Raw genomic sequence first — 144179 nt, 5'->3', positions numbered from 1 at the left:
GTGTTATTTTCTGGGCTTATTCAGTTTTTTTTTTTCCCCACAAAAATATTAGATATCCTGATGTTCTTTTCATAAATTTTCACCAGTGAAGCACGAATATGTCCGTAGGATGTTACAGAATTGTGAAATCTCAAAAGAGTGATTCTTTTAATAACAATAGTTATTGTTGAATGATGGGTTGGTAATCAAGTGGAGGAATCTTAACGAGCATCAATCTTTAGAATAAGGTACTCCCTTAAAATTGTATTTGTAAATACTTATTTCCTTTTTTAACTGAAAAATGTATATATGTGTATTCTTAAATATTTTATTGTGTTAAGAACACTTAATATGAGTGTTCTTAAGAGGCACTAGCCTCTTAAGTTTTAAGCGTAAAATGTATTACTGTTAACTATAGGTGTGCTGAAAAATGAAATAAAATTGGGTCACTTATGTCAGGGAGGTTTTTTTTTTTTTTTTAATTAACATACATATAATGTATTATTTGCCCTAGGGGTACAGTTTAACCTGCTACCACACCATATTTATTACTATCTCAGATCTATTTTGAAAGAATTTTTACCAATGACCACAGTCTAGATTTCTAAGACTTTTTTAGGCATTAATCAATTTACATTAGGAAACACTGAGATATATTTGACAAATTATATCCATGCACAAACAAGGTAAACTAAAGGAAAAGCCAATAACAATATTTAATACTTATTATGTGGATATTAACAGCTTACTATAAGCAGATTAGGAAACTCACAAATATAATTTCTTCCCCAATCTTTTTCTTTTTTTTTAATCTATTATACTTTTTAATGCTTTATAGGAGCATATGATCAAAAGTTTTCTTGCAGCTCTCCAAATTCTGTGTCTTCTTTAGCCTTTCCTATTGCATTTTTTTTAACATATAATGCATTATTTGCTTCAGGGTACAGGTCTGTGAACCATTAGGCTTACACATTTCATAGTACTCACCATAGCACATACCCTCTCAAATGTCCATCAGCCAGCCACTCTATCCATCCCCCTAAACCCCCAGCAATTCTCAGTTTGTTTTGTGAGATTAAGAGTCATGGTTAGTCTTCCTCCTGATCCCCTCTTGTTTATTTTTTCCTCCTTACTCCCACGACCCCACCATCCTTCTTCCCAAATTCCTCATATCAGAGAGAAAATATGATAATTGTTTTCCTCTGACCTATTTCACTTAGCATAATACCCTCTAGTTCCATCCATGTCGTTGCAAATGGCAAGATTTCATTTCTTTTGTTGGTTGCATAGAATTCATATATATACCACTTCTTTATCCATTTATCAGTTGATGGACGTCTAGGTACTTTCCATGGTTTGGCTATTGTGGACATTGCTGCTATAAACATTTGGGTGCATGTGCCCCTTCATATCACTACACTTGTATCTTTAGGGTATATACCCAGTAGTGTGATTGCTGGGTTGTAGGGTAGCTCTATTTTCAACTTAAAAAAAAATTATTTATTTGTCAGACAGAGATCACAAGTAGGCAGAGAGGCAGGCAGAGAGAGGGGAGGGGGAAGCAGGCTCTCCGCTGAGCAGGGAGCCATATGCAGGGCTTGATCCCAGGACCCCAAGATCATGACCTGAGCCAAAGGCAGAGGCTTAACTCACTGAGCCACCCAGGCTCCCCTATTTTCAACTTTTTGAGTAACGTCCATATTGTTTTCCTGAGTGGCTGCACCAACTTGCATTCCCACCAATGGTGTAGGAGGATTCCCCTTCCTCTGCATCCTTGCCAACATCTGTCATTTCCCGACTTGCTAATTTTGGCCATTCTGACTGGTGTGGGGTGCTATTTCACTGTGGTTTTGATTTGTATTTCCCTGATGCCAAGTGATGTTGAGCACTTTTTCATGTGTCTATTGGCATTTGGATGTCATCTTTGCCAAAATGTTGGTTCATGTCTTATGTCCGTTTCTTTTTTTTTTTAATTTTAAGATTTTATTTATTTATTTGACAGAGAGAGACACAGCAAGAGCAAGAAGGAATAGAAGCAGGAGGAATGGGAGAGGGAGAAGCAGGCCCACCACTGAGCAGGGAGCCGATGCAGGGCTTGATTCCAGACCCTGGGATCGTGACTGGAGCCAAAAGCAGATGCCCAACAACTGAGCCATGCAGGCACCCATTTCTTGATTGGATAATTTGTTCTTTGGGTGTTGAGTTTGGTAAGTTCTTTATAGATTTTGGATACTAGCCCTTTGTCTGATATGTCATTTGCAAATATCTTCTCCCATTCTGTCAGTTGTCTTTTGGTTTTGTTAACTGTTCCTTTGCTGTGCAAAAGCTTTCGATCCTGATGAAGTCCCAATAGTTCATTTTTGCCCTTGCTTCCCGTGCCTTTGGTGATGTTCCTAGGAAGAAGTTGCTGAGGCTGAGGTCGAAGAGGTTGCTGCCTGTGTTTTCCTCAAAGATTTTGATGAAGTCCTGTGTTAGATTGAGGTCTTTTATCCATTTTTAGTCTATTTTTGTGTGTGGAGTAAGGCCATCACCCAGTTTCATTCTTCTGCATGTGGCTGTCCAATTTTCCCAACACCATTTTTGAAGAGATTGTCTTTTTTCCATTGAACATTCTTTCCTGCTTTGTTGAAGATTAGTTTACCATGGAGTTGAGGATCTATTTCTGGGCTCTCTATTCTGTTCCACTAATCTATGTGTCTGTTTTTGTGTCAGTATCAACGTGTCTTGATGATTACAGCTTTGTAATAGAGCTTGAAGTCTGGAATTGTGAGGCCACCAACTTTTTTTGTTTGTTTGTTTTTTCCAACATTACTCTGACTATTATGGGTCTTTTCTGGTTCCATATAAATTTTAGGATTATTTATTCTATTTCTTTGAAAAAAAATTGATGGTGTTTTGATAGGGATTCCTTTAAATGTGTAGATTGCTTTAGGTAGTATAGACATTTTCACAATATTTGTTCTTCCAATCCATGACCATTGGACGTTTTTCCATTTCCTTATGTCTTCCTCCACTTCTTTCATGAGTACTTTATAGTTTTCTGAGTACAGATTCTTTTCCTCTTTGGTTAGATTTATTCCTACGTATCTTATAGTTTTGGGTACAATTGTAAATGGGATCGACTCCTTAACTTCTCTTTCTTCTGTCTTGCTGTTGGTATATAGAAATGCAACTGATTTCTGTGCATTGATTTTATATTCCGACACTTTAATGAATTCTTGTATGAGTTCTAGGAGTTTTGGAGTGGAGTCTTTTGTGTTTCCATATAAAGTGTCATATAGCTGTGGTGTCCATCTGGTCCAGCATGTCATTTAAAGCCTTTATTTCCTTGCTGATCTTTTGCTTAGATGATCTGTCCATTTCAGTAAAGACAGTGTTAAAGTCCCCCACAATCATTGTGTTATTGTTGATGTGTTTCTTTGATTTTATTATTAATTGGTTTATACAATTGGGTGCTCCCATGTTAGGAGCATAGGTATTTAAAATTGCTAGATCTTCTTGTTGGACAAACACTTTAAATATGATATAATGTCTTTCTTCATCTCTTATTATAGTCTTTGGCTTAAAATCTAACTTATTTGATATAAGGATTTTCACCCTAGCTTTCTTTTGTTGTCCATTAGCATGGTAAATTGTTTTCCACCCCCTCACTTTAAATCTGGAGGTGTCTTTGCGTCTAAAATGAGTTTCTTGTAGACAGCATATTGATGGATCTTCTTTTTTTTTTTTTAAGATTTTATTTATTTATTTATTTGACAGAGAGAGATACAGAGAGCACAAGCAGATAGAGAGGCAGGCAGAGAAAGAGAGAGAAGCAGGCTCCCCACTAAGCAAGGAGCCTGATGTGGGGCTCGATCCCAGGACCATGAGATCTTGACCTGAGCTGAAGGCAGCGGCTTAACCCACTGAGCCACCCAGGTGCCAGAATGGGTCTTCTTCTTTTTATTTTTTTATCCATTCTGATACCCTGTGTCTTTTGATTGGGACATTTAGCCCATTTACATTCAGGTAACTATTGAAAGATATGAAGTTAGTGTCATTGTATTGTTTGTAAAGTGACTGTTACTGTATATTGTCTGTTCCTTTCTGGTCTGTTATTTTAGGCTCTCTTTTTGCTTAGAGGACTCCTTTCACTATTTACTTTAGAGCTGGTTTGATGTTTGCAAATTCTTTTAGTTTTTGTTTGTCCTGGAAGCTTTTTATCTCTCCTTCTATTTTCCATGATAGTCTAGCTGGATATAGTATTCTTGGCTGTGTGTTTTTCTCGTTTAGAGATCTGAATATATCATGCCAGTCCTTTCTGGCCTGCCAAGTCTCTGTGGATAGGTCTGCTTGCAATTTAATATTTCTACCATTATATGTTACAAACCCCTTGTCCTGAGCTGCTTTCAGGGTTTTCTTTGCCACTGAGACTTCTAAGTTTTATTATTAGATGACAGGATGTAGTCCTATTTTTATCAATTTTGAGGGGGCTTCTCTGCACCTCCTGGATTTTGATGCTTGTTCCCTTCACCAAATAGGGAAATTATCTGCTATAATTTGCTCCAATATAAATTCTCTCTTTCTTCCTCTTCTGGGATCCCAATTATTCTAATATTATTTCATCTTATGATATCACTTATCTCTTGAGTTCTCCCCTCATGATCCAGTAGTTGTTTATATCTCTTTTTCTTAGCTTCATTATTCTCCACTATTTGGTTTTCCATACCACTAATTTTCTCCTCTGTCTCATCTATCCTAGCAGTAAGAGCCTCCATTTTTTATTGCATCTAATTAATAGCTTTTTTGATTTCAGCTTGGTTAGATTTTATTTTATTTTATTTTTATTTATCAAGAAAGGGATACTCTAATATCTTTTATACTTTTTTTGAGCCTAGCTAGTGCCTTGATAATCATCATTCTGAACTCTGTTTCTGACATAATACTAATGTCTGTATTGATTAGGTCCCCAGCCCTTGCTACTGCCTCTTGTTCTTTTTTTTTTTTTTTTAATAGTGCACTTTTCCACCTTGTCATTTTATCCAGTTAAGAATACATGAATGAGAGAACAAAATACTAAAAGGGTAGCAACAACCCCAGAAAAACATACACTAACCAAATCAGAAGAGACCCAAAACTGGGGTGGGGGAAGGCAGGGGAGAAAAAGAAAAAAATATGCATTAGACTGGTGAAAAGAACAAAGCTGCACACTGATTTTGGGTGTATTTTGATTGGTTAGAAGAAACTACCTCCTAAAATTTTAAAGAAAGAAAAACTTGTATATATACAAAAAAAACTGTTAAACACAATGAAGGGATGAAATATCAATGTGAAGATGAAAATTAAAATAGATTCTAAAAAAGGAATTGATAAGATAAGAAGTTGGTTGAAAAGAGGAAAGAATGTGATCAGGCTGGAGATTAGTTCGAAAGCATGCACTCAATTTAGGATATATTTTGATCTATTAGAAGAAATTGTATCCAAAATTTTAAAGGAAAAAAACCCTATATTTATACAAAAAATAAGGTTAAAAACAATGAAGGAATAAAATACGAGTATAACAATGAAAATTAAAAAAGATTTTTGAAAAGGTATTGGTAAGATAAAATAGTCAATGTTAAAATAGGAAAGAGGAGAAAATTTAAAAAAAATGGAATAAGAAAAAAATAAAATTAAAAAAATTAATTCTGAAAGACTGAAAGATCATAGGGGAAAAAACAAACAAACAAACAAACAAACATGAATTCTATGTGTTGCTTTTCCCTGTCTCTGGAGTTTTGCATTTCTTGTTGGTTGGTGAAATTGGTCTTGCCTGGATGTTCTTGCTGATCTTCTGGTGGAGGAGCCTGTTGCAGTGATTCTCAAATGTTTTTGCCTGAGGCAGAATTGCACTGCCCTTGCCAGGGGCCAGGCTAAGCAATCTGCTCTTGGCAGCTTTTTTTTTTTTTTTTCCTGAACACATTCTGTACAGCTTTGGAGGACAGGAATGAAAATGGCAGCCTCCCAGTCTCCCACTCCATAAGAGCCAAGATCTCAGGGCCACACTCCTCAGTGCACCCTCCAAGAAAAGTGGTCAATCCACTTTTGTGGGTTTTGAAATTGACTTCTAGCTTCAGAGAAGCTCTCCCTTGTCTCTGGGTGTGCTCCGAGATCAACTAGCCTGTAAACAAGCATTTCTATCTCTGGCACATGGCTGGGTTTGGAGTCTCCATTGCCAGTAGATACTTGCAATGTGCTCCTATACCACTCCTCCCAGAGAAGAAATGAGGTCTTTCTGGATTTCTTCAGTTGCAGTTGCCCTGCTGTGCCTTGGATCATGGTTTAAGGTAACCTCAAGCTGAGACCACACTCCTCGGCTCTGTGTCTGCAGTTGGCTTCCCTGCTCCAATGCCTGGGAGCTCTGCTACACTCTGACCATTTCTGGTCTTTTTGTGTCCCTGCGGGTGCTGAGACCACATTGTCCCCATGAGGGCTCCACCTCCTACTTAGCCTCTGGAGCAACATACCTCAGTGGAGCAGACTTATAAAAATTCTGATTTTGTACTCCGCTGCTCTCTCACTTGCTGGGTGCTGACCCCTCCTCCTTGGTCTATCTTTCTGTCTCTTCAGATTCACTTCTCCACATGTCCTACCTTCCTGAAAGTGATCAATTTCCTGTTCCTAGAATTGCTGCTCTTCCCCTCTTCAACCTCCTGTTAAGTTTGTAGGTGTTCAGAATGGTTTGATAACTATCCATTCAGTTTGCTACTCGGCCACTATCGTGCTCCTGCCCCATGTTAAAGAGTTTTTGAGTGCAGCCAGGAGGCCATTAAGGAGATGGGTCTCATGCAAGTCTTCAGTGGTGGAACCATGAACTTTTAAATTGGGCCAAACCCAAAATATTCCAAGGAGTCATCCTGAACAGCTGCCTTCACTATAGTAAGAGACAATTTAGTGATAGACTTTGCAGCCAATTATATTCAGTCAAGATTAGCTTTCTGTTGCCAGCACTAATAAAAAATTATTTGGCAACAACTAATACAAGAATTCCTTATTTGCTTAAAACAAAAACAAAAACAAAAACAAACAAACAAACAAACAAACAAAAAACCGGGCTTTTGTTCCCTAGTAAGATACTATTTAGTTTCTCCCAAGTCTGTGTACCCTGAATTGCAATTCTTTGATTCCATATAAATACTCTTGCTTAATTCTTGCTTCCAGACAATTTTAGGTTGACATGACTAGTGTCAGAAGCTGGACTGGAAGCAATCCCACTGCTGCAGGCTCAGTGTGTCTAGTACTGGCCGTGGTATTCACTCAAGCATTTGTGCTCATCACGTCTCTTGACAGCTGTCTCCTTCAACTGTGAGTCCTTTCAGGTTCCAACCTCCCTCCTTCTGGTTGAGATTGCAGCCTTTATTTGGGGCCAAGTTGGAGATACGAAGGGAGATGATTTTGGTGCCAGCTCACAGCTATGCTATGGTGGTGGTGGCGGTGGGTCTTCCTACTGGTGAATACACTTTTCTTTCACAAGGGGGGGGGGAATGGGTAATTCCTGGTATCTTAAAATAGCTGTTAGATAATTTAAAATTGCATTGGCCATTCTGGGGAAGCTTTGTTTTAAACGAGTCCACCTTAACAGAGACTCTTTAAAGAGAAGATTCCAAGCCACTTGAAGACCATGGAATGCATTCTTTGATTGGCATACAGAAGCTTCTAAAGAAATAATAGTTCCATACAGCTCTAAAAGGATTCTTACAGCACGCAAGTGATAATAATAATAATAATTTTAAAAGGCTTTGGTTAAAGACTTTGGACATTTCAGCTGGTAATTTTAATGTGGTCCATCTACCAGAAACACAACTTGGATTCAGCTATTCTTTTGAGTTTCATATCTGAGGCATATGACAATATGAGGAATATTTAAAAAAGAAACACCAAAATCTGTAAGATCTCTTTGTCTGTCTGTATACATTTTATGGGCATAGTATTTTTCAACCTCTGGGTGGTATTACCAAAATTAATTTGTAAGAGCTCTATTTAATTGTCTTAACAAAAATCAAGTGCTTATAAATCAAATATTCCTAAAGTCCTTAGAAATATAATCAAACTAACACGGACATTTTTTCAAGTTCGTATGATCTAAGATGATCTTTGATATATAAAAACTAGTTCAAGTTTATTGGCTTAAAAAAAACAGGAATGTCTTCAGAGTTATCAGCATTAGATATAATGTGGTAAACAATTTTTTCTACATTTGTTTACAATCAAATAAGCTCATGTTATCTCAGTGTTCTAAAATTTGTCAACGAGACAAATAACAAAATTGTGTTTAGCTGTTTAGTGTTTAATCCAAATATAAATATAATTGTTATGTTAAACAAGTGATTTAAATTAATATGAATAAGATCAAAGTTTATACTAAGTTAAACTAAATAATGGATATTTGTTAAATATTTAAATTACTTACAAATCAGGGAAACATTAACTGTTAAACATAAGTTTATTTACTTTTGTCTTTTAATATTTACAAAAAATGTATTATGAGGAAAAATATATTTCTAAAAATTTCAGATGTTTTTAAAAGTTTACTAATATACTACAGGATGCTAATTTATTATGGTCCCCAATTGCTGGTTTCCTAGTTTTCACTGAAAAGGAAAGATTACAAATAGTTAAAAAGGTTGGAAGAAGAGCTAACATTACAAAATGAACCAGAGAAAATGTTAAAAGAGAGTAATAAGCATAAATTAACTCTGTGCAAACTGTGTTCATTGAGGCTGAGAGAATGCAGACAAGGCCACAGGTTCCTCTTTAGAAGATAAGGCACATTGAACTTCCACAGAGTTTTCTCACCCTGTGGAAGGATTTGCTAACTTCTCATTTTTCAAACTAAGGTCACAGACCATTGATGAGTTATGGTTAACATTTATTTAAATAAAAATACACAATACTTATCAATGTAGATGGATGGATGATATATGTGTCTTTAATTTTACCTATAATTTACAGATTTTATTATAGATTTATTTATTGCCTTTATATAAATAAAAAATAATAATTTTATAGAATGGAAAATAGAGTATGCATGGCATATACTGAAAATATATACATGTCAAGAAATACTTCCTGAAAATATTTCCATGTCAAGGAAATACATGTCCATTTATTGAACTTTTATTTCCGTTACTTATATGGTTTTAATGTGTATGTATGTTCTGGGACATAAATATACACTATTTCTTGCTGTGAAATGATCCAGCATGTTTTAAAGCTACTGGTTTTATACCACAGTTAAATGAGCAACAAAAGGATCTGTGCAGCTGGCTGAAAAAGTCAGTATAAGAACAATCACTCTTCTGCCCTGTACACACACAGTCGTACCTTCTCCAGGCCAAGTTGTAATCACTCTTTGATTGCCTCATAAATAGATTGTCTTTTCAGACTTACAGCCAGGCAACAATCTGTGTTCAAAAGAACTTCCTTCATTTTTTTCCCAGTTACTTGCAAGGCTGGGAATTCGGGTCATGGCATCACAGATATTGATAATTCTGTCATCAGTTCTGAAGTTGGCGTCCCATCTTTCAAGTCTTTACTCTCTGAGAACCTTCTTCAACAGTGATACAGGAATCCTGTTGCCTCTGCTTATTGCATCATTTCTAGTCTAGCTGAACAATGTCAGGACAAAACTTAATATTCTCTCATCTGCTAAAAGGACAAAGTTTTCCTGTACTATTGGTCTGCTTCCGATAAGAGATTATGAAAGAAAAGCAAAGATTTTGTGTTTTATTGGAGTAATTTTCTGTGCTTTATTAGGTCTTTGATAGGTTTTGCTCACAAGTCTGTAACCTTCTGGTATTTGCATATAAAATCTTTATTGTCTCTGGTCAAATACACAGTTAAATATCTTTCATAATAATCTGAGAGAGTGTTTACTCAAAAGTTCAAAACTTTTTGATATTTTTGACAAAATTCTGTCTGCATAGGCCATTATCAAGACTTTTGGACATTCAAAATTAGATTTGTTGCTTTTAGTTTCTTCTAATTTTGATTGTCCAGAAGTCTATTGTGCCATTCTGGCAGCCCTAGAAATATCTCCCACCAGTATTGCTTCATGACATTTACCAGTTTATCAGCTTCCCAGTGGGTCATCTGATAAGTCATTTCCATCAGAGGTCACCCAATTACCCCATCCCCCCACTACTGTCCCCTCCAGCAACTTTCAATGTGTTTCCTATAGTTCAAAGTCACTTGTGGTTTGCCTCCCTGTCTGTTTTCTGAGTCCGACTTATAATAATCAAACTCATTATTGTTTTATGTATATAGAAAAATAAGATGCTCTTATATTCAGTCACACAATTCCAGTAAATCAGATTATTATGTACTCTGTGAAGATGATTACATTTTGATCATGGGATTTCTTCCTTTGAAACTGAGAAAAGGGGCGCCTGGCTGGCTCAGTGGGTTAAGCTGCTGCCTTCGGCTCAGGTCATGATCTCAGGGTCTGGGATCCAGTCCCACATCCGGCTCTCTGCTTGGCAGGGAGCCTGCTTCCTCCTCTTTCTCTCTGCCTGCCTCTCTGCCTACTTGTGATCTCTCTCTGTCAAATAAATAAATAAAATCTTTAAAACAAACAAACAAACAAAAAAACTGAGAAAAGAGTCTGGACAAAGGGACCCACTTATGTGTCCCTAGAAGTTTCTGGATTTTTGTGTGTCCATGGCATCAGTATTGACTTCGCTCTTCTTATTAAATGGAAAGGGCATTATGGGATTATTGATTTTGCCTGTGATGCTACCATTAGACTTGTCCCTCCACTGCTCCTTTAACCAAATCTGGGATCCTTCTCATAAAAAGACCTTGGTGAAGCTGGGAAGGTTATAATTTCGAATGTGTGCCCATTAATAACTCAATCTAAGATGGAAGGGGGCTTGGTTATACTTTTGCCCAAGCCTTTTTTTCTCTTGGACTGGACTAATAGACATAGAAAAGGCAATATGTACCTCATCCATAGTCATCACCAGCACCTTTAAAACTGTTCAGTTCAAATTATCAACAAACTGAAGTTAGTAGCCTGGCAGAAGTTGTCTTAGAGACTATCAAGGGCACTTGGTATCTTAATGGAGCAACAAGAAAGCTCTTGTGCCTTATTGGGAGAAAAATGCTATTTCTATAGTAATTGGTCTGTGAAGTAACATAAGAACTAAAATTTAGGGCACCTGGATGGCTCAGTGGGTTAAAGCCTCTGCCTTCGGCTCAGGTCGTGATCTCAGTGTCCTGGGATTGAGCCCCACATAGGGCTCTCTGCTCAGCAGGGACTCTGCTTCCCTCTCACGCTCTGCCTGCTTCTCTGCCTCCTTGTGATCTCTGTTGGTCAAATAAATAAATAAAATCTTAAAAAAAAAACCCTACAATTTATAAAGGATAATATCAATGTATTAGGTGAAGTAGGACATAAGCTGGACTTGTAGATTATTTCAATTTCTTCAATTGTTTACTATCAGAAATAGGATCCTGGTTAAGAATGATAGAACAGACTCATTTATCGCTATTAATCTTAATTATATGTGTTCCTATGTTAACCAGATGTTTACTAAAAATTGAATCTTATGCTGTAAATTGCCCAATTGTGCAGGTTATGTTTTCACAGAAGACTATGTCAGATAATTTTAATTGGCATGGATTTTATAGACTAGAATACTTGGAGAAATTAGTCACAGGACCTCCCCTTACTTGCTCGCCACAACTCTGTCACAGAGGGACTAGATGGAACCAGGGCAGGTATTGAAACTATGCTGGCCTTTATTTTTTAAATAATTTTTTATTTGTTTTATATGTACATTAACATATAATATATTATTAGCCCCAGGGGTATTTTCTTTCTTTAATATACAATTGTTTCTGCTTTGCCCTGAGAGTACGTGGAAGTAAATTTCTGATTTGTTCTCTGTTGTTAGTGCTTAACATAGTACCTTACTCAAGGAAACTACCAAATTCATATTCATTAAGTGAGTCAAGGGATAAATCATTTGAAAGCTTTGGATTGGAAGAAACAATGACAACCATTACTTAATCTTTAACTGGAAAAAGTAAAAATTTTAAACTATATTTTCCTCTTTTAATATTTTCTGATTTGAAGATATACTTCTGTTTAATTTGTTGTGTTTTGTTTTTTGATTTTCCTAATTTGGAGGTAAAGCTAGGATTTAAGTTTTTAAAAGCTATTAACATGCCTGTTTGTGGAAGGATCTTAAAAGGTATTTGTGATGAACATGTTACTAGAATAGGATGAATGAAAACGAATAAAATAACTTGACTATAAAATTTGGCCCATTATATTTGGTTCTTTATATTTATTTATTTATTTGGCTTTACATTCTCTTATTTCCTGGAAAATATCACAATTTTTTTGAGTGAGTTATTGAAGGCTTGTTTGACTTGCTTATTCCTCAGTGTATAAATGAAAGGGTTCAGAACTGGAGCAATAGAGGTAGTGAGCACCATCACGCCCTTATTAATCACCACTGATTCCTTTGCTGAAGGTTTGATATAGATGAAGATGCAGCTGCCATAAGTGATAGAAACCACAATCATGTGGGAAGAACAAGTAGAAAAGGCTTTTTTTTTCTTTTGCTGGTCAGAAGGGAATCCTAAAATTGTCTTGATGATATAAATGTAAGACAGAACTACACATGTAAGTGTCATAAGGAGGGTCAGCACAGCACAGATTATAACAGTCTGTTCCATGAACCAAGTATTTGAACAAGAGATTTTCAGGAGGGGAGATGCATCACGGATAAAATAATCAATGGTATTAGAATCACAGAATTCCAGATTTAAGCCTAAGCTAAGTGGGGGGATTATAATCAACAGACCAGCTACCCAACACCAAAAACACATCTTCTGCAGACAGTACTAATCATGACAGTCACATAATGTAAGGGTTTGCAGATGGCCACATAACAGTCATAGAACATGGCAGCCAACAGAAAAAATTCAGTTATACCAAAGAAATCAGTAAAAAATACCTGACTGGCACAGGCATTGTAAGTAATGACCCTGTCACCTGTTGCTATGTTATATAAATACCTTGGAATACAAGCAGATGTGAATGAGATCTCTAAGAAGGAGAAATTTTGTAGGAGATAGTACATGGCAGTTTTAAGGTGGGAATCCAATAAGATGAGGCAGATGATTGTCAAGTTCCCAATTATACTCAACATATAAGTGAGGAAGAGAAAGATAAAAATTAAAACCTGCAGTGGAGGGTCATCTATCAGTCCCAGCAGAATGAATGTTGTTACTGTACCATTTCTCATCACTGATTCATGATAATCTTTTAAATATGCATGTAACATTGAGACATTTTATTATAGATTATTTTAACAATATGAACTCTATCATATGTCGAGGGCGGAAGCTTCAGGGGCTCGGAGATCCGTCAACCGCAGTGCTTTGCAAAATGGCGCCTGGCGATTTGCCAGAAGGTGTGTCTAGAGTGACTGATTGTAAACAGGAAGTACTACCTATTGGCTGTTGAACTATTGCTATGCTGTGGGTACTTGGTAACAAGCTTAAGATTGGTGGATGCATATCGCTGTCTATGCTGATTGGCTTAGCTCCCCTATATAAGCGATGGCCATATGAAATAAAGCGCTCTTATTTTTTTGAAACCCAACCAGACGGAGGGTCATTATTATCGCTGCTGGACGGCGATAATCATAGTCAGGTTTTTATTTATTATTATTAAAAATGTTTGCAATTTAAGTGTACACTCTGTAATGGACTACTTTTCACTCTTATGGGTCTCTCATTTCATAGGAGAAAGATGTTTTTGATTTTCAAGAATTCTTTGATGTATTTGCTTGACATATTGTTCCTTCTTAAAGTACTAATATGTCAGAAACGTTGGGTTTAATGCATATTCTGTAGTCACTTGAAGTCTCTGTTCCAGCTCTATGATTAAAGAATTTTGCTTTCTGTCTTTGTTTATTGCATACAAGTTTTCTCCTATGCATATCTCTAAACTTCATCGTGCATGCAGTTACACACACTCACCCATATACACACACACAATGTCTTGACCTCTCTCTCTAAGATTTGTATGTCCCTAAGTAATCACCTATAATTCACAGTGGAGCAGAATATATAATGTTTTAATGTGCAGTATACTTTGCATGGGATACTTTTATACTTTCAAAAAGTGCTCTGATCAGCTTCAAAGATATTACAGTGCTGATCAAAGTGCTTTGATCAGCTTCAAAGATATTACAAATGATATATTTTTCTGATCCTTGTATATAAAGTGTTTTCTTCATTTCCCTTCATTTCTTGCCGTAATATTTCCTATGTAGTTGCATCAGTTCCTATGTTTTGAAATACTTCAAGTGGTCTTCACGTAATCTGTATCTTTAGTTTATAATTGTTCTTTCTCATTCTCAGATGCAACCTAACATATATTTGGATATTTCACATGGACTTCAAATCCCCTGTATCACAAATGAAATATAATCTCCCTCTCTCTTCTGCCTCATCTTAATATGTCTTTTTCAAGAAGGATAATAGACTACATTTATTGAACACATTCCATGTGATCAGTATTTTAAAACATTTCTCATGAAACATCTGTTCTGTCTTCAACTCACTGAGTAATTTCTATTCATCCTTAAGCCCTATGGAGTTTCCTAAAAGTCTAATGACTATGCTGTCTTTCAACCTCATCACCGTGTTCCCATAGAAAACAATGCTTTCTACTATTTTTAACACTCAAAAGAGAATACTAATTTGTGAAGACCATAATGTGTTTTTTTCACCATACAGTTAACACAGCTCTATATACATTGTCAGCCATCTAATGTTTCTAAGTGAATTTAATTATAGTGTGCTTTCCAGACACCTATGCAACTATTTTCCTATTTGGATTTCTAATTCAAAGCACTTTGATAATAATTTTGTTCATTGAAATTTTCTATTGGAATCTATTATTGGAATTTGTTTTTTTTTTTTTTTTTTTTACTTTTAAAGAAGATCAAGTTTTTTTAATTTATTTTATTATTTTTTTGCTTTTGTTTATTACTTTCATAGTGGATAGAAGATAAACTGCCTTCTCTTTGCCCTATCTTCTAGTAAAATTCTGTTGATGCAATTTTTGGCATGGGAAGCAAGATATTAATTCCAGAGGGAATGAAATTTTTTGATTGAGTTTCTGTTATTAGATCTTCCACAGATTGTTTTAAGGCATTGACAGTTAATTAGTGAAGACTCAAATATTTTCATTTAAAGTTAGTGTCTCTAGGTTTGAAATTTCCTACTGCAGTGAATTATATTCAATTATTACAAGTTTCCCCTGGAGACCCCAATTTACTTATATGCAGACTACTCACTTTCCCATGTAAACTAATGTATTTTTAAAAATTAATTTTGTTCAGTTAGCCACTGTATAGTACAACATTAATTTTTGATGTAGTGTTCAATGATTCATTAGTTGCATATAACACTCAGTGCTTATCACTAGGGTATTGTTTTACTGATGTAAAACAGGGTTGGCTCTGACTAAGGAGCAAAACCAATTAAGGCCTCAGGACGATGATATCAAACAGAAGAAAGAACTGAACTAAGCTCATGGTTGACATGACTAAACACTCTAAGGGAATCAAGAGATGCATTCAACTACTGCAGTAAATCAAATTGGTAATGTGGGAGAAAAATTTCTGCACCCCATCTCTTACCTTCCTCCAACCCAGTTTCTAATTTCTCAGCAATGCATACACCATGGTATTGACTAAATGTACTCAGCCCTATCTCCATAGGATATTATTTTATACTCTAAAAAGTTTTTTTTTTTAATCTGAGGTGTCATAAGGTATAATACAAGGCTTAAAAAAGACTCAGTGAAATGTGGCTAATTGGTTTTTGTTATTCTGCCTTCAAAACATGTTTGATGTGGGTTTAAGGATCTCTAATGAGGATGAAACTTTGGTTGGTGTGTCATTTTTCTGAGAAAGTAAGAGTATGTTTATACAATTATGTGAATATATATCTTATTTTTTGGTGATATTGATGATACAGGTAATATATTTCTGGATAGCTATCAAATTTTAATCCTTTTAAATGTCAGTATATTCTTGTACATAAAAGTCTCTCAGAAAATTACTTTTGTGTATCACTCTCATTTATAATTTTTAAAAGATAGGTAAAACATGCTTTTTTAGAGCATAATAAAACTCAGGTGACATGAAAGTAAATATAACTAAAATGACACTTTTCCTCACTTACTGTTATGACTGTGAATCATAGTTTCTGCTGGTTGTTGAAACACATGAAGCTTTAAAACTCCTAAACTGAAGATGGTAGTTGAGGTGAAGATTTTTATCTGAATTCTGGCCACTTTTGCTTATGAATCCACTGTCACATTCACAACTCCAAGATGCACAGTAGTATCCATCTTCAACCAGTTACATAGAATTCCTTGTTTGCTATTAAAATCCCCCTCACAAAAGGGATTTAAAAAAACAAACAAAAAATAATACAGTACAAGGCTGTGGAATGTCAGTAACCTTCTCCAGTTTCAAGAAAGTTGCAATTTTGACCTATCAGGGTTGTGAGCACAATTGCTATATCTAACTTGGCATTTGGGTTATCTGATAAGAATGCAACTAAGTGAATAAACAAAAAGTTCCTGATGACTGAAGAACAGAGTCATTAATGAATCTTCTGATAAATAAAATTGGGGTTAAAAAAAGTACACTAACTGTGGCTTCTTTGGAGACAGTGTCCTTGGAGACAGGAGGGTGCAGCAGCAGATAATAGGCATAGGACAACAGAAAAATCTGGTTATAAAACAACTTTAGCTCCTTTTGCTGTCATATCACATATACTGAGAGACAGCACAAGGAAGGGTCATAAAAAAACCACATTCTTCATTTACTGATTTGTTACATAAATTATATTTGGAAAATTTAAATACATAAATTATATTTGGGAAGTTATACTTGGACAAGAAAAAGGAAAAATATGTAAAACCATATAACCCACAGTGCTTAATTATAGCATCAAAACTCCAGTCTTTTCCCCCCAAATATATCAATATACCTATAGGTATGATTTAAAAATAAACATTAGTAACATAATTGTTATATTTGGACATATACATCTGTGTTCTTCTAAACATATTCTAGATTAATATACATATTATTATATTTGAATCATTTATTGTTATTAACTTATGTTCAATATCTTAATGTTCCTTCAGCTCTTAGAATCAAATTACTATAGATCCATGTTCTTAAAATAGACCATGCTGCCATGGTCTATTAATTTATGACAAAAGAACCAAGAACATACACTAGGAAAAGGAAAGACTCTTCAATAAATGCTGTTGGGAAAACTGGACAGCTACATATAAAATAATTCAACCATACACAAAAATCAACTTGAAATGGGCTACAGACTTGAATGTAAGACCTAGAACCATAAAATTCCCTGAAGAACACATAGGAGGTATCAGTCTTGATATCTTTGATACCAGTCTTGGCAGTAGTTTTGGATTTGACCCTTAAAGTGAAGAAACAAAGAAAAATAAACAAGTGGGTCTATATTAAACAAAAAAACTTTTACCCAGCTTAGTAAACCATCAACAAAGTGTAAGGGCTCCCTACTGAATGGGAGAAAATATTTGGAAATCATTTATCTGATAAGAGATTAGTATCCAAAATAATATAAAGAACTCATACAACTCAATAGCAAAAAAGAAAAAAAACAAAACAAAACAAATAAAATTAAAATTGGGCAAGGGGTAGAAGATCAGAATAGATATTTTTCCAAAGACACACAAATAGCCAGAAGGTACACAAAAAGGTGTTCAGCATCACTAATCATCATGGCAATGCAAATCAAAACCAGAATGGGATATTACTTGACGCCTGCTACAATGGTGGTTATCAAAAATGCAGGAGATAAAAATTGTTGTAAAATATGGAGGAAAGAGAATCCTTTGCACTGTTGTTGAGAATGTAAATTGGTGCAGCCACTGTGGAAATAGTATAGAGGTTCCTCAAAAATTTAAAAATAGCACTAGGGTGCCTGGGTGGCAGTGGGTTAAAGCCTCTGCCTTCAGCTCAGGTCATGATCCCAGGGTCCTGGGATCAAGCCCTGCATCAGCTCTCTGCTCAGCAAGGAGCCTGCTTCCTCCTCTCTCCCTGCCTGCCTCTCTGCCTATTTGTGATCTCTTTCAAATAAATAAATAAAATCTTAAAAAAAATAAAAATAAAAATAGTACTAGCATAAGATCCAGCAATCCCTATTCAAGGTATATATCCAAAGGAAATGAAAACAGGGATTGAAGAGATACATGAGTTGTATTTTTGTTGCAGCCTTATTCATAATAGCTGGGATATGGAAACAACCTATAAGGTTATCAATATATGAGTGGATAAAGAAGATGTAGTGTGTATATGTACAATAGAATATTATTCAACCATAGGGAAGAAGGAAATCCTGCCTTTTGTGACAACATGGATGGTACTTAGAAGCATTATGCTAAGCAAGATAAGTTAGACAAAGAAAGATAAATATTGCATGATATCACTTATATGTGGAATCTAAAAACATAAAAAAAAATCAGTAACAGAGTGTAGGAAAGTTGTTGCTGGGACTGGGGGATGAGGAAAATAGGCAGAGTTTGGTAAAAGCATAGGAACTATACAGTGAATAAAGTCTGAAGATCAAATGTATGACATGGTGACTATATTTAATAACACTGTATTGTATAACTAAAATTTGTTGAGAGTAGAACTTAAATGTTCTCACCAAAAAAAAAAAAAAAACAAACAAACAAAAAACAAAAAACAAAATAAATAATCCCCAAAAGCCTTGAAACCAAAACCAAAAAGTCAAACCAAAACATTTGATGATATATAAACTGTGATGATTTGATATATACAGATAGCCCACTGTTCCCATGGTGGGAGCCATTTTGGAGGACACAGTCTTGAGAGAGCAGTGTGTCATTGAAATCATCTAGACAGTATGTGATTAAACCCAGCTAAAGCTCCTACATAAACTTCTACATTCTGGAGGAGATGGGTGTAGAGATTTAATCAACTTGAAGCCACTGATGACAAGCCCCATATATAATATATTCTCCTGATTGTTGAAACTACAGTTTATCAGTCTGGAGTAGCCTGCATCTTTTGATCCCTCCTTGCCCTTTGTGTAATGGGACCAGTTTTAGATTTCACCAGGAAAGCTTCTGAAATTGTGAATCAACAACTTTTTAAAATTAAAAAAAAAAAAAATTATAAAGGCCATTAGTTTCCACAGTGGTACATTTAGATAATTTCAAGGTATATTAAGAAAATCAGATTACTTTATTTATAGAGCACTCTAATGACAAATCATGATTCATTTATTCCCAATTTATGTTTTATTTTTATCTGCACATTGGGTTAGAATTACTTGTATTTATATTTTACTGCTGACTGTTAATTTTTCTTTGTAGTTTGGTTACTGGTAAAATGCAAATATCTGCAAATAGTTATGGGCTTTCTGTATCCATTACTTAAGATTTTGAGATTTAGCATTATTCTAATTTTTGAACCCATGTTTTATTCTCTAAACAACTTTTTCCTGACTCATTTCTTTTCCTCTCTCTTCCTCATGAATTTTTTGTCTAAACTTTATGGTCATTGTCTATTGCTATTGGTGAGAAATTTGTTGTTTGAAATGTTAAGATATGTTGGGTGTGACATTCACAGGATTGTATGACAGCATCACGATTTTTTTATTTTTACTTTTAATTTGTTTGGCTAAGATTTAAGCATTCCAACATCTTGGTTCCGATATCATTAAGTAAAAAAAAAAAAAAAAAATCAGATTTAAAATATTAATCACATTCCCCAAGCACTATTTACTTTCACTCTTACTCGGTCTTGTCATCTGTGAAGTGGAAATAATAATAATGTCCTTTATATGCCATTTAAAAAAAACTAAATTCTACATATCTGAAACTTAGAAAGTGCCTAGCTTGTTATAACTATATGCTCCCTATTTGTTCTTATTCACAGTAATTTTCCTTTTGTTATTCACCCTCCATTATTCTTTACCACATTGTAATCATACATTGACCCCATTGTTCTTTTTATAAAATTTTCCATTTATTTATTTCAGTGGGGAAGGCAAAGAGAGAGGGGGAGGGAAAGAATCTCAAGCAGACTCCCTCCTGAGTGCAAAGTCTGACACGGGGCTTGATTTCATGACCCTGAGATCATGACCTGAACTGAAACCAAGTTGCTCAGACAACTGAACCATCCAGATGCCCCACCCCTGTTGTTCTAATAAAACCATGTTTACCAAAGTTTATTAAAGACCCCATCTTTTGATATAAAATAGTAGAAGACATCTATGTAGAATGGAACCCAATGAAATTATGATATGTGGATTGGATGTCATTCAATGTAATAAATTCTTTCTCCTATTCCAGTATCACCCTGAAAATGTACATTATTTTCAGGCTAATGTGGTGCTTTTTATCTAGAATAGCATCTATAAGTAACACAGTTCCATATATATTCAACACCTAAAAAATTTTCAGGCAATTTTTTTTTAAAAGATTTATTTATTTATTTGAGAGAGAAACGAAGAGAGGAAGAGAGAGATAGAAGGAGAGAGAGGAAGAAGAAAGGGAGAAGGACTAGCAAACACTGTACTGCGTGAGGAGCTCCATCTCATGGTTCTGAGATCATGACCTGAGCCAAAACAAGTCCTTATTAGTAAAAATTTTAAGTCGAATTTTCTACCCGAAGCTACATTATTCTTATTTGGGATATAGCTAAAACTGCTAGGATATTGAATTTACTTATTTAATTTCCTATATTCTGAGTGTTTTTGAAGATTTTTTTTTTCTGGCTAGTGTAGTAAGTCTTATTATGAAGAAGCACTACTCTGATTATATTCATTATATTCACTTCTGAAAAAAGTAGTAATTGCCTTCTCTTTGCCTTACCTGTCAATCAGAGGAATAGTAGTATGTTCATAAGGAGTAATTGTATGTTTACTGATTCTGGTTTTGCTGTCTTGATTAATCTCTCAGTGGGATATTAAACCCAGAAGCCAGGGTCTTTGAAATTCTAAATTTATGACATTATGTTTAGATTTTTCCCCCTCAACTAACAGGAACTAAAAACTATGTTAGCTTTCTTTTTTTTTTTTTTTTTTTTTTTTTTTATTTCTTTTCAGTGTACCAGAATTCATTGTTTATGTACCACACCAATGCTGGCTTTTAAAATATTTTCAAAATGAAATCAGGGTTTCCCAAAATAGTATATTTCCTACAATTTTAACTGTAGGCTCCAGTTCATTTACTAGGTGAAATGTTTTGCTATATTGCTTTATAATATTTTCTCCATATTGAGACAGGGCCAGTACCACCTCTGATCATGTGCCTAAATGCCAGAGTTGAATCCCAGGGATGACAGTCCCTATCAAAGACAAGGGGCATGGACTTGATCATGGTTTGCTTGAGAGCTGTAATGCTCCCATAGATGTAGGTCCACTCCTCTAACATTTACAATTGATCATTTCTATGAAGAAATGATCAATTCATCACAGTGAGGACCATTTCTGCAGCCACCCCATCCCTGAATCTATTCTTCCCAATGTACAAAGACTTGTGGGCTTCTCTGAAAATGAATACAACCCAACTGACTCTGAGAATCATTTTTCTTCCAGTCATTAAAACTATACTTCTATAAGAACTCTGACATTACAATGCACATGTTGAGTATAATTGATCTGAATTTTTATTGACTGATTGCTGTTTGTATGATATGTAAAAGGTTTTAAAATTTGATTTCTAATAAGATAATGCAATGTGGGCCAAGTTGTTAAGTGTTTTTTTTTTTTTTTTCATTGAGCAGTGCATCTTCATGTCTCTCAAATTATGCTACTTTTGGATGACTTCCTATTTATTGGTACATACAGATGATCGATGACTATAAGCTATCCCAAAGTAATACATTTTGAAAATAACATTTTGTAAATATCCATATTAAAACTCAACATCTCCAAGCTTTATACAGTCAGGGAAAATCCATTTCCCAGAAACAATATGACCCAATTATCACCAAAAGATAATATAACTGAAAGGACAGAATTGATCATATTTATTTATACTTCTAGCAATTAATTGTAAACTCTCGATGTTTATCTACAATTATTCTTACAGCTACATATTTGAAAATAAATGTAATGTTGAAAATCCGCATGACAGCTTCTACTCACTGCTGATTGAGTCCATGGCCACAGTTACAGAATCTTTGTGACTTAATCAATTGCATAAACTTCCTCAAGATAGATGTGCTGTCATAAGCCCAGGAAATATTTCCTTTCACTTTCCATCGCTAAAAAGAAAGGCTAGTACAAAGGAATTTCCAGTAGCTTTGGAAAATTTGATGTTTTAAAATCTTTGCTAGTGTATAGAAATGCAACTAATTTTTGTTATTGATCTTATATACTGCAAACTGGCTGCATTTATTAGTTCTAATAGTTGTTTGTGGATTTTCTATATACTAAATATGTCCCTTCTTCATTTACTGTCTTTTTTCTTTTCTTTCTTTCTTCCTCTAATTACCCTGGGGAAAAAAAAAAAACATCTAGTACAATGTTGAATAGAAGTGGTGAAAGCAGATATCCTTTTGTTACTGATCTTAGGGAGAAAACATTCAATCTTTCACCATTAACTATGGGTTACCTGAAGATGCTTTTATGAAGTTGAGGAAGTTACCTTCTATTCCTAGTCTTTCAAGTGTCTTTATCACAAAAGGGTGATGGATTTTGTCTAAGTATTTTTACTGTGTCACTTGAGATAACCATGTGCATAATATGTAGCATTTATACATTCAGAGAGGTTTTCTTTTTTGCATTTTATTTTTTATTGATCAGCAGTTAACAAAATACACTGCAATGTATTTTTTTTGCTTGGTAATAGACATTTAATATTCTACCCTTTTGTAGATGAAAATCTGTTTGAAAGAAATTTTATTTTCACCCAAATGTATATATACCAAAACCTTCATATATAAGTGGGATTATATGATAAGTGATTTATTTTGATATTTTCCTTTGTCTCATTCTACCTATTCTTCTTTCTAATTACATTGTTTAGTTTTGCTTCAGATAACCTTCATTAAAATTTGTTTCCTTTAATATTTTATATGTTCAGTGATTATATGAAAATAAATATTCTGCAATACAAAAATAATCTATGCATTCACACAGACACATGCTTATACTAAAATTTTCCAGCCTGGAATATTGGCTGTCTTTCTTTTGTTCTAATTAAATTTTATATTCTTTTAAGAGATTTTATACTTTATTTATTTATATACTGCACTTCTATGTTAAATTTATTCTCTTGGTAATTAAACCAAGATAACATTTTATGACCAAAATAACATTTGCTCATTGATTTCCTATTGTTTTTTGCTATTACAGTCTACTTCTTTTTAAAACATTTTCCATTTTTTCAGCTACAATACCAAATTCCCTTACTAGTTCCATTAGTTTCCTATTAGTTACTTGAGTTTTTCTTGTATGTAATGCCCTCAATATAAAAAAAGATATATCAAATTTCATCAAATTTAAGACATCAATTGTAAAGCATGCCATTATACTAATTATCACCATTGAAAAGATAATGTTGACAATTAGCCTATGAACAATGGTAGATGCATCCATTGTATGAAATGTCTGAATTTCAGAAAAGAAAATATGAATAATACTTTAAAATCAAGGAAATGCCATTGTTTTTATTGTTTCCTATATATATCATGATTATTTTGTTTTCTTATGTCATCGTCCAAAATCTAATAAAATATGGGGCATTTCTGATTTTTACTCATCACATTCAATGAGGTGGGGTTTATCTCTGCTCTTTCAAAGAACTGGCTTTTGAATTTATTTGAACTTATTTAATTGATTTGAGTTTCTACTTACAGTAACAGTTTTCATTTGTTTTGTTTTCAACGTTTTTTTTTTTTTCAAATTCACTAGTATAAATTCCTCACTTTGGGTCTAGTTTATATATTTTTTAAAAAATGAATTTATTGGCAGGAGGAGTCAAGATGGCAGAGAAGTAGCAGGCTGAGACTACTTCAGCTAGCAGGAGATCAGCTAGATAGCTTATCTAAAGATTGCAAACACCTGAAAATCCATCGGCAGATCGAAGAGAAGAAGAACAGCAATTCTGGAAACAGAAAAACAACCACTTTCTGGAAGGTAGGACCGGCAGAGAAGTGAATCCAAAGCGACGGGAAGATAGACCCCGGGGGGAGGGGCCGGCTCCCGGCAAGCGGAAGCAACGGTGCACAAATTCAGGACTTTTAAAAGTCTGTTCCGCTGAGGGACATTGCTCCAGGCTAAACCGGAGTGAAGCCCACGCGGGGTCAGTGTGGCCTCAGGTCCCGCAGGGTCACAGAAGGATCAGGGGTGTCTGAGTGTTGCAGAGCTTGCGGGTATTGGAATGGGAAAGCCAGCTACAGAGACAGAGCTGACATTAAGCTCACTGCTCGGTGTTACCTTGAACTGATCGCAGGCTCCGTAGGCTTGGAGGGCGGCCGGAGGTCAGGCAGACGGGAGTTACTGGGCGCTGTTTTCTGAGGGCGCACTGTGGAGTGGGGACCCGGGCTATCGGCCCCTCCTGGCCGGAGACCAGGAGGCCGCCATTTATATTCCCCGTCCTCCGGTACTCTACGGAAAGCACTCAGGGAACAAAATCTCCTGAAAGCAAATCTGAGTGGATTACTCACCCCGGCCCTGATAAGGGCAGTGGAATTCCGCCTGGGGCAAAGACACTTGAGAATCACTACAACAGGTCCCTCCCCCAGAAGATCAACAAGAAATCCAGCTGAGACCAAGTTCACCTACCAAGGAGTGTGGTTTCAATACCAAGGAGAGCAGCAGAATTCCAGAGGAGGAGAAAGCAAAGCACAGAACCCTGTGATTTTTTTTAGTCTTGCAGTTAATTTAATGTTTTTGTTTTTCGTTTTTTGATTTTTTTTCTCTCCTTCTGGTTAAATTTTTTTTTAACTTTTACCTTTTTCTTTTTTAACGTTTTTTAACTAGTTTATCTAATATATATATTTTTTCTTTTTTATATTTTTCTTATTTGTTTTCTTTTTTTAAATTCTTTTCTTTTCTTTTTTTTTTCTTTTTCTTTTTTTTTCTTTCTTCCTTTTGGAACCTCTTTTTATCCCCTTTCTCGCCCCTCACGATTTGGGATCTCTTCTAATTTGGTTAAAGCAAATTTTCCTGGGGTTGTTGCCACCCTTTTAGTATTTTCCTTGCTCCTTCATATACTCTTATCTGGACAAAATGACAAGACGGAAAAATTCAACACAAAAAAAAAAAAGAACAAGAGGCAGTACCAAGGCTAGGGACCTAATAAATACAGACATTGGTAATATGTCAGATCTAGAGTTCAGAATGACAATTCTCACGGTTCTAGCAGGGCTCGAAAAAGGCATGGAAGATATTAGAGAAACCCTCTTGAGAGATATAAAAGCCCTTTCTGGAGAAATAAAAAACTAAAATCTAACCAAGTGGAAATCAAAAAAGCTATTAATGAGGTGCAATCAAAAATAGAGGCTCTCACTGCTAGGATAAATGAGGCAGAAGAAAGAATTAGTGATATAGAAGACCAAATGACAGATAATAAAGAAGCTGAGCAAAAGAGGGACAAACAGCTACTGGACCATGAGGGGAGAATACGAGAGATAAGTGACACCATAAGAGGAAACAACATTAGAATAATTGGGATTCCAGAAGAAGAAGAAAGAGAGAGGGGAGCAGAAATATACTGAAGAGAATTATTGGGGAGAATTTCCCCAATATGGCAAAGGGAACGAGCATCAAAATTCAGGAGGTTCAAAATCAATAAGAATAGGCCCACACCACGTCGCCTAATAGTAAAATTTACAAGTCTCAGTGACAAAGAGAAAATCCTGAAAGCAGCCCGGGAAAAGAAGTCTGTAACATACAATGGTAAAAATATTAGATTGGCAGCTGACTTATCCACTGAGACCTGGCAGGCCAGAAAGAGATGGCATGATATTTTCAGAAAACTAAACGAGAAAATCATGCCGCCAAGAATAATATATCCAGCTAGGCTATCATTGAAAATAGAAGGAGAGATTAAAAGCTTCCAGGACAAACAAAAACTGAAAGATTTGCAAACACCCAACCAGCTCTACAGGAAATATTGAAAGGGGTCCTCTAAGCAAAGAGAGAGCCTACAAGTGGTAGATCAGAAAGGAACAGAGACCATATACAGTAACAGTCACCTTAAAGGCAATACAATGGCACTAAATTGATATCTCTCAATAGTTACCCTGAATGATAATGGGCTAAATGCCCCAGGCAAAAGACACAGGGTATCAGAATGGATAAAAAAACAAAACCCATCTATATGTTGCCTCCAAGAAACTCATTTTAAGCCCAAAGACACCTCCAGATTTAAAGTGAGGGGGTGGAAAAGAATTTACCATGATAATGGACATCAGAAGAAAGCAGGAGTGGCAATCCTTATATCAGGTCAATTAGATTTTAAGCCAAAGACTATAATAAGAGATGAGGAAGGACACTATATCATACTCAAAGGGTCTGTCCAACAAGATTTAACAATTTTAAATATCTATGCCCCCAACGTGGGAGCAGCCAACTATATAAACCAATTAATAACAAAATCAAAGAAACACATCAACAGTAATACAATAATAGTAGGGAACTTTAACACTCCCCTCACTGAAATGGAAAGATCATCGAAGCAAAAGATCAGCAAGGAAATAAAGGCCTTAAACGACACACTGGACCAGATGAACATCACAGTTATATTCAGAACATTTCATCCCAAAGCAACAGAATACACATTCTTCTCTAGTGCACATGGAACATTCTCCAGAATAGATCACATCCTCAGTCCTAAATTGGGTCTCAACCAGTATCAAAAGACTGGGATCATTCCCTGCATATTTTCATGCCACAATGCTCTGAAGCTAGAACTCAACCACAAAAGGAAGTTTGGAAAGAACCCAAATACATGGAGACTAAACAGCATCCTTCTAAAGAATGAATGGGTCAACCGGGAAATTAAAGAAGAATTGAAAAAAATCATGGAAACAAATGATAATGAAAATACAACGGTTCAAAATCTGTGGGACACAACAAAGGCAGTCCTGAGAGGAAAATATATAGCGGTACAAGCCTTTCTCAAGATACAAGAAAGGTCTCAGGTACACAACCTAACCCTACACCTAAAGGAGCTGGAGAAAGAACAAGAAAGAATCCCTAAGCCCAGCAGGAGAAGAGAAATCATAAAGATCAGAGCAGAAATCAATGAAATAGAAACCAAAAAAACAATAGAACAAATCAACGAAAGTAGGAGCTGGTTCTTTGAAAGAATTAATAAAATTGATAAACCCCTGGCCCGACTTATCAAAAAGAAAAGAGAAAGGACCCAAATAAATAAAATCATGAATGAAAGAGGAGAGATCACAACTAACACCAAAGAAATACAAACTATTATAAGAACATACTATGAGCAACTCTACGCCAATAATTTGGACAATCTGGAAGAAATGGATGCATTCCTAGAAACATATAAACTACCACAACTGAACCAATAAGAAATAGAAAGTCTGAACAGACCCCTAACCAGTAAGGAGATTGAAACAGTCATTAAAAATCTCCAAACAAACAAAAGCCCAGGGCCAGATGGCTTCCCGGGCGAATTCTACCAAACATTTAAAGAACTAATTCCTATTCTCCTAAAACTGTTCCAAAAAATAGAAATGGAAGGATAACTTCCAAACTCATTTTATGAGGCCAGCATCACCTTGATCCCAAAGCCAGACAAGGATCACACCAAAAAAGAGTGCTAAAGACCAATATCCTTGATGAACACAGATGCGAAAATACTCAAGACTATACTAGCCAATAGGATTCAACAGTACATTAAAAGGATTATTCACCACGAACAAATGGGATTTATTCCAAGGCTGCTAAGTTGGTTCAACAACCGCAAATCAGTCAATGTGATAAACACATCAATAAAAGAAAGAACAAGAACCATATGATACTCTCAATAGATGCTGAAAAAGCATTTGACAAAGTACAGCATCCCTTCCTGATCAAGCCTCTTCAAAGTGTAGGGATAGAGGGCACATACATCAATATCATCAAAGCCATCTATGAAAAACCCACTGCAAATATCATTCTCAATGGAGAAAAACTGAAAGCTTTTCCCCTAAGGTTGGAAACATGGCAGGGATGTCCATTATCACCACTGCTATTCAACATAGTACTAGAAGTCCTAGCCTCAGCAATCAGACAAAAAAAGGAAATTAAAGGCATCCAAATCGGCAAAGAAGAAGTCCAATTATCACTCTGCCAGATGATATGATACTATATGTGGAAAACCCAAAAGATTCCACTCCAAAACTGCTAGAACTTATACAGGAATTCAGTAAAGTGTCAGGATATAAAATCAATGCACAGAAATCAGTTGCATTTCTGTACACCAACAGCAAGACAGAAGAAAGGGAAATTAAGGTGTCAATCCCATTTACAATTGCACCCAAAATCATAAGATACCTAGGAATAAACCTAACCAAAGAGACACAGAATCTATACTCAGAAAACTATAAAGTACTCGTGAAAGACATTGAGGAAGACACAAAGAAATGGAAAAATGTTCCATGCTCCTGGATTGGAAGAATAAATATTGTGAAAATGTCTATGCTACCTAAAGCAATCTACACATGTAATGCAATTCCTATCAAAGTACCATCCATCTTTTTTTAAAGAAATCCAACAAATAATTCTAATATTTATATGGAACCAGAACAGGCCTCGAATAGCCAAAGGGATATTGAAAAAGAAAGCCAACTTTGGTGGCATCACAATTCCGGACTTTAAGCTCTATTACAAAGCTGTCATCATCAAGACAGCATGGTACTGGCACAAAAACAGACACATAGATCAATGGAACAGAATAGAGAGTCCAGAAATAGACCCTCAACTCTACAGTCAACTAATCTTCAACAAAACCGGAAAGAATGTCCAATGGAAAAAAGACAGCCTCTTCAATAAATGGTGCTGGGAAAATTGGACAGCCACATGCATAAAAATGAAATTGGACCATTTCCTTACACCACACATGAAAATAGACTCAAAATGGATGAAGGACCTCAATGCGCAAAAGGAATACATCAAAATCCTTGAGGAGAACACAGGCAGCAACCTCTTCGACCTCAGCCGCAGCAACATCTTCCTAGGAACAACACCAAAGGCAAGGGAATAAAGGGCAAAAATGAACTATTAGGATTTCATCGAGATCAAAACTTTTGCACAGCAAAGGAAACAGTTAACAAAATCAAAACGCAACTGACAGAATGGGAGAAGATATTTGCAAACGACATATCAGATAAAGGACTAGTGTCCAGAATCTATAAAGAACTTAGCAAACTCAACACCCAAAGAACAAATAATCCAATCAAGAAATGGGCAGAGGACATGAACAGACATTTCTGCAAAGAAGACATCCAGATGGCCAACAGACACATGAAATAGTGCTCCATATCACTCGGCATCAGGGAAATACAAATCAAACCACAATGAGATATCACCTCACACCAGTCAGAATGGCTAAAATCAACAAGTCAGGAAATGACAGATGCTGGCGAGGATGCGGAGAAAGGGGAACCCTCCTACACTGTTGGTGGGAATGCAAGCTGGTGCAGCCACTCTGGAAAACAGCATGGAGGTTCCTCAAAATGTTGAAAATAGAACTTCCCTATGACCCAGCAATTGCACTATTGGGCATTTACCCTAAAGATACAAATGTAGTGATCCAAAGGGACACGTGCACCCAAATGTTTATAGCAGCAATGTCCACAATAGCCAAACTATGGAAAGAACCTAGATGTCCATCAACAGATGAATGGATCAAGAAGATGTGGTATATATACACAATGGAATACTATGCAGCCATCAAAAGAAATGAAATCTTGCCATTTTCAACAACATGGATGGAACTAGAGCATATCATGCTTAGCGAAATAAGTCATATAGTCATATCTAGATAAAATGACAAGGCAGAAAAATTCACCACCAAAAAAAAAAAAGAAAAAAGAAAAAAAAAAAAAAGAAGAACAAGAGGCAGTACCAAAGGCTAGGACCTAATCAATATGGACATTAGTAATATGTCAGATCTAGATTTCAGAATGATGATTCCCAAGGTGCTAGCTGGGCTCTAAAAAGGCATAGAAGATATTAGAGAAACCCTATCAGGAGAAATAAAGCCCTTTCTGGAGAAATAAAAAAAACTAAAATTTAACCAAGTTGAAATAAAAAAAAAAAGCCATTTATGAGGTGCAATAAAAAATGTAGGGTCTTACTGCTAAGATAAATGAGGCAGAAGAGAGAATTAGTGATCTAGAAGACCAAATGACAGAGAATAAAGAAGCTGAGCAAAAGAGAGACAAACAACTACTGGACCATGACGGGAGAATTCGAGAGATAAGTGATACAGTAAGATGAAACAACAATAGAAAATTGGGATTCCAGAAGAAGAAGAAAGTGAGAGAAATGCAGAAGGGATATTAGAGAGATGTATTGTAGAGAATTTCCCTAATATGGTAAAGGGAACAAGCATCAAAATCCAGGAGGCACAGAGAACCCCTCTCAGAATTAATAAGAATAGGTCCACATTCCATCATCTGATAGTAAAACTTACAAGTCTTAATGACAAAGAGAAAATCCTGAAAGCAGCCCAGGACAAGAAGTCTATAACATGCAATGGTAAAAATATTATATTGGCAGGAGACCTATCCACAGAGACCTGGCAGACCAGAAAAACTGGCATGATATACTCAGAGCACTAAGACAAGAAAAACATGCAGCCAAGAATACTATATCCAGCTAGGCTATCATTGAAAATAGAAGGAAAATAAAAAGCTTCCAAGACAAAAACTGAAAGAATTTGTAAACACCAAACCAGCTCTACAGGAAATATCCAAAGGGTCCTCTAAGCAAAGAGAGCCTAAAAGTAGTAGATCAGAAAGGAACAGAGGCAATATACAGTAAAAGTCAACTTATAGGCAATACAAGGGCACTAAATTCATATATCTCAATAGTTACCCTGCATGTAAATGGGCTAAAGGCCCTAATCAAAAGACACAGTGTATCAGAATAGATTTAAAAAAATAAATAAATCAGCGTGCTGTCTGCAAGAAAGCATTTTAGACCCAAAGACACCTCCAGATTTAAAGTGAGGGGGTGGAAAACAATTTACCATGCTAATGGATATCAAAAGAAAGCTGGGGTGGCAATCCTTATATCAGATCAATTAGATTTTAAGCCAAAGACTATAATAGGAGATGAGGAAGGACACTATATCATACTCAAGGGTCTGTCCAACAAGAAGATTTAACAATTTTAAATATCTATGCCCCTAACATGGGATTAGCCAACTATATAAACCAATTAATAAAATCAAAGAAACACATCAACAATAATAAAATAATAGTAGATTAAAACCAACCACTAATATCATTCTAAATGGACAAAAACAGAGGCTTTCCGCTAATATCAGGAACAAGGTAGGGATATCCACAATCATCAATGCTATTCAACATAGTCCTAGAAGTCCTAGCCTCAGCAATCAGACAACAAAAAGAAATTAAAGGCATCCAAATTGGCAAAGAAGAATTTAAACTATCACTCTTTGCAGATGATATGAAATCATATGTGGAAAGCCCAAAAGATTCCACTCCAATTCTGCTAGAACTTGTACAGGAATTCAGTAAAGTTTCAGGATATAAAATCAATGCACAGAAATTAGTTCCATTTCTTTACAACAACAACCAGACAGAAGAAAGAGAAATTGAGGAGTCAATCCCATTTACAATTGCACCCAAACCCATAAGATACCTAGGAATAAACCTAACCAAAGAGGCAAAGAATCTATACTCAGAAAACTATAAAGTACTCATGAAAGAAATTTAGGAAGATACAAAGAAATGGAAAAATGTTCCCTGCTCATGGATTGGAAGAACAAATATTGTGAAAATGTCTATGCTACCTAAGGCAATCTACACATTTAATGCAATCCTTATCAAAATCCCATCCATTTTTTTTTCAAAGAAATGGAACAAATAATCCTAAAATGTATATGGAACAAGAAAATACCTTGAATAGCTAGAGGAATATTGAAAAAGAAAGTCAAAGTTAGTGACATCCCAATTCTAGACTTCAAGCTCTAGTACAAAGGTGTCATCATCAAGACAGTATGGTACTAGCACTAAAACAGACACTGTTTTTGTTCAATGGACACTGTTCTGTTCAATGGAACAGAATAGAGAGCCCAGAAGTAGACCATAACTCTATGGTCAACTAATCTTTGACAAAGCAGGAAAGAATGTCCAATGGAATAAAGACAGTCTCTTCTACAAATGGTGTTGGGAAAATTGGACAGCCACATTCAGAAAAATGAAACTGGACCATTTCCTTACACCACAAACAAAAATAGATACAAAATGGATGAAGAACCTTGATGTGAGAAAGTAATCCATCAAAATCCTTGAGGAGAACACAGGCAACAACCTCTTCGACCTCAGCCATAGCAACTTCTTCCTAAGAACATCGCCTAAGGCAAGGGAATAAAGGGCAAAAATGAACTATTCGGAATTCATCAAGATCAAAAGCTTTTCTTGCACAGCAAAGGAAACAGTTAACAAAGCCAAAAGACAACTGACAGAATGAGAAAAGATATTTGCAAATGACATATCAGATAAAGGGCTAGTATCCAAAATCTATAAAGAGCTTATCAAACTCAACACCCAAAGAACAAATAATCCAATCAAGAAATGGGCAGAGGACATGAACCAACATTTCTGCAAAGAAGACATCCAGATGGCCAACAGACACATGAAAAAATGCTCCATATCACTTGGTATCAGGGAAATACAAATCAAAACTACAAAGAGATATCCTCTCACACCAGTCAGAATGGCTAAAATTAACAAGTCAGGAAATGACAGATGTTGGCAAAGATGTGGAGAAAGGGGAACCCTCCTACACTGTTGGTCGGAATGCAAGCTGGTGCAACCACTCTGGAAAACAGCATGGAGGTTCCTCAAAAAGTTGAAAATAGAGCTGCCCTATGAATTAGCAATCCCACTACTGGGTATTTACGGTAAAGATACAAATGTAGTGGGGTGCCTGGGTGGCTCAATGGGTTGCAGCCTCTGCTTTCGGCTCGGGTCATGGTCCCGGAGTGCTGGGATTGAGCCCCTCATCAGGCTCTCTGCTCGGCAGGGAGCCTGCCTCCCCTCCTTTCTCTCTGCCTGTTTCTCTGCACATTTGTGATCTCTGCGTGTCAAATAAGTAAATAATAACTTTAAAAAAAATTTAAAAAGATACAAATGTAGTGATCCGAATGGGTATGTGCACCCAAATGTTTATAGCAGCAATGTCCACAATAGCCAAACTATGGAAAGAACCTAGATGTCTTTCAACAGATGAATGGATAAAAATGATGTGCTGTATATACACAATGGAATACTATGCAACCATCAAAAGAAATGAGATCTTGCCATTTTTGACGATGTGGATAGAACTAGAGGGTATAATGCTTAGCAAAATAAGTCAATCCTCTGAGAAAGACAACTTTCTTATGGTCTCCTTGATATGAGGAAGTGGAGATGCAACTTGGGGGATTTGGGAGTAAGCAAAGAATAAATGGGATTGGGAGGGATACAAACTATAAGAGACTCTTAATCTCAAAAAACAAACTGAGGGTTGTGATGGGGAGAGTGTAGGGAGAGGCTGGTGGGTTTATGGACATTGGGGAGGGTATGTGTTATGGTGAGTGCTGTGAAATGTGTAAACCTGGCGATTCACAGATCTGTACCCTTGGGACTAATAATACATTATATATTAATAAAAAAATTTAAAACATTTTTTAAAAGTGTCATTGCTGATTTTTGGCATCTAGTTCTGGTTTTATAGAGCCAAATCTATCTTTTGTTCTAAATTTTTAAACAGCATTATTGAGATATAATTGACATTCAATAAGCTTTACATATTTAAAGTGCACAATTTTATACGTTTTGACATATTGTATGTTCCCAAGAAAATAACACCATAATTGCAATCATAAATATATCAATTATTCTTCAAAGTTTTCTTGTGCCCCTTGTCAAATCCTTCCTTCTTGGTCCCCACATCCCTACCTTCACTGCTGCTTATTTATAACCAACCATTTTTCATCAGGCTTATTTTATTCAATGTGAGTTTTTGAGATTCATCCACATCATTATGTGTATCTATAACTCACTCTTCATATTTCTGAGAAAAATTCCATTTGTGGATATATCATAATTTGCTTACTATTCACCTGATAAAATATATTTTGTCATTTTAGTTTTAAGGCACTTACAAATAAAGCTGCTATGAGCCTCTATGCACACATTTCTCTAATGACATATCCTTTCATTTCATTGTAGATTGGATAAAAACCTAGGAGTGGAATGGCTGGAGCATTCAGAAAGTATATGTGTAACTTTTTAAGAAACCAGTTTTCCAAAGTAATCACATGATTTTACAGTCCCACCAGTGGTGTAGGATTCTTTTCCTTCCTTCCTTCCTTCCTTCCTTCCTTCCTTCCTTCCTTCCTTCCATTTCTTTCTTCTTAAGACTTTATTTATTGGAGAAAGAAAGAGAGAGACAGACAGTGAGAGAGAACCAGAACAGGAAGGAGAGGGAGGGAGCCTAACTTGGGACTTGATTCCAACACTCTTGGGTCATGACCTGAGCTGAAGGCTGACACTTAACTGACTGAGCCACCCTGGCACCCGCTATGGTCCACTTATTTTGTATGATCATTTTTTTTTTTACTTTTACACATTCTAGTAGGTGTTGTGGTATTTCCTTGTGATTTTCATTTTTGTACACTTAATAGCAAATGTGTTCATTATCTTTTCATGCATTTCGTTGCCATCTGTATATTTTCTTTGGTAAGGCAGCTGTTTAAATCATTTGCCTATTTTTAAATTAGGTTGTGAGTTTTCTTATTTTTTTATTAACATATAATGTATTATTTGTTTCAGGGGTACAGATCTGTGATTCATCAGTCTTACACAATTCACAGCACTCCCCATAGCACATACCCTCCCCAACACTTTTTTTAATTTAAAAAAAATTTTTAGGATGCAGTTCCCTTGTGGAGATGTAACATGAGGGCTGGGTGGATGTTCATGTTCAGTTTCACATTAAACCCTGCCAATACCAGTAAGAGCCTGGTAAAATTGGTGCACTGAGTCATATTGCTGATGAATGGAATTTCAGGTCCCATCTCAGCCCCACTGATACCTTTCCAAAGAAAGAAGGGCAGTGGCTTATACAGTCTCATTGCCTGAGTAGGAATGGATGATTACCTCTATGCCAGTCCTCACTGCCACCAGCGAGGGGTGTGGGTAGGTATAGTTATTACCAGTTTGTTGCTCTAGGCTCCTAGTAAGGCTCTGCTGATAGGAGAAAGCTCTTTATAAGCATTGGGTCATATTTTTACAGCTCTGTGGCACAGCTGTAATTATTATTACTGTTTGCAGATAAATCAAAATACTAGAGTCCTGCAACTTGTGTAGTGTGGTGCCTCTGGGAAGTGGTGAAGTTCGGATTGAAATGAAGATCCCTGACTCTAGTGGTTGTTCTCTAGTTTTCATCATTGTATGGTCATATTTCATAGTTGTATATGCAAGTTGTTGAATGTTAGGTACACAGAGTAAAGCAAGGTCCAGTGTTAAAGAGACACCCTGATCTCCTTTTGCTACCCTGAAAGCAGAAGTGATTATTTTATGGGGGAAGAGTAAATATTTCTGATAAAATTCCACTTAACATCAGTAGTGCTGATATACTAAATTCTCTGTAACAGGTTTGCTATTATTTTTCTTCAAACTCAGAGAGCAGTATAGCTGTTGTTAATTGGTGCTGTAAGACTCAAATATTGTTTTGGGGTGCCTGGGTGGCTCCATTTTTTGTGTCTGCCTTCAGGTCTGGTGATGATCCCAGAGTCCTGGGATTAAGCTTGCATTGGGCTCCCTGCTCAGCGGGGACCCTGCTTCTCTCTCCCTCTGCCTGCCTCTCTGCCTACTTGTGCTCTCTTTCTATCAGATGAATAAATAAAATCTTAATAAAAATACAATCAAGTATTGTTTGGAGGATAGTTGTGCTTTTCTCTTATAGGGTTAAACACATGGTAAAATCAGAAAGGATCCATACTATTGTACATTGTCATGAACAAAACAAAACAAATCTGGATTTAGTAAAGAGAGAGTTTATTCTAAAAAGATTATTGTAAGTATGAAAGCGTACTGCAATAGGGGTAACTATTGCAATAGAAAGAATATTGCAACCATAAGATTTGCCAAGTGTCTCAAAGGTAGGGAAAAGTAGCTTTTCTTGTGCACAAGGAACCCCACAAGCAGGATGTGGGAAAGTGGGATAATAGGTATGGGGAGATGGGAAGAAAAGTTGGCTATCTGATTAGGCATAGATTGGGAAGTGACCAAAGAGTTCAAGGAAGAAAAAAAAGCCCAAAAAAACCTTTTGGGTAGTCATGATCTCAGATGTTTAATGAACCCTAAAGTTGCAAAGAGTGAAAAAAGTCATCTTTGGATGAAGACTATAGCTGAGATGGAAAATCAGCTTCATTCATCACCAATGTGAAACTTCCAAAATCATTAAAACTGGCATCTGGCTGGTAGGTGGGGAAAAAAGTGTTGGTGAATCACGTATTAGATATTTTATAGGCCAGGTTTAAAAATGGTGCACATCACTTCTACAGACATTCTTTTAACTATAACAGAGGGTACATAGTCACACCTGGCAGTGTAGAAATATGGCAAAAAAAAAAAAGTAGTCTATTGTGTTTCCAGGATAACATCCAACATGTTTGGCGAACATCAATTATCAATTTCTGTCAGACACTAAGAGCAAATAGGCACAGAGTTTGGTTTTAGCGGAGAGTAAAAATGTGGAATAGTGCTCACAGTGAGCTGTTTAAAAAGAAAGTGAGAGTGTCCGTATGACTAGAGAATAAATGATATACAGACGAACTGTTTTAGAAGCCTCTTTGTCCTTCCTTTCAGCTGGATTCATAGACTCATTTCTCCTTTACATCTTTGAGAGGAATGCAATCTTTTTAATTGAGTCATGGAAAGCTTGCTTCACTTGCTTGTTTCTCAGTGTGTAAATAAAGGGATTCAACATTGGTGAGACAGAAGTAATAAGAAGTGAAATCCCTTTATTAATAGCTACTTCATCTTTGGCTGAAGGTTTGACATAAATGAAGATGCAGCTGCCATAAATAATGGAAACAACAATCATGTGGGAAGAACAAGTGGAAAAGGCCTTTTTTCTTTGCTGGGCAGAGGGAAATCTTAGAATGGTCCCAATGATATAAATGTAGGAAAGAACTATACACATGAGGGTGATGATGAAGGTCAACACAGCACAGACGATAACCATCTGTTCTATCAACCATGTGTCTGAGCAAGAGATCTTCAGGAGAGGAGATGCATCACAACAAAAATGATCAATGATGTTTGAATCACAGAATTCCAGGCCCAAACCTAGACTAATTGGTGGGAGAATGATCATCAGTGCTGCTACCCAACAGAAGAGGATGAAGTTCTTGCAGACTTTATTGCTCATGATGGTCAGGTAATGCAGGGGTTTGCAGATGACTACATAGTGGTCATAGGACATGGTGGCCAGGAGAAAAAAATCTGTTACTGCAAAGAGGTCTGTAAACAATAGTTGACTGACACAAGCATTATAGGTAATAGACTTGTCCCCAGATGATATGTTATATAAGAATCTGGGGACACAAGAAGTTGTGAATGAAATTTCTAAGAAGGAGAAATTTTGGAGGAAAAAATACATTGGTGTTTTAAGGTGGGAATCAATCAGAGTGATGGTGATGATGGTTAGGTTTCCAGATATACTCAGGATGTAGGAAAGAAACAGAAAGATAAAGAGCAAAATTTTCAGTCGAGGGTCCTCTGTCAGTCCCAGCAAGATGAAAGTTGGTAGTGCTGTTTGGTTTCCTCATCCTTGACTACTGTTTTTTGCCCAATCTGCTTGAAACAATAAAGAAGGCTACATGAAGAACTCCAAAGTCCTGGCCAATGTCTAACTTTAAGAGAAATAACTCTGAGAGTGATTCCTATACAACTGGTTAGTTGAAAAGTGAGCACATAACAATGACAATGACAATGTTTGAATACCTCTTGGGGTCACACGAAGTGACTTCACATTTTAATCACGTATTTATTTTCTGCTGCTGCTTCTAATAAATCTACAACTAGCTATACTTGGTGTCAGTTCAACGTATCATCTTATAAACATCATTAAAAAAAAATCCTCCCTCCATAAATTGCTTTTGAATCAACAATTCTGCCCTCCCCAAATTTTCTATCTGCAGACATTCTTCCCGTAGAGACGATTAAAAAAAAAAAAAAAAAAAAAAAAAAAAAAAAAAAAAAAAAAAAACAACAGAACAAAACAAAACAAAACAAAAAAACTAACTAACAATGGTCTTTGGCAAGAATATCCCAATATTAAAGTTTACATGTGTGTTACTTGTTAAACAGACAATGAATCCTTACTGCATAGTTTACCCAGTGTCAGCTTATTTAGATCATCTTCTTGGAAGTGTGTTTTTGACACTTTTATTGGAAAAAAGACATTTTTATTGGCTATATTTTCTTAAAGATTCATTTGAATGTTTTAACAGTCCATTTTTTTCTTCAGGTTTTCACCATAGAAATTTTACTTCAAAGGTACACATTTAACATTGTAATATTTACCTTTGGCTGTATTTTCTTTCTACTTTCAGAATAGAATATCTATGTGATATATTTTGATGTTTCCTGGGATATCCTTGTGCTAAGAAGAATTTCTCCCCAGGTTGGAAGCTGAGGTTTGGGATTGTAATGTCTCATTCTGTACTTTCTTCTAGATTTCTTTAATAGTAAAAGTCCCAACATACTCTAACTGCTACTATTTTGTATTATCTTGATCTTGAGAACTTTTCCCCCTTTTTTCATGTCAAAGGGTTCTCCTTAAGAGCAGATTGTTGATATTAAAATTCTAAACTGAATTTCCATTGTTTTTTGTTTTTTTTTTCTAAACACATTTGAGAACGACATAGCATTCCTTGGATATCGCATAGCAATGTGTTGGATTCAGAATTTATTACAAAGAAGTAAGGGAATGTTAGAAGTATGTTTAGAGTTGAAGAACCATACATATCCCTGGTTGTTTTTGTTTGTTTTTGGCGAGTCTTGTTTCAGTTTGAAACACCATCAACCACCTTATTACAAATGACATTTAGCAATATTAGCTTTAAGAGGTTTTAACCATTTCTTAATTATGCTTACATACATTTTCACTTAAAGTTCACCTGCATGGCGATTGTCTTCTTTGTCCTACTAACCATTTGTACATCAATTCATCTGAGTATTGCAACATTTAAACTACTCTAGCCAAGGTCACCACTAGCCTCCCTTTTGTTTCACTCATTAAACAAAATTCAGTTTTCACTTAACTCAAACTCTGTGGCATATGAGACTATAAACTGCTAATTTAAGAAACTCTTTACAGCTTTATTCCCACTATTTCACATTTCCTTGAACTTCTTCCTACTGCTTTGTCTATTCTTTTTCATTCTCTTCCATGATTTTTTCCCCCAATCCCTATGGCTATTTATTCATCTGAAATATCTTCTCTAGAAAATCCTTTCTTTCACTTTCTCTTATAAATGAGGTAATTCTTACAAGTAAGTTGATTTCAGATAGGCTGATAATCCCCAAATTTATATTGCCAGGGAATAGTACATCTTTCAGGGTTCTGATTTCAACATTCAGCCTATTAACATCTAGATCTGATTTAGAGGGTTTGAGTTTACACTTTCCCTTTTTCCTTTTGGAGTGGCTTTGAGCAATTTGCTTAATGTGCAAAATTTAGGTAAAATGATGTTTACATCTTAGGGTTATACTGAGAAATTCAGATAATATAGATAAGATATATACAGCTGCATTTAGAATACGGTAAACACTCATTATTATTAACTACATTTAGTATCCTTATTTTGTTATCTTATTCTTATTGAGAGTCCTGTAGATATTTCATATTTCAAGATTTAAATATGCCTCTCAGATTTGTATATCCTTTCTTATCAATCTTAAGTCTCACATAAGGATATTCTTTATTGTTCCTTTTTCTTTTTCCCCATTATCAGTTTAACACTTGGTCTTGCCATTTTGGTTTTCTTCTTAATTTGTTTCTTTTACTCTCTCACTCAAAATACTAATTTTACTGTGGGTGTCTTTATCTCATAACTAAAATATTGCAAAAGTGTATTAACATACACTTTAACATAAGTCTTTGCTTCTCCCTTTAATATTTTAAAAATCAGTGCAATCAGAATCATTTTTTTGAAAAACCCAGATATGATTAATTCTCACTTATGTTTTGTGAAAAAATGTTTCTGAACTGTTATTAACTGACATTCATCCCATACCAGATGTTTCCTTAAAACTCTTGATTCATTTCTCGGTTGCATGAAAGTTAATTCATTTTGGCTTTACATAATTGAGAAGAGTAGAAGAAGGAATATATTTATGGATTTTAAGTTTCAAGTGCATCAAGCATTTAGATTAATGGAATATTTTCAGGCAATAAATATTTCTTTCAGAGTAGTGACTAAGGACAAGGTTTTTCATTTTTAGAGAATTTGTGAAATTTGTTTAGCAGGGGATAAGAAAGTTGGGGGATAGTTAGAGAATTTGATGGTTCTGCATGAGATCTCTATGTTTGGGGCCCTTTGCTATCTTCCAGTGATACAGAGCCAGAATAACAGAAGGAAAGAACATGAGATACACTTCAGCAAGTTTTTGTTTTTGTTTTTGTTTTTTTCTTGTAGAGATCTAAGGAGGAAAATAATAGGAAGTAACTAGTTGTTCTTTGAACACAGGTTAAAAGGGCTTTAGAAAGTCACATAGTTTTTCCATTTTCAAGACTGGTATAGAATTTGAAGAAGGTTGTTCTCATGCCTAATGATAACAAGGAAACTAAAATGGAACACTTGATATTTCATACATTTTCCTGTATTGCAATTTGCTGCATAAATAATAAGAGTGTCTTAAAACTTATACAGAGAACTACTAGACCATAAGAGTAATATGGGAAGGGAAACAAGAGGTCGATCCCAAAGTAGTAGAGACAAAATAGATATTTGAGGACCTGAAAAGATGATGCATATTCTGGTAATGCCAACTGTGATGGATGCTGATATTTCTTTACCTCTTAATATCAGAAGTGTGCAAATGTACAAGAATTAAGGCAAAGCTGGGTTGAGGGTGGCAATAGATATATGGTAATGGCTCATGAAAATGTGATAGATAGATGGTGGAATTAGTTAGAGAGGGAAGACACTGATACTAAGTTGAATTAAAAAATAAACTTTTATGTATTGTTTTCAGAGTTCGTAAATGAATTTTTGTAACCCAAGCAATAGTTTTAATCCTTTCCATCACTCCCTTTTGCCTTCATTATAAAATTTAAGTTTCTTAGTGAACATATGGAGATCTTTCTAATATTTCCAGTATCAATTCATATAGTTGACCGAATTTCTTATTCTATTTTCCTAGTATACTTACACTGGCTACTATCTTACCATCCTAGTAGGCATATACCACTATGATATATAACAGAATATTACTCAGGCTTAAAAAAGAGTGAAATGTTTCCATCTGCAGCAGCATGGATGGATCTGCAGAATATAATGCTAAATGAAACAAGTCAGTTACGGAAAGACAAATACCATATGATTTCACTCATCTGTGGAATTTAAGAAACAAGTGAATGAACAAAGAAAAAAAGAGACAAATGAGAAAACAGATTCTTAAATAGAGGAGCCAGACTGGTTGTAACCAGAGGGGAGATGGGTGGAGCCTGGGTGAACTAGATAAAGGGATTAAGAGTATATACTTACCTTGATGAACACTGAGTACTGTATCAAATTGTTGAATCATTATATTGTACACCTGAAACTAATATAACACTGTTAATTATAGTACAATAAAAAGAAAGATAGTATTTTATAGTGACAAAGAGTACAGTCTACGAAGTCAGTCTGCTGGTTTCACATCTCCTCATTCAATTTGGTTCAGTTATTTACTAGCAGTTCCCATAAAAGGACACACTTAAAATTATCTGTGGAAATTCCTATATGCTGATCCTTTTGTCTTTAGTGATTTTTATACTTGCACGCTCTTCCTTCCCTATCCCTCTTTCAAAGTTTTGGTTTAGGTATACATTTCACTAGGAATCTATGCATAATCCTTTAAGATAGAAGTAGCTTTTCTTCTTAATATTCCCACTGTAGTCTATGACTATTCTTTATTATTATTATTATTATTACTTATTATGTTATGTTAGTTACCATATAGTACATCATTAGCTTTTGATGTATGACTATTCTTATGATAGTTCTTATGATCAGCTTGTCAGTGTTGACAAATTTTATTTTGAACGTTATTGAGAGAAAGAGAGAGTGAGAGAATGAGAGGGCAGGCATGTGTGTGAGCATGGAGGGAGGGGTAAAAGGAAAGGGAGAGAGAATCTCAAGCAGCCTCCATGCTCAGCTAGAGTTGAGGAGGGACTCAGACTCATCACACTGAGATCATGACCTGAGCCAAAATCAAGGGTAGAACACTTAACTGACTGAGCCAGCCAGGCACCCCTTTCCTTAGTTTTTTATAGAGCTTGTGAATTCTGGTGCCTCTGATAACCTGTTCAATGCTCTGTAAAGAAATACTAAGGGCTGAGTTCATTGACCCTGCAATTTTGGACATGAGGCAATAGGTATTTCAGATTTCTTTCTCAACTTTCATTAGGTTATTAATTATATGGGCAGCTATTTCCTTTTGTAAATAAAGAGTCTATGTCCCTTTTCCCCCCTCCAGTACAAGAACGAAAAGGTTATCTTTGGGAAAAATTGATTAGTTTATTATATGAATGGTTTCACTAATTTCTAGCAGTCTGGACCCAACAAGAAACATAGAAGTGTGTTTTTCTAAAGTCTGGTGAATTGAAGCATGTTAATTCTATCAAGACAGTAACATAAAAAAATGTCAGAGTCCTATAGATAGGAAATTACCTTGGATTGTAGGCATCTCTGTGGAAAAGTAGCACTGATCTATGGTCAAGGGGAGAAATAATTAACTGATAACTGGGCACTCTTTTAAACAGGATCATTTAGGAATTGAACCCTCTGAACCAAACTGAGAAAATTCCTTAAAGTACTCAGTGCTTCCTTGTGGCATTCTAACTCAGAGTACAGTCCCAGATTCCCAAACTCTCCTTTCTTTCTGATCACTAACACTTATCTTCTGTGATCCTGGGATATTAAGTGAATGTCCTGGTTAACCACTCTAATTCAGGTGTATTTTCAATTTAGTGTAGTTCAAGGAGTATTTGTGTTTATAATTAGCTCATTGTTCCCTAACAACAACATTGCTAATAATATGGCACTCTGATGCAGGCACGGGTGCATCTTGGTATAAATATATATTGATTGGTAAGTGTGATGTTGTGGGCCAGGTCATTTCTGTTTGTTCTTCCTATTTCTATGAATTAATTCAAAACATATTTATTGAGAACCCATGATATGTTTGGTATTGGTATAGATACTAAAGATGAAAAGAGTGAACAAGTAGTGCATGAACAATGTATCTTGGAACACTGAAAAAATTAAATTAAATTAAAAAAAAAAAAAGACATGAGTAGCCTGATTTAAAAAAAAAAAAAAAAAGGCGTCAACAGTTATTGACCCATCTGCACTGATGTGTGTATCAAATATCTCCAGTGAGTCAAATCCCTTAAAATTTATTTTTTCTACAAGGAAATAACATTTTAGACATTCTGGTTTTTGCTTTTGACCATAGAGAAAAAATGCTCAGTTTTCTCTCCATTGAGGATGACATATAGTTTGGGGTTTTCATATATGGCCTTTATTATGTTGAGGTTTGCTTTCTCTCTCCCAACTTTGTTGAGAGTTTTTATTTTTTTTAATTTTTTATTTTTTATAAACATATATTTTTATCCCCAGGGGTACAGGTCTGTGAATCACCAGGTTTACACACTTCACAGCACTCACCAAATCACATACCCTCCCCAATGTCCAAAATCCCACCCCCTTCTCCCAAAACCCCTCCCCCCGGCAACCCTCAGTTTGTTTTGTGAGATTAAGAGTCACTTATGGTTTGTCTACCTCCCAATCCCATCTTGTTTCATTTATTCTTCTTCTACCCACTTAAGCCTCCATGTTGCATCACCACTTCCTCATATCAGGGAGATCATATGATAGTTGTCTTTCTCTGCTTGACTTATTTCGCTAAGCATGACACGCTCTAGTTCCATCCATGTTGTTGCAAATGGCAAGATTTCATTTCTTTTGATGGCTGCATAGTATTCCATTGTGTATATATACCACATCTTCTTGATCCATTCATCTGTTGATGGACATCTAGGTTCTTTCCATAGTTTGGCTATTGTGGACATTGCTGCTATAAACATTCGGGTGCATGTGCCCCTTTGGATCACTACATTTGTATCTTTAGGATAAATACCCAATAGTGCAATTGCTAGGTCATAGGGCAGTTCTATTTTCAACATTTTGAGGAACCTCCATGCTGTTTTCCAGAGTGGCTGCACCAGCTTGCATTCCCACCAACAGTGTAGGAGGGTTCCCCTTTCTCCGCATCCTCGCCAGCATCTGTCATTTCCTGACTTGTTGATTTTAGCCATTCTGACTGGTGTGAGGTGATATCTCATTATGGTTTTGATTTGTATTTCCCTGATGCCGAGTGATATGGAGCACTTTTTCATGTGTCTGTTGGCCATCTGGATGTCTTCTTTGCAGAAATGTCTGTTCATGTCCTCTGCCCATTTCTTGATTGGATTATTTGTTCTTTGGGTGTTGAGTTTGCTAAGTTCTTTATAGATTCTGGACACTAGTCCTTTATCTGATATGTCGTTTGCAAATATCTTCTCCCATTCTGTCAGTTGTCTTTTGATTTTGTTAACTGTTTCCTTTGCTGTGCAAAAGCTTTTGATCTTGATGAAATCCCAGTAGTTCATTTTTTCCCTTGCTTCCCTTGCCTTTTGCGTTGTTCCTAGGAAGATGTTGCTGCGGCAGAGGTCGAAGAGGTTGCTGCCCGTGTTCTCCTCAAGGATTTTGATGGATTCCTTTCATACATTGAGGTCCTTCATCCATTTTGAGTCTATTTTTGTGTGTGGTGTAAGGAAATGGTCCAATTTCATTTTTCTGCATGTGGCTGTCCAATTTTCCCAGCACCATTTATTGAAAAGGCTGTCTTTTTTCCATTGGACATTCTTTCCTGCTTTGTCGAAGATGAGTTGACCATAGAGTTGAGGGTCTATTTCTGGGCTCTCTATTCTGTTCCATTGATCTATGTGTCTGTTTTTGTGCCAGTACCATGCTGTCTTGATGATGACAGCTTTGTAATAGAGCCTGAAGTCCGGAATTGTGATGCCACCAACGTTGGCTTTCTTTTTCAATATCCCTTTGGCTATTCAAGGTCTTTTCTGGTTCCATATAAATTTTAGCATTATTTGTTCCATTTCTTTGAAAAAGATGGATGGTACTTTGATAGGGATTGCATTAAATGTGTAGATTGCTTTAGGTAGCATAGACATTTTCACAATATTTATTCTTCCAATCCAGGAGCATGGAACATTTTTCCATTTCTTTGTGTCTTCCTCAATTTCTTTCATGAGTCCTTTATAGTTTTCTGAGTATAGATTCTGTGTCTCTTTGGTTAGGTTTATTCCTAGGTATCTTATGGTTTTGGATGCAATTGTAAATGGGATTGACTCCTTAATATCTCTTTCTTCTGTCTTGCTGTTGGTGTAGAGAAATGCAACTGATTTCTGTGCATTGATTTTCTATCCTGACACTTTACTGAATTCCTGTATAAGTTCTAGCAGTTTTGGAGTGGAGTCTTTTGGGTTTTCCACATATAGTATCATATCATCTGCGAAGAGTGATAATTTGACTTCTTCTTTGCCGATTTGGATGCCTTTAATTTCCTTTTGTTGTCTGATTGCTGAGGCTAGGACCTCTAGTACGATGTTGAATAGCAGTGGTGATAATGGACATCCCTGCCGTGTTCCTGACCTTAGCGGAAAAGCTTTCAGTTTTTCTCCATTGAGAATGATATTTGCGGTGGGTTTTTCATAGATGGCTTTGATGATATTGAGGTATGTGCCCTCTATCCCTACAGTTTGAAGAGGTTTGATCAGGAAGGGATGTTGTACTTTGTCAAATGCTTTTTCAGCATCTATTGAGAGTATCATATGGTTCTTGTTCTTTCTTTTATTGATGTGTTGTATCACATTGACAGATTTGTGGATGTTGAACCAACCTTGCAGCCCTGGAATAAATCCCACTTGGTCGTGGTGAATAATCTTTTTAATGTACTGTTGAATCCTATTGGCTAGTATTTTGTTGAGTATTTTCGCATCTGTGTTCATCAAGGATATTGGTATGTAGCTCTCGTTTTTGATGGGATCCTTGTCTGGTTTTGGGATCAAGGTGATGCTGGCCTCATGAAATGAGTTTGGAAGTTTTCCTTCCATTTCTATTTTTTGGAAGAGTTTCAGGAGAATAGGAATTAGTTCTTCTTTAAATGTTTGGTAGAATTCCCCCGGGAAGCTGTCTGGCCCTGGGCTTTTGTTTGTTTGGAGATTTTTAATGACTGTTTCAATCTCCTTACTGGTTATGGGTCTGTTCAGGCTTTCTATTTCTTCCTGGTTCATTTGTGGTAGTTTATATGTTTCTAGGAATGCATCCATTTCTTCCAGATTGTCAAATTTATTGGCGTAGAGTTGCTCATAGTATGTTCTTATAATTGTTTGTATTTCTTTGGTGTTAGTTGTGATCTCTCCTCTTTCATTCATGATTTTATTTATTTGGGTCCTTTCTCTTTTCTTTTTGCTAAGTCGGGCCAGGGGTTTATCAATTTTATTAATTCTTTCAAAGAACCAGCTCCTACTTTCGTTGATTTGTTCTATTGTTTTTTTGGTTTCTATTTCATTGATTTCTGCTCTGATCTTTATGATTTCTCTTCTCCTGCTGGGCTTAGGGTTTCTTTCTTGTTCTTTCTCCAGCTCCTTTAGGTGTAGGGTTAGGTTGTGTACCTGAGACCTTTCTTGTTTCTTGAGAAAGGCTTGTACCGCTATATATTTTCCTCTCAGGACTGCCTTTGTTGTGTCCCACAGATTTTGAACCGTTGTATTTTCATTTCAATTGTTTCCATGATTTTTTTCAATTCTTCTTTAATTTCACGGTTGACCCAGTCATTCTTTAGAAGGATACTGTTTAGTCTCCATGTATTTGGGTTCTTTCCAAACTTCCTTTTGTGGTTGAGTTCTAGCTTTAGAGCATTGTGGTCTGAAAATATGCAGGGAATGATCCCAATCTTTTGATACCGGTTGAGTCCTGATTTAGGACCGAGGATGTGATCTATTCTGGAGAATGTTCCATGTGCACTAGAGAAGAATGTGTATTCTGTTGCTTTGGGATGAAATATTCTGAATATATCTGTGATGTCCATCTGGTCCAGTGTGTCGTTTAAGGCCTTTATTTCCTTGCTGATCTTTTGCTTGGATGACCTGTCCATTTCAGTGAGGGGAGTGTTAAAGTCCCCTACTATTATTGTCTTATTGTTTATGTGTTTCTTTGATTTTGTTATTAATTGGTTTATATAATTGGCTGCTCCCACATTGGGGGCATAGATATTTAAAATTGTTAAATCTTCTTGTTGGACAGACCCTTTGAGTATGATATAGTGTCCTTCCTCATCTCTTATTATAGTCTTTGGCTTAAAATCTAATTGATCTGATATAAGGATTGCCACTCCTGCTTTCTTCTGATGTCCATTAGCATGGTAAATTCTTTTCCACCCCCTCACTTTAAATCTGGAGGTGTCCTCGGGCTTAAAATGAGTTTCTTGGAGGCAACATATAGATGGGTTTTGTTTTTTTATCCATTCTGATACCCTGTGTCTTTTGACAGGGGCTTTTAGCCCATTCACAGTCAGGGTAACTATTGAGAGATATGAATTTAGTGCCATTGTATTGCCTGTAAGGTGACTGTTACTGTATATGGTCTCTGTTCCTTTCTGATCTACCACTTGTAGGCTCTCTCTTTGCTTAGAGGACCCCTTTCAATATTTCCTGTAGGGCTGGTTTGGTATTTGCAAATTCTTTCAGTTGTTGTTTGTCCTGGAAGCTTTTAATCTCTCCTTCTATTTTCAATGACAGCCTAGCTGGGTATAGTATTCTTGGCTGCATGTTTTTCTCATTTAGTGCTCTGAAAATATCATGCCAGCTCTTTCTGGCCTGCCAGGTATCTGTAGATAAGTCAGCTGCCAATCTAATATTTTTACCATTGTATGTTACAGACTTCTTTTCCCGGGCTGCTTTCAGGATTTTCTCTTTGTCATTGAGACTTGTAAATTTTACTATTAGGTGACGGGGTGTGGGCCTATTCTTATTGATTTTGAGGGGCGTTCTCTGAACCTCCTGAATTTTGATGCTCGTTCCCTTTGCCATATTGGGGAAATTCTCCCCAATAATTCTCTCCAGTATACCTTCTGCTCCCCTCTCTCTTTCTTCTTCTTCTGGAATCCCAATTATTCTAATGTTGTTTCGTCTTATGGTGTCACTTATCTCTCGAATTCTCCCCTCGTGGTCCAGTAGCTGTTTGTCCCTCTTTTGCTCAGCTTCTTTATTCTCTGTCATTTGGTCTTCTATATCACTAATTCTTTCTTCTGCCTCATTTATCCTAGCAGTGAGAGCCTCCATTTTTGATTTCACCTCATTAATAGCGTTTTTGATTTCACCTTGGTTAGATTTTAGTTCTTTTATTTCTCCAGAAAGGGCTTTTATATCTCTCGAGAGGGTTTCTCTAATATCTTCCATGCCTTTTTCGAGCCCGGCTAGAACCTTGAGAATTGTCATTCTGATCTCTAGATCTGACATATAACCGATGTCTGTATTGATTAGGTCCCTAGCCTTCGGTACTGCCTCTTGTTCTTTTTTTTGTGTTGAATTTTTACGTCTTGTCATTTTGTCCAGATAAGAGTAAATGAAGGGGCAAGTAAAATACTAAAAGGGTGGCAACAACCCCAGGAAAATATGCTTTAACCAAATTAGAAGAGATCCAAAATCGTGAGTGGGGAGAAAGGGGATAAAAAGATGTTCAAAAAGGAAGAAAGAAAAAAACAACAAAAAGAAAAGGAAAAAAAGAAAAGAAAAGAAAAGAATTTTTAGAAAAAGAAAACACCTAAGAAAAATGTAAAAAAGAAAAAATATATATATTTGATAAACTAGTAAAAAATCGTTAAAAAAGAAAAAGGTAACAGTTAAAAAAAATTTTACCTGAAAGCGAGAAAAAAAAAATGAAAAAGAAAAAATTAAATTAACTGCAAGACTAAAAAAAATCACAGGAAAAAAGCCATGAATTCCGTGCTTGGCTTTCTCCTCCTCTGGAATTCTGCTGCTCTCCTTCGTATTGAAACCGCCCTCCTTGGTAGGTGAACTTGGTCTCGGCTGGATTTCTTGTTGATCTTCTGGGGGAGGGGCCTGTTGTAGTGATTCTCAAGTGTCTTTGCCCCAGGCGGAATTACACCGCCCTTACTCGGGGCCGGGGTGAGTAATCCGCTCGGGTTTGCTTTCAGGAGCTTTTGTTCCCTGAGCGCTTTCCGTAGAGTTCCAGAGGACGGGAATACAAATGGCGGCCTCCTGGTCTCCGGCCGGAGGAGCCGAGAGCCCAGGGCCCCACTCCTCAGTGCGCGCTCAGAGAACCGGGCACAGTTACTCCCGTCTGCCTGACCTCCGGCCGCGCTCCGAGCTCACCGAGCCTGCGATCGGCTCAAGGTCACCCCGAGCTGCGAGCTTACTGTCGGCTCTGTCTCTGTAGCCGGCTTTCCCGTTCCAATACCCACAAGCTCTGTGACACTCAGACACCCCGATCCTTCTGTGACCCTGCGGGAGCTGAGGCCACGCTGACCCCGTGTGGGCTTCGCCCCGGTTTAGCCTCTGGAGCGATGTCCCTCAGCGGAACAGACTTTTAAAAGTCCTGATTTTGTGCGCGGTTGCTCCGCCGCTTGCCGGGAGCCGGCCCCTCCCCCCGGGGTTTATCTTCCCGTCACTTTGGATTCACTTCTCAGCCGGTCCTACCTTTCAGAAAGTGGTTGTTTTTCTGTTTCCAGAATTGCTGTTCTTCTTCTCTTGGATCTGCCGATGGATTTTCAGGTGTTTGCAATCTTTAGATAAGCTATCTAGCTGATCTCCGGCTAGCTGAAGCAGTCTCAGCTTGCTACTTCTCCGCCATCTTGACTCCTCCTCTTGTTGAGAGTTTTTATCATGAATGGGTGTTGTACTTCATCAGATTATTTTTCTGATTGAAAGGATCATATGGTTCTTATCCTTTCTTTTATGTATATGTTGTATCACAGTGATCAATTTATGGGTATTGAACCACCCTGGAAGTCAAGAATAAATCCCACTTGATCATGTTGAATGATTCTATTAGTACACTGTTTTTTGATTTGCTAGTGTTCTGTTGAGAGTTTTCACATCCATTTTCATCAGGGATATTGGCCTATAGTTCTCCTTTTTTAGTGGTAACTTTGATTTGGATATAAGTATAATACTGGCCTCAAAGAATGAATTTGGATGTTTTCTTTCAATTTCTACTTTTGGGAATACTTTGAGAAGTATAGGTATTAACTATTCTTTGAATGTTTAGTAGAATTCACCTGGGAAGCCATCTGGCCCTGGACTCTGGTTTGTTGGGAGATTACTGATTATTGATTTCATTTCTCTGTTGGTTATCAGTCTGTTCAAGTTTTCCATTATCTTTCTATTTGATTTTTGGTAATTTATATATGACTAGAAATTTATCTATTTCTTCCAGGCTGTCCAATTTGTTGGTAATATTTTTTCATAATATTTTCTTAAAATTCTTTGTATTTCTGTGGTGTTGATAGTTATTTCTCCTCTTTAATTTGTGATTTTTTTAGTCTTTTTTTTATTAATGAGTCTGGGAAAGGTTTGTCAGTTTTATTGATTTTTTAATTTTTAAATTTTTAATTAATTTATTTTTAAAGTTTTTATTTGTTTGACAGGGAGAGACATAGCAAGAGAGGAAATATAAGCAGGGGGAGTGGGAGGGGGAGAAGCAGGTTTCCTGCTGAACAGTGAATCTGATGTGGAGCTCAAACCCGGGACCCTGGGATCACGACCTGTGCAGAAGGCAGATGCTTAAGGACTGGGCCACCTAGGGACTGCTATTAATGTTTCTAAATTTTTAAATTAGCATATAATGTACTATTTATATCAGGGGTACATGTCTGTGATTCTTCAGTCTTACACAATTCATAGTATTCACTATAGGACATACCTTCCCCAATGTCCATCACACAGCCACCCCATCCTTCCCACACCCCCTCCATTCCAGCAGCCCTCAGTTCATTTCCTCAGATTAAGAGTCTCTTATGATTTTTCTCCTTCTCTGATTTCATCTTGTTGCATTGTTCTTTCCCTTCCCTTATGATCCACTGTCTTGTTTCTCAAATTTCTCATATCAGTGAGATCATATGATAATGGTCTTTCTTTGATTGACTTATTTTTTTTTTAAAGATTTTATTTATTTATTTTACAGAGAGAGATCACAAGTAGGCAGAGAGGCAGGCAGAGAGAGGAGGAAGCAGGCTCCTTGCTGAGCAGAGAGCCCGATGCGGGACTCAATCCCAGGACCCTGAGATCACGACCTGAGCCGAAGGCAGCGGCTTAACCCACTGAGCCACCCAGGCGCCCTGATTGACTTATTTTGCTTAGGATAATAACCTCTAATTCCACCCATATCATTGCAAATGGCAAGAGTTCATTTTTGATATTGCATAATATTCTGTTGTTTATATATACTATATCTTCTTTATCCATTCATCTGTTGATGGACATCTAGGCTCTTTCAATAGTTTGGCTATTGTGGACATGGCTGCTATAAACATTCGGGTGCATGTGTCCCTTCAGATCGCTACACTTGTATCTTTGTGGCAAATACCTAGTAATGCAATTGTTGGGTTGTGGGATAGCCCTATTTTCAACTTTTTGAGGAACCTCCAACTTTTTTCTAGAGTGGCTGGACCAGCTTGCATTCACTAGAGTGTAGGAGGGTTCCCCTTTCTCTGCATCCTCACCAACATCTTAGTTTCCTAACATGTTAATTTTAGACATTCTAACTGGGGTGAGGTAGTATCTCATTGAGGTTTTGATTTGTATTTCCCTGATGCTGAGTGATGTGGAGCACTTTTTCATGTGTCTGTTGGCCATTTGGATGTGGTCTTTGCAGAAATATCTTTTCATATCTTCTGCCTATTTCTTGATTGGATTAAAATTTATTCTTTGGTGTTGTTTGATAAGTTCTTTATAGATTTTGGATACTAGCCCTCTATGTGATATGTCATTTGCAAATATCTTCTCCCATTCTGTCAGTTGTCTTTTGGATTTGTTGACTGTTCCCTTTGCTGTGCAAAAGCTTTCTATCTTGAAGAAGTCCCAATAGTTCACTTTTGCCTTTGCTTCCCTTGCATTTGGTGATTTTTCTAGGAAGAGGTTGTTGTGACTAAAGTTGAAAAGGTTGCTGTCTGTGTTCTCCTCAAGGATTTTGATATCTCACATTGAGTTCTTTCATACATTTGAGACTATTTTTGTGTGTGAAGTAAAGAAATGGTCTGGTTTCATTCTTCTGCATTCCAACATAATTTGTTAAAGAGAATATTTTCTTTTCATTGGGTATTCTTTTCTGCTTTGTCAAAGATTAGCTAACCACAGAGTGAAGGGTTCATTTATGGGCTCTCCATTCTGTTCCACTGATCAATGTGTTTCTTTTTGTGCCAGTACTGTACTGTCTTGATGATCATATCTTTGTAATAGAGCTTGAAGTCCAGAATTGTGATGCTGCCAACTCTGGTTTTGTTTTTCATCATCCTTCTTGGCTATTTGGGGTCCTTTGTAGTTCCATACAAGTTTTAGGATTATTTGTTCCATTTCTTTGAAGAAATTGATGGTATTTTCATAGGGATTGCTTTAAATGTGTAGATTGTTCTCGGTAGCATCGACGTTTTCACAATGTTTGTTCTTCCAATCCATGAGCATGGAACGTTTTTCCATTTCCTTGTGTCTTAATCAATTTCTTTCATGAGTATTCTAGAGTTTTCTGAGTATAGGTTTTTTGCCTCATTGGTTGAATTATTCCTAGATATCTTGTGGCTTTGGGTGCCATTGTAAATGGAATTGACTCCTTAATTTCTCTTTCTTCTGTCTTATTGTTGGTATGTAGAAATGCACCTGATTTCTGTGCACTGATTTTATATCCTGACACTTTACTGAATTTCTGTATGAGTTCTAGAAGTTTTGGGGTGGAGTCTTTTGGGTTTTCCACATAAAGTAGCATATCATCTGCAAAAAGTGAAGTTTGATTTCTTTTCCAAACTGGATGTTTTTTATTTCTTTGTGTTGCCTGATTGCTGAGGCTAAGACTTCTAGTACTATTTTGAATAACAGTGGTGATAGTGGAAATCCCTGCCATGTTCCTGACCTTAGGGGAAAAGTTCTCAGTCTTTCCCATTGAGAATGATATTCTCTATGGGTTCTTCATAGATGGCTTTGATGATATTGAGGTTTGTACTCTACCCTGTGAAGAGTTTTGATCAAGAAAGGATGCTATACTTTGTCACATGCTTTTTCTGCATCTATTGGGAGTATCATATGGTTTTTGTTCTTTCCTTTATTAATGTATTATATCACATTAATTGCTTTGCAGATGTTAAGCCAACCTTGCAGACCAGGAATAAATACCACTTGGTTGTGGTGAATAATCCTTTTCATGTACTGTTGGATTCTACGGGCTAGTATTTTGGTCAGAATTTTTACATCTGTGTTCATCAAGGATACTGGTTTGTAATTCTCCTTTTTGATGGAGTCTTTGTCTGGTTTGGAGATCAAGGTAATGCTGGTCACATAAAATGAGTTTGGTAGTTTTCCTTCTATTTCTATTTCTTGGAACAGTTTTAGGAGAATAGAAATTAATTCTTTAAATGCTTGGTAGAATTCCCCTGGGAAGCTGTCTGGCCCTGGGCCCTTGTTTGTTGGGAGATTTTTGGTGACTGCTTCAGTATCCATACTGGTGATGGGTCTGTTCAGGTATTCTATTTCTTCCTGGTTCAGTTGTGGTAGTTTATATGTCTCTAGGAATGCATCCATTTCTTCCAGATTATAAAATCTGCTGGCATATATTTGCTCATAATATGTTCTTATACTTGTTTGTATTTCTTTGGTGTTGGTTGTGATCTCTCCTCTTTCATTCATGATTTTATTTACTTGTGTCCTCTCTCTCCTTTTTGAGATGTCTGGCCAAGAGTTTATTAAACCTCATTAATTATTTCGAAGAACCAGCTTCTAGTTTTGTTGATCTGTTCTACTGTTCTTTTGGTTTCTATTTCATTGATTTCTGCTCTGATCTTTATTATTTCTGTTCTGCTGGGTTTAGATTTTCTTTGCTGTTCTTTCTTCAGCTCCTTTAGATGTAGGGTTAGGCTTTGTCTTTCTTTCTTTCTTTCTTTGTTTCTTTCTTTCTCTTTTCCTACCTCATTTCTTATTATAGTTTTTGTTTAAAATCTAATTTGTTTGATATAAGGATTGCCACCACAGCTTTCTTTTGATGCCCATTAACATGGTAAATGATTTTTCACCTCCTCACTTTAAATCTAGAGGTGTCTTTGGGTCTACAATGAGTCTCTTGAAGACAGCATCTTTTGGGTCTTTTTAAATTATCTTATCTGATACCTGTGTCTTTAATTGGCACCTTCAGCACATTTACATTGAGTAACTATTGAAAGATATAAATTTGGTGCCATTGTATTGCCTTTAAGGTGATTGTTACTGTATATTGTCTGTTCCTTTCTGATTTATGTTACTTTTAGGGTCTCTTTTTGCTTACTGGACCCCTTTCAATATTTCCTGTAGGGCTGGTTTGGTGTTTGAAATTCATTTAGTTTTTGTTTGTCCTGGAATCTTTTTATCTCTTTTTCTATTTTCAATGACAACCTAGCTGGATATAGGACTCTCGGCTGTATCTTTCTCTCATTTAGTGCTGAGTATATCATGCCAGTCATTATGGCCTGCCAGGTTTCTGTGGATAGGTCTGCTGCCAATCCCGTGTTTCTACCATTGTATGTTGTCATAGATCTCTCGTCCTGAGCTGCTTTCAGGATTTTCTCTTTTTCTCTGACATTTTCTCAGCTTCCTTATTCTCCATTATTTGGTCTTCTGTACCACTCATTCTCTCTTCTGCCTCATTTATCCTAGCAGTTAGAGCCTTTATGATTGCTCTTCATTATTAGTCTTTTTGATTTTGACTAGGTTAGATTTTAGTTCTTCTATTTCTCTAGACGGGATTCTCCAGTATTTTCTATGCTTTTTTCAAGTTCAGCTAGTATCTTTACATCAGTTATGACATCTTACTAATGTCCATATTGATTAGGTCCCTGGCAGTCAGTACTGCCTCTTGTTCTCTTTTTTTTTTTTTTTTTTTTTTTTGAGGTGAGTTTTTTCATTTTGTCATTTTATCCAAAGAAGAATAGATGAATGAGAACAAACTGCTAAAAGAGTAACAACAACCCCAGAAAATTATACACTAAACAAATCAAAAGAGACAGGAAACCAGGGGAAAAAATAGAGTATGATCAGGCTGGTGAATAGAACAGAGGCACACAACTAGATTTTCGGTGTATTTTGGTCTGTTAGAAGAAATTGCCTCCCAAAATTTTAAAGAAGTAAAACATATATATATATGTATATGTGTGTGTATGTGTATATATATGTGTGTGTGTGTGTGTGTGTGTGTGTGCATACATACATATATATATACACACACACATATACATACATGCATATATATACCAAAAATGTTTAAATATGATGAAGGGATGCAATATGAGTATAAAGATGGAAATTGAAAAAAGTTTTAAAAAACGAATTGATAAGATAAGAAGTTGATTGAGAAAAGAAAGTAAAAAAAATTTTGAAAAGGGAGAGAATGTAATCAGTTGAAATACTAGAATAAAGTCATACAATAGATTTACGGTATATTTTTGTCTGTTAGAAGAAATTGTATTCAAAATTTTTAAGGAAGAAAAACATATATATATACAAAAAATACATATATATATATATATACACACACACACACAAATAGGGTTAAATACAATGAAGTGTTTGTGAATAAAAATGAAAATTAAAAAGACTTCAAGAAAGGAATTGATAAGATAAAATGTTGGTTAAAAAAAGGAAAGAAGAAAAATTTAAATGCAATAAGAAAAGAAAAAATGAACATTAAAAAAAATCAACTTTGAAAAACTGAAGAATCATGGGAGAATTTTTAGGTTCACAGTTTACGACACTAAGTACATTCACATTGTTGTGCAATGATCACCACTATCCATCTCTAGAACTTTTTCATCATCTAAAACTAAAACTCTGTACCCATTAAACAATAACTCTGCATTCTCCCCTGCCTCCCAGCAGGGTTTGGTACCACTGTTCTACTTTCTGTCTGTATGAATTTGGCTTCTAGTTTCTTCTATAAGTAGAATCGTATAGTATGTTAAAAAAAAAAAATATGGGAAATGGCCATGAATTTTATGTGCTGTATTCCTCTAGCACTGGAGTTTTGGAGTTTTCATTGATTGGTTAACTTGGTCTTGGCTGGATACCCTTGCTGATCTTCTGGGGGAGGGTTGCAATGATTCACAAATGTTTTTGCCTTGGGCAGAATTGTACCTCCTTTGCCAGGGGCTAGGTTTAGTCATCTGCTCTGGTTTGGTCTTGATAGTTTTTGTTCCCTGAGAGCTTTCAACACATCTTTGGAGGATGAGAATGAAAATGGTGACCTCCCAATCTGGCCCCAGAGGAGCTAAGAACTCAGGGTGCCACTCTTCAGTAAGCCCTCAGACAAAAGCAGTCAATCACTCCTGTCTCCCTGGTCTCTGGCCACAGTCCATGCTTACCCGGCCTGTGACCAAGCTTTTGTATCTCTGGCACATGGCTCTGTTTGGAATTTTCAAACCCAGTAGATTCCTACCATGAGTTCCCATGCCATTCCTCCCTGGGGAGGAAGGGGAATCTCCTTGGATCTGTTGCTTACTGGGTTTTTTCTTGCATCATATAGTAGGACTGTATTTGGTATATACTTTCCTCCTAGAACCACTTTTTCTTTTTCCCAAGGGTTTTGGGCTAATGTGCTATCATTTTAATTTGTTGGAATATAATATGGAATATATGGAATATATGGAATATATATATATATATATATATATATATATATATATATATAGGGAAATATATAGGGAAATATATAGGGACGCCTGTGTGGCTCAGTTATAACCAGCTGCCTTCGGCTCAGGTCATGAACCCAGTGTCCTGGGATCGAGTCCCACATTGGGCTCCTTGCTCGGCGGGGAGCCTGCTTCTCCCTCTGCCTCTGCCTGCCATTCTGTCTGCCTGTGCTTGCTCTCTCTCCCTCTCTCTGACAAATAAATAAAATCTTAAAATATATATATATATGTATATATATATATTCCATATATATATATATGGAAACAAATCAAAATGTATGTGCGTGTGTGTGTGTGTGTATATTATATGTGTATATATATAGTATATATATATATGCTATACTTTCCTTTCCTTTCCTTTTCCTTTCCTTTCCCTTCCCTTCTCTTCCTCCTTCTCTCTCTCTTTCTCTCTCTCTCTCTTTCTTTCTATGTACTGTTTCATGATTCATTGTTTGCATATAACAGCCAGTGCTTTTTGCAGTATGTGCCCTTCTTAATACCCATCACCAGGCTAACTCATCCCACCTCCCCCTCCCCTCTGAAATATGTATATCATACATAGATATTTCTTCTTTAATTTCCTGGTTGACCCATTCTTTCTTTAGTAATATGTTCTTTAGCCTCCATTTATTTGCAGTCTTTCCAAATTTGTTTTTGTGGGTGACTTCAAGTTTCATTGTGTTCTGGTTGGTCAATATGTGAGGCATTATCTCAGTATTTTGGATTGTTGAGGCCCAATTGTGACCCAGAATGTGATCTATTCTGGAGAATGGCCATGTGCACTTGAAAAGAATGTGTCTTCTGCTTATTTAGGATGGAGTGTTGTGGATATATCTATTAAGTCCATCTGGTCCAGTGCATCATTCAAAGCCATTGTTTCCTTGTTGATTTCTTGCTGAGCCCATCTGGGGGTATTAAAGTCCCCTACTATTATTGTATTATAATCAAGGAATTCCTTTATGATTATGATGATTTTTTAAAATATATTTGGGTGCTCTGAAGTTCGGGGCATAAGTATTTATAATTGTTTGATCTTCTTGTTGGATAGACACCTTTATTACGATACAGTGCCCTTCTTTGTGTCTTTTTACAGACTTTGATTTATCTGATATAAGTATGTCTAGTTTATCTGCTATCCTTATGGTTATTCTGGCTTTCTTTTGACATCTGTTTCCATGATAAATGTTTCTTCATCCCCACACTTTCAATCTGCATGTGTCTAGGTCTCAAATGAGTCTCTTGTAGGCAGCATATAGATGAGTCTTTTTTTTTTTTTAAATCCATTCAGACACCCTAAGTCTTTTGATTGGAGCATTTAGTCAGGGAATAATTCATTAAGAGTAATTATTTAGTAAAGCATTTAGTCAGTGAATAATTACATTCAGAGTAATTATTGATAGATATGAATTTAGTGCCATTTTACTACCTGCAAACTCATTGTTTCTGGTGGTTTTCTCTATTCCTTTCTAGTTTTTGTCACTTTTGGTCTTTCTTTTCCAGTCAAAGAGTGCCCCTTAATATTTCTTTCACAGCTAGTTTTGTCACCATGAACTCCTTTAATTTTTGTTTGTCTGGGAAACTCTTTAACTCTCCTTCTATTCTGAATGATAGCCTTGCTGGATTGAATATTCTTGGCTGCAGATTTTCCACATCAGGTACTTTGAAAACACATGCCACTTTCATCTTGCCTGCCAAGTTTCTGTGGAGAGATATGCTGCTAACCTTATTGGTCTTTATAACTTAGGGATTCTTTTGTTTTACTACTTTAAGGATTTTTTCTTTACCTCTTATTTTGCAAATTTCACTACAGTGTGTCTTGGTGTGGGCCTTCTTTTGTTGATTTTAGTGGCAATTCTCTGCACCTCCTAAATTTTGATGTTGGTTTCTTCTCCCAGATTAGGGAAATTTTCAGCTATAATTTCCTCAAATAAAACTTCTGTCCCCTTTTCCCTCTTTTCTTCTTCCGGGACTCCTATGATATGAATGTTATTATCTTTGATGATATAAGTGAGTTCTTGATTTCATGATCTAAATTTTTCTTTGCCTCTTGTGTAGCTTCATTATTTTCCATAATTATGTATCAGTTATTCATTTCTCTGCTTCTGCCATCCTTGCAGTCACTACATCCAGTGGGTTTCATATCTTAGTTATTTCATTTTTCATTTAGGACTGACTAATTTTTAGCTTTTCTATCTCTGTGATAGGGGCCTCCTTGGAGTCTTCTATGCTTTTCTCAGGCACAATTAATACCTTTATGATCATTGCTTTAAATTCTGGTTCAGTCATATTACTTACATCTGTATCAGTTTGTTCCCTGGCCATGACCTTTTCTTGTTCTTTCTTTTGAGATAAATTCCTCCATCTTGGCTTTTTGTCTCTGTCTTCTTCTGGGTGTTATGAAAACTTCTGATGCTTCCTGCTCTGATAGTAATGGCTTTATGAAGAAGAGGTCATATATTGCCCATGTCCGGTGTTCCAGGATGTGTCTCTGGTTGTGTGCTGTGTGGACTCTGCTCCTATGTTATGGCAGCTCTTTTCCTCAGGTCAATCCTTTGCAGTGCTTCTCCTTGCCTCCAGTGGGGAGTATCTGGACCTTTGCCAGAGTGTGGTTGAGTTTTAACCGAGTGTCATCTGGTCTGCTTGCTAAAAGAGACCTGAAGCTATTTCCACTAGAGCTGAAGCTTTGCAGAACTCTAGTCAGTAGATGTGCTGTGTGCAGGGTTTGTGCTGGTCTGGGGTCCCACTAAGCTGGTCCTAAGGCACACTTGCTTTAGAAGAGCAGTACCAGTAGATTGCAGCACAGCAGGACTTGGCTTAATCAGGTTATGTCTCCAGTGTTGGTGCTGTGTTGCTTAGTGAAGTTGGTTTATGCTAAGGGGCACAGGAGGAAAATGGCACCAGCCCACTCCTTTTTCCTGAAGAAGAGGGTCCATGCTTGCTTCTCCCACAGAAGCACTTTCAGAGAAGCAAATAATTCTTCCTGTTGCATCACTGACATTTTTCAGTTTACTGAATTGATACTGTCTCTGGGTCACTTGCCTGCTTGGAGTAGCACAGTGCTCATTGGCTTATATATGAGACAAGCTTTCTGCCTTTTAAAATTCCAGATTTCAGGGACATGGTGTGGCAGGACCTGGACTGATTCTTTGGGAAAGGGTCTTCCAGTCTGGGACTGATACTATCATCTAAGATCATTTTAAGAAATGCTTAACTGTCCAGATGCCTGTCCCAAGTCTGTAATGTCTCATTTGTTCTCTAGATCCTTCTGAGGTTTCAGAGTTTTCAAAAAGAATAATATTTACTCTGAATTACCAATTAATTTAATATGTTAATGAGCTTACTAAAATTCTTTACCTATAAAATTTCTGGGAGGGAATTATTCAACTTTCCATCATCTGTCCTTTCTGTGGTCATAAGATATCGATTCTTTTTGGTTTTATATGCTGGGTGCTAACTTTCACTCTAAAAAATTCACATTGGGCAAAACTGAAGCATAAAGTAGATCTGCTCAGTGTTAAGACACATGAAATAAAGTGTATTAAATTTTTTACAGGAATGATTACATGATGTCTTGATATTGACTATATTAAAATAGTCATTAAAAGATATTTAGAGAAGAACATAAAACCATCATGTGGTCCTATCAGTCACCAACTAATGTTATAATGAACAAAAATGTATGAAACTCGTGCTTAATTGTAGCAGTTTTAAAAATGTCTTCATTTATGTATTTCATATAAATTGTGTGGCTTAATTTTATTCACATATACCATTGAGCATAATTGAGATTACTTGTATAAAGCATTAATATACCTATTAAAGCAAAACTATATTCCTGAAAGAAAGTATTAAAGACATATTTTATGGTAATTATGACTGGTTTTGACAATGTCACTTTTAATGGCTTTTTAAATTTGTTTAAACATAAGTGCTTTGAGATTTGTCAAGTGTCTTTGCAATCTGTTTGTCCTCTGCCATCTTGTATTTATAAACGAATACTTGAAATATTGGAAATAAAAAATAATTCCAGAAGCTTCTCAATAATTTCACACAAAGGGCATTTTAAACTCAACTCTGCACCTTAAACCAACTTTTGCTAAGGATCTAAGGTCCCAAGTTATCCTATGTATTCCCACTTAAAGAAGTATTATTTTAACACTTAAATGAAAAGAGTTATAGTTAAATAAGGGTTTATATCATTAAAGCAGAAAATCAATAAAGAAACAAGAGCATTGAATGACACATTGGACCAGATGGACCTCATAGATATATACAGAACATTCCACCCTAAAACAACAGAATACTCATTCTTCTCAAGTGCACATGGAACTTTCTCCAAAATAGACCACATACAGGGTCACAAATCAGGACTCAACCAATACCAAAAGACTGAGATTATTCCCTGAACATTCTCAGATCACAATGCTTTGAAACTGGAGCTCAATCACAAGGAAAAGTTCCAAAGGAACTCAAACACCAGGAAACTAAAGACCGCCTTGCTTAAGATTGCTTGGATCAACCAGGAGATCAAGGAGAACTGAAAAAATTCATGGAAACCAATGACAATGAAGCCACTTCAATCCAAAACCTATGGGATATAGCAAAGGCGGTCCTAAGGGGGAAATACATAACCATCCAAGCCTCCCTCAACAAAATTGAAAAATCCAGAACAAAGCAGCTGTCTCTACACCTTAAAGAACTGGAGAATCAACAACAAATCAAACCAACTACACAAATAAGAAGGGGAATAATCAAGGATAGAGCTGAGATCAATGAGGTAGAAACCAGAGATACAGTAGAACGTATCAATGAAACTAGAAGATGGTTTTTTCAGAGAATCAATAAGATCAATAAACCATTGGTGACATTAATCCAAAAGAAAAGAAAGAAAACTCAAATACATAAAATTATTAATGAAAAGGGAGAGATCACAACAAACACCAAGGAAGTAGAAACAATCATCAGAAGTTATTATCAACAGTTATATGCCAATAAGCTAAGCAACCTAGATGAAATGGATGCATTCCTGGAAAACTATAAACTCCCAAAATCGAATCAGGAAGAAATTGACAGCCTGAATAGACCAAAATCTAGTAATGAGATTGAAGCAGTGATCAAAAACCTCCCGAAAAACAAGAGCCCAGGACCTAATGGATTCCCCGGATAATTCTAACAAACTTTCAAAGAAGAAATAACACCTATTCTCCTGAAGCTGTTTCAAAAAATTGAAGCAGAAGGAACACTTCCTGACTCTTTCTATGAAGCCAGCATTACCCTGATCCCCAAACCAGGCAAAGACCCTACCAAAAACGAGAATTTCAGACCAATATCACTGATGAATATGGATGCTAAGACTCTCAACAAGATCCTAGCAAACAGGAGCCAACAGCACATTAAAAAGATTATCCACCATGACCAGGTGGGATTCATCCCTGGGCTAAAAGGATGGTTCAACATTCGCAAATCAATCAATGTGATAGAACAAATTAATAAGAGAAGAGAGAAGAACCACATGGTCCTCTCAATTGATGCAGAAAAAGCATTTGACAAAATCCAGCATCCATTCCTGATTAAAATGCTTCAAAGTATAGGAATAGAGGGAACATTCCTGAACTTCATCAAATCTATCTATGAAAGACCCACAGCAAATATCATCCTCAATGGGAAAAAGCTTGCGTCCTTCCCATTGAGATCAGGAACACGACAAGGATGCCCACTTTCACCACTCTTGTTCAACATAGTATTAGAAGTCCTAGCAACAGCAATCAGAAAACAAAGGGAAATAAAAGGTATCCAAACTGGCAATGAAGAAGTCAAACTCTCTCTCTTTGCAGATGACATGATTCTTTATATGGAAAACCCAAAAGACTCCACCCCTAAACTACTAGAACTCATACATCAATTCAGCAACGTGGCTGGATACAAGGTCAATGTACAGAAATCAGTGGCTTTCTTATACACTAACAATGAAAATACAAAAGGGAAATTAGAGAATCGATTCCATTTACTATAGCACCAAGAACCATAAGATACCTGGGAATAAACCTAACCAAAGAGGTAAAGGATCTGTACTCAAGGAATTACAGAACACTCATGAAGGAAATTGAAGAAGACACAAAAAGATGGGAGACCATTCCATGCTCTTGGATCGGAAGAATAAACATTATTAAAATGTTTATACTACCTAGAGCAATCTATACTTTTAATGCTATTCCGATCAACATTCCACTGGTATTCTTCAAAGAGCTGGAGAAAATAATCCTAAAATTTGTATGGAATCAGAAGAGACCCCGAATCCCTAAGGAAATATTGAAAAACAAAAATAAAACTGGGAGCATCACGTTACCTGATTTCAAGCTTTACTACAAAGCTGTGAACACCAAGACAGCATGGTACTGGCATAAAAACAGACACATAGACCAATGGAACAGAGTAGAGAGCCCAGATATGGACCCTCAACTCTATGGTAAATTAATCTTTGACAAAACAGGAAAAAATATACAGTGGAAAAAAGACAGTCTCTTCAATAAATGGTGCTGAGAAACCTGGGCAGCTATATGTAGAAGAATGAAACTCGACCATTTCTTTTACACCATACACAAAGATAAAATCAAAATGGATAAAAGACCTCAATGTGAGACAGGAATACATCAGAATCCTAGAGGAGAACACAGGCAGTAATCTCTTCGATATCAGCCACAGCAACTTCTTTCAAGATATGTCTCCAAAGGCAAAGAAAACAAAAGCGAAGATGAACTTTTGGGACTTCATCAAAATCAAAAGCTTCTGCACAGCAAGGGAAACAGTCAAGAAAACAAAGAGGCAGCCCACGGAATGGGAGAAGATATTTGCAAATGACAGTACAGACAAAAGGTTGATATCCAGGATCTATGAAGAACTGCTCAAACTCAACACACACAAAACAGATAATCATATCAAAAAATGGGCAGAAGATATGGACAGACACTTCTCCAATAAAGACATACAAATGGCTATCAGACACATGAAAAAATCTTCATCATCACTAGCCATCAGGGAGATTCAAATTAAAAGTAAATTGATATATCACCTTACACCAGTTAGAATGGCCAAAATTAGCAAGACAGGAAACAACATGTGTTGGAGATGATGTGGAGAATGGGGAACCCTCTTACACTGTTGGTGGGAATGCAAGTTGGTGCAACCTCTTTGGAGAACAGTGTAGAGATTCCTCAAGAAATTAAAAATAGAACTTCCCTATGACCCTGCCATTGTACTAATGGGTATTTACCCCAAAGATACAGATGTAGTGAAAAGAAGGGCCATCTGTACCCCAATGTTTATAGCAGCAATGGCCACAGTCGCCAAACTGTGGAAAGAACCAAGATGTCCTTCAACGGATAAATGGATAAGGAAGATGTGGTTCATATACACTATGGAGTATTATGCCTCCATCAGAAAGGACGAATACCCAAATTTTGCAGCAACATGGACAGGACTGGAAGAGATTATGGGGATAGAAAAATGGCCATGATTTTTATGCTGAGTGAAATCAGTCAAGCAGAGTGAGTCAATTACCATATGGTTTCACTTATTTGTGGAGCATAACAAAAAGCATGGAGGACATGGGTAGTTAGAGAGAAGGGGTTGGGGTAAATTGGAAGGGGAGGTGAATCATAAGAGACTATGGACTCTGAAAAACAATCTGAGGGGTTTGAAGTGGCGGGGATGGGAGGTCGGGGTACCAGGTGGTGGGTATTATAGAGGGCACAGATTGCATGGAGCACTGGGTATGGTGAAAAAATAATGATACTGTTATGCTGAAAAAATAAATGAAAACAATTTAAAAAAATAAGGGTTTATACAATGTCTTTCCAAGCTTGGTGGGCAAGATGATATGATCTTAGTAATCTAGCCATAATTTTATCTGCTTTCTTAACAATGGATGCAGGGGATTAGTTGAATGGATAAACAAAAGGTACCATGGAGTTTTGTGTTCTCAAGACACCAGCATTAATCTGTAGTCCAAATTAGGACATAATTTAGATATAATATTTCAGTGATAAGGGCCTGAAATCAGAGCAGAAAAATAATAGAATAGTTTAAATTTTTATTATAGTCCATAACTGCACAAGGACAAGAAACTTAACAGTTGGGTAACACAGAATAACAATTTCTCAATAGCAGTATTTTTTCTCCAATCTTAGGGAAGATATTAAAAATTCATTGTGTTGATTTAGACTGGGGCTGAGGCCTCTATCCTTCTACACCATAAGAGATGTCAGGCTTGCCATTTTGTTTTGTATCTTCACAAAGAATGGCGACTAGAACACCTGACCATGATTAGAGTCATTACCATTTATTCATTCAAAAATTACTTTTTAGATGTTTATTATGTGTTGGGCTTAAGCTTTGTTTTGGAGAATACAAAGATGCTAGTGACAGCTGTATGTGTAATTTTCCTTTTACAGCAAAGGGTGAGAATTCTACATTATTTTAGACATCTCAGATTCCTTTTCTCATATCTGATACAAGCAACATACCCTCCATCTCATTCATATTCTTATTGCCTGCAATGATCTGGAAATACATCTTTAATATTCAATTTATATTCATTATTTAAGACTTATATTTAGTTTCTACTGTAGCCAGGATCAGGGGAGTAAGTGCCCCTCGCTCTGGGGTTCCAAAGAGACAGGTTTGGCCACTCACTGCTGACAAAATACAAAGGCAAAGGAATTCATGGTGGTGAAACAAGAAAGGAATTTATTTCAGTGACACTAACTCAAGGAACACAGGGGACTAGCATCTCAAAGACTGTGTCCAAAGTACCAAAGTGCCAAAGTCCTCCCAGACATACAAGGGAGATGTGGGAAATGTGAGCTGGTAGGGTCAGGCAGGCAATAAATTGAAATTGATCATTGTCTTGGAGATATTGTTATGGAGTCCTGCTGACTGGACAGTTATTATTGCTTGAGAGGTTAATTTCAGTTCCCATCAGGAGATGTTTTGTCCTCAGGGTCTTTCCCTAAGTGAAGTGATAAACTGGAAAGAAGAATTTAATTAATTAGAAAGTTTGAGGTCACAATGGAGGTAGCTGAAACCCTCTTTCACTACTTACTCCTAGAGCGCCATAAATCATATAAATAGTTCAAGTCAAGTGGAAATTGGGATTATTTAGTAATCTTAAATTGTTAGAGATTCTTTGAAGAAAAATTTAAAATATTTTACTATTCCTTTGGGAGATGTGAAATTATACAAGTTATATGATTAAGGAATACAGAGTGCACACTGAAGAAGGAGACTGATAGAGCTGCTACTTTAAATTCCAGAAATATTAATCTATTCATGATAAAATTCAAGAACTTGAAGAATGTGTCATAAATATGACAGTATATTTTTGCAATAACACTTATATGATGTTTATGTATGGGCCAAAATATTATTTAAAATTATACATTATGGGGAAGCTGTTATTACATCCAGAGATATGGAAAATTGCTTTAATATATATGACCTCATCTTTGCCTGATTATGTAAGGGTGGAAGGATAATTTTCCCTTTACTGTTGGCTGAGACCATGCTGTAATAAAAGACAGATTAACTGGAGAAAAACAGAAGTTTAATAACATGTATACTTCCTGTATACATGGGTGATATTTAAGATAACTGAATAACTCTGAAATGGCCCAAGGCCACTACTTTAACACCTTCAACCAAAGACAAAAGAAGTTGTCTGGGGTGGAGAGGGAGCTAGTTGTGGGAAATTATCAGGCAAAGGGTAGTAAATGAGGGTATGGTTATTACACAGATTTAAATCATTGCCTTCCCCTTTGATAAGAATTTCTAGAGACAGGATCATCCTCCACTTCCTGACACAGAGAGGTACACCCTTATAAATGGAGGTTTCTCTTATAAATGTAAATGTCTTGGGAAAAGTACCCTCTCAGTTTTCAGAACTGTATCTTTGTTATTTCTTAAGAAGAAGAAGAAGAAGAAGAAGAAGAAGAAGAAGAAGAAGCAGAAGAAGAAGAAGTCGTCAAAATAATACCATACCACAGAGGCACATTTTGGGGTATTATAGTCTGCTCTCTTTAGTTATCTCTGCAAAGACCCTGTTTCCAAATAAGGTCATATCTATATTGAGGGGAGAATGCACTTCTGAAAGGCACTTTGCTAAGTAGTGCAGTACCCAAAGGAAATACTATTAATAACAGTTTTAAATAATAACATACCTCCGATGAGCATAGCGCTTTATATGCTTTCAGTATTTTTAGCAGAATCTGCTTTTATATCAATGTCGCCAGCACACTATAAGGGCATTTGCATGAGTTGTATTTCCCACAATGCCAGCTTTATTCAGCCATAAAGCAAGGTGGGATTACAAATTCAATGACATTTCAGTGCACATTTAATTTGGCTTCATAAAAGCCAAACAAAGCAAATCACAATACAAAGTTATATAGCAAACAAGATACAACAAGGTGTTATAGGATTTTTTTTCTCCTTTGGTACCATGGCTCTTGATCACACCACTTTGAAGAATGAAGAGGTAGACCAGACAGAGTGGTGGTCAGCAAAACAAGGTTTATTGAGTGACAGTAAAGAGGCAGTACAAAAGAGGAAGTGGACCTGCTGAGCAGGGAACCCTACATGAGTCTCTATCCATGGGATCATGACCTGAGCTGAAAGCAGGCACTTAACTAATTGAGCCACCCAGGCATCCCTGAAGGCAGATTTTAGGATGAACTTCCTAAATGACCTCAAAGCAGCTTCACAAAATTAACTCTCCAGGAGAACTCCTCCTCAGGAATCTAGTGCTATTGCTAGAAAATTTAGGGTCATTTGAACCTGCTATGATCTACTCCAGCAATGTAGATGCTTAACACTAACAATGCATAAAGTTTGTATCTTTTGTGAATGTATCTGATTGGCATAACTAAAATTAACTTTAGATTCCTAGCTTCAAGGACAGCTGAAAATGTAGCCTTTGCAGCCTTTGGATATAGATAGACATATTTGACTTTTGGAAAAAATACTTTTTGAGTTTGGAAAATGCAGAATGTGTAAGTTCATAATAAAACACTGGTACAGTAATGATGTGCAGAAGAGTAGTCTAAATTACTCACATCAACATATCAAATAAACATTATTGTCATCCTCAATTAACAGATGGAATACCACATAAAGTACTCTGCAAGGACAGTTTTCCAAGAGACACTGTTGTGATACATAAAGCCAAATTACTTTTAAGTAAATTGCATGTGACTGGCTTTATAACATTTAATTAAAACTAACATTATTTAAGATAATAATAATTGTTTTAATTTATTAAGCCCTGGGAGGTACCAGGCATGTTTGTTAGCCTTTGTAAGCCTTGTCTGAATAAATATTTACAACTACCCTCTGAGGAAAATTCCTACTATTCTCTTTAATTTTTGATCAGAAAACTGACTCACTGAGAGTTTAACTAATTTGTCTGAGGTCACACACATAGAATTCTGTTTCTGGGGACTATATAGAATCAATGATGGAGTACATGAGCTGCTATGGATATCTGAAGGGAGCCATATCAAGGAAGACATTAATATGTGCTAAGTAAATGACACTGTTTAAAAAATGTTGTTTTTGAGTAGCATTGTGATTTTTCACTATTGCCTATATGAAAATATCTCAAGAAAACATTAAAGTGTGTTATTCATGGACATCTAATCATAGGGTTCCATCTGGCACCTTAATGGTTAAAAGATAGAATTTTTCCCTAGATGTGTCCACAGTGGAGATCCTGGGAGGTAGACCTTAGAGAAAAGAAAGTTTCTAACTGTTGAGTAAGAAGTTTAAAAATTGCTACCATTGTTGAAGAGATATAACAATTTCTGTCCATGGTACTGAAAAATTAGGCATCCTGGAAAACCGAGTCATAGAAAATTATTCAAAAAAGCTATCAAAGCAGAGCAATGATAATTTCAAACAGAAGATATCAACAATTTAGACAGGAATAGGTTTTTGAGATCTCCATATTTTTGTTGATAAATTTAACAAAATTTTAGTAAATGATGGCATTATGGTAAGCCCTTTGGTAAGCAATAATGAACAAAGTATCCCATTTTCTAGCAAAATGTTCATAGTCTGTGAAGATCTAGCATCGAGAAAGATGACATTTTAGTATATGGTGAAACTTCTAATCATATCGATCAGCATACTGTATCACAAAACTCATGTAATCCTATTTGACTATAAATTACAGCAATACAAAGCCAATTTTATAGATGGAACAAAGAGAGCAATGCGAATTTGAGGACTTCAGCATTGGAGATCTACCATCAGACAGAGTGGTAGAGGGCACGATGAACACTAAAGAGATCCGATTATTTAAGTGTATAAAGACTTACTGTGACTCAAATTGGACTGATGGAGAATGACAGTATTATCTATCAGTGAGAGAATCAGTTGTTAATCCCATATTCTATGGTTACAGCTGCAGTTGCTATGGATAACTCAGTGCTCAATCCAAAAATGACAGAAACTCTTGCCAGTAAGAGATGATATTATCATACAGGCATATGTTACATCTGAGATTACCAGTGGAAGAGTTTGGGATCTAAGCTTCTTTTTTTTTTTCCAATTTTTTTTTAATTTTTTATTTTTTATAAACATATATTTTTATCCCCAGGGGTACAGGTCTGTGAATCACCGGGTTTACACACTTCACAGCACTCACCAAATCACATACCCTCCCCAATGTCCATAATCCCACCCCCTTCTCCCAAACCCCCTCCCCCCAGCAACCCTCAGTTTGTTTTGTGAGATTAAGAGTCACTTATGGTTTGTCTCCCTCCCAATCCCATCTTGTTTCATTGATTCTTCTCCTACCCACTTAAGCCCCCATGTTGCATCACCACTTCTTCATATCAGGGAGATCATATGATAGTTGTCTTTCTCTGCTCGACTTATTTCGCTAAGCTTGACACGCTCTAGTTCCATCCATATTGTTGCAAATGGCAAGATTTCATTTCTTTTGATGGCTGCATAGTATTCCATTGTGTAGATATACCACATCTTCTTGATCCATTCATCTGTTGATGGACATCTAGGTTCTTTCCATAGTTTGGCTATTGTGGACATTGCTGCTATAAACATTTGGGTGCATGTGCCCCTTTGGATCACTACGTTTGTATCTTTAGTGTAAATACCCAATAGTGCAATTGCTGGGTCATAGGGCAGTTCTATTTTCAACATTTTGAGGAACCTCCATGCTGTTTTCCAGAGTGGTTGCACCAGCTTGCATTCCCACCAACAGTGTAGGAGGGTTCCCCTTTCTCCGCATCCTCGCCAGCATCTGTCATTTCCTGACTTGTTGATTTTAGCCATTCTGACTGGTGTGAGGTGATATCTCATTTTGGTTTTGATTTGTATTTCCCTGATACCGACTGATATGGAGCACTTTTTCATGTGTCTGTTGGCCATCTGGATCTCTTCTTTGCAGAAATATCTGTTCATGTCCTCTGCCCATTTCTTGATTGGATTATTTGTTCTTTGAGTGTTGAGTAAGCTTCTTTAGTGAAAGAAATTTTCTGCATTTAAGTTTAGGGATTAAGCTTAATTCCAAAAGAGTAGTTGTCTTCTTAATTTTTAATTTCCTAAAATATGTTATTTTGGAGAGAAATCCCCATAAACCAAGCCTAGCATTTTAGACGAGCTTATTTAGTATTCTTGTGAATGAAAGAGATTTTGTGGGAAAAATAGCATCCTATTCTGACATTCTAAGATTTTTTGATATATGTTCATGTTGCAAGATTTCTCACCTCCCCCAATAATTGGTACAATGGCTACTTTGGGGGGAACAGCTTTGATCTGAATCACTGTTCAGATGCATATTGGCCATATACACATTATTTGTTTCCTATTAATATCTGTCTCATTCTTTAAAAGGAGGAGAAAGCATATTCACTTAAAGGGATTGTTAATATCTTGTGGGAGGGTAGGTAAAAGGTTTAACAGAGTTTAAAATATACAATGTTGCTCTTTCATCTGGTTACTGTGTCATGAGGCACCATGAGCAGCAAAGTCTCCAAGTGACACCCTGTACTGGTGGTGTGGGAAGTCCTGAATGGGAACCAGTGCCAGTGTCAGAAGTTTCTGGAGATGGTAGAGCTGAAGATCAGCTTGAAGAACTACAACCCACAGAAGGACAAATGCTTCTCAGGCACATTCAGGCTCAAGTACACTCATCTCAATAAATCCTAGTGCTAATTAAAAAAAAAAGAAATATAATATCCATAAGAGGAACACTGGTATTAGTTTTATAACATAACATTTTTTCTGTGCATAATAAATTGAATCAATAAAATCAGCTTCTCGTGGAAAGCATAAAAGAGAAGTAATGACTCCTTTCAGTTTTCTCTTTCTATCCACATTACTCCCATTCACTTCGCTCACTTTAAGACCTGTCATTTGCAATCATTATTCTCTTTGCCCAGGACATCCATTTAATTATATTTTTTACTTTTACTTGGAATTCTTATTGCATTATTGCAAATGTTGTGAGCCGTCCTATATTTTTTTTTTAAAGATTTTATTTATTTATTTGACAGAGAGAGAGATCACAGTAGACAGAGAGGCGGGCAGAGAGAGAGGGAAGCAGGCTCCCCGCCAAGCAGAGAGCCCAATGCGGGACTCGATCCGTCCTATATTTTATATTCATATGGCCCTGGGTATATGTTTTTATAAAAGATTAATAATTCCATACCTAAATGTCTACCTTTTTATCTGTTGCTCAAAATCTTATAAGGTGGTGATGGTCTATTCTAATAATCCAAATGGCTAGTGCATGCCTGCAATGTAGTTGTTTTCAAAGTCTTTTCAGAAATAACATCTGAATGATTTTCCCTACAAGAATTAGGAAGAAATTATAAGAGACCCTTAATCTCAGGAAACAAACTGAGGTTTGCTGGGGAGTGGGGAGGGAGGCATAGGGTGGCTGGGTGGTAGACATTGGGGAGGGTATATGCTATGGTGAATGCTGTAAATTGTGTTAGGCTGGTTATTCACAGACCTGTATCCCTGAAGCAAATAATGCATTATATGAATAAAAATGCAACAACAAAGGCAAAGAAGACACAGAATGTGGAGAGGAGAGCTGAGAAAAACTTGATCATTTGTTCCTATAAAGCATTAAAAAGTACAATGGGTAAGAAAAAAGAAGGAGGAAGATATTATATTTGTGAGTTTTCTATTCTGCTTATAGTAAGCTATTAATATCCACATAATAGGTATTAAATATTGTTAATGGTTTTTCTTTTAGTTTACATAGTTTGTACATGAACTTAATTTGTCAAATATATCCAGTGCTTCCTAATGTAAGTTGATAAATTCCTGAAAAAGTCTTAGAAATCTAGACTGTTGTCATTGATATAAATGCCTTCAAAATAGATCTGAGATAGTAATATATATAGTGTGATAGCAGGTTAAACGGAGTGTAAGAGGAATGAATGATCCACAATGCTGTTTGAGGGTAAAGGCAGCCTTGCTGGAAAGTCTTAGAGAGTATCATAATCCTATTCTCAAAAACCCTTCTTACTGGGGACCTGGGTGTCTCAGTCATTAAACATCTGCTTTCAGCTCAGGTCAAGAACACAGGGTTCTGGGACTGAGCCCCATATCAGGCTCCCTGCTTGGCAGGAAGCCTGCTTCTTCCTCTTCCACTCCTGCTTGTGTTCCCTCTCTCACTGTGTCTGTCTCTGTCAAATAAATAAATAAATTTATGTATACATATATGTGTGTATATATATGTGTATATATATATTTTTTTTTAAAAAAGCAACATTCTTACTGAGGAAATAGTGTGACTTTTTTAATAAAGATTTTATTTATTTATTTGACAGACAGAGATCATAGAGAAGCAGGCAGAGAGAGAGGAGGAAGCAGGCTCCCTGCTGAGCAGAGAACCCAATGTGGGGCTTGATCCCAGGACCCTGGGATCGTGACCTGAGCCAAAGGCAGAAGCTTTAACCCACTGAGCCACCCAGGTGCCCCATGTGACTTTTTTTTCAAACATATGTGGTAATGAACGAGAAATAAAATATAGGCAAAAAATTGAGGTAACAGCCAAAGCAGACAAGGTTTGTCTTATGCATGTGACTTCAGGGTTAAAAAGAATCAACGTTAAGCAGTTATTGAGAAACTGACACTAATTGTGCTAAGGCAGGAAAACTGATATTTTTCTTTGACGATGATAACATTACCTGGCCAATAGGATTCTCATGTTTAAGTTGCTATATTGATCAAATTAAATTTTAATTTCATGTTGTTTTTCTCCCCACTTGAATCTAAGTTAGAACAAGAATCCTCCTTCTTCATCACTGTGTCCCCAAAGCCTGCCATAAGTAAGAAAAGCATGAATGAGCTCATTGAACATTACAAAGTCTTTTTAATGTAACAATCCTAATATTGAACAGGAGCTTTTTCTTTTTTTTTTTTTTTAAAGATTTTATTTATTAATTTGACAGAGAGAAATCACAAGTAGACAGAGAGGCAGCCAGAGAGAGAGAGAGGGAAGCAGGCTCTCTGCCGAGCAGAGAGCCCGATGCGGGACTCGATCCCAGGACTCTGAGATCATGACCTGAGCCGAAGGCAGCGGCTTAACCCACTGAGCCACCCAGGCGCCCCTCTTTTTTTTTTTTAAAGATTTTATTTATTTCGTAGAGATCACAAGTAGGTAGAGGCAGGCAGAGAGAGAAGGAGAAGCAGGCTCCCTCTGAGCAGAGAGCAGGGTGCAGGGCTCTGACCCCAGGACCCTGGGATCATGACCTGAACCACTCCGGTGCCCCATGAACATGAGCTTTTATTCATAATTTACTACAAGTGAAAGTCAGGGTGAAGATGAAAGTAACCCAACTAGTCTGGGTTTTGAGATGAAAGGAAAGTGACTGAAATGCCAGTTCTGAAAGCTGCAGTCTCTGTACATTGAACTTTCAACCTCAGTTTCATCATGTTCATTCACCTATAAACTGGAAGTAATAATGTTCACTTTCTAAGAAGTTTTGTAAAATAAATACTGCATGTGATTTGCTTAATACAGAGTAGAGTGTGTAGAATATTATCAGTAGATGTTATTTCTCTTCCGTACTTCCCAAAACCCTAACGTCAGTTCTAGATGCCACAAATAAAGCTCGGTTCTCCAGAAAGGTGAACTTCCAGTGGTTTATCATAGTTTCATCCATTTTATACATCTGGTGTATTTTTACATTGTCTGCTCTTTGCCTATTTTTTAATTTTTGGAGGCATTTGATCTGCCTAAGGAAAAATACCTCTGACTAAGAGAGATTAGTAAGTAATAGCACCCCAAAAAGTTGTTGGCAGGATTAAGTGAGTCAATACAAAGAAAACAATAGCTCTAGAAGGTAGGAACTGCTGAAAATTTTTATGTTACCTTGTACCTTCTTCTAGCTCCTTTCTCTTCCTCCTTTTTAGCATCATAATTATTATAAACAGTATAAATATTTTTAGTATGTATGAGTCTCTAATGTTTTAATATTTTGAAGTACATATTTGTATTTTATTCCCAGTCCTCTGGTGATTGTGTTTACTTGATTTCATGGAAATGACAAAGAAAATCAGAGTTTTCTAATAACATTCATTTCTATTACTGGAAGAAAGAAAGAATGAAAAGTTCAGAAATCCACATCTATCCTGACACTCTTTCCATCAAAGTAAATGCCCAGTGTCTCTTCAAAGGCAAACCACTACCAATCAAAATCACAATCATTAACCCAGATGTTTTAATGCATTGAACCCAGAATTTGCAGAAAATTCTGAAACAATATTCAGTTCCTCAAATGTATTGAGGTCAAGGATTGGGAGTTTAATATGGGAGTGGAAAAACGGGGAAAATACATAACTCTAATAAAGAAAAGGGAGTTTTGAGAAAGTGTGAATTATAGTATTTACAAGAACATCATCCTTGTAATACTCCTTATACTTTCATTTACTGGAGAAAAGCATAACCTTTTGGATAGTGTCTTTAAAGGCTCACTTTACTTGCTGGTTCCTGAGGGTATATATAAGTGGAGTCATCATAGGAGCGACAGAAGTATTCAGAATAGCCACTCCTTTGATCAATGATGTCTTTTCTTTTGCAGAAGGGTTGGCATACATGAATATGCAGCTTCCGTAAGAGATGGAAATGACAATCATGTGTGAGGAACATGTAGAAAATGCCTTTTTTCTCTGACTGGCAGAGGGCAGTTTCAGAAAAAAAATATCCACAGATATTTAAAAACAGCCACAGAGGGCAGTTTCAGAATTGTTCTAATGATGAACATGTAGGACAAAATTATTAAAGCCAAAGTGAAAAGCAGAATCACTATGGCACAGTAAAAACCAATCACTTTTAAGAGCCATGTGTCTGAGCAAGATAATTGCAAGAGGGGAAAATAATCACAAGCACAGTGATCAGTGGCATTGGAGCCACAGTAGTCTAACTGGAGAAAAAGAATAACTAGTGGGAAGATATTTAAGAATGCTGCTAGCCAAGCACAGAAGACAAGTAAAATGCAGACTCTTTTGTTCATGACGGTGGTATAATACAAGGGTTTACAGATGGCAACATAGCGGTCATAGGACATGGCAGTTAGAAGGTAAAACTCAGTTATTCCCATGAAGATGAAGAAAAACAACTGAGCTGTACAATTATTGTATGAGATCGTCTTGTCTCTGGTGATAATTGTGCCCAGAAATCTAGGAATACAGACAGTTGTAAAGGATATTTCTAATAGAGACAAGTTCCTCAGGAAGAAATGCATGGGGGTCTGCAGATGGGAGTCAACCAAGGTGAGAGTGATGATGGTCAAATTACTAGTGATACTTAATATATATATGATAATTAAGAAGAGAAAAACATAGTCTCCAGCTGTGGGTCATCTGATAGCCCTAGAAGAATGGATTCTGTGGGTACTGTGCGGTGTTTCATTGCTGAACCATTCTTCCCCCCTGTAAAGCGGAAACTGTATGTTCCCCTATAGAACATAAAAAGTTAAAACATGATTGAAGTTAGAGTACAGAATTTTAAAAATATCCACAGTGATGAATAATCTATGAAACCCAAAACAAATGTTTTCCTTCAGCAATTCTCTAATTTCTACTGGGCCTCACATTCAGGTAATACATATTATTTGAAGTTAAATACTGATTTTTTTTTTTGTTGAAAATGCACTGTCATGAGCCATGGAAAAAAAATCTTATGCTAACATTTAAGCAGAAGCTACTTATTTTGATGTTTTTAAAAATAATATTCTAATTATTCTTGAAAATATTTAGCTCCTTTTATTAAAAAAACATGAAAATATTCTAATTGATATTTTTCTTGTCCTCCATATTATAAAAACTAGTCTGGATTATGGATAATCTAAATACAGGGTTTCAAATCTCACAGGGGTTATTTGGGCCCACCTCCACATTTCATATTTGGAGACCTACATAGTTTAGAAAACTTCCACAAGTTTACACAATTAGTCACCATAGTATTCATCTCACTGTACAACATGCATGTTTATCCATGGGAATGTTGGTATTCCCTCATAAATTACTTTCTTAAGAGTTTGGTTGATGCTATCACACTCTTACCTTTTTTTTTTTTTTTTTATAAAAAGATCTAATGGACAAGAAGATAACCTTCTATTAGTAAATTAAATAATTGCCTAGAGTAGTTGAAATCATTCAATGCATAATCCTTTTCCTTTTTATTTCTTTTTTTTTAAATTATAGAATACTGCTATGGAAAATGAACAAATGGATGGTCAAAATAACATCAACTAGGAAGCAGATATTCTTTCCAATTTTAAAAATAATCCTTTGTATGTGACAGAGTACATTTTTAAATTAGGTAAAAATGAACAATCCGAGATTTATTTCTTTGTTCCTGCTTTAGGATTTTATTAATAGTCTCTTGATAGTAGGCAATTATTTAATTTTTAATATTTAAATGATTGTAAGTCCACAAACATATATGCAAATGTGATCTTTAAAACATTTAAGTAAAATGAAGATTCCTTATATTATATTGAAGAATAACAAATTTACTTACTTCTTGATTCTTCTTGATGACCTAGTCTCAAATTTTAACAACTGATTTGCTTAAACATTTACACAATTTCAGAGTGGGTAAATTGATTTAACAAAATATTTGGTTTCTACTGTGCTCTTAAAACAAGTGTGTTGATTTAACTTTTTCATGGTTCTTAGGAATTATAATTCTCTTTGACTCGCAAGTTCCTTCATTCCTGATATAAAATGGTGACAATATTTTATTATAATTCAACTCATTCTTGCTTTTCATCTCTCTCTCAAACTCTACATACAATTCAGTTACACCTAGGTTGACTAGTACTTTCCCATTTGCCTCTATTCATATAATACAAAGCACTATTTATTCAATCATTTTCCTTTCTATTCATGCAAATATTTAAAATCAGTATTTTGTAATTCTATGATTATACATCTATAAAACCTAAGTAATGTTTTCCTTAAGTTCATGGACTGTTATATATTCCTCCAAACAGGAAATTTTGGAACAGAGGAAATTTGAAAACAGGAAATTTGGTTTTGAGAAACCAAAAATATGGAATGTTCTTTATGTCTGCCATAGAAATGGAACTGGACTTATTTTATCTGTGTCTTTTTGTTGGTCCAGGGTAATTCATTAAGTAAACAGAGTAAGGAGAAGAATCCTTAAAGACAGAGGTGAATCATTTTTATAAATATTGATTAAGAAGTATAAACAGCAAAATGACTTAGGTAAATAGGTAAATATAGAAACGATGAGATCCTAAGTATGTGAAAGCTAGATTTAGAATTTCACACTTCTATTGCTTCTCGGCCTTTTGGCTAAGATCAAGTGTAAAATTTCAGTCTTCTGTGATTACATAAGGAACACACATTTTTCTTCCAGAAACTGGACTTGACTACAGTAGAATTAGTGTGCTGATATCTTTTGAATTTTGGGTATCCAGAGAAGAATTCTTTATCAGGATGAAATAGTGGAAAACACTGCTGTGGATTTCTAGTATGACTGATTGTTTTCTGAAATGGACAACCTCTTAAAGACCGATGAGGAGGTTTATACTTACATTGACCCTTTGAATTTAGGGAAGCCATTCCCAAGTCTTTTGTGGCTTTTATTGCCTTTTGACAACTTTCTTCACTGTGTTATTTACTTCCATTAAACAGCTATTTATATTTGTGTGTATGACATCTTCTCATATTGAGAATATTTGTGAATCAATAAAATAAATATCTGGAAAGCTGGCATTGGATATTTTGTCTTGTTTATTTCCAGAATTCCTTCAATGAAAGATGTCATTTTTATTACTAAAAGGGTAATATAATATAGAAATATAGAGCATCTCAATGGCTCAGTGGCTTGGGCATCTGCCTTCGGCTTAGGTCATTGTCTCAGGGTCCTTGGATTGAGCCCCACAACAGGCTCTCTGCTCAGCAAGGAGACTGTTCCCCCTCTGTCTCTGCCTGCCTCTCTGCCTACTTGTTATCTCTCTCTCTCTGTGTCAAATAAATAAATAAAATAAGAAGAAATACATATGAATACCATATGTACACATATGTGTAATATAAATTTATATTTAACAATTTATCTTTATTTTCTTTGCAGTTATAAATGTGGGCATAAAACATGTGTGAATTTAATACCAGTAGTGCAGATTATTACTATTTGTGGGAGGCAGGATGCAGATTATTTACAAGATTGAAAGATGAGAGTATTTGAAAGTGGGACAAAAGAAAGAAGTGGGAAAGGATGAACAAACCACTGACTCACACATAGGAAAATATGTAGATGCTGAGATGTGTAGAATTTATAACTGCTACACATTAAAATAAGCATTGAAAATATTATTCAAGGGCGCCTGGGTGGCTCAGTGGGTTAAGCCGCTGCCTTCGGCTCAGGTCATGATCTCAGGGTCCTGGGATCGAGCCCCGCATCGGGCTCTGCTCAGCAGGGAGCCTGCTTCCCTTTCTCTCTCTCTGCATGCCTCTCTGTCTACTTGTGATCTCTCTCTGTCAAATAAATAAATAAAATCATTAAAAAAAAAGAAAATATTATTCAAGATATTTCAGTGAAGATGGTGAAACTGATTCTCTACTTGTGAAAATTCTATTCCTTTGCCTTTAGTTTTGTATTCAAATAGCAATTCTTTTTATATTTTATTCAGAGCTTTTATTGATTACCAGGCACTGACCATAAAATTATCTCATTTTTTCAAACAAGCAGACAATACAAAACTATCTGAGGTCAGTGCTATTATTATTCAGGAAAAGAAAGATTCTGAGGCAGAAAGAATTTAAAGTGTCTGGTGTTCACCATTTTTGTGTTTGTGAGCAACACAATCTTTAGTGTCTCACAGGGAATGGGAATGAATTTCTATCTCACAAAGCACTGTACTTCATGAAATATCCTATTAGACATGTTTCTTCTCCATATCTTTTCTCAAACTCATAGATACTGGATTGCCTCTCTCTTTCTTCCTTGATCAATCTCCCTCTCACTCTCTAACTTTCTACCCTTACTACTTTATTCCTAGTTCCTAATAGCTGTCTAGCTTTTCTCTAGGCCTTGGAATAATTTACTTTTAATGAAGACTGATTACACCTGTTACCCTCCTATCCACAAGCTAGTAGGCATCTGCTTTTTAGTAATGTGTCAATTACCTCCATGTATTCTGAGGTTGATGAGTGACTATGTTTTAGGTCAATGAAACATCATTCAAGGTACAGGTTTCACGCTCCTCAGAGAGTGGAGGATGGATTTTAATTACAAATAATGGTTTGCTCTAACATGTTCTAAATCAAATATGAAATTTATTAAATCAAATGGTTAAGGGATCCAAATCTTTTAAGACTTTCTCTAAAACCTGAACTGGAATCCTATTACTTATTACTCCCAGTATATGTTAATAATCATTTTCAGTGATATATTATCATGCTCTTGTGCAGGGAAGCCCCTCCACTAGATGTCTGGTTGGCCTCATGCTTACTAACTACCATCATTTAATTGAGCTATTATTCTATAAGTTGAATTTTTAGTCTCAAATCTATTGATTGACAGATGATGTCGGACCTGATAAGTTACTAGTTGTAACCCATATAGTTAAGAGAATCCATTTTGTGTGTGAAAAAATAATAATGGTTTGCATCATGGAAGTTCCTACCATTAGAAATCTCCAATGCAAACCTTAATAAGAACTGTTCTCAATAACTTCATGAGAGATCAATAGACATCAAATAAACTGATTTTTGCATAGTTGTCAAAAGACCCAATGTAGAGCAGGGAGCCAAGATGGCAGAGAAGTGGTAGCAGGCTGAGACTACTTCAGGTAGCAGAAGATCAGCTAGATAGCTTATCTAAAGATTGCAAACACCTACAAATCAGGCAGCAGAACAAAGAGAAGAACAGAAAATCAATGACTTTCTTTTCTTTCTTTTATTTTTCTTTCTGAAACTCTTTTTTTTTTAAAGATTTTATTTATTTATTTGATAACTAGAGATCACAGGAGGCAGAGCGGCAGAGATAGAGGAAGGAAGTAGGCTCCCTAATGAACAGAGAGCCTTATGAGCGGCTTGACCCCAGGACCCTGGAATCATGACCTGAGCTGAAGGAAGAGGCTTTAACTCACTGAGCCACCCAGGCTTATTATCACCTTTCTCCCTCCTCCCAATTTGGGATCTCTTCTGATTTGGCTAAAGCATATTTTCCTGGGGTTGTTGCCACCCTTTTAGTATTTTTACTTGCTCCTTCATATACTCTTATCTGGACAAAATGACAAGGCATAAAAATGCACACACACACAAAAAAAAGAACAAGAGGCAGTAGGAAAGGCTAGGGACCTAATCAATACAGACAATCAATACAGACATTGGTAATATATCAGATCTAGAGTTCAGAATGATGATTCTCAAGGTTCTAGCTGGGCTCGAAAAAAGCATGGAAGATATCAGAAAAACCATCTCAGGAAATATAAAAGCCCTCTCTGGAGAAATAAAAGAACTAAAATCTACCAAGTTGAAAAAGAAAGCTATTGGGGCTCCGGGGTGGCTCAGTGGTTAAACCACTGCCTTCAACTCAGGTCTTGATCTCAGGGTCCTGAGATCAAGCCCCACATCGGACTCTCTGCTCAGCAGGGGCCTGCTTCCTCCTCTCTCTCTGCCTGCCTCTCTGCCAGCTTGTGATCTCTCTCTGTCAAATAAATAAATAAAATCTTAAAAAAAAAACACAGAAAAAGAAAAAGAAAGCTATTAATGAGGTGCAATAAAAAATGGAGGCTCTCACTGCTAAGATAAATGAGGTAGAAGAAAGAATTAGTGATATAGAAGACCAAATGACAGAGAATAAAGAAGCTGAGCAAAAGAGGGACAAACAGCTACTGGACCATGAGGGGAGAATTCGAGAGATAAGAGACACCATAAGACGACACAACATTAGAATAATTGGGACTCCAGAAGAAAAAGAAAGAAGGAGGGGAGCAGAAGGTATACTGCAGAGAATTATTGGAGAGAATTTCCACAATATGGCAAAGGGAAAAAACATCAAAATCCAGGAGGTGCACAGAACCCCCCTCAAAATCAACAAGAATGGGTTCACAGCCCATCACCTAATTGTAAACTTTACAAGTCTTAGTGACAAAGAAAAAATCCAGAAAGAAGCCCAGGAAAAGAAGTCTGTAATATACAATGGTAAAAATATTAGATTGGCAGCAGACTTACTCACAGAGACCTGGGAGGCCAGAAAGAGCTGGCATGATATATTCAGAGCACTAAACGAGAAAAACATGCAGCCAAGAATACTATATCCAGCTAGGCTATCATTAAAAATAGAAGGAAAGATTAATAGCTTCCAGGACAAACAAAAACTGAAAGAATTTGCAAACACTGAACCAGCTCTACAGGAAATATTGAAAGGGGTCCTCTAAGCAAAGAGAGAGCCTAAAAGTAGTAGAACAGAAAGGAACAGAGACAATATACAGTAACAGTCACCTTACAGGCAATACAGTGGCACTAAATTCATATCTCTCAATAGTTACCCTGAATGTTAATGGGCTAAATGCCACAATAAAAAGACACAGGCTATCAGAATGGATAAAAAATAAAAAAAACCCTGCTATATTTTGCCTACAAGAAACTAATTTTGAGCCTGAAGACACCTCCAGATTTAAAGTGAGGGGGTGGAAAAGAATTTACCATGCTAATGGACATCAGAAGAAAGCAGGAGTGGCAATCCTTATATCAGATCAATTAGATTTTAAGCCAAAGACTATAATAAGAGATGAGGAAGGACACTATATCATACTCAAAGGATCTGTGCATCAAGAAGATTAACAATTTTAAATATCTATGCCCTCAACATGGGAGCAGCCAACAATATAAACCAATTAATAACAAAATCAAAGAAACACATAAACAATAAGACAATAAGAGTAGGGGACTTTAACACTCCCCTCACTGAAATGGACAGATCATCGAAGCAAAAGATCAACAAGGAAATAAAGGCCTTAAATGACACACTGGACCAGATGGACATCACAGACATATTCAGATCATTTCATCCCAAAGAAGAGAATACACATTCTTCTCTAGTGCACAAGGAACATTCTCCAGAATACATCACATCCTCGGTCCTAGATCAGGTCTCAACTGCTATCAGAAAGTTGGGATCATTCCCTGAATATTTTCAGACCACAATGCTCTGAAGCTAGAACTCAATCACAAGAGGAAATTTGGAAAGAACCCAAATACATGGACACTAAACAGCATCCTTCTAAAGAATGAATGGGTCAACCAGGAAATGAAAGAAGAATTTAAAAAATTCATGGAAACAAATGATAATGAAAAGACAATGGTTCAAAATCTATGGGACACAACAAAGACAGTCCTGAGGAAAATATATAGCGGTACAAGCCTTTCTCAAGAAACAAGAAAGGTCTCAAATACACAACCAAACCCTACACCTAAAGGAGTTGGAGAAACAACAAGAAACCCAAACCCAACAGGAGAAGAGAAATCGTAAAGATCAGAGAAGAAATCAATGAAATAGAAACAAACAAACAAACAAAAACAATAGAACAAATCAACAAAACTAGGAGTTGGTTCTTTGAAAGAATTAGTAAGATTGATAAACCCAGACTTATCAAAAAGAAAAGAGAAAGGACCCAAATAATTAAAATCATGAATGAAAGAGGAGAGATCACAACACCGAAGAAATACAGACAATTATAAGAACATACTATGAGCAACTCTACGCCAACAAATTTGACAATCTGGAAGAATTGGATGCATTCCTAGAGACGTATAAACTACCACAACTGAACCATAAAGAAATAGAAAGCCTGAACAGACCCATAACCAGTAAGGAGATTGAAACAGTTATCAAAAATCTCCAAACAAACAAAAACCCAGGGCCAGATGGCTTTCCGGGGGAATTCTACCAAACATTTAAAGAAGAATTAATTCCTATTCCCCTGAAACTATTCCAAAAAATAGAAATGGAAGGAAAACTTCCAAACTCATTTTATAAGGCCAGCATCACCTTGATCCCAAAACCAGACAAGGATCCCATCAAAAAAGAGAACTACAGACCAATATCCTGGATGAACACAGATGTGAAAATTCTCACCAAAATACTAGCCAATAGGATTCAACAGTACATTAAAAGGATCATTCACCATGACCAAGTGGGATTTATTCCAGGGCTGCAAGGTTGGTTCAACATCCACAAATTAATCAATGTGATATAATATATTAATAAGAGAAAGAACAAGAACCATATGATACTCTCCATAGATGCTGAAAAATCATTTGACAAAGTAAAGCATCCCTTCCGGATCAAAAATCTTCAAAGTGTAGGGATAGAGGTCACATACCTCAATATTATCAAAGCCATCAATAAAAAACCCACCGCAAATATCATTCTCAATGGAGAAAAACTGAAAACTTTTCCGCCAAGGTCAGGAACATGGCAGGGATGTCCATTATCACCACTGCTATTCAACATAGTACTAGAAGTCCTAGCCTCAGCAATCAGACAACAAAAGGAAATTAAAGGCATCCAAATCTACAAAGAAGAAGTCAAACCATCACTCTTCACAGATGCTATGATACTATATGTGGAAAACCCAAAAGACTCGACTCCAAAACTGCTAGAACTTGTACAGGAATTCAGTAAAGTGTCTAGATATAAAATCATTGCACAGAAATCAGTTGCATTTCTCTACACCAACAACAAGACATAAGAAAGAGAAGTTAAGGAGTCAATCCCATTTACAATTGCACCCAAAACCATAAGTTACCTAGGAATAAACCTAACCAAAGAGGCAAAGAATCTATACTCAGAAAACTATAAAGTACTCATGAAAGAAATTGAGGAAAACACAAAGAAATGGAAAAATGTTCCATGCTCCTGGATTGGAAGAATAAATATTGTGAAAATGTCTATGCTACCTAAAGCAATCTACACATTTAATGCAATTCCTATCAAAGTACCATCCATATTTTTTAAAAGAAATGGAACAAATAATCCTAAAATTTATATGGCACCAGAAAAGACCTCGAATAGACAAAGGGACATTGAAAAAGAAGGCCAAAGTTGTTGGCATCACAATTCCGGACTTTAAGCTCTATTACAATGCTGTCAACATCAAGACAGCATGGTACTGGCATAAAAACAGACACATAGATCAATGGAACAAAATAGAGAGCCCAGAAATAGACCCTCAACTCTATGGTCAACTAATCTTCAACAAAGCAGGAAGAATGTCCAATAAAAAAAGAAAATAGCCTCTTCAATAAATGGTATTGGGAAAATTGGACAGCCACATGCAGAAAAATGAAATTGGATCATTTCCTTACACCACACACGAAGACAGACTCAAAATGGATGAAGGACCTCAATGTGAGAAAGGAATCTATCAAAATCCTTGAGGAGAACAGAGGCAGCAACCTCTTCGACCTCAGCCACAGCAACATCTTCCTAGGAACATTGCCAAAGGCAAGGGAAGCAAGGGCCAAAATGGGTTTTCAACAAGATCAAAAGCTTTTGCATAGCAAAAAAAACAAAAAAACAAAAAACAAAAAACAAAACAAAAAAACAAAAAACAACAGTTAACAAAACCAAAAGACAACTGATAGAATGGGAGAAGATATTTGCAAATGACATATGAGATAAAGGGCTAGTGTCCAAAATCTGTAAAGAACTTAGCAAACTTAACACCCAAAGAACAAATAATCCAATCAAGAAATGGGCAAATACATGAAGAGACATTTCTGCAAAGAAGAGACCCAGATGGCCAATAAACCCATGAAAAAGTGCTCCATATCACTCGGCATCAGGGAAATACAAATTAAAACCACAATGAGATATCACCTCACACCAGCAGAATGGCTAAATTAACAAGTCAGGAAATGACAGATGCTGGCGAGGATGCAGAGAAAGGGGAACCCTCCTACAATGTTGGTGGGAATGGAAGCTCTAGAAAACAACATGAAGGTTCCTCAAAATGTTGAAAATAGTACTACCCTATGACCCAGCAACTGCACTACTGGGTATTTACCCTAAAGATACAAATGTAATGATCCGAAGGGGCACGTGCACCCACTCGAATGTTTATAGCAGCAATGTCTACAATAGCCAAACTGTGGAAAGAACCTAGATGTCCATCAACAGATGAATGGATAAAGAAGAGGTGGTATATATACACAATGGAATACTATGCAGCCATCAAAAGAAATGAAATCTTGCCATTTGCAACAACATGGATGGAACTAGAGCGTATCATGCTTAGCGAAATAAGTCAAGCAGAGAAAGACAACTATCCTATGATCTCCCTGATATAAGGAAGTGGAGATGCAACATGGGGGGTTAAGGGGGTAGGAGAATAAATGAAACAAGATGGGATTGGGAGGGAGAGAAACCATAAGTGACTCTTAATCTCACAAAACAAACTGAGGGTTGCTGGAGGGAGGGGTGTTGGGAGAAGGGGGTTGGGGTTAAGGACATTGGGGAGGGTATGTGCTATGGTGAGTGCTGTGAAGTGTGTAAACCTGGTTAATCACAGACCTGTACCCCTGGGGATAAAAATATATTATACGATTTTAAAAAATAAAAAATTAAAATAAAAGAAGATAATAATTGAAAAAAAACGGTCCAATGTAAAATAAAAGAAGAAAATTAACACCAAATGCCTTAGAAAATATTCAATTAATTATTCTTTTGTCATACAATATATTGAGTTTTGTTAAAATTTACATTTTATATGATCACTGTTTTAAAAGCTAACTCAGTGTTATGTACATTATTACATGTGTTTATGTTGGCTAAAATATTTAGTCAGACCACTAGGACATTGGAATATTTCTAAATTATTCAAATGTATTTATGTATTCCAAAATTGTTTATCGAATGCCCACTAAAGGGCAGAAGCCGGTTCTAAGGTAAGAGTATTAGTGACTTCTGGTCAAAGTCTAACAACTGCTTCTCCTGGGGTGGAGATGAGGGGCTGATCTGTAGAGCTGATCCTAAGATGTGAAGTCTCTCACATGGCAGGTTTCAACAAACTGATGTGGGCTTTCTGAGTGCAGAATTGAGAAGACACAGGACAACCGGCTTGTGGGAAGTGTCTAGGCAGGCTCTGCACCCTGCTGCGGGGACCACAGCATTTTGTCACAGTGGCGACAAAGATCTCTGCCCCCCTAGAGTGAGGGATGTGAGAGAAAGCAGACAATAAGCAATGAACATGATTGATCCCAAATTATAGGGTCTTTTATAAATTAGTAAATATTTTGTAAAGGAAGAGAAAACTGAAAAACCTTGGAAGTTGAAGGCTACTATAATTTTATGTAGAGAAGTTGGGGGAGGACTTATTGAGGTGACATGCAGATATCTGGGATAGGAGTGTGTCTGGTTTAAGAACCATCTAGTGTAAATGCACTAAGGCCTTAAGAGGAAACATCATGTGATTTTCTAAGAAGGATTTATTTTTTTCTTCCTTTCCAATATTAGTAAATGTATTGGTGCTTGTCCTGCTAGTCTCCTGGATAGAATATCCAGTATAGTACCGAATAAACACAGTGATAGTGAGCTTGTAACTGAATTTTGTTAAAATGATTTTTCTATGAACAAAGTATACCATGAAACAAATAAGTTTTTGCATCATTTGCATTTAAATGTATTGTATGTGTAATCTATTATATCAAAAGAGCCAGAAAAGGTATGAAAAACTTACAATCTTAGGTGTTGATTATCAAGAAGAGCAGTTTAAAGTCAAGCATTTAAATACACTACTAAGGGGCGCTGGGTGGCTCAGTGGGTTAAGCCTCTGCCTTCAGCTCAGGTCATGTTTTCAGGGTCGTGGAATGGAGCCCCACATTGGACTCTCTGCTTAGCAGGGAGGCTATTTCCCCACCCCCCTCTCTGCCTGCCTCTCTGCCTACTTGTGACTTTTCTCTCTGTCAAATAAATAAATAAAATCTTTAAAAAAATTAATACACTACTAAGAAACAGTAAATGTACTCATATCTTGTACCTAGGAATATTTATGTCTTCAGGCTTTTTTAAAGAACTGATATAGTTTATGTGTTAATTAAGGAGTTGCTAGAAATAAGGGCTACTTCATGTTTTCCATAAATATATGTGACTTCATATTAGCATTTTAAACTGATAAATTATATGGCACAGAAAATTTTAAACTAGGTACTTGAAAAATACTTTGAGACTTCTCAAAAAGAGTAAATATATCACTTTCTTAGTGATAGTTTTTTACATATTACTAAGTATACTATCATATGGAGAGGATGTTACATGTAATATTCCAATAAGACTAAGTTATATTTACAGTTTTTGTAGAGTAAAATAAAAATAATGTTAAGCATGACAATATTTTCTGAATTCTTTCAAAGAATGTTTCTTGGTGAAATCATAAAACAATTTTAACTCATTAATCGTACAGTGTCTTTTTGTCTTTCTTTGATTTTCTAAGTTTCATTGTGAAAAAATTGGTATTTAAATATATTTAGAAGAAGGAAATGAGGTCAGTCTCATAGAGAGTGAAAAGACAATCTCAAAGGAAAGGAAATGCGTGAGAAAATGATTGGAATTTAAGTGGAAATATATATATATAATATATATATGAAATATATATATATATATCTCAGTATTCTCAAATATTTTCAGTATACTGCTGACAATAGAAATACAAGCAATGAAATAGAACTCTAGAGAGATTATGTGGATATTCATAGACTTTTACAGGCCCGGTTTCCTATTTACTTGTTCTTGACTATGTCTCTAATTTATGACAACATTTTAATTTTTTTTATTTGCTTGAGAAAAATACAATCTTCCTTGCCCTGTCCACGAGGGCTAGCTTGACTTGCTGGTTCCGTAAGCTGTAAATAAAGGGGTTCAGCATGGGGGCTACTGAGGTGTTTAGCACAGCAACACCCTTGCTCAGAGACACTCTGTCTTTTGCTGCTGGATTAATGTACATGAATATGCAGCTGCCATAGGAGATGGAGATGACAATCATGTGGGATGAGCAGGTAGAAAAGGCCTTTGTCCTCTGACTAGCGGAAGGAATCCTCAAAATTGTTCTAATGATATATATGTAGGACAGAATTATTAATGCCAAAGTGAACAGTAGAGTAAACACAGCACAGGAAAAATCCACTGTCTCTAGGAATTTTGTGTCTGAACAAGAAAGGTGTAGTAAGGGGAAATAATCACAGTAAAATGGTCTATAACGTTGGACTTACAGTAATCAAGCTGTATGAACTGCATGAGTGATGGGAATATGATTAAGAATGAAGCCAACCAAGAGGCAAAGACAAGGAGTATGCAGACTCTGGGATTCATGATGGTCATGTAATGCAGAGGCTTGCAGATGGCAATGTAACGGTCATAGGACATGGCAGCCAGAAGGTAAAATTCAGTGACTCCCAACAGAATGAAAACAAAAAGAAAAACAAAACAAAACAAAACAAAAACAACTGAGCTATGCAATCATTAAAAGAAATGGTTTTATCTCCTGTAATCAGGGTGCCCAGGAACTTGGGTATGCTGACAGTTGTGAATGAAACCTCTAGCAAGGAGAAATTTCTGAGGAAGAAATACATGGGAGTCTGGAGGTGGGAATCCAGCAAGGTAAGTGTGATAATGGTCAGGTTCCCAGTGATGCTGAGCATGTAGGTGATGAACAGAAAGACAAAGATCACCCCCTAAAGCTGTGGGTCATCTGACAATTCCAGGAGGATAAACTGTTTATCCTGTGTGGTTTTTCTTTTTTTTTTTTTTCCTTCTTCTTCTTCTTTTGTGTAAACTAGAGAAGAAAACACAAACAGCAGGATTAGAGAAAGGGGATTGCATATGGGAAGCCGCTAGAATTTGTCTCTGGAAGCAAACTAATTTAATTTAGTTTAGTTTAATTAATTTAATGTAGGAGAACTTTAAGACAACTTAATAAAAGTGGGTGACATGTTTTAAAGTAAGTTTTTATCATCGGCCACACTCTGTTTAACATAGAATGTTTTTTCAAAATCCTTTATTTCGGAGATTGGGAATTGATTCTAAAAAGATTTTTAAAAATCTTATCCCCATCACATACCCTACATGAGAAGAACAGGAATTTTAACCTAGGTTTCTCTGAATATTTGATAACTGGAATAGAAATGCTTCCTGTTGACTCTTCAAAATAATTCCCTGAAGGATTCCCTTCCCATTGAGAAAATCTTTGTTTTCTTCCAACCACATTGTCTCATGTCCTCATTTCTGTCACTTAATTCCCTATATTATTACTTTGTAGTATAACATAGAAACGACAGTTATATGTTTGGAGGGAAGTCACTCAAATGAGGATGTGACCAAAATTTGAAAGTCAGTGAAGTTCAATTTTTAACACTGTGACAAAATTCCCAAGTTTTCACTCTGGTTCACATTCTTCTTTTCCAACCTCCTATTCCTCTTCTGAAGCCACAGTTAATGAATTCTTTGACATGATGTCCTTGGACTTTGGACAGCACAGAGTTGACAGAAGGCATGGTAGAAATTTAGGTTAATCTACACATTCATGAGCTAAAGAAACAATGTATTTATATATAAAATTATTTTATAGAACATTTTTTCCTTCAGAGTTTCTTCTATCTAAATGTTGTTGGTATTATTCTTTATATATGAATTCTGCTTTCTATCCCATATTATAATTTTATATTTTTCCTTTTATCTACAAGAGTATTCAGTTATAAAGTTTTATTATGGCAACACCTTGGAGTATAGGATAAGACAGTACATGAGATCCCTTTATATTCTTTTCCTGAATAATAATAACTTTAATAATACAATGCATTTTGAAGTGAAGCTAAATTTTTCTCAATATATCAAACCAGTCCGTTATCATATCCCTCATTCTGTGCATTCTCACTAAATAGTAAAGTGTCAATTCAGAGTTATGAAAGACATTTTGCAAATAGGATATTTAGTTTCAAGATGTAGAATTATTGATTACTGGTATATAATAATGCATCATAATACTGTGAAGTTTCTTGCTCCTTTTTTCCGTTATATGTCTGAGTTACTCTTTTCACTCACTTCACACTGTTTAGCAAAAAAAATGTAGCTGTTGATTACTTAAGACAAATTCCAACTAGATGGATAGTGCCAACGCTATGGGGAAAGCATGTGAAAGTCACAAGAAATGAACAATTCTTTTGCTATTTCTCAGGACTGGAGGAAGCAGGCTGAAGGGCTTTTAAGCAGACATCATAGTGACATATTTTGTAAACAAACTTCTGGTAATTCAAGTGTATGATCGATATTTCAATCATAACAGTCACACAGTGTTAACTGTGTGTACAACTCTTTGATCTGTAAGTTATTTCTTCTTCTGATGTTTTTGGTAGAGTGATGAAAAATATATCCAAGACTCTAAAACATCATTTCAAGCTCTCCTTCCTAACTGCTTATCCATGTTTATTTTACCCAGTCACATGTAACTTATGTTCACAAAATTTGTAATCCCATTTGCTCCTTTCTTCTCAATGAATTCTATTCTGTCATGGATATCTAATTGTTGAATCAAGTGTGTCATTCATTGAAAGTGAAAATTAACAAATTGTATAAACAGCTACTTGCTATTTTGTTAAATAAAATAACTGGAAATGATTTTTAGGACACTTCTGCCATTCCATATACATTTTGAAAAAAGAACAATAGCATTCTCCAGATTGTCCAATTTAAAGAAACAACAATTTTTTAAGGCCTACTAAAGATGAAGAGATTGTTTTCTTTATTTTTGCAATAATTAGAAGTAGTAAAAAGCACCAGGATTCCATAATATAATTGGAAACTAACTTTATCATCCTGCACTCTCTTCCTAATTTAAAGAGAGAGAATTCTTTAATTCTGTATAATAAATTCTCTCTTCGTAAGTTAAATCTCCTTAAAGAAAGGTGTGAACACATATATCCGAGGAAATTTTCATCCACAAATTAGTACACAATTTTCCAATTCTCTTTCTCTCTCATGTGACACTTCTTTTCTTGGTGTTAGATTTATATGTGAGGCTAATTTGTAAAATAAGAGAACAAAATATTGGTTTAATGTGGTATCTCAAGTAATAATTCAGGTTGTAACAACCACTAACTTTTTTTTTTTTTTATTCCTGACCATGTTTACTGACAACTAATGTCATGCAAGAACTTTATGGTGACTGAATAGAAAAGAATCTCATGAACGATCAATTTAGGTTAACCCCCCCCCCCAGATTATTACTTTAGTAATGTCTCAGAATTTTCCTCAAATTTGATCAGAATCTTGTTTCCCTCAGTCCCCTGGGGGGGGGGAATCACCTTGTTTTTTTCCTAATAGAAAGGGAGAATTTGGATCCCAAATCAGATCAAAGCATCAACCAGCATGAATAGGAATAATGAAGGAAAAGCAGTAATCATATAAATTACGCTCAAAATCTGTAGGTTTTCATTGAGATATTTTACATATATCCTGACTATCTCAATTTGTTATTGTTAACTAGGTATCTATATTTGAGTATAATTTTTAATGTAAAGAAGGAAAGGAATTCTTCAAAAACATAAAGCATCAGAACTTAATTTTTATTTATAAGATATGATATTATTGGGGCGCTTGTGGTCTTTGTCTTCAAAGAGAAATGGATTAAAAATGCAACTTATAGTATTGTGACTTTGGACAAGTTACTTAATCTCTCTAAATTTTACTTTTTCCTTCCTTTAAAAAAATAGGAATAATAAGTTATGGAATAGTCACGAGGACTAATTTAAGAAAAAGTAAAATTAAGTCATACAAAATCTGTATAAAATGTACTCCCAAAAAGTGGTTAATATTATCTTTATTCTCCCCAAAATGAAGTCAATGAACATATTTGAAGAATATAGCCCCACTTTAAATACCAAAACCATCTTTGAGACAGTGAAAACTGTGTGCACTTACCTCATTTACTCAGTGTGAGTTATCTATGTTAATTTGAAGACACTGACAATGAAAGAGATTAAGTATAATAAGCAAGATCAGACATCAGATGTTAGTTGATAGTAGAATTGGAATTCCTAAGTCTTTCTGCCTGAAACCAGAACATTTACTACTTATTAAACATGTATTCGATGAGAAAGATCAAATTGAGAGACAATAATTGTATGAAAAGTAATAGAGGAATAAGATATTATGACAAACAGGAAATGTAACATACTCATTTTTCATAATCCTTGATAAATACAGCTGACATAAGAAACCCAAATTATTCTATGTATTCCAAAATAAAGTTAAGGTAAACATTAATGAATCAGTGCTAAAAAAAAGAAATTTTCCATTGGCTACAACTTTACAATCTTACCTCTATTTGTCATAAAAATGACATCATCAGCTGCTTGAAATGGTTAAAAAAAAAAAGCAAATTGACAACTATTTCAGTTTTAGGTTAAGAGATTCAGTATTTTAAAAATCAGTCTTTCTCAATACATTGAAGTTACTTTATTTCTGTAACTAATATTCTTTTACACACTTTTCCCTATAGCTATGGGAGCAAAAATAGTGAAGAGAAGTTAGATTTGGAGTTACTTTGGACCTTTTGGAAGAAGATTCCATGTGGATTGTCTCTTGCCTAATGCACATGTTTTATTTACCATATATACTCATGTCTCAGAGCAAATACTCCAGTGAATCAAATGTGCCAACAAGGGCCTAGAGGAAAATACACTAAGGATTGTACAAATGTTATCAAAAGTTGAACTAATATTGGAACGAGAAACTTTTGGGATAATGCCCAAAGAGATAAAAAAGGGCATAAGAAATCAGCCAGAAGCACTTGGAATATTTTGCATATAATCTAAATGAAAAATAACTAAATATGCAGTTTTTTGGGAACATTTCCTGCATTTCCTGAATCAGGATTTCTCTCAAGAATAGAATCTCCTATTTCTTCTTTTGCTGAGTAAAATACTGAGACGACTTAATTTCATCTGAAAACATTAGATTTTATCATATACTAAAACATCTCCATAAAAGTGGCACTCCAAGCTAGTAGGTATGAAATAAAGTATTCAAAAACACTGAATATAGAATGATAAGGAGAATGGGATAGAGTTCAGTGCTCAGTGATTTCCCATTGAAAGGCATGAAAAACTATGGATTAAATACTCATTGAACTCTTCAGTCTTTTCCAAGAATCACTTGAAGTCATTCTCCCATCATAGTAATGGTGCTGATTCTTGAGAAGCATCTACTACCCAGAAAATCCCTTTCCATTTGAAGGATGTGCTGGGTTTATCCCTGTAATTGATGGAAACATAAAATCTAGTAAATTGGCAGGATTTTACAATTCTGATTTCTTTCTGTCTCATTTTAGAAAATTATCAAAAAAGCAATCTGTTGAATCAATCACTATTTTTTTCCTTCAACAAATATCTTCACTGATCTGCTACATTTAAATAGTATATAAAGCACTGGGGATAAAACGGAATCAAAATAGATAAGATTTCTATTGCCACACAATTACTAAAAATCAAGGGAAGCCAAATGAGAGAAAATGTTCTGAAAGTTATAAAGTAACCTATCAGTTCAGAACTTTTTTAGTACACCAAACCATTTTTTAATCAGCAAATTTACTCCATTATACCAAATAATGTATACTATTGAACCCATTATTTTTTTGTCATTTTTCAAATATAAAATTATACAAAATTGTAATTTTAACATTTTCTGACTTGTCTGTTGATTCCCATTTCACCAAAAGTTGCCCCAAAGTAGTGATTTTTTTGCTTGTTAAATATTCTAAATTATTCTGATTCAACCACAGTATTTAATAAATTATGTGATCCAAGTAATTTAAGAGTGATGATCTAATTGTTCATATCAAAGTTAATCAGTAAAACCAGCATATCATTAAAAAGAGCTATTTTAACAGATACCTAATTTCTATTGAAGTTTTCATATATACATAAGTTTATTACTTTCAGGACTTAAAACTTCTAAAAAATATTTTTAGTTTTATATGTAAGTTCCTATGATATATAAGAATATCAATGGAAGGCAGTGTATCACAAGGATTTTTTTTTTAAAGGAGTTTTAGATCCAAGAGAGATAGATTCAAATTCAAGCTTTGTTATTTATTCACATTAAAGGCCTTTCTTTCTCCATTTCTTTTTTTGGGGGGAGGAACATTTCCTGAATTTCCTGAATTATTTCTTTTTTTAAAGACTTTATTTAATTATTTGACAGATAGAGATCCCAAGTAGGCAGAGAGGCAGGCAGAGGGGGGCAGGGAAGCAGGCTCCCTGCTGAGCAGAGAGCCTGATGCAGGGCTTGATCCCAGGACCCTGGAATCATGACCTGAGCGAAAGGCAGAGGCTTTAACCCACTGAGCCACCCAGGCACCCCTCTTTCTTCATTTCTAAAAAAGTTTAACAATGTAAATTTTTAGCGAATTAAATAAAACATAGTATGTGGAGCTCTCTGTTTCTATAAGAAGAAGTAGCTTGAGAGAGATCAATAGTCATGCAAGGAATGTATAGAAATGTGAGATTAAACAGAAAAATAATGTGGTCTAAGACATATGACACCTTCAGTTTGCAGTTCTGCATGTAAGAAGTCACAAATCACCACCTGGGTATAACAATAAGTAAAAAGAGGAACAGCCTGACAAATCAACTATTTTGGATCCTTAGAGCAGGCAAATCACTGCCCTCAAGATTGAAAATCAGACAGATAAATATAAGAAGTGAAGGTTTAAGGGAACAGAGGCTCATGAGCAGGAACTGCCATAAGGTCCAGTGCTAGAGTAGGAAAACCTCAAGTATAATGTCAGAAATATCACCTCATGCTTCTTCATGGGAAGAGGAAAAGGGACCGTTTTTAAATACATGAGAGTGCTGTGCTCTTAAGAAAGCCAGCCCTCACAAAGAGCCAGCCCTCACAGAAATCTAGCTGACCAGAGTCTAACCTGCTGGGACACGATAGAGCTTAACTCACCCCAGACAGGGAAATACCCAACTCCAGTATCCTCTAGACTTCCATTGGGAAAAAGAAAATACCCAACTTCAGCCCACTCTAACCTTCCTGTTCTATTGAAGTGGGGAGAAAAATCCGAGAAACACTCTCGAAGTTTATAATCCAGAGGCTGGAGGCTCACTAAAACACTGAGCTCTAACCATAGGACTATAGAATCCGTCCCCTTCTCCCATGCCTAACCATAACATTTCTTTTCCTTTTTTTCTTTTATTGTGATTTTTAAAATTAACATATAATAATAACAAATAATAATAACATATAATTAACATTATTTGCCCCAGTGGTGCATGTTTGTGAGTCACTAGTCTTAACACAATTCACAGCACTCACCATAGCCCATACCCTTCCCAATGTCCATCACCCAGCCCCCCATCTCTCCTCCGACACCCCCTACAATCCTCAGTTTCTTACCTAAGATTAAGAGTCTCTTATAATTTGTCTCCCTCCCTGGCCCCATATTGTTTCATTTTTCCCTCCCTTTCTCCCACAACCTCCCGCCCAGATCTTAAATTCCTCAGAGAGATCATATGATAATTGTCTTTCTCTTACTGGCTTACTTCACCAAGCATAATACCCTCTAGTTCAATCCATATCATTGCAAATGGCAAGAATTTTTTTTTTTTTGAGAACATCACATTTCTAAACGTCTATCTGTTCTGTATTTGTTTTTGTTTTTTGTTTTTGTTGTTGTTGTTGTTGTTTTTTCCCAGTGCATTGTGTCTGGGTGTCAAGAAGAGTACAAACATAACAAAGGTAAAAATAAAATTTTGGAGAGGCAGAGAATGATTCAGAACGAGACATGGGTGAGCTGTTAGAATATTAAGACTGGAAATTTGAAATAAATGTGATTAATATTGCAAGGATCTAGTGGATAAAGTAGATGAAATGTAAGAACAGAAGGGAAAGATAAGAGGGAGAAAATTACAATCCAAAAACCCCACACAAAAAACAACCACAACCACCACCACCAACAACAAAAACACTTCCTGAAGAAATAAAGAATTCCTTGGAGAAAAGAGATTAAATGTTTGTGTTGTCAATATTCAGGCTGGATGGAATTGTTAAGAAAAATGCTTTAGAAAGAAGGAAAATAATATAGTTCACTATGTCAGAGATTTACATAATGTAAGAAAGAGCACTGCAGAAAGAAGAGTCTAAGGTAAAATTTAAAAAAAAAATTGTTAACTTAGGGCACTTGGCATACTCTAGGTATTATAGGCTGCTGAGAATAAGAAGGATCTAGATGGCAAGATGTTGCTTCAAAAACCTGAGGTAACACAGAAACAGAGCGAGCAAGAGATCAAACTCCATGAAATAAGAAAATAAGGAAACGGGCAAAATCTTCGAATTTGATCTTCTTCGAAGATCCCTGTAAAAGTGTGAGAAGGCACATCCTTGGAAAAGGTCTGAGAGGCCCCCAGAATTTTGTGGACTGAAACTAGACTGAAGGGTGATGGTCTTACTCTGTACAAATCCAGGTTTATAAGACTGTGAGAGGCCGTTGTTTTCTCAAATGTATCAACCCAAAGGTACAAGAAACATGAAGAAACAGAGAAAATTTCTCTAATCAAATAACAAAATTTTCATTAGCAGAGTCTAGAGAAATATAAGCACATCTGACAAATTATTCAAAATAACTGTCATAATATACTCAAGGAATTAGGAAAACGGCATGTGTTTTAGTTTTATTGCATTTGCTTCAAATCTTTAACAGGTATAAATAGTTTTTTAAGATTTTATTTATTTATCTGACAGAACAAGTGAGAGCAAGAGAAGGCCCGAGTAGACAGAGCGGTGGTCAGAGGGAGAGGGAGAAGCAGGCTCTCTGCTGAGCAGGGGGCCTGATGCGGGACTCCATCTCAGGACCTGGGATCATGACCTGAATGGAAGGCAGATGCTTAACTGACTGAGCCACCCAGGTGCCCCAACTATAAATACTTAAAAAAATGGTAGAGAACATGGAAATTCTATAAATAGTACATAATATCATGATCAATATTTACCCTGTACTATGTACTATATTTCACAAAATACAAAGCTCTACATTTAAAGTGCAAATCACAACTACTTATTACTTCTAAGAACAGAATTTAATATACAATACTTTGGGAGTGTAGATTTTTTAAATTAGCACATAATGTATTATTTGCCCCAGATATATAGGTCTGTGAATCATCAGACTTACACATTTCACAGCACACACCATAGACTATAAGAAGAAGCATATTGATATAGATATTAGGAATTTCAGGATTTTACCTAGTTACTCTTTAGACTCTCCTTCCCTCCCACCCCCGCCCCAAGAGAAATATTTAATTTACTTGAAGAAAATACTACTTTATGGACCACATCTCTGAAGGCTTGTTTTACTTGCTGGTTTCTCAGAGTGTAAATGAAGGGGTTTAGCATAGGGGCAACAGAGGTGTTGAGAATAGCCACTCCTTTTGTCAATGATGCCTTTTCTTTTGCAGAGGGATTAGCATACATAAATATACAGCTTCCATAAGAAATGGAAATGACAATCATATGAGAGGAGCATGTGGAGAAAGCCTTTTTTCTCTGACTGGCAGATGGGAATCTCAAAATCGTTCTGATAATATACATATAAGATAAAATCACCAGTGCCAAAGTGAATAGCAGAGCAACCAAAGCAAAGTAAAAACCAATCACTTCTAGGAGCCACGTATCTGAACAGGATAGTTGTAGAAGGGGAAAATAGTCACAGGCAAAGTGATCGATGACATTGGAAGCGCAGTAATCCAGCTGGAGCAGAAGCATGAGGGGTGGGAAAATGGTCAGGAACCCGCCCAGCCACGCACAGAGCACAAGCACTGTGCAGACTTTCCTGCTCATGATGGTGGTGTAATGAAGAGGCTTGCAGATGGCAACATAGCGGTCATAAGACATGGCAGTTAGAATGTAAAATTCTGTCACCCCCATGAAAATAAGGAAAAAGAGTTGGGCTATACAGTTGTTATAGGAAATAGTCTTATCCCTGGTGATAATTGCTCCCAGAAATCTAGGAATACACAGAGTTGTAAATGAGATTTCTAAGAAAGAGAAGTTTCGGAGGAAGAAATACATTGGTGTCTGCAGATGAGGGTCCACCAAGGCTAGAGTGATGATAGTCAGGTTTCCAGTGATACTTAATAAGTATGTGATAAATAAGAAGAGAAAAATCACAATCTGAAGGTCAGGATCATCAGAAAGGCCTAGCAGGACAAACTCTGTGATCACTGTGTGGTTCATTCCTCTCTTGCTCTCCCTCCTTCTCTCTGTCTCCTGTTTCTTTAAAGATATCTAGATGGCAAAAGCATTAAAGGGAGGATATGAAAGGTGTAATTCATGATGATCAATATCACCATCACTGATACAATTATAAAATATATTCTATACTTCATGTTGATCCTCTTGTTTGCATTTGGTTATAATGCATATTTGTGAGTTTTGCTTTATTACTTTTCTTATTTGAAATGTAGCAGAAGTTTGTTAATCTTCATGCAATAATCTTTCTTATGTATTTATAAGTTATACCACCACCTAAAAACAGAAATGTTCTTAATTCCATCACAAGGTAGTGAAAGAAGGCTTAAGTAACAACCTTTATACATCTTCTGACATAAGAAATCAATTAATGATTTTCTTACAAGTAATTTATCACTATTAATTATTTAATTTAATCATTAATTTTATTTTATATATTAATAATTTGGGGTATAATTTTCAAAATAGTGTGAGAATGCTGTATACATATATAGTAGCATATTATATATACTTACTGTGTGAGAGAGGTAATAGCCCTATTATTTTATTTAACAAATAAAGAATATATTCACTTACTCATTTATTGTTTTTTCTTGTAATTCCATCAAAATGAATGTTTCACTAGTTTTTCATTAATTTTCATATCTTCTGTGACTTGCTAGAAATATACATACAAAAATATTTTTATTTTTGAGCTTAATGGAGCTGCACCTTTTTTTAAAAAATTTTACACTGAAGCACAAATTTGAAAAGTAACTACTTGCCTCAGATATTAGCAGTTCTGTCACCCAGATTGTTGCCCAGTGCCTATTCCATTTGAACATCCTTCTTCCTGAGCTATTAGCTTTATGAAAAAAAAAATCTGGTTCTCTTGTAATTCTGTCTCACACTTATCTTTTACATGAGAACAGTGATCCATAAGGATATTTCAGAAACATACAGGAAAATGTCTTCTATTTGTACTAACATACAGGCAATTCCCAGTTGTGCTGGATATCCTGTGCTATAGATTTTGATTATTAAATTTATGACAGTTATCTCCTTTATATTTTAAGAGTTAAATTTGTGCTGTGAAGAACAGAATGCAAATCATTGCTTCTCTGCCAGACTTCAGCAAAGTTCACTCTGATCAAATTTGATTCGATTTGATTAGATTTCCTTTGATGGCTCGAAGGAAACAGTTCAGGAAATAAATACAAAATGTCAGAAAACCTTAAAAAATGTGGAAATAATATGATAGTCCTCTTCAATAATGTTAATCTAAAAACTTAGGAAAGCACTAATTAAAGAGAGGACTGAGAAGGATATAACATCATTGGTGTATGAGTGCGAATTCTTAAACTAGATTGATTTTCCTCCACTTGCACTTATAGCTCAAATTTTCCAAGTCAATTTGTTTTGACCTCAAAAGAAAGTTGTTCATTGATCTAGTGGGAACAAGACCAAGTCCAGGTCAGACTGTATATTTACAGACCACGAGGGATTCCTGGAAGCCATCCTTACATTTCTCAGTAGCCTTTTAATTCTTTTCTATAGTGAATCTCCCTTGAGAATGGTTGTGTTCATTTTTGTATCCCACAGAGGACCTAAAATGTTGACTTCTACAAAATAATTAATCCATTAATCACAATTTCTTAATATTTTGTGAATAATAAAAACTGTTGTGAAACCTTTTTTATAAAAATAAACTCAATCTAATTTATTTTTAATCATCCGGAAATATAAATCTTTCTAAATATGCCCTTTTTATTATTTATCCTTAGACTTTCTTGGTGTTGAAGCATTGAGAGACAAGGTTATTTTGTAATTCTAAGTTAAATAATAACTATTATAAGGCACCTTTTGGTTATATTTTTTAAAAATTCCAATATACATGTTAATTTAACCCTCAGTACAAATAGGAATATTTAATTACAGTGTCAATTTGCCCATCTAATTTTTAAACTTGGCCTTTATATTTATTTGTCTTATCTTTAATATTCTAATGAGAAATATCACCAAGTACTAATATTTTACTTATTTGAAATTCTGGATAGTGAATTATTATTGATTTTTAAATGCCATTTTTATATGTCCCAAATATTTTGATAATAAAAATTATACTACATGTAATCAGTTAAAAGTAAGGCATACATTTGTTATATAATTATATAAACTAATAATACGCATTAAATAATAACTATTTAATATTAAATAAGTGCTGTATATATAAAAATAATAACAAGACATAAGTACTTTAACATAAAAAATACAATTGTCAGTTTGTATAATCAGATAATGACATAGTTACCGATGCAGAAGTAAATCACAGTTGGAATGCAAGACTTTTCGGAAATTACTTACTGGAAGAGAGGAATTAGAACAGAGTGGGAAGAAAAATGGAAGGAAAATGTAGGCATAACTGAAATTTATGACTGTGAATACTGTGTTTACTTAAGGTACTTAAAGGAGCAGTCAGTAAAGGAGCATGCTGGCAAATGTGGCTTTATATCATAGGGAGTGATGCCCTTGTCCACTTATTTATATTTATTTCAGCTTTGTTAAGCTAGAATTAACCTATATAATACTATGTAAGTTTGAAGGGAACAATGTGTTGATTTTAGACACTTGTGCATTGTGAAATGATTACCAAGGTAGGGTTAGTTAGCCCATCTTTCACTTGTATATTTACCTTTTCTTTTTTGTGGTGAGAACATTTAAGATTTACTCTCTCAGCAACTTTAAGTATATAATATGGTAATCTTGTAGATCAGTTCTATTGCAAGAATGAAATGGTGTCATGTTTTTACCCTAAAAGCCCAATTAATAGGCAACAAGAAACTCTCTCATATTCGTGGGGGGCACAGGTGCAGAAATGCTCATTTGACTGCATTCTCATTCCCAGGATTTCCTGTAATTGCTGTTTAGGTTTAGAGGCTTAATCCTGGTTTAGGTTTGGGGACTCTTATTTTGCAAAAATTTAGGTTTGGGAATTTCTTTGTAACTATCAAGAGGAGACACATGTTTAGTCTTCTTTTTTTTTTTTTTTTTTTTTTTTTTATTCTTAGGAGGTACTGTTGATCAATGGCTGGATCCTTTAATTCATGATGTGATGCAAAATGGCGATGTTCTTAATCTGTTATTTACCATTTGCTTATTCATTGTTACAGTTTACACGAAAAAGCCCAGGTGAATACCTACTTCATTTCTATTTCATAGTCAGAGTTGGTTGTCTAGTATCTTTTTGTTGGTATCTTTAGGAATACACGGCTCTAGGGGGTGGGATTATGGACATTGGGGAGGGTATGTGCTTTGGTAAACCTGGTGATTCACAGACCTGTACCCCTGGGGATAAAAATATATGTTTATAAAAAATAAAAAGTTAAAAAAAAAGGAATACACGGCTCTATAAATTTTGTATTTATTGTAGGTCACATTAGTGATTGACATACGTATTTCAAGGGAGATTGAAATTGTCATCCCTCTCTCTTTGGAGTGCTTTAGTCTGGGGGAGACCCTTCTCTTTTGGACTGTACACTTTTCCTCTTTGATTGTTTCCTTTGCATCTTGTAGAACAAGTGTTTCCAGGCTCATGCTACACTTTTCTGTATTAGAACTGGACTGAGTCATTTCTCCAAAGAGGCCTCCTTACATTGGTTAGGAAATGTGAATCAAGGTAAGAAACTGGTTAAGAAACTATGAGTTTGATCATCCTTTCTAGGTATTTTCAGTGGATAGGGCCAACACACAGAATTTTTTAAAAAATATTTCATTTATTTATTTGAGACAGAAAGAGCACAAGTGAGAGAGAAAGCATGAGTGGGTGGTGGCAGGGGAATGGGGGGAAGAACAGAGGGAGAGGGAGAAGCAGACTGCTCACTGAGCAGGGAGCCCTCGGTGGGGCTCAGTTTCAGGACCCTGGGATCATGACCTGAGCTAAAAGTGGCCACTTTAGGTTTGGGAATTTCTTTGTAACTATCAAGAGGAGACACATGTTTAGTCTTCTTCTTTTTTTTTTTTTTTTTTTTTTTTTTATTCTTAGGAGGTACTGTTGATCAATGGCTGGATCCTTTAATTCATGATGTGATGCAAAATGGCGATGGTAACCACTGAGTTACCCAAGAATCATACACACATATATATATATATATATATATATATATATATATATATATATTTAAGTAAAATGCCTATGAGTGCAATTTCAATCTATCATTCAAATTTAGGACTACAATATTTTTGTGAAACTCCTTCTACCATATACATGCATATATATAATATATTAATATATATTCATTAATAAGATAAAGATATATGTATATATCTTTAATTAAAGTGTTATTTATTTGAGAGAGCATAAGTGTGGCAGGAGGTAAAGGTGGAGGGAGAAGGAGAAGCAGACTCTCTTGCTGAGCAGGGACCTTGGCACAGGGCTCAAACCCAGGACTTTGGGATCATGACCTGAACTGAGGGCAGATGCATAACTAATTGAACAACACAGGCACCCCTTTATATATTCTTTATCTCATAATTAGAACCCTGGCTATTGATGGAATTAGAGAAGATTCTAATATTGTATTAATCTTCATTTGCTTCTTTTCCTCACGCTGCCCATAAAGTAACATTAGAATAACAGTGACAGCACTACTATCCACCATATTATTCCTACCTAGGAACAACTTAAGAATTTTTTAAGCTATTGTTTTTGCTCTTAGATTAAATCCCACTTGGATGTACAGTTCAATTATAGCACTTAAGATCTCTTGGAATAATTCTACCTCATTTGGCTATCTCATTAACTAAATATATATTAAATATACTTATTACAGTTCAGTATAATGGCTTATGCCAGTAGGATACACATTTCTTTCCACTCCTTTCAAACAATTTTGACTTGCTTTCTGAGGATTCCTGAGACAGATTCATGGAGTCATTGAAACGTGAATCTAGAGGGGTGTCTGGGTGGCCCAGTCAGTTGAGCCTCTGACTATTTGTTTTGGTCCAGGTCATGATCTCAGTGTCATTAGATCCAGCCTTACCTTAGGCTCAGTGCTCAAGGAGGAGTCTGCTTGGGATTCTCTCTATGTCCCCCGTTGGCCCGCCCCCACTCTCTCACTCTTTCTCTCTCACAAAAATAAATATTTTTTTAAAAAAATATTAAATAGAATTGAAATTGAAACATAATACTGAACATTGGCTGAATAAGAAGTCTAGGAAGCATCTTCAGAGGTTTTGTTCTTAACACATCAATATCATGGGGTGCCTGAGTGGCTCAGTCGGTTGAATGACTGACCCACTCTTGGTTTTGGCTCAGATCATGATCTCAAGATTGTGGGATGGAACCCTGAGTCAGTCTCCATGCCCATCATGGAATTTGCTTCAGATTCCCCCCCCCCCGTCCCCTCTGTTCTACCAGCTCACACCCACTCTCTCTGTCTCTAAAATAAATAAAATCTTTTAAGAAAAGTTGATATCTTACCCTTTTGAAATTTTTACCATCAAGTACATATGAATGATGATTAATTAATACTTCTGATAAACTAGTCAATGGCAATTTCATTGATGTGCAAGGTAAGAAAATAACTCTATTTTAAAAAATACATGAGATTGAAGTCTCATAGGATGTGCCTTTGACAGTCTGAGAGAGGACCCTTTGCCTGGTTCCACTTATTTCAGGTATTTTAAAATAAAGAAAACGAAAATAATTCTTTCTATTGTGCTGGATGGAAGTCTCCCTAAGTGATGCATTAGCTTTGATAGTCTTTTTTTTTTTTTAATCTTATGTGTTTATTCACTTATCTTTAGTTAAAGCCCTTTAAAAGTCATTAGAAAGATATAGTCAGAGAGTACTCCAAAGAAATTTGCTCTATTGATCATGTTACTGTGTTTCTTTTTCCTTTATTAAATTGTTCAGAATGAGTTGTTCATATTTATTTTAGAGGAAAGAAAAAAATTAATTAATGTTATGGGCAATATCTAGCTCAGCTTTATAGTAACACTGGAATACACTTCTGGCACTACTCATTCATTCTTGACAAATTAACTAGAGATCATGTGAAATCTCTGTCCAAATGAAACAAAATCTCCACAGTTGACTCTACTGAGTGATTGGAAGAATTATTTTATTGGAATTGTCTTTCACTGTTCTTTATATTATTTTGGATGACCATTTTCCTGGAGAAATCACAATTATTTACATTTATTCATTTCATCAAGGATGGGAAGGCCAGTTTTTATAATTCATACAGTTGTGTATAGAAACAAATCAAGGAAAAAAGAAAGCACCAAATTACATTTAATAGTATTTTCAGAAATGATAACACTCATATCATTAGGGGTTTTTGCTGAATATTAACACATAACCTTATCGTTTTGGTTTACCAATCATCCATCTATAATTTGAATGAGGAAGGAAACTAAATAAATTATTAATAAAATTATGACATTAAAACTTACTATTAACTCATATTTTTGACATTATAGGGTTAGTTTATTTATTACAGAATGTATTTTTTTTTGTTGTTGTTATTAGGAGGGGATGGATTGGGGTGCCTGGGTGGCTCAATGGGTTAAAGATTCTGCCTTCCACTGGGATCATGATCCCAGGGGCCTGGGATGGAGCCCTGCATCAGGTCTCTCTGCTCAGTGGGGAGCCTGCTTTTCCTTATCTCTCTGCCTGCCTCTCTGCCTACTTGTGATCTCAGTCTGTCAAGTAGATGAATAAAATCTTTTAAAAAAGAAAGGCAAGGATTAAAAACAAAAAAAGAGCCACTTAGTAGATTTGTGACTTTGGATGCTACTAAAATTTTTTAAGCTTCATTTTTCTTCATTTGACATGGAGTGTAAATGTAAGGAGTGTTTTGAGAATTAATTCAACTAATGTAAGTGAACACACTCTATAATTTATATGACACTAGGATATATAAATAGCTGCTTTATTTATTTTTGTTTTAGTTGGCATTAATTTCATTAATTTATTATTTATCTCACTTAGTCCTTAAACACAGTTATGAAAGTTTTATTCTCTTATTCTATATCCCCATTGAAGAACTGAGGTTCGTAGAGATGGTATGCCTTACACAAATTCACATAGCTAGCAAGTATCAAATATAATCTTAGGCTTCCTGAAATTAAAGTCTGTCCTCTTGAACACAATATCCATAGCCTATCTCCAAATGGCAACACACATAGCCATAGTAACTTCCTGTTCTTAACTGAATTAATTGTTACAGTAAAACAAAATATACTGTCCTGTTTTTATACTTTTTAATATATCCAGTTGCAAATCCTAACCCCAATATACTTCATTTAATTTGACTAAAGTTGAACTAATGAGTCAATAAGGCTTGAGAGACTTTCACTGCCTTCTATATGCTAGGCTTATCTCTGCTTTTCATACAGGTTCACAACACAGATTGCCTGTAATAGTAAAATATTGGCAAATCTCATCATTGTCATCTAGGGGAACAAGCATTTCTGATAGCCTTCCTTTGCCATTGAACAATGGTGTTTTCTATCATCAATATTTTTTCTTGTTCTTCCCATTTTTTCCCAGGACGAATATACATATTTAACTATAGAGAGTTAGAAAGAGCCAAATACATAAAAGACAAAAAGGAAATATCAGTAGGTATGTTAAAACTTTTGGCATGGTTTTTACACAGATTTAACTTGTACAGAGTAGTTAATATGTTATGTGTTCCCTGGCTCAAGGGAAATAATTCAGTGAATCAAAATTGCCAGAAATGGGGGAACCTGGGTGTCTCAGTGGGTTAATCTTCTGCCTTTGCCTCAGGTCATGATCTCAGGGTCCTGGGATCAAGCCCCGCATCAGCATCTCCACTCAGTAGGGAGCCTGCTTCCTTCCCCTTTCTCCCTGCCTCTCTACCTATGTGTGTTCTCTGTCTGTTAAATAAATAAATACAATCTTTAAAAAATTGCCAGAACTGGAATGTGTACAAACGCTAAAGAATATAAAATAGTACACATTAGTATTGAAGTTGAAACAGGAAGCTTGAGAGATAGTGTCCAATGAGATAGGAGAAATAAAACCCAACAGCAAGCAACAACAAGCACTAAGTGTGAAGTTTGTTTCCTTTGACATTACTTTTCAGACAGAGATTAGCAACCAAATATCTTAATTCCTAATGCAGATCTCTGTTGAATGCATCTCTACTCATTAGCATGTTTTTTAAACTGGTGATCTACCATCTTGTACTAAGTCAATTCATTCACTCCATTATTTTTAATCTGACTTCTAATAAGAAGTTTTGGTGTCATAATACCGCTCATATGTTTTTATTTTTTATTTTCACTCACTCTATTGCTCACCACCAACAGCAGTTGAAGAATTTCTTATTTTAGTTAATGTTCTATTTTATATGCCAAGTACAGTAATAGGAGTTAGTACCACCTCTGACTAGACTATAATCATATAGTCATGTCCAAATGAGATAGTATGAATGAAAAGCACCAGTAAAATTGTGCAAGTCCTTAGTCAAAGCTATGCAAAGTATGGAGGTCTTTAGTGAGTTTCAATTGTGTATATAATAAAGCAAATAATTTTTTGTCAGTTTGTTTTGTTTTTCGAATCAGGTTATGATACTGGCTGTTATAGTTGAAGACCTCAGGCAAATAGTACAACTTTTTTGAACATCTATTTACACACTTGTAAAGAAGAGATAATTAGTCTAATTTGCCATATACCTGTGAAGATTAAATATGATGTGGTTTAGGACATATCTAGTTCAGCATAAGGCACAATAATAATGTTCTCTATAGAATAGATTTGTATGGAATTCCCATCAAATGTTCTGGTGGCATGAGTGTAATGATGACTGCCTAACTATTCACCTAGTATATATTTAAAAATAATGCAGTGGGATGCCTGCATGGCTCAGTTGGTTGGACGACTGCCTTCGGCTCAGGTCATGATCCTGGAGTCCCTGGATCGAGTCCCACATTGGGCTTTCAGCTCCATGAGGAGTCTGCTTCTCTCTCTGCCCTTCTCCTCGCTCATGCTCTCTCTCTCTCACTGTCTCTCTCTCAAATAAATAAATAAAAATCTTTAAATAAATAAATAAATAAATAAAAATAATGCAGATAAAGAAGGAGAGTATGTAAAAAATGGCATGTCACATGCCTTAAGTATAACTAGAAAACAGAAGACATATGACCTCAAATCATTTGTAGTAATAGAAACACTCCAGCCAACTTGCTGAATTGGAGAATTGGACCGACACTGAAGATAGTGTGCAAAAAATATGGCTGTTACAGATAATTTCATATTTTTTATAACTTTAGGAAAGAAACCATGGTATTAGAAAAAAATTTAAGAGTTTATTAAGACAGTGTTTACTCATTCACCATTACAGTATGCAATACAATATTTTTATTATTCAGAACAATCAGAAAATAACTTATATTTTATAATAAATCAGTCAGAAAGTGGAACCTACAGACAGTTTGAAGGAAAGCCACAACATGATTATTTTCAGTTTAAAGAAAGCTTCAACAAAGTGCTCAGCCTTGCAAGCATCTCTGAGATGGATATGGGAGGATATTGTAGAAGTTGAAATTTTATTTTTTCTTTGTTGAATCTTCACGATGACATCCTTTCATGTTAATATATATTTTCATTTCTTTCTCAACAACACTGTTAAGTAAGTTTTTGTAAACTTGTTTTACTTGCTGGTTCACCAGGACATAAAATAAAGGGTTCAATGTTCAGGGCGGGGGCAATTGAGGTGTTGAGAATAGATGCTCCTTTGGTCAGTGATGCTCTTTCTTTTGCTGAAGGCTTGACATACATGAATATACAGCTTCCATAAGAGATGGAAAGGACAATCAAGTGAGAGGAGCACATGGAGAAAGCCTTTTTCCTCTGACTAGCAGATGGGATTCTCAGGATGGTGCTAAGGATGCACAGGTAGGAGAGAATCACTAATGCCAAAGTGAAGAGCAGAGCGACAAAAGCAAAGTAAGAGCCAGTCATCTCCAAAAGCCATGTGTCTGAGCACAAGAGTTGTAAGATGGGGAAACAGTCACAAGAGAAATAATCAATTACATCAGAACACAGAAATCTAGCTGGAGGATGAATGTGAGTGGTGGGAAAATGGTAAGAAATCCTCCTAGCTAGGACCCAAAGACAAGCAGGGTGCAGATTTTTTTGCTCTTGATGGTGATGTACTGAAGAAATTTGCAGATGGCAATATAATGATCAAAAGATATGGCAGTGAGAAGGAAAAAATTTCAGAAACACCCATGAAGATAAAGAAAAATAGTTGAGCTAAACAATTGTTATAGGAAATGGGTCTTGATATTTATAATGATTGCCCCCCAAAATCTTGAGATAGAGACACTGGTGAATGTAATTTCTAAGAAGGAGAAATTCTGCAGGAAGTAATATATAGGAGTCTTGAGATGACATTCAATCAAGATGAAGATGATGCTGGTTAGGTTTCCAGTGACACTTAATACATAAATCACAAATAAAAAGATATCGTTGTGGCATCTGAGATGCCTAAGGGAATGAACTCTGTAATCATTGTATTATTTCTGATGCTGCTTTTTATTTTCTTTAGGCAAAATCTACTGTTGAGAAATAAAACAAAAAGAAAAAGTAGAATAGTAAAGGAATCGAATAGTAGAGGAATAAAATAGTAAAGGAATTAAAGATTTAAATGTTCATATTTGCTTCTTTTTAAAATTTTTTTATTTAAATTCCAGTTGGTGGGATGCCTGGGTGGCTCAGTGGGTTAAGCCTCTTCCCTTGGCTCAGGTCACTATCTCAGGGTCCTGGGATTGAGTCCTGCATCGGGCTCTCTGCTCAGCGGGTAGCCTGCTTCCCCTCTCTCTCTGCCCATCTCTCTGCCTACTTGTGATCTCTCTCTCTGTCAAATAATAATAATTTGCTCCAATATACCTTCTGTCCCTCTCTTTCTTTCTTCTTCTTCTGGGATCCCAATTATTCTAATATTGCTTCATCTGATGATATTACTTAATCTCTTGATCCCCTCATGATCCAGCATTTATTTATCTCTCTTTTTCTCAGCTTCTTTATTCTCTATTATTTGGTCTTGTACATTACTCATTCTCTCTTCTCCCACATTTATCCTAGCAGTTAGAGCCTCCATTTATGATTGCTCCTCATTAGTAGCCTTTTTGATTTTGACTTGGTTAGATTTTAGTTCTTCTATTTCTCCAGAAAGGGATTCTCCAGTATTTTCTATGCTTTCTTCAAGCTCAGCTAGTATCTTTACATCAGTTCTGACATCTTACTAATGCCCATATTAATTAGGTCCCTAGCAGTCAGTACTGCCTCTTGTCTTTTTTTTTTTTTTTTCTTTTTGAGGTGAAGTTTTCCATGTTTTCATTTTATCCAAAGAAGAATAGATGAATGAGAACAAGAGAACCAACTGCTAAAAGAGTAACAACAACCCCAGAAATATATACGCTAAAGAAATCAGAAGAGACAGGAAACCAGGGGAAAAAGAAAAGGGGAAAAAAAATAGAGTATCATCAGGCTGGTTAATAGAATAGACACACAGAACTAGATTTTGGGTGTATTTTGGTCTGTTAGAAGAAATTGTCTCCCAAAATTTTAAAGAAGGTAAAAAAATATATATAGTTAAACATGATGAAGGGATGCAATATGACTGTAAAGATGAAAATTGAAAAACATTTTTAAAAAATAATTGATAAAAAGTTTATTGAGAAAAGAATTTTCTCAAAATTTTTAAATTTAAAATTGCTATTTTTAAAAAAAATTTTTTTTAAAAAGAGAGAGAATGTGATGAGGCAGAGCACTAGAATAAAGCCATATACTAGATTTATGGTATATTTTTTCTGTTAGAAGAAATTGTATCCCAAAATTTTAAAGAAAGAAAAACATATATATACAAAAAATAAGGCTAAATACATTGAAGGGATAGTCTGTGACTGTAAAAATGTAAATTAAAAAGCTTTTAAAAAGTTTTTAAATTAATTTCAACCATAAGATGGTTGAAAAAGGAAAGAAGAAAAATTCAAAAGAAATAGAAAAATAAAAAATGATAATTAAAGAAATTAACTTTTAAAAGACTAAAAACATGGGAAAATTTTTAGGTGTACAGTTTACGACATTAAGTACATTCACTTTGTTGTGCAATGATCACCACTATCCATCTCTAGAATTTTTCCATCATCTAAAACTGAAACTCTATACCATTAAACAACAACTCTGCATTCTCCCCTGTCCCCCAGCAGAGTTTGGTACCACTGTTCTACTTTCTGTCTGTATGAATTTGGCTATTCTAGATTCTTCTATAAGTAGAATCATATAATATTTGTTTAAAAAAAAAAAAGGAATCATGGGACAAAAGCCATGAATTTTATGTGCTATTTTCCTCTAGCACTGGAGTTTTAGAGTTCTCATTGATTGGTTAACTTGGTCTTGGCTGGATATTCTTGTTGATCTTCTCGGGGATGGTCCTGTTGCAGTGATTAACAAATGTGTTTGCCTCAGGCAGAATTGTACCTCCCTTGCCAGGGGCCAGGTTTAGTCATCTGCTCTGGTTTGGTCTTGGTAGCTTTTGTTCTCTGAGAGCTTTCAACGCATCTTTGGAAGATGAGAATGAAAATGGTGACCTCCCAATCTCTGGCCCCAGTGGACCTAAGAACTCAGGGCCCCACTCTTCAGTGAGCCCTCAGAGAAAAGCAGTCAATCACTCCTCTCTCCCTGGTCTCTGGCCGCACTCCATGATTACCCGGCCTGTGACCAAGCTTTAGTATCTCTGGCACATGGCCCTGTTTGGAGTTTCCAAACCTAGCAGATTCCTACCATGAGTTCCCATGTCATTCCTCCCTGGGGAGGAAGGGAAATCTCTTTGGATCTGTTGTTTTCTGGGTCCCTGCTTGAAGAATAGTGGCTCTGCTACAGATCATGAATTAGGGTAACCCAGACCTTACAGCCCACTTCTCAGCTCTGTCTTGCAGCCAGCTTCCCCACTATGATACTTAGGAGCTCTGTCACACTCAGGCACCCCTGGTCTTTCTGTGACACCGAGGGTCTTGAGACCACACTGTCCCAGTGAGGGTTCCATACCCCTCCCCACCGCCTCCCCCACCATCTGACCGCTTAGCCACTGGAGTGATGTCCCTCACCAGAGTAGGATTCTATAAGTTCTGATTTTGTGCTCTGCTGGCTTGGTGTTTGCAAATTGCCTCAGATACACTTCTCTGCATATCCTACCTTCCAGGAAGTGACCGCTTTTCTGTTCACGGGATTGCTGCTATTCTTTTCCTCTATCTCCTGTTGAGTTTGTAGATGTTCAGAGTCGTTTGATAGCTATATAGATGAATTCCTGGGACACGAGGAAATTTAGGTCTCCTACTCCTCTGCCACCTTGCTCCCAATTAATTTTATTAATTTTTTTCTTCAAAGAATGAGCTCCTGGCTTCATTGATATGTTCTATTGATTTTTTTTTTTTTTTTTTGGTTCTTTGTCATTTTTTGGTTCTATGTGATTTTTTTGGTTCTATGTAATTTTTTTTCTGCTCTAGTATTTATCATTTCCTTTCTTCTACTGGCATTAGGGCTCATTTGTTGTTCTTTTTCTATCTTTTTAAAGTATGAATTTAGATTGAGTTTTTTCTTGCATCATATAGTAGGGCTGTATTGGTGTATACATTCCTCCCAGAACCACTTTTTCTTTTCACAAGGGTTTTGGGCTAATGTGTTATCATTTTCATTTGTTTCTAGACATATATATATATATATATATATATATATATATATAGTCATTACGTCCAATGGGTTTCACATCTTAGTTATTTTTCATTTTTCATTTAGGGCTGACTAATTTTTAGCTCTTCTATCTCTGTGGTAGTGGCCTCCCTGAAGTCTTGTATGCTTTTCTTAAGCACAAGTAATATCTTTATGATTATTGCTTTAAATTCTGGATCAGGCATATTACTTATATCTGTTTCAGTTTGATCCCTGGCCATGACCTTTTCTTGTTCTTTCTTTTGAGATGAATTCCTCCATCTTGGCTTCTAGTCTACATCTCTTCTTCTGTGTTATGCAATCTTATTATGTTTTCTGCTCCTGATATTAACATATTTATGAAGAAGAATTCATATAATGTCCATGTCCAGTGCTCCAGGATGTGTCTCTGGTTGTGTGCTGTGTGGACTCTGCTCCTATGTTATGGCAGCTCTTTTCCTCAGGTCAGTCCTCTGCAGTGTTTCTCCTTGTATCCAGTAGGGAGTGTTTGGACCTTTGCCAGAGTGTGGTTGAGTTTTAACCAAGTGTCTTCTGGTCTGCTTGCTAAAAGATACCTGACGCTATTTCCACTAGAGCTGAAGCTTTGCAGAATTCTAGTCAGTAGATGTGCTGTGTGCAGTGGTTTGTGCTAGTCTGAGGGCCCACCAAGCTGGTCCTAATGACCTACATTGGTTCTTTGGGAAAGGGTCTTTCCAGTCTGGGACTAATACTTATATCTAAGATCATTTTAAGAAATGCTTATCTGTCCAGACGCCTGTCCAAGTCTGTAATGTCTCATTTGTTCTCTAGATCCTTCTGAGGTTTCAGAGTTTTCAAAGGGAATAATATCTACTCTGAATTACCAATTAATTTAATATGTTAATGAGCTTACTAAAATTCTTTACCTACAAAATTTCTGGGAGGGAATTATTCCACTTTCCATCATCTGTCCTTTTTATGGTCATAAGATACTGATTCTTTTTGACTGTATATGCTGGATGCTAACTTTCACTCTAAAAAATTTATATTGGGCACAACTGAAGCATAAAGTAGATCTTCTCAGTGTTAAGACACATGAAATAAAGTGTTTTAAATTTTGTACAGGAATGATTACATGATGTCCTGATATTGACTATATTAAAGTGATCATTAAAAGATATTTAGATAAGAACATAAAACCATCATGTGGTCCTATCAGTCACCAATTAATGTTATAATGAACAAAAATGTATGAAACTCTTACTAAATTGTAGCAGTTTTAAGAATGTCTTCATTTATGTATTTCATATAAATTGTGTGGCTTAATTTTATTCACATATACCATTGAGCATAATTGAGATTACTTGTATAAAGCATAAATTTACCCTATTAAAGCAAACATATATTCCTGAAAGAAAGTATTAAAGACATATTTTGTGGTAACTATGACTGGTTTAGGCAAGGTCACTTTTAATGGCTTCTTTAATTTGTTTAAACATAAGTGCTTTTTCAAGTGTCTTTGCAATCTGTTTGTTCTCTGCCATCTTGTATTTATAAACAAATACTTGAAATATTGAAAATAAAAAATAATTCCAGGAACTTCTCTATAATTTCATACAAAGGGCATAGATAAACTCATTTCTATACCAACCCAACTTTCACTAAGGATCGAAGGTTCCAAATTACCCTATGATTTGTCACTTAAAGAGGTATTATTTTAACACTTAAAATGAAGCCAGTTATAGTTAAAATAAGGGTTAATACAATGTCTTTCCAAGCTTGTTGGGCAAGATGATATGATCTTAGTAATGTTAATGATTCAGGCTAGCCATAATTTTATCTGCTTTCTTAACAATGGATGCAGGGGATTAGCTGAATGGATAAACAAAAGGTACCATGGCGTTTTGTGTTCTCAAGACACCAGCATTAACCTGTAGTCCAAATTAGGACATAATTTAGATATAATATTTCAGCGATAATGACCTGAAATCAGAGCAGAAAAATAATAGAAGAGTTTAAATTTCTATAATAGTCCATAACTGCACAAGGATAAGAAACTTAACAGTTGGGTAACACAGAATAACAATTTCGCAATAGCAGCAGATTAATTTGTGAACAAGTGAATTTTTTTCTCTAATCTTAGGGAAAATATTAAAAATTCATTGTGTTGGTTTAGACTGGGGCTGAGGTCTCTATCCTTCTACACCATAAGTGATGTCAGATTTGCCTTTATGTTTTGTATCTTCCCACTGAATTGTGACATAGAACACGTGCCCATGATTAGAGTCATTACCAATTATTCATTCAATGATAGCTTCTTGGATGTTTATTATGTGTTGGGCTAAGCTTCGTTTTGGAGAATACAAAGATGCTAGCGACAGCTGTATGTGTAATTTTCTTCTTACAGCAAAGGGTGAGAATTCTACATTATTTTAGAAATCTCAGATTCTTTTTTTCGTATCTGATAGAAACAACAAACACTCCACTCCACTCATCTTCTTGTTCACTGTAATGATCTGAGAAGACATCTATAATATTTAATTTATATTCATTTTTAAGACATATTTATTTCCTACTGAAACCAGGATACAGAGGAGTAAGTGCGCTTGCTCTGGGCTTCCAAAGAGACCAGGTTTGGCCACTCACTGCTGACAAAATACAACGGCAAAGAAATGCATGGTGGTGAAACAGGAAAGGAATTTATTTCAGTGACACTAACACCAGGAAGACAGTGGACTAACATCTCAAAGACTCTGTCCAAAGTGCCAAAGTCCTCCCAGACTTAACAAGGGAGATGTGGGAAATGTGAGCTGGTAGGGGAAGGCAGGCAGTAATTGAAATTGATCATTGTCTTGGATATTCTTGTGGAGTCTTGCTGACTGCACAGTTCTTATGGCTTGAGAGGTTAATTTCAGTTCCCATCGTAGAAAACCCAGTCATAGAAAATTATTCAAACAAGGTATCAGAGGAGAACAATAATAATTTCAAGAAGGGGATATCAACAATTTAGAAAGGAATAGGCTTTTTGAGATCTCCATTCTTTTGTTGATTAATTTAACAAATATATTAGTAAGTGGCAGCACTATGGTAAGCCCTTTGGTAGGCAATAATGAACAAAGTATCCCATTTTCTAGCAAAATGTTCATAGTCTGTGAAGATCTAGCATCGAGAAAGATGACATTCCAGTATATGGTGAAACTTCTAATCATATCGATAAGCATACAGTACCATGAGGCTCATGTCCTATTTGACTACAAATTGCAGCAATACAAAGACAATTTTATAGATGGAGGAAAGAGGGCAATGAGAATTTCAGGACTTTAGCGTTGGAGATCTACCATCAGACAGAGTGGTATAGGGCACGATGAACACTAAAGAGATCTGATTATTTAAGTATACAAAGACTTACTGTGACTCAAATCAGACTGATGGAGAATGACTAAGTATTATCTATCAGTGAGAGAATCTGTTGCTAATCCCATATTCTATGGTTATGGCTGCAGTTGTTGTTGTGGATAACTCAGTGCTCAATCCAAAAATGACAGAAACTCTTGCCAACGAGAAATGATATTATCAAACTGGCATATGTTACATCTGAGATTACCAGTGGAAGAGTTTGGGACTTTAAGCTTCTTTAGTGAAAGCAATTTTCTGCATGAAAGTTTAGGGATTTAAGTTTAATTCCAAGAGAGTAGTTGTCTTCTGAATTTTTATTTCCTAAGATATTTCGGAGAGAAATCCCCAAAAGCCAAAACTGGCATTTTAGATGAACTTATTTAGTACTCTTGTGAAGAAAGTGCTTTTGTGGAAAAAATAGCATCCTATTCTGACATTCCAAGATTTTTTGGTATATGTTCATGTTGCAAGATTTCTCACCTCCCCCAGCAATTGGTACAATGGCTTCTTTGTGGGGAACAGCTTTGATCTGAATCACTGTTCAGATGCATATTGGCCATATATACATTATTTGTTTCCTATTAATATCTGTCTCTTTCTTTAAAAGGAGGAGAAAGCATATTCATTAAAGGGATTGTTAATATCTTTTGGGGGGTAAGCAAAATGTTAAACAGAGTTTAAAACATATAATGTTGCTCTTTTCATCTTGTTATTGTGTCATGAGCAGCAAAGTCTCCAAGTGACACTTTGTACTGGTGGTGTGGGAAGTCCTGAATGGAAATCAGTGCCAGTGTCAGAAGTTCCTGGAGCTGCAGATCAGCTTGAAGAACTATAGCCCACAGAAGGACAAATGCTTCTCAGACATATTAGGCTCAAGTCCACTCCCTGCCCCAAGTTTTGGGGGACCGGCAACACTGTGATGAGTCCAAGGTTGTGGATATTCCCCACATGGACACTGAGACACTGAAGAAACTCAACAAGAATAAAAAAAAAAATAGTCAAGAAGATGAGCAAGAAGTGTGATGCCTTATTGGCTTCAGAATCTCTGATCAAGCAGATTCTACAAGCTTTGGGTCCAGGCCTGAATAAAGCTGGCAATTTCCCTTCCATGCTGACCCACAATGAGAACATGGGGCCCAAAGTAAATGAAGTAAAGTCCACAGTCCAATTCCAGATGAAGAAGTTGCTATGTCTGGCAGTGACTTTGGTCACATGAAGATGGCAGATGATGAGCTTGTGTGCAATATCCACTTAGCTGTCAATTTCCAGGTGTTGTTGCTTAAGAAGAATTGACAGGAGGTCTGGGCTTTATACATCAAAAGCATCATGGGCAAGCCCCAGCACCTGTACTAAGGGACGTCTCGATAAACTTCAGTGCTAACATTAAAAAAAAAAAAAAAGAAAGAAAGAAAGAAAGAAAGAAAGAAAGAAAGAAAGAAAGAAATATTCATATGAGAATATGAATATGAACCATATGAATATGAACCATATGAATATGAACCATATGAATATGGTTTTATAACATAATTTTTTTCTGTGCATAATGAATTGAGTCAATAAAATCAGCTTCTCATGGAAAGCATAAAAGAGAAGTAATGACTCCTTTCAGTTTTCTCTTTCTCTCCACATTATTCCCATTCACTTCGCTCACTTTAATACCTGTCATTTGCAATCATTATTCTCTTTGCCCAGGATATTCATTTATTAATATTTTTTACTTTTGTTTGGAATTCTTATTGCATTATTGCAAATGCTGTGAGCAGTCCTATATTTTATATTCATATGGCCCTGCGTATATGTTTTTATAAAAGATTAATAATCCCATACCTAAATGTCTACCTTTTTATCTGTTGCTCAAAATCTTATAAGGTGGTGATGGTCTAGTTTAATAATCCAAATGGATAGTGCATGCTTGCAATGTAGTTGCTTTCAAAGTCTTTTCAGAAATAACATCTGAATGATTTTCCCTACAAGAATTAGGAGGAAATTATAAGAGACCCTTAATCTCAGGAAACAAACTGAGGTTTGCTGGGGAGTGGGGAGGGAGGCGTAGGGTGTCTGGATGGTTGACATTGGGGAACGGTATGTGCTAGGGTGAGTGCTGTAAATTGTGTTAGACTGATGATTCACAGACCTGTACCCCTGAAGCAAATAATGCATTATATATATATTAAAAAAAAAATGCAACCACAAAGGCAAAGAAGACACAGAATGTGAAGAGCTGAAAAAAATCTTGATCGTTTGTTCCTATAAAGCATTAAAAAGTACAATAGGTAAGAAAAAAAAAAGAGGAAGAAATTATATTTGTGAGTTTCCTCATCTATAATTATAATATATTATATATAATTATATATAACGTTAAGAAGCTGTTAATATGCACATAATAGGTATTAAATATAGTTATTGGTTTTTCTTTTAGTTTACATAGTTTGTGCATGAACTTAATTTGTCAAATACATCACAGTGTTTCCTAATGTAAATTGATAAATGCCTGAAAAAGTCTTAGAAATCTTGACTGTGGTCATTGATATAAATTCCTTCAAAATAGATCTGAGATAGTAGTCGATATGGTGTGGTAGCAGGTTAAACGAAGTGTAAGAAGAATGTATGATCCACAATGCAGTAATGAGGGTAAAGTGAACCTTGCTGGAGAGTCTTGGAGACTATCATAATCCTATTCTCAAAAACCCTTCTTACAGGGGCACGAGGTTGGCTCAGTAGTTAAGTGTTTGCTTTCCATTCAGATCATGTTTCCAGGGTCCTGGGATTGAGCCCCACATCAGGCTCCCTGCTTGGTGGGAAACCTGCTTCTCCCTCTTCCACTTCCCCTGCTTGTGTTCCCTCTTTCACTGTGTCTAACTCTGTCAAATAAATGAATAAATATTTTAAAAAAATTCTTAGGAGAGAGTGTGACTTTATTTTTTTAAACAGATGTGATAATGACCAAGAAATAAAATAAAGGTGAAAATTAAGATAATACCCAAAGCAGACAAGGTTCGTCTTACGCATGTGACTTTAGGGTTAAAAAGAATCGACGTTTAGCAATTATTGTGAAACTGACACTAATTGTGCTAAGGCAGGAAAACTGACATTTTCTTTGACAATGATAACATTACCTGGCCGATAGGCTTCTCGTGCTTAAGGTGCTGCATTGATCAAGTTAAATTTTAATTTCATGTTGTTTTTCTCCCCCACTAGAATCTGAGATAAGTTAGAGCAAGAAACCTCCTTCTCATCACTGAATCCCCAAGGCTTGCCATAAATAAGAAAAGCCGGAATGAATTCATTAAACATTACAAAGTCCTTTAATGTAATAATCCTAATATTGAACATGAGCTTTTATTCATAATTTACTACAAGTGAAAGTCAGGGTGAAGATGAAAGTAACCCAACTAGTCTGGGTTTTGAGATGAAAGGAAAGTGACTGAAATGCCAGTTCTGAAAGCTGCAATCTCTGTACATTGAACTTTCTACCTCAATTTCATCATGTTCATTCACCTATAAATTGGAAGCAATAATGTTCGCTTTCTAAGAAGTTTTGTAAAATAAATACTGCATGTGATTTGCTTAATACAGAGTAGAGTGTGTAGAATATTATCAGTAGATGTTATTTCTCTTCCGTACTTCCCAAAACCCTAACGTCAGTTCTAGATGCCACAAATAAAGCTCGGTTCTCCAGAAAGGTGAACTTCCAGTGGTTTATCATAGTTTCATCCATTTTATATATCTGGTGTGTTTTTACATTGTCTGCTCTTTGCCTATTTTTTAATTTTTACTAAGAGAGATTAGTAATTAATAACACCCCATGAAATTGTTGGTAGGATTAAATGAGTCAATACAAAGAAAACAATAGCTTTAGAAGGTAGGAATTGCTGAAAACTTTTGTTATGTTCTACCCCCTTCTAGTTCCTTTCTCTTCCTCCTCATTAGCATCTTAATTATTATAAATGATATAAATATTTTTAGTATGTATGAGTCTCTAATCTTTTAATATTTTGAAGTACAAATTTGGATTTTATTCCCAGTCCTCTGGTGATTGTGTTTACTTGATTTCATGGAAATGAGAAAGGGAATCAAAGTTTTCTAATAACATTCATTTCTATTACTGGGTAAGAATGAAAAGTTCAGAAATCCACATCTATCCTGACACTCTTTCCATCAAAGTAAATGCCCAGTTTCTCTTCAAAGGCAAACCACTACCATTCAAAATCACAATCATTAACCCAGATGTTTTAATGCATTGAACCCAGAATTTACAGAAAATTCTGAAACAATATTCAGTTCCTCAAATGTATTGAGGTCAAGGATTGGAAAGTTTAATATGGGAGTGGAAAAATGGGGAAAATACATAACTCTAGTAAAGAAAAGGGAGTTTTGAGAAAGTGTGAATTTTAGTATTTACAAGAACATCATACTTTTAATGCTCCTTATACTTTCATTTACTGGAGAAAAGCATAACCTTTTGGACAGTGTCTTTAAAGGCTTGCTTCAGTTGCTGGTTCCTGAGAGTATATATAAATGGATTCATCATAGGAGCAACAGAAGTATTCAGAAGAGCCACTCTTTTGATCAATGATGTCTTTTCTTTTGCAGAAGGGTTGGCATACATGAATATGCAGCTTCCATAAGAGATGGAAATGACAATCATGTGTGAGGAACACGTAGAAAATGCCTTTTTTCTCTGACTGGCAGAGGAAAGTTTCAGAATTGTTCTAATGATGACATGTAGGACAAAATTATTAATGCCAGAGTGAAAAGCAGAATCACTATGGCAGAGTAAAAACCGATCACTTCTAAGAGCCATGTGTCTGAGCAAGATAATTGCAAGAGGGGAAAATAATCACAAGCACAGTGATCAGTGGCATTGGAGCCACAGTAATCTAACTGGAGAAAAAGAATAGTGGGAAGATATTTAAGAATGCTGCCAGTCAAGCACAAAAGACAAGTAAATTGCAGACTCTTTTGTTCATGACGGTGGTATAATGCAAGGGTTTATAGATGGCAACATAGCGGTCATAGGACATGGCAGTTAGAAGGTAAAACTCAGTTATTCCCATGAAGATGAAGAAAAACAACTGAGCTGTACAATTATTGTATGAGATCGTCTTGTCTCTGGTGATAATTGTGCCCAGAAATCTAGGAATACAGACAGTTGTAAAGGATATTTCTAATACAGAGAAGTTCCTGAGGAAGAAATACATGGGGGTCTGCAGATGGGAGTCAACCAAGGTGAGAGTGATGATGGTCAAATTACCAGTGACACTTATTATATATGTGATAATTAAGAAGAGAAAAATCATAATCTGAAGATGTGGGTTATCTGATAGCCCTAGAAGAATCGATTCTGTGGGTACTGTGCGGTTTTTCATTGCCAATCCTTTCTTTCCCCCTTTAGAGCAGAAACTGTGTGTTCCCCTGTAGGACATAAAAAGTTAAAACAGGATTGAGGTTAGAGTACAGAATCTTAAAAATATCCACAGTGATGAATAATCTATGAAACCCAAAAACAAATGTTTTCCTTCAGCAACTCTCCAAATTTTACTGGACCTCACATTCAAGTAATACATATTATTTGAAGTTAAATACTGACTTTCTTTTGTTGAAAATGCACTGTCATGGGCCATGGATAAAAAAACAAAAAAAATCTTATGCTAACATTTAAGCAGAAGCTACTTATTTTAATGTTTTTAAAAATAATATTCTAATTATTCCTGAAAACATTTAGCTCCTTTTTTATAAACATGAAAATACTCTAATTGACATTTTTCTTTTCCTCAATATTATAAAAACTAGTCTGGATTATGGATAATCTAAATACAGGGTTTCAAATCTCACTGGAGTTATTTAGGCCTACCTCCACATTTTATATTTGGAGACCTACATCGTTTAGGAAACTTTCAGAAGGTTAAACAATTAGTAACCATAGTAATCATCTCACTGTAGAATGCGCATGTTTATCCATGGGAATGTTTTGTTGGCATTCTCTCATAAAATTACTTTCTTAAGGGTTTGGTTGATGCTATCACACTCATCATTTTTTTTTTTTTTGCTTTATTGATAAAAAGATCAGAAGGACAATAAGGTAACCTTCTATTAGTAAATTAAATAGTTGCTAGAGTAGTTGAAATCATTCAATGCATAATCCTTTTCCTTTTTTTTTTTTTTTGTTGTTGTTTACAATACTGCTATGGAAAATGAACAAGTGGATGGTCAAAATAACATCAACTTGGAGGCAGATATTCTTTCCAATTTTAAAAGTAATCTTGTTTTTGTGACTGAGTACATGTTTAAATTAGAAAAAAAATGAACAACCCAATATTTATTTCTGTGTTCCTACTTTAGGATTTTATTAATAGTCTCTTGTTAGTAAGCAATTATTTAATTTTTTAGAAGATTTTATTTATTTGACAGACAGAGATCACAAGTAGGCAGAGAGGCAGGAAGAGAGAGGGGGAAGCAGGCTCCCCACCGAGCCGAGAGCCCTATGCAAGGCTTGATACCTGGACCCTGGGAATATGACATGAGCCGAAGGCAGAGGCTTTAACTCACTGAGCCACCCATGCACCCTAGCAATTATTTAATTTTTAATATTATAATGGTTGTAAATCCACAAACATATATGCAAACATGATCTTTAAAACAGTTAAGTAAAATGAAGATTCCATATATTATATTGAAGAATAAATAATTTACTTACTTCCTGATTCTTCTTGATGACCTAGTCTCAATTATTACCATCTGATTTGCTGAAACATATACACAATTTCAGAGCTGGTAAATCGAGTTAGCAAAATTTTTGGTTTTCTACTGTGCTCTCAAAAGAAGTGTGTTGATTTTACTTTTTCATGATTCTTTGGGATTATAATTCTCTTTGACTCATGGTATCCTTATTCCTGATACCATAAAATGCTGACAACATTTTATTATAATTCAACTCATTCTTGCTTTTCATGTCTCTCTCAAACTCCACATGCAAATTCAGTTACACCTTGGTTGACTACTACTTTTCCATTTGCCTCTTTTCATATAATACAAAGCACTTTTTAATTTTTCTTTTCTTTTTCTTTTTTTTTTTTTTTTTACCCAGGTGAGAGATTGCTCATCACCATCAATCTGGATTGGGAAGGAGCATGCATTGTATTTACTTTGGTGCCTGATGGGCCCAGTGATGCATGAAATGTAATTTTACAACGACCTTATTTAGGCTAACTGGGCTAATTTGCCCAAGCCTTTATCCCATGCTCAGCACAGCATACAAATATGCAGTTGGCCCTAAATGATAGTTTTCCTAAGTGTGTTGCTGCAAAGCACTCTTTATTCAACCATTTTTCTTTCTATTCATGCAAACATTTAAAATCAATATTTGTAATTCTATGATCATACATCTATAAAACCTAAGTAATATTTTCCTTAAGTTCATGGACTGCTATATTTTCCTGCAAACACTGTTTTGAGAAACAGAAAATATGGAATGTTCTTCTCTATGTCTGACAAACAAATGGAACTGGACTTATTTTATCTGCGTATTTTTGTTGGCCTGGGGGAATTCATTAAGTAAATAGATTGCCAAGAAGAATCATTAAAGACAGAGGTGAATCCTTTTTATAAATATTGATTAAGAAGTACGAAGAGCAAAATAACAAACAAACAAATGGCAAGATCCTAAGTACGGGAAAGCTTGATTTAGAATTTCACACTTCTATTGCTTCTCGGCCTTTTGGCTAAGATCAAGTGTAGAATTTCACTCTTCTGTGATTGCATAAGGAATCCACATTTTTCTTCCAGAAACTGGACTTGTCTTCAGTATAATTAGTGTGCTGTTATCTCTTGAATTTTGGCAACCTAGAGAAGAATTATTTATCAAGACGAAATGGTGGAAAACACTGCTGTGGATTTCTAGTATGACATTGTCTTCTGAAATGGACAACCTCTTTTTTTTTTTTTAAAGATTTTTTATTTATTTATTTGACAGAGAGAGATCACAAGTAGGCAGAGAGGCAGGCAGAGAGAGGGGAGGAAGCAGGCTCCCTGCTGAGCAGAGAGCCCGATGCGGGACTCGATCCCAGGACCCTGAGATCACGACCTGAGCCGAAGGCAGCGGCTTAACCCACTGAGCCACCCAGGCGCCCCGAGAAATGGACAACCTCTTAAAGACTGATGAGGAGGTTTATACCTATATTGACCCTTTGAATTTAAGGAAGCCATTCCCAAGCCCCTCCCTAATGTGGCTTTAGCCTTTGATGACATTTCTTCACTGTGTTATTTACTTCCATTAAACAGTTATTTATATTTGTGCATATGACATCTTCTCATATTGAGAATATTATGAATCAATAAAATAAATATCTGGAAATCTGGCATTGGATATTTTGACTTGTTTATTTCCACATTCCTTCAATCAGAGACATCATTTTTATTACTAGAAGAGTAAAGTAGTATAGAAATATAGAGGTGCCTTGGTGGCTCAGTGGCTTGGGCCTCTGCCTTCAGCTCAGGTCATGATCTCAGGATTCTGGAATCAAGCCCCACATCAGGCTCTCTGCTCAGCAGAGACAATACATAGATGCTGAGATGTGTAGAATTTATAACTGCTACACATTAAAATAGGCATTGAAAATATTTATTCAAGATATTTCAGTGGAGATGGTGAAACTGATTCTCTACCTGTGAAAATTCTATTCCTTTGCCTTTAGTTTTGTATTCAAATAGCAATTATTTTTATATTTTATTCAGAGCTTTTATTGATTACCAGGCACTGACCATAAAATTATCTCATTTTTTCAAACAAGCAGACAATACAAAACCATCTGAGGTCAGTGCTATTATTATTCAGGTAAAGAAAGAGTCTGATGCAGAAAGAAGTTAAAGTACCTGATGTCCACCATTTGTGTGTTTGGAGCAATACAATCTTCAGTGACTCACAGGGAAAGGGAATGAATTTCTATCTCACAAAGCACTGTACTTCATGAAATATCCTATTAGACATGTTTCTTCTCCATGCCTTTTCTCAAGCTCCTAGATACTGGATTATCTCTCTCTTTCCTCCTTGATCAATCACCCTCTCACTCTCTAACTTTCTACCCTTACTGCTTTATTCCTAGTTCCTAATAGCTGTCTAGCTTTTCTCAAGGCCTTGGAATAATTCACTTTTAATGAAGACTGATTACACCTGTTACCCTCCTATCCACAAGCTACTAGGCATCTGCTTTTTAATAATTTGTCAATTACTTCCATGTATTCTGAAGTTGATGAGTGACTATGTTTTAGGTCAATGAAACATCGTTCAAGCTACCAGGTTTCACTCTCCTCAGAGAGTGGAGGATGGATTTTAATTACAAATAGTGGTTTGCTGTAACATGTTCTAAATCAAAAGATAAAATTTATTAAATCAAATGGCTAAAGGATCCAAATCTTTTAAGAATTTCTCTAAAACCTTAACTGGCATCGTATTACTGAATATTTTCGGTATGTATTACTAATCATTTTCAGTGATATACTATCATGCTTTATAGGGAAGCCTCTCCACAAGATGTCTGGATGGCCTTTTCCTTACTGACTACCATGATTTTATTGAGATATTATTTTATAAATTGAATTTTTAATCTCAGAAGTGTATCGATTGACAGATGTTGTTGGACCTGATAAGTTTCTAGGTGTAGCCCATATAGTTAAGAGAATCTTTTTTGTGTGTGAAAAAAATAAGGGTTTGCATCATGGAAGTTCCTACCATTAGAAAGTTCCAATGCCAACCTTAACAAGAATTGTTTTCAATAACTTCAATACGCATCAAATCAATTGATTTTTGCATAGTTGTCAAAAGTCCTAATGTAAATAAAAGAGGAAAATGAACACCAAATGTCTTAGAAAATACTCAATTAATTATTCCTTTGTCATACAAAATGTCTAGTTATGATAAAATGCACATTTTATTCAATCACTGTTTTAAAAGCTAATTCAGTGTTATGTACATTATTACATGTGTTTATGTTGGGTAAAATATTTAGTCAGAACAGTAGCATTGCAACCATTCTAAATTATTCAAATGTATTTATATATTAAAACATGTTTATCAAAAACCCACTACGTGGCAGATGCCAGTTCTAAGGGAAGAGTATTAGTGACTTCTGGTAAAAGTCTAACAATGGCTTCTCAGGGGGTGGAGGTGAGGGGCTGATCTGTAGAGCTGATCCTGTTCCAGGAAGTGAAGTCTCTCACATGGCAGGTTTCAAGCTACTGATGTGGGCTTTCTGAATGCAGAATTGAGAAGACACAGCACAACTGGCTTTTGGGAAGCATCTAGTCAGGCCCTGCACCCTTCTGTGTGGACCACAGCATTTTGTCTGCAGGGGAGTTGGAGATCTCTGTTCTCCTGGGCTGAGGGATGTGAGAGAAAACAGACAATAAGCAATGAACATAATTAATTCCTAAATTATAGGGTCCTTTATAAATTAATAACTGTTTTGTAAAGAAAGAGAAAACTGAAAAACGTTGGAAGTGGGGGGCTACTATAATTGTATGTAGAGAAATTGGGGAGGACTTATTGAGATGACATGCATATATCTGGAAGAGGAGTGTTGTCTGGTTTAAATACAATCTAGTGTGAATGCACTAAGGCCTTAGGAGGAAACATCATATGATTTGCTAAGAAAGATATATTTTTTTCTTCCTTTCCAATATTAGTAAATGTATTGGTGCTTGCCCTGCTAGTCTCCTGGATAGAACATCCAGTATAGTACTGAATAAACACAATGATAGTGAGCTTGTAACTGAATTTTGTTAAAATGATTTTTCTATGAACAAAGTATATAATGAAACAAATAAGGTTTTGCATCATTTGCACTTAAATGAATTGTATTTGTAAGGTATTATATCAAAAGAGCCAAAAAAGGTATCAGAAACTTATTATCTTAGGTGTTGGTTATCAAAAAGAGCAGTTTAAAGTCAAGCATTTAAATACACTACTAACAGGCACCTTGGTACCTCAGAGAGTTAAGCCTCTGCCTTCAGCTCAGGTCATGATCTCAGTCAATTAGAATTGAGCCCCATGTGGTGCTAAGCAGGGAGCCTGTTACCCCCCTTCTCTCTCTGCCTGCCTTTCTGCCTACTTGTAACTTCTCTCTCTGTCAAATAAATAAGTAAAATCTGTTTTAAAAAATAAATACACTATTAAGAAACAGCAAATGTGGGGCACCTGGGTGGCTCAGTGGGTTAAAGCCTTTTCTGTCGGCTCAGGTCCTGATCCAAGGGCCCCGGGATCAAGCCCTGCATTAGGCTCTCTGCTTAGAAGGGAGCCTGCTTCCTCCTCTCTCTCTCTCTCTCTGCCTGCGTCTCTGCCTACTTGTGATCTCTATCTGCCAAATTAAATAAATAAAATCTTTTTTGTTTAGTTAATTTTTTTTTCAGCATAACAGTATTCATTATTTTTTCACCACACCCAGTGCTCCATGCAATCCGTGCCCTCTATAATTAATACCCACCACCTGGTACCCCAATCTTCCACCCCGCCGCCACTTCAAACCCCTCAGATTGTTTTTCAGAGTCCATAGTCTCTCATGATTCACCTCCCTTTCCAATTTCCCCCAACTCCCTTCTCCTCTTTAACTCCCCATATCCTCCATGCTATTTGTTATGCTTCACAAATAAGTGAAACCATATGATAATTGACTCTCTCTGCTTGACTTATTTCACTCAGCATCATCTCTTCCAGTCCCGTCCATGTTGCTACAAAAGTTGGGTATTCATCCTTTTTGATGGAGGCATAATACTCCATAGTGTATATGAACCACCTTTTCCTTATCCATTCATCCATTGAAGGACATCTTGGTTCTTTCCATAGTATGGCGACTGTGGCCATTGCTGCTATAAACATTGGCGTACAGATGACCCTTCTTTTCACTACCTCTGTATCTTTGGGGTAAATACCCAGTAGTGCAATTGCAGGGTCATAGGGAAGTTCTCTTTTTAATTTCTTGAGGAATCTCCACACTGTTCTCCAAAGAGGCTGCACCAACTTGCATTCCCACCAACAGTGCAAGAGGGTTCCCCTTTCTCCACATCCTCTCCAACACATGTTGTTTCCTGTCTTGTTAATTTTGGCCTTTCTAACTGGTGTAAGGTACTATCTCAATGTGGTTTTAATTTGAATCTCCCTGATGGCTAGTGATGATGAACATTTTTTCATGTGCCTGATAGCCATTTGTATGTCTTTTTAAAAAAATCTTAAAAAAAAAAAAAAAAAGAAACAGTAAATATACTCATATTTGGTATCTAGGAATATTTATGTCTTCAGGCTTTTTTAAAGAACTGATATGATTTATGTGTTAATTAAGGAGTTGCTAGAAATATGGGCTACTTCATGTTTTCCATAAATAAGTGTGACTTCATAATTGCATTTTAAATTGGTAAATTATATGGCACAGAAAATTTTAAACGGGGTACTTCAAAAAATACTTGAGACTTCTCAAAAAGAGTAAATACATCACTTTCTTAGTGATAGTTTTTTACATAGTTACTAAGTATGCTATCATATGGAGAGGATGGTACATGTAATATTCCAATAAGACTAAGTAATATTTACAGTTTTTGTAGAGTAAAATCAAAATAATGTTAAACATGACAATATTTTCTGAATTCCTTCAAAGAATGTTTCCTGGTAAAATCATAAAATGATTTTAACTCATTGATCTTACAGTGTCTTTTTGTCTTTCTTTGATTTTCTAAGTTTTATTGTGAAAAAAAAAGGTATTTAAAAATATTTCGAAGGAAATAAGGTCAGTCTCATAGTTACAGAGTGAAAAGACTATCTCACAGAAGAGGAATGCATGAGAAAGTGATTGAAATTTAAGTGGAAATATATATATTCATATATATATATATATATATATTTGTACATATATCTACATATGTATATATGTATTTTACAATATTTCTCAAATATCCTCAGTATTTTGCTGGCAATAGAAATATAAGCAATGATACAGAACTCTAGTGAAACTATGTGGATATTCATAGACTTTTGCAGGGCCCTGATTCCTATTTACTTGTTCTTGAGTATGTCTTTAATTTATGACAACATTTTAATTTTTTTTATTTACTTGAGAAAAATACAATCTTCTTTGCCCTGTCCATGAAGGCTCGCTTGACTTGCTGGTTTCTTAGGCTGTAAATAAAGGGGTTCAGCATGGGGGCTACTGAGGTGTTTAGCACAGCAACACCCTTGCTCAGAGACACTCTGTCTTTTGCTGCTGGATTAATGTACATGAAAATGCAGCTGCCATAGGAGATGGAGATGACAATCATGTGGGATGAACAGGTGGAAAAGGCCTTTGTCCTCTGACTAGCGGAAGGAATCCTCAAAATTGTTCTAATGATATATATATAGGACAGAATTATTAATGCCAAAGTGAACAGTAGAGTAAACACAGCACAGGAAAAACCCACTGTCTCTAGGAATTTTGTGTCTGAACAAGAAAGGTGTAGTAAGGGGAAATAATCACAGGTAAAATGATCTATAACGTTGGACTTACAGTAATCAAGCTGTATGAACAGCATGAGTGATGGGAATATGATTAAGAATGAAGCCAACCAAGAGGCAAAGACAAGGAGTATGCAGACTCTGGGATTCATGATGGTCATGTAATGCAGAGGCTTGCAGATGGCAATGTAACGGTCATAGGACATGGCAGCCAGAAGGTAAAATTCAGTGACTCCCAACAGAATGAAAAAAAACAACTGAGCCATACAGTCATTAAAAGAAATGGTTTTATCTCCTGTAATCAGGGTGCCCAGGAACTTGGGTATGCTGACAGTTGTGAATGAAACCTCTAGCAAGGAGAAATTTCTGAGGAAGAAATACATGGGAGTCTGGAGGTGGGAATCCAGCAGGGTAAGTGTGATAATGGTCAGGTTCCCAGTGATGCTGAGCATGTAGGTGATGAACAGAAAGACAAAGATCACCCCCTGAAGCTGTGGATCATCTGACAATCCCAGGAGGATGAACTCTGTTATTTCTGTGTGGTTTTTCATTTCTTTTCTTCTTTTGTGTAGACTAGAGGAGAAAACACAAACAGCAGGATTAGAGAAAGGGGATTACATATAGGAAGCTGCTGGGGTTGGTCTGTGGAAGTAAACTAATTTAATTTAGTTTAATTTAAATTAATTTAATTAATTTAATGTAAGAGAACTTTAAGAAAACTTAATAAAAGTAGGTGACATTTTTTTTTTAAGATTTTATTTATTTATTTGACAGAGAGATTACAAGTAGGCAGAGAGGCAGGCAGAGAGAGAGAGGAGGAAGCAGGCTCCCTGCTGAGCAGAGAGCCCGATGCGGGACTCGATCCCAGGACCCTGAGATCATGACCTGAGCCGAAGGCAGCGGCTTAACCCACTGAGCCACCCAAGCGCCCCGAGTAGGTGACATGTTTAAAGTAAATTTTTAGCTGTGCCACACTCTGTGTTTTACATAGAATGTTTCTTCATGAAACCTTCATTTCACTGATTGGGAACTGATTCTAAAAAGATTTTTAAAAATCTTATCTGCAATACATGCCCTACATGAGAAGAACAGGAATTTTAACCCAGGTTTTTCTGAATATTTGATAACTGGAATAGAAATGCTTCCTGTTGACTCTTCAGAGTAATTCCCTGATGGATTCCCTTCCCATTGAGAAAATCTTTGTCCTCTTCCAACCACAAATTGTCTCATTTACTCATTTCTGTCACATGAATTAGGTGAATTATTACTTAGTATTATTAGTATTAGTATTAGCATTATTACTTAGAAGTATAACATAGAAAAGACGGTATGTTTATAGGGAGGTCACTCAACTGGGGATGTGACCAAAATTTGAAAGTCAATGAAGTTCAATTTTTAACATTGTGACAAAATTCCAAAGTTTTTACTCTGGTTCACATTCTTCTTTTCCAACCTCCTGTACCTTATCTGAAGCCACAGTTAATGAATTCTTTGACATGATGTCCTCGGACTATAGACAGAAGGCATGGTAGAAATTTAGCAGGTCGATTTACACATTCATGGGCTAAAGAAGCAATGTATTTATATCTAAAATTATTTTATAGAACATTTTTTCTTTCAGAGTTTCTTCTATCTAAGTGTTGTTGGTATTATTCTTTATATATGAATTCTGCTTTCTATCCCATATTATAATTTTATATATTTCCTTTTATCTACATTTATAGAAGCTTTATTAGGTCAACACCTTGGAGTACAGGATAAGACAGCCCATGAACTCCCTTTATATTCTTTTCCTGAATAATAATAACTTAAATAATACAATGCATTTTAAAGTGAAGTTAAATTTTTCTCAGTAAATCAAACCAGTCCATTATCATATCCCTCAATCTGTGTATTCTCACTAAATAGTAAAGTGTTCAATTCAGAGTCATGAAGGAAGTTTTGCAATAGGATATTTAGTTTAAGATGTAGACTTATTGATTACTGGTATATAATACATCATAATACTGTGAAGTTTCTTGATCTCTTTTTCCCCAACATGTCTGAGTTCTCTTTTCACTCACTTCACACTGTTTAGCAAAGAAGTGTTGCTGTTGATTAACGCAAATTCCAAATTCCAACGAAGATGGATAGTGCCAATGCTATGGCGAAAGCATGTGAAAATCACAGGAAATGAACATTTCTTTTGCTATTTCTCAGGACTAGAGGAAGCAGGCTGAAGGGCTTTTAAACAGACATCACAGTGACATATTTTGTAAACAAACTTATGGCAATTCAAATGTATGATCGATATTTCAATCATAGCAGTCATTGTTCTCAATGAATAATCCTCAATAATTAACACTGTGTGTACACTCTTTGATCTGTAAGTTATTTCTGTGATGTTTTTGGTAGAGTCATGAAAAATATATCCAAGACTCTAAAAGATTATTTCAAGCTTTCCTTCCTAACTACTTATCCATGTTTCTTTTACCCAGTCATATGTAACTTATGTTCACAAGATTTGTGGTCCCATTTGCTCCTTTCTTTTCTTTTTTTAATTTTTTTAAAGATTTCATTTATTTATTTGTAAGAAAAGTAGGCAGAGAGGCAGGCAGAGACAGAGAGAGAAGGAAGCAAGCTCCCCACTGAGCAGAGAGCCAGATGCGGGGCCCGATGCGGGGCCCGATGCGGGGCTCGATGCGGGGCTCAATCCCAGGACCCTGGCATCATGACCTGAGCTGAAGGCAGAGGCTTTAACCCACTGAGCCACCCAGGGGCCCCTGCTCCTTTCTTTTCAATGAATTCTACTCTGTCATGGATATCTATCTAATTGTTGAATCAAGTGTGTCATTCATTGAAAGTGAAAATTAACATATTGTATAAACAAGCTACTTGCTATTTTCACCCACAAATTAACACACAATTTTCTAATTCTCTTTCTCTCTCACGTGACACTCCTTTTCTTGGTGTTAGATTTAGATGTGAGGCTAATTTGTCAAATAAGAGAACAAAATATTGGTTTAATGTGGTATCTTGAGTAATAATTTGGTTTTATAACAACCACTAACTTTTTTTTTCTGGAATGATTCACTCCATTCCTGACCATGTTTGCTTACAGCTAATGTCATGCAAGAACTTTATGGTGAATATAAAAAATCTCATGAAGGACCAATTTAGTTTCTTTTTTTTTTTTCAGATTATTACTTTAGTAATGTCTCAGAATATTCCTCAAATTGGATCAGAATCTTTTTTCCCTCAGTACCCTGAAAAAAATTACCTGTTTTTTTTTCCTAATAGAAAGGGAGAATTTGGATCCCAAATCAGATCAAAGCATCAACCAGTATGAATAGGAATAATGAAGGGAAAGCAGTAATCATAAATTACTCTCAAAATCTGTAGGTTTTCATAAAGATATTCTACATATATCCTGATTATCTCAATTTGTTAACTAGGTATCTATATTTGGGTATAATTTTTAATGTAAAGAAGGAAAGGAATTCTTCAAAAACATAAAGCATCAGACCTTAATATTTATTTATAAGGAATGATACTATTGGGGCACTTGTGGGCTTTGCCTTCAAAGAGAAATGGATTGAAAATGCAACTCATAGTATTGTGACTTTGGACAAGTTACTTAATCTCTCTGAATTTTACTTTTTCCTTCATTTAAAAAATAGGAATAATAATTCATGGAATAGTCATGAGGACAAATTTAAGAAAAAGTAAAATTAAATCATACAAAATCTGTATAAAATGTACTCCCAAACAGTGGTTAATATTATCTTTATTCTCCCCAAAATAAAGTCAATGAACATATTTGAGGAATATAGCCCCACGTTAAACACCAAAACCATTTTTGAGACAGTGAAAGACTGTATGCACTTATCTCATTTACTCAGTGTGAGTTATCTATGTTAATTTGAAGACACTGACAATGAAAGAGATTAAGTATAATAAGCAAGATCAGACATCAGATGTTAGTTGATAGTAGAATTGGAATTCCTAAGTCTTTCTGCTTGAAACCAGCACATTTACTACTTATTAAACATGTATTCAATGAGGAAGATCAAATTGAGAGACAATAATTGTATGAAAAGTAATAGAGGAATAAAATATTATGACAAACAGGAAATGTAACATACTCATTTTTCATAATCCTTGATAAATACAGCTGACATAAGAAACCCAAATTATTCTATGTATTCCAAAATAAAGTTAAGGTAAACATTAATGAATCAGTGCTAAGAAAAAGAAATTTTCTGTTGACTACAACTTTACAATCTTACCTCTATTTGTCACACAAAAGACATCATCAGCTGGATGAAATGTTAAAAAAAAAAAAGCAAAATGACAACTATTTCAGTTTTAGGTTAAGAGATTCAGTATTTTAAAAACCAGTATTTCTCAATACATTGGAGCTACTTTATTTCTGTAACTAATATTCTTTTACACACTTTTCCCTATAGCTATGGGAGCTAAAATAGTGAAGAGAAGTTAGATTTGGAGTTACTTTGGACCTTTTGGAAGAAGATTTCATGTGGATTTTCTCTTGCCTAATGCACATTTTTTTTTACCATATATACTCATGTCTCAGAGCAAATACTCCAGTGAATCAAATGTGCCAACAAGGGCCTAGAGGAAAATACACTAAGGATTGTACAAATGTTATCAACAGTTGCACCAATATTGGAACCAGAAACTTTTGGGATAATGCCCAAAGAGATAGAAAGTGCATAAGAAATCAGCTAGAAGCACATGGAATATTTTGCATATAATCTAAATGAGAAAATAACTAAATGTGCACAGCATTTTGGGGAACATTTCCTGAATTTCCTGAATCAGGATTTCTCTCAAGAATAGAATCTCCCATTCTTCTTTTGCTGAGTAAAATACTGGGACAACTTAATCTTATATGAAAACATTACATTTTTATCATACTAAAACATCTCCATAAAAGTGGCACTCCAAGCTAGTAGGTATCAAATAAAGTATACAAAAACGCTGAATATAGAATGATAACAAGAATGCAAGGAATGATCCCAGTCTTTTATTACTGGTTGAGACCTGATTTGTGACCCAAGATGTGATCTATTCTGGAGAATGTTCACTAGAGAAGAATGCATATTCTGTTGTTTTGGGATGGAATGTTCTGAATATATCTACAATGTCCATCCAGTGCGTCATTTAAGGCCTTTATTTCCTTGTTGATATTTTGCTTGGATGATCTGTCCATTTCAGTGAGGGTTTTTTTTTTTTTTTTTTTTTTTGGGTTTTTTATTTATTTATTTATTTATTTTTTAATTTTTTTTTTTAATTTTTTATTTTTTATAAACATATATTTTTATCCCCAGGGGTACAGGTCTGTGAATCACCAGGTTTACACACTTCACAGCACTCACCAAATCACATACCCTCCCCAATGTCTATAATCCCACCCCCTTCTCCCAAACCCCCTCCCCCCGGCAACCCTCAGTTTGTTTTGTGAGATTAAGAGTGAGGGGGGTTTTAAGTGCCCTTCTATTATTGTATTATTATTGTTGTGTTTCTTTGGTTTTGTAATTAATTGGTTTATTTAGTTTGCTGTTCCCATGTTAGGGGCATAGATATTTAAAATTGTTAGATCCTTTTGTTGGACAGACCCTTTGAGTATGATATAGTGTCCTTCCTCAACTCCTATTGTTGTTTTTAGCTTAAAATCTAATTTATCTGATAAACGGATTGCCACCTCAGCTTTCTTTTGATGTCCATTAGCATGGTAAATTGTTTTCCACCACCTCACTTAAAATCTGGAGGTGTCTTTGGGTCTAAAATGAATTTCTTGTAGACAGCACACTGATGGGTTTTGTGTTTTATCCATTCTAATACCCTGTGTCTTTTGATTGGGGTATTTAGGTCATTTACATTCAGGTTAACGATTGAAAGAAATGAATTTAGACATGCTATGCCATTGTATTGTCTATAAGGTGAGTGTTACTGTATACTGTCTCTGTTCCTTTCTGGTCTACTACTTTTAGGCTCTCTTTTTGCTTAGAGGACCCTTTCACTATTTCCTGTGGACTGGCTTGGTGTTAGCAAATAAATAGAACAAATTGTGATGTATATGTAAGACAAAATCACCAAAGCCAAAGTAAATAGCAAAGTACCCCAACCAAGCAAAAGTCAGTTACTACAAAGTGTCATGTATCTGAATGAGTCCATTGCAAAAAGGAAAGATAGTCACATGCAAAGTGTTCAATGACATTGGAAACACAGTAATCCAGCTGAGTAAACCAGTATAAGTGGTGGGAAAATGATCAGAAACTTGCCCAGCAATGCACATAGCATAAACAGGTTACAGAGTTTCCTGTTCTTGATGGTTGTATAATGAAGGGGCTTGCAAATGGCAATAATAGTGATCAAAGGACATGGCAATTAGAATTTGAAATTCAGTTGCCCCTATGAAAATAAAGAATAGTTGGGCAACACAACTGTTATTGGAAATGATATTATCCCTGGTGATAATTAACCCCAGAAATCGAGGAATACATGTAATTGAAAATGAAATTTCTAAGAAAGACAAGTTCTAGCTAAGAAATACAGAGGCCTCTGTAGAGGAGAGCTCACCCAAGTTAGGGTGATGACTGTTAGGTTTCCATTGACACTTTACATGTTTGGGATAAATAGGCAGAGTAAAATCAGAATCAGAAATCAAGATCATCACACACAAAACAGACAATCATATCAAAAAATGGGCAGAAGATATGGACAGACACTTCTCCAATAAAGACATACAAATGGCTATCAGACACATGAAAAAATGTTCATCATCACTAGCTATCAGGGAGATTCGAATTAAAACCACATTGAGATATCACCTTACATCAGTTAGAATGGCCAAAATTAGCAAGACAGGAAACAACATGTGTTGGAGAGGATGTGGAGAAAGGGGAACCCTTTCACTGTTGGTGGGAATGCAAGTTGGTGCAACCTCTTTGGAGAACAGTGTGGAGATTCCTCAAGAAATTAAAAAGAGAACTTCCCTATGACCCTGCCATTGCACTCCTGGGTATTTACCTCAAAGATACAGAGGTAGTAAAAAAGAAGGGTCATCTGTACCCCAATGTTTATAGTAGCAATGGCCACAGTCACCAAACTGTGGAAAGAACCAAGATGCCCTGCAACGGACAAATGGATAAGGAAGATGTGGTCCATATACACTATGGAGTATTATGCCTCCATCAGAAAGGACAAATACCCAACTTTTGTAGCAACATGGATGGGACTGGAAGAGATGATGCTGAGTGAAATAAGTCAAGCAGAGAGAGTCAATTATCATATGGTTTCACTTATTTGTGGAGCATAACAAAAAGCATGGAGGACATGGGCAGTTAGAAAGGGGTTGGGGTAAATTGGAGGGGGAGGTGAATCATGAGACACTATGGACTCTGAAAAACAATCTGAGGGTTTGAAGTGGTGGGGGGTTGGGAGGTCTGGGTACCAGGTGGTGGGTATTATAGAGGGCACAGATTGCATGGAGCACTGGTTGTGGTGAAAAAATAATGGTACTGTTATGCTGAAAATAAATAAATGAAAAAAAAAATCAGGATCATCAGAAAGGCTCAGCAGGACAAACTCTGATCATTGTGGGGTAGTTTATTTCTTTCTCTTCCATTTTTATTTCTATCAAAGATATGACACTACACTGATGAATCTGGAGGACATTACCCTAAGTGAAACAAGTGGAAGGACAAAAAAATGCATGATTCCACTTTTATGAGGTGTTAAAATCAGTCTATCTCATGGAAATGGAGTTGAATGGCAACTATCTTAGGATGGGGCAGGGTCAGCAATGGGGAGTTGCTATTAGCTGGTATAAAGTTCAGTTCTGTAAGAAGGATAAGTTTTCAAGATGTTGAAGATAAATACTATTGAAGAACATTGTTCACTGTACTACATTTTGCCTGCAGTTAACAATACTATATTGTGCCTTTAAAAATACAAGTGGGTAAATCTCAAGTTAAGTGTTCTCACCACTTTATAAATATAATTTGTACTTATTCACAACCATAGCAGTTAATAAAGACAATGTTATAATAATAGCTACTATTTATTGATAGCTAATTATGCTGTGTGCTTGAAAGGTTCATTCTCATCCCTATGGTACATTATATATGCCAGATATCTGACACCTGATTTACCTCTGGGAAAATATATATTGAGAGGACATAGAAACCCTAACTTTGTCAACTATTTGCCTTCTTTCATATACAAAATATACTTCAGATAGAATGAAATTGAGAAACCATTCATAATTGTCTATTACATTTTGAATACCCTTCAATTTTCTATTACTTATTTTATTTTTTTCTCTATAATTCCTGTGCTGTATTTCTCAGTTGAATATGTTACATAGAAATCATTAGGAATGGTATGGCATGAGTTAGGATTATAGTATATTTTCTATTACTAAATAATCATTTATATTATTTAGAATACTTTATTGTATTCATAATTTTCTTTCATTTTCTCTCTCACACACATAGAGAAACACGCATCCATCTTTCCAAAATACTTTAGGCACTTAATACCTTAAGTAGAGTGAGTGGAGGAGTATTTTAACAGGTGAAATTCTAACTTTATATGAAAGTTATGATCTGTTATGATCTGTTATGAAGATTTTATTTTATATAAAACTTAAATGATTTTGCTTTTTAGGCATCAAATAATTTAGACACATGCCCAGTTTCAGCCTAGTCCAAAACTAGAAGGGAGCTATACATATATATTTCAGCATTATCAGAAAGCAAAACTTACACCATGGAATTAGAGAAATCCAACTTATTCTACATATCTAAGATGGTATTTCTTCACTATTTTCTACAGTATGTGTATGTGTTTGTATGTATACATGTATGTATGTCTGCATCTACTTGTATATCTACCTATATCTAGTGAGTCATAATGGATTTTGGAAATAAGGAGATGTATTTAGCAGCATATCTACAAAAGTATATATGTTAAGTATCTATTCTTTTTTTGACAATAGATAAATTATGTGAAAACACCCTATTTAGCGAGCAATGTTCTGTGGTTTTTAAATGAAAGCTTTCACATTTTTCAAAAAATCATATGGCATTTGAAGAATTGTTTTTCCTAGAGAAACTGCAAGATTGTGAAAGGATTTCTGGCAAAGATCACTGAAAATCACAAAATTATATTTTCTATATAGAGTAAGGAAAATATCACATCAATAATTACAGTGCCTCCTCCATTCTGTGTGATAATCATTTTCCTAAACAAAATGCAAAGTAAATTACATTTACAAATTAAAAGAATTAATAATCAAGACGTTGAAACTAATCAAAGTTTCAGAAGAATGGGAACCAGAAAAACTTATGAAGTTATTTCATCTGAATGGGAAATATATTAAATGTGCTTATAAACTCTTAGAAAGAAAGAATGAATAAGGATAGCAGGAAGACCACTGCCATTTAAAGGTGGCTCAAATTTCATGTTTGTATATTTTAAATTGCCCTGCAATGTGTCTAATTTGTAAAACCATAACATTTCATTTGCTTGAGAAAAATGCAATCTTCCTTGCCCTGTCCATGAAGGCTCCCTTGAGTTGCTGGTTCCTTAGGCTGTAAATAAAGGGGTTCAGCATGGGGGCTACTGAGGTGTTTAGCACAATAACACCCTTGCTCAGAGACACTATGTCTTTTGCTGCTGGATTAATGTACATGAAAATGCAGCTGCCATAGGAAATGAAGATGGCAATCATGGGGATGAACAGGTGGAAAAGGCCTTTGTCCTCTGACTAGCAGAAGGAATCCTCAAAATTGTTCTAATGATATATATGTAGGACAGAATTATTATTACCAGGGTGAACATTAAAGTAAACAGAGACCAGGAAAACCCCATTATCTCTAGGAATTTTGTGTCTGAACAAAAAAGTTGCAGCAGGGGGTAAAAATCACAGGCAAAATGGTCAATAATATTAGACCTACAGTAATTAAGGTTTAAGAGCAACATGAGTGCAGGGAATACAATTAAGAATGAAATCAGCCACGAAGAGAAGACAAGGAGTATGCAGACTCTGGGATTCATGATGGTCATGTAATGCAGAGGTTTGCAGATGGCAATATAATGGTCATAGGACATGGCAGCCAGCAGGTAAAATTCAGTGACTCCCAACAGAATGAAAAAAAAAAAAAAGAACTGAGCAATGCAATCATTAAAGGAAATGGTTTTATCTCCTGTAATCAGAGTGCTTAGGAACTTGGGTATGCTAACAGTGGTGAATGAAACCTCTAATAAGGAGAAGTTTTTGAGGAAGAAATACGTGGGTGTCTGGAGGTGGGCATCCAGCAGGATAAGGGTGATAATGGTCAGGTTCCCAGTGATGCTGAGCATGTAGGTGATGAACAGAAAGACGAAGATCACTCCCTGAAGCTGCGGGTCATCTGACAATCCCAGGAGGATGAACTCTGTTAGTTCCGTGTGGTTTCTCCTTCTCCAGTTGCTTATTTGTTGTTCTCCTGCCAGACCTCTAGGAGAAAACACAAGGAAGAAACTCGAAGAGAGGATTAGCAGAGGTTCAAGTTTGGAGACAGAATTTGGCAAAAACAAAAACAAAAACAAACAAACAAAAAAACCCTATGTGCTTTCATCTACAAGGGAGATTTTATGAATCTTTGACTGATTCTTCCCAACCCACAAACGTCTTGCTGAAATCTCCTATGAACTCTTCCACTATGCTGTGCATGTCTGAAAGTTTAGGAAGAGTCTGACCTTCAAAGCTTTTGCAACACAGTCAAGTGCCTGGAAGTTACAGGGGCTTAAATTTATTTTACTTGTCTACTTAATTCACTCATTAATTCTGAGTTTGTTCTTGCATCACAAACACCCATCAGGTGAAGTTCTCTATTGTATGCCCAATTCCTGGCTGCATATTACATAGGTTGTGTCTTTGGTTTATAAGATGTTTTCCCCTTTCTTTTATAAGAAAGGACATGTAAAAGAAGCCCCAAATTTTTGACATATAATAAAAAAAAAACTTCATTAAACATTATTTCAAAATAGGTCTCATTAAATTTCTTTAGAATGCTTTCTTTTAATTAACTTTACTCCTGCTCAGTAACAATGCTCTTCCTTCATCAGGGTTTGCTTTTCCTATGAAGCACTAGTTTCTCATAACACCTGGGAGCCTCAATATGCATTCTCATCAAATAGGCAATATTTGGTTTCATTTGAATTGAATTTCAATTCAATCCCCAAATTGAAATTTCTGCACTAAATTTACTGCCTTTGGAGATATTATTTTAAAAAGGCATATTATTACTCTTCCATAGGTAATAATGTGTCAATGCACTGCATTTTTAACCTTATTTCAAGGTTTTTTTTTTTTTTTTTTTGCATATTCTTTATTTTCTTAACTTTCCTACCGATTTTAACACTTTCTGAAAAAGAATAACTTGACTGAATTACACATTTTGGCTACTGAAGAAACATACGAGGAAATGTATGAAGAGCTGTGAAAGAAGGTATTAATATATATAGAAACGTTTATGTGAGCATTACTGAAAAGGAGTACTTAAAGGCCAATTTTCTAGGATCAGTGAATATAGGCTTAAAACAACTCTACCAAGAGAAGATCTAATATCACAGACCTGGGGGAAGCACACTGTACTATTATGTAAAAATATTAATGAAAATCAATGGACTATATTCATTTACTATATTCATTTAATGAATATCAATGGACTATATTCATTTACTATATTCATTCATTTTTACCAACATTGCCAACATGGATGTTATTCATTCATTCATTCATTCATTTATTCATTAATTAATTCAGCAGGATTTGGGGAGAAAAATACCTCTATGTTTAACAAGGTGCATATGATTTCTCAAGCCTGAAGCCACCCCAAGGATGTACTCATGCAGAGTATGAAGGATATTCTAAGAATTTAGCCCATCTTTTTATTTCTGAACACAGATCCATATTTCCCCTGGAAGAACATGGGTTAGGTTCAACTTAAATTATTTTCCACCCATTTGGTTAAAAATCAAGAACCCTTTCTAAGAACCCCTGAGGCAAATACTTTGAGCTATTCAAACTCAAAGTTAGTAATAATACTTTGTGTTTGTTAAATAAGATGGCCACAAAGTACCTTCAAGTTTCATTCCAACAATATCACTGTTCCATTCTTCATTTAGTCATCAATAATCAAATAAAAAAGGAAAAATACATAAACTCATAACAAGATCATGGTATAAAAATCCTATTAATTTCTTACTTGTGACAATCTAAGGTAAATAGCTATTACAGAAAGTTTATGGGATCTGCAGGTTAGAGGAACATGAGCTAAAAATTCAAATGGGCTGTTTAATGGATTTGTGACTTTAGCTGGTACTTAATTTCCCTAAGCATCTGTTTTCTCGGCTTACCGTGGATGTAAAATTTCAAGGGCATTTTGGGAATTAATTGAAATAATATAAATGAAAGTGCTGTATAAACCATGTGGCATTAAATATGCTTTAAGAAGAGCTGGTTTATTTATCTTCTTTTAGTGGAATTGTTTTCCAAGTTTGAGCAGAATATTCATAGTAACTGTGATTGTACAAGGGCATTATTTATTCAAATGAAATATTAAGGACTTTTACATTCTATCTCACTAACTTTTATGACACCCTGATAGAACTTTATCTTTGTCCCCAAATGAAACACTAGGGTACTGTGGTTTTGTACCTTCGATATATTTGTGTTGTTAACAAGTGTTCAATATATTAGAGACTACCTAAAATTAAAGTCTGTTCTCTTAAAGAAAGTACTACATAACTTATATTCAATTAGAAACACAGCCACAGAGATGATAATTTCTTCCTTTTGTTTGAGAATGAATAAATTATATAATAAAGCAAAATATACTAACATCCCTTTAAATTGTTAAAAATAAATCCAGTTGAAAAATGAAATTCCAACATATCCCATTTAATCTGACTAAAAGTTGAGCTGATAAGTAATGAAGCAATGACACAGTTTGGGAGACTCCATTGCCTTCTATATGTCCGACAGTCTGATTTTCATACAGGTTCACTAACATTCAGAATGGCTAGCACATAAAAAATACTAGCAGTTGGCATTGTTGCAATCCAGGGAAACCAGCATTCCTGAACAAATATCCTCTTAGTGTACCTCTTTGCTTTCTGTTGTTAATGTTTTTGTCCTAAGTTTCCTGTTATTTCTTGAGTATAGAGAGGGAGAGAGGAGCAGATGTATGAAAGAGAAAAAAACACCAGAAAGTATTTTAAAATGTCTGATGTGGTTTCTACACAGACCTTATGTAGCATGAGTTACGTAATGTTTTATCTGTTCTCTCTGCCGATGGCGCAGAAATAATTCAGTGAATCAAAATTGCCAGAACAGGACTACACACAAAACAGTAAGGAATATAAAACATAATACACTTTACAATTGAGATTTGACAAAAAAGCTTGGGGGACAGTGTCCAATGAGACAGAAAAAATAACAATGAACAAACAACCATTCTAAATGTGATCTGTTTCTCTGGAGAAACAAACATACTGACAGAAATTATTTTTCAGACAGAGAATACCAAAAAAGTATCTCGATTCATACTTCAGAGCTCTACCAAAAGTGCCTTTACACCATGACATTTTTTTAAAATGGTAAACTGCCACATTGTACCAAGTCATTCATTGCCTCTATTAACTTTTTAAAAAAATATATTTTATTTATTTGACAGACAGAGATCACAAGTAGGAAGAGAGGCAGGCAGAGAGACAGAAGCAGGCTCCCTGCCAAACAGAGAGCCCTATGTGGGGCCTGATCCCAGGACACTTGGATCATGACCTAAGCCAAAGGCAGAGGCTTAACCCACTGAGCCACCCAGGCATCCCACCTTTATTAACTTTAATCTGCCTTCCAAGAAGAATTTTTGCTACTCTAATACTGCTAGTGCTTTATACTTTTTCCCTTCTCACTCTGTTGCTCACCAGCAATGTCAGTTGAGGAGGTTCTTGTTTTGATTGATTAATGTCCAGTATATATTGGCACCTTCCTTGACTTGATTATGATAATATATTCATCCCCAAATGATATAATGTGAGTGTAAAAAAACAATAAAATTGTGCCTGTCTTTAGTAAAAACTAAGCAATATATGTAGGTCCATAAGAGTTTGGAAAATGTAAAGTAGAACAAGCATAACTTTTTAGTCATTTTATTTTGTTTCATTTTCAAATCAGAT

The 144179-nt window shown here is 35.7% G+C and overlaps 4 protein-coding genes and 6 pseudogenes across 4 annotated transcripts; 1 reads left to right on the top strand and 9 right to left on the bottom strand.

The window, feature by feature from the left end:
- Positions 1-12318: 12318 nt before the first annotated feature.
- LOC101691520 (olfactory receptor 6C2-like) lies at positions 12319-13256 on the bottom strand. Its single transcript, XM_013050864.1, is given in 2 exon segments — positions 12319-12827; positions 12830-13256. Coding segments are annotated over 2 exon segments (936 nt in total).
- Positions 13257-37164: 23908 nt separating this feature from the next.
- LOC101692176 (olfactory receptor 6C2-like) lies at positions 37165-67772 on the bottom strand. Its single transcript, XM_045073220.1, has 2 exons — positions 67760-67772; positions 37165-38099 (listed from the first exon to the last, which is right to left on the bottom strand). The coding sequence occupies exons 1-2, from the start codon at positions 67770-67772 to the stop codon at positions 37165-37167; spliced, it is 948 nt and encodes a 315-aa protein (XP_044929155.1).
- A 3807-nt stretch (positions 67773-71579) lies between these two features.
- Positions 71580-117823, top strand: LOC123390034 (annotated as a pseudogene).
- Positions 75507-76494, bottom strand: LOC106004651 (annotated as a pseudogene).
- Positions 88895-98314, bottom strand: LOC123389948 (annotated as a pseudogene).
- Positions 98428-99357, bottom strand: LOC123390033 (olfactory receptor 6C3-like; the record flags this gene model as incomplete). The annotated part of the gene is made up of 1 exon (XM_045073266.1): positions 98428-99357. A coding segment is annotated over exon 1 (930 nt), but the record flags the coding sequence as incomplete, so codon positions are not given.
- Positions 117824-120905: 3082 nt separating the features above from the next.
- Positions 120906-121839, bottom strand: LOC123390042 (annotated as a pseudogene).
- Positions 121840-129556: 7717 nt separating this feature from the next.
- Positions 129557-130495, bottom strand: LOC101678780 (olfactory receptor 6C1-like). Its single transcript, XM_045073156.1, has one exon. The coding sequence runs from the start codon at positions 130493-130495 to the stop codon at positions 129557-129559; it is 939 nt and encodes a 312-aa protein (XP_044929091.1).
- A 5458-nt stretch (positions 130496-135953) lies between these two features.
- On the bottom strand, positions 135954-138724 carry LOC123390004 (annotated as a pseudogene).
- Positions 138725-139473: 749 nt separating this feature from the next.
- LOC123390003 lies at positions 139474-140670 on the bottom strand (annotated as a pseudogene).
- Positions 140671-144179: the final 3509 nt, after the last annotated feature.

The sequence above is a fragment of the Mustela putorius genome, unplaced genomic scaffold, assembly GCF_011764305.1.
Source record: "Mustela putorius furo isolate JIRA1106 unplaced genomic scaffold, ASM1176430v1.1 tig00537227_pilon_pilon_pilon, whole genome shotgun sequence".
Lineage (NCBI taxonomy): Eukaryota > Metazoa > Chordata > Mammalia > Carnivora > Mustelidae > Mustela > Mustela putorius.
Note: the sequence above shows the minus strand (reverse complement) of the source record. Positions and strands in the feature narration are given on the sequence as shown.

Bases quoted from the DNA above. Each gene is read 5' to 3' on its own strand.
- LOC101678780 (XM_045073156.1), bottom strand. From the start codon at position 130,495: ATGAAAAACCACACAGAAATAACAGAGTTCATCCTCCTGGGATTGTCA.